This window comes from Caloenas nicobarica, chromosome 1, assembly GCF_036013445.1.
Source record: "Caloenas nicobarica isolate bCalNic1 chromosome 1, bCalNic1.hap1, whole genome shotgun sequence".
Taxonomy (NCBI): Eukaryota; Metazoa; Chordata; class Aves; order Columbiformes; family Columbidae; genus Caloenas; species Caloenas nicobarica.
The window spans coordinates 65,886,493-66,008,388 of NC_088245.1; the positions used below are offsets into that span (position 1 = coordinate 65,886,493).

General features: G+C 42.1%; 1 protein-coding gene across 1 annotated transcript; it reads left to right on the forward strand.

Annotated features, from left to right (window-relative positions):
- Positions 1-33,560: 33,560 nt before the first annotated feature.
- STAB2 (stabilin 2) lies at positions 33,561-119,765 on the forward strand. Its single transcript, XM_065629739.1, has 69 exons — positions 33,561-33,644; positions 38,043-38,176; positions 39,498-39,613; positions 43,788-43,873; positions 44,575-44,644; positions 46,946-47,041; positions 47,346-47,471; positions 49,457-49,653; positions 50,610-50,743; positions 55,422-55,555; positions 57,601-57,683; positions 58,345-58,494; positions 59,799-59,942; positions 60,730-60,792; positions 60,886-61,005; positions 61,626-61,679; positions 62,837-62,917; positions 63,896-64,048; positions 67,039-67,101; positions 67,874-67,957; positions 69,236-69,322; positions 69,832-69,943; positions 71,199-71,379; positions 72,406-72,499; positions 72,694-72,852; positions 73,246-73,341; positions 74,120-74,215; positions 75,220-75,267; positions 77,676-77,812; positions 78,171-78,285; positions 79,262-79,339; positions 79,517-79,609; positions 79,706-79,813; positions 82,491-82,622; positions 83,702-83,827; positions 84,379-84,435; positions 85,635-85,730; positions 86,570-86,765; positions 87,450-87,545; positions 88,484-88,529; positions 90,028-90,104; positions 91,608-91,733; positions 92,276-92,349; positions 94,887-94,958; positions 97,210-97,329; positions 97,788-97,835; positions 99,679-99,762; positions 99,863-100,009; positions 100,405-100,530; positions 100,866-100,925; positions 101,465-101,641; positions 101,724-101,813; positions 102,610-102,756; positions 104,012-104,068; positions 104,517-104,640; positions 105,902-106,051; positions 106,913-107,017; positions 107,409-107,516; positions 108,136-108,329; positions 109,357-109,498; positions 109,819-109,952; positions 111,092-111,257; positions 111,488-111,594; positions 112,227-112,346; positions 113,117-113,275; positions 115,211-115,318; positions 117,803-117,931; positions 119,001-119,120; positions 119,715-119,765. The coding sequence occupies exons 1-69, from the start codon at positions 33,561-33,563 to the stop codon at positions 119,763-119,765; spliced, it is 7,647 nt and encodes a 2,548-aa protein (XP_065485811.1).
- The last annotated feature ends 2,131 nt before the right edge of the window (positions 119,766-121,896 follow it).

The window sequence follows — 121,896 nt, forward strand, 5'->3', positions numbered from 1 at the left end:
GAGAAGCTAAGTTGAACTCTCGCCCTTGCAGTTTTTGTCTTTACACATCACTCATCAGGGAGCAGATTCCTCAGATGAAAAGCTACCAGCAATGTTCATTACAAACAATTGTATTTGTATATTATGCATTGCAAAGCTGTAGCATAGCAGAGTCAAGTATCTATCTCCAGTTTTAGAAATATCTCGTGTAACACGAGACAAGTGCAATCCAGTGGCATAAACACAGAGAAGCTGTGAGTTCACAGATGAGGTGAACTTCACCAAATCTCATGTTACCACTGTTCCAGTATCACCATAATTCAAAGAGGGTAGTGCTTAACTCACCCTTCTAAGGTGAAATAAGGGCTACTTACCTACTGCTTGTAAAGCTCTAAAGCTATGAGATGCTGCACATGTTTTCATTAAATAATCTGTGTGAAAATGGCAACTTACTGTACCTACAAATGGAGCTTGTTAAAGCACCACAGAAATTTTTTTCCAAACAGTTAAACTAAAACATCCAGCACATACAACCCACCAAAATGAAGAATGGTGCTTTCTTGTTAGTTTGTAGTCACTGTTGAAGCACTTTTTCACGTGATGCCACACTCGCATCACAGAAATGTTAATGGAATTTTCTATTGACATGCTAAACACAAGCAGTACATGCTTTTAGGTGTCACAGCTAATAGTCCTCACTGCTTGCATGAATCAATAAGAAGAAACCAGATTCTTAAAGATGGATGTTTTGTTGCCCAGAATATATTATTCTTTTACGTACCATATAGCTCAGAGCCATCTACACAGAAGGAATATGGAATATTTGCATTCTGGGTTTACCTTGCATTTGATAAAATATGTTTCTAAACCAACAAAAGGTTACTGCATCAATTATAGAGTAGATGTGGAAGAAATACCAAGAATCACTTCTAGGAAAACTAAAATCAATAGATGGATAACTAATTCTGAGAAACAAAGGTAAAGCACACATCTCATGACAATGTGTAAAGTACAGCTTCTGCAATCTCCCTTTACAAACTCGTTGAGGAAGTGGTTTGTATCTGTAGTGCTAGCTTGTTTTCCTGTTTTTTCCGGAAAGAATATTTTGATAAATTCATTGCTTGCAACTCAAGATGCAAAGCACCAGGACAAGCAAGCCAAAGAAACATCCTGATTTTTACAAAGGGCTTCTGTTATTTCTTCACTGCCTTATGCACAGACTCATGAAGGTGCTTAGAAGACCCCATCCACCTGGATGCGATATCCTGAATGCCTTTTCCGGTCTGAACCTTGGAAGTCTAAACATCGAGATCTGTCCTGCACAAAGGGAGCAAAGTTAACATTTCTGTGCACTTTAGAAAATATGCCATTCAGCCCAACTGACCATGTTTCAATATTTAGGTGAATTAACTACAAGATGGAAAACTATAGAAAAACTAGCAGAACCAGGGCAATGTTTGCTATAACATTAGTGAAAATCAAAGATCTGCTCAGGTCTGTATTGTACATTAAAACAGTCAAGGATGAGAATGGGGAGGGCTGCAAAATGGCTGTGCAAACTCCAGGTTCCCGTATGCAGCATGGAGAGACTGAACCTCAAAAGGACAAGTAGGAGAGAGCACCTAAATCAAGATCTGGTAGAGGATGATATAAAAAAAAAGAGCATTTCTTTCTGCCATACCTAGAGAAGTAGCCTAAGGACACTAATCTGCAGTACTAGCAGAATTTAAGTATACCCAAAGTATTTTTAAAAGCTCATGTCAGTATCGTTGACCCAACATTGTGTCTCCCAGGCAGCCGTATACACCAGCAAATATATTGAATAAGACCCAAACTGATGCTGGCAAGTGACTGGTGCTGAAAAAAAACTTTAAATGCCTTATACAAGGAACTCTGATACTACATGCAAATATTTTTGATACAATATGCCATGATCTTTAAGACTCTCTGCTTAGTGTATGTATCTTATACTCAAAAGTCTTCTTTTCCTCTTAGCCAGTACTAACCATGATTCTGGCAGTAACAGTAGTTTCTAGGCTCTCTGGGCATAACTAGAAATGCAGGTATCTTCCTGCAAGTCATGCAAGTCTCTCACCATGTCAAAACACATCTGAAGCGCTGGTACCACTTTTACCCTAAGAATACCTATGCAGATATAATTGAACTTTTGTCTGCATTTTTAAGCAAGAATTACACTTGCTCCTTGATGTAGTAGCTAGAAAATAACCGCATACATTTATTTGATATTTAAAATAAAAGTCTAGCAACGCAATCAGATGTCAAAAAGGTGTTCAGACCTGTGGTTTCAAAACAGAAAACCTGTTTCCCTGTGCAGCTGAGGTGTTAACAAGAACCAATGAGTACTGCAATAACGGGAACAGAGAGGATCACATTTAGCAAAGAGGATAATTCCAGAGGAAAACTCAGCTTTTTTTGGAATGCAAAGCTACAGCTCTGTCCCTTTGTAAACCACTGTATTTCTCCTAAGCTTTGAACACAAAAGTAAGTCTGTATCCAGCTGGAGTGGCCAGTCATGACCCTAGAAATCCTCAGAGCTGCCTGGTAGGCGGTGGGTGCTCCTGAAGATGTGAGGCTGTAAGTGCAGAATGAAATGGTATCTCCTTTATGGCACTGCACCCAAGGCCCATAGAGTGCTACTTTCCTTAAACATGCTTAAAATTTAGCATGGACATTAGCTCAACAAATCCAGACACCATTTTTTTTATTAAACAATTTAAAGTGAAATAATCCCTTTAAATTTTCTTGCCACAACATTGATCAATTCTAATAAACTCAAAATTTTTGCACAGGATAACTTTGATTTTGTAGAACCTGACTATTTGCTCAGGAAACAATCTTGGCAGAAAATTCTCCGTTGGTCTCGTAATCAGTTTGCTAATTTATTGCTTCAACCATAAGGCATTACAGAATTCCCAAATTGAAGCTGGATGGGACCTTTCGAGATCAGCTGGCCTAACCTTCTGTTCAAGCAGGGTCTGTGGGAGCAGGTTGATCAGGATTGTGTCCAGTCAGGTTTTGGTTATCTCCACAGACAGAGACTCCACAGCAAATCTGGGCAGCCCCCAAAATAACAACAACAAGGACAAGTGCTTTCTTGTGTTCAAGATGGAATTTTGCATGTTTCAGTTTGTACCTATTGCCTCTTGTCCTGTCACTAAGATCAGCAGGACATCCTGCTGATAGCACCAGCTATCAAAAAGGATTTATCCCATATTTCCTTCCAGAAATGTATAGACTTCCTCACATTCATCAGGATTTTTACTGCGTATACTAAATTAGCACTCAGGGCCCCATTTAGCACCAGGTCTCCCTTGGATATTATTATCAAGCAATCTCTGAAAATAAGGACAACTTCTGGTCAAAATAAGTTTGTATTACTTAAGCCAGCATACCTTAGAAAAGAACAAATACTGACAGGATAAACAGAAATAGATGCAGGCAACATCAGTAAGGTTTCTTAGTGGCACAGGCCAGCTATATGCAGGCTGTCATGCATATGAATTATTTTAATGATCATCTGCTCTTGGCTAGCATTTCAACAAAGAAAAGTTGAGGGGCAGACCTAGAAAAAGAAACAGCAGCAGAAAAAGTGTAGCTGGGGACAGACAAACCCTTTGTCACAACCAGCATCACTGAATAAAATGAAGGGGACATAGGGTGTTTTTGAAAAGGAGTCTAGGTACAGGAAATAGGGATGCTGCAGAGGACAAAGTGGAAATAAGAAGCAAAATCAGGATATTGAAATATGAAGAAAGGTGGAGAAAATACTCAAAGATGTGGTGATATTCTCCATGCAATGCGAAAGAAAGACCTAAGCAAGTACCCTGGACAGGGCAGGCACTTGGGAATCTACAGAAGTTAATCTGCCTGGGTGAATGTTTCTGCAGTGTGGACTGGAAATAGCAGCCTAACTTCATGAAACGTAACAGGAGCACCAGACGTATTTAGATGTAGCAACAAGGTGAAGGAAAAATGAAAGATAAGTTAAAGCCTGAAGAAAGGTTTTGGCAGGACATTTTATTAAACTACTCTAGTCATAGTGAATAAGACTCTTCCTTGTAAGATGACATGCTTAGCTCTGGGTTTGAGCAGAGGCAATCTGGTTGTGATAAAGCACTGTGGAGGGTAGAAAGTTTCCCTTGAATTTTGTTTTACTTCTCAACAGAGAAAAAGAAAGCCTCTCTTTTGTTGGCCATGGTAGCCACACAGGTTTGCAGGAAGCCCTTCCAGTGGGGATTCACTGACCTATACATAGTATCACCACTTTTTAGACTTTCTTCATTTTTCTTCTGACCCGCATCATCCAAAAGCTGTATTTTGTGCATGCAATACAAGGTGACAAAATTTATTGAGGCCTCTAGTAACAGTACATCCTTCATTCCTTTATTAATTGGAGCCTGCATGAACAGAGACTTCAAAAAATCCATTTTAGAACACATTAGCATCAAAAAACACTTTATACTATGTTGTAGTGACTGGTCTCCAGATAGGAAAAACTTTCTCCTATCCATTATTGACACTTTCCAGTCTTCTGCTACCCAACGTATTATTTAGAGTTCCCAAGAAAACCCACTGAACAATACATTTCAGGGATGTATTTGGCCATTTTACATTTTCAACTGTCATCCAACTGGTATCTATGTTGTGTAGGTTACACCCTTGTTTGTTCTGCTGCTGAAGTGGTTCAGCACCGTCCACTGTGGTCACACATACATGAAAATCAAGCAACATACAAAAGCCAAAACATGCCAGTACCATACTGTCAGAAGCTCTGAAACTACACGTCATAATAATAAATGATATTTTCTTTTTTTTTAATCCCAGAGATCACAGGTACAGTCCTAGTACGTAATACCAAAGGCCTCCTTTTAACAGTTTAAATTCTAATAAATTAAGCACTGGAAAGATAAGAGTCTGTCCATTCAGAAGTCCATTTAGAAGATACCCTACAGTTCCCTGTGATAAATCTGTGCTGTCACTCTCTTACTGACTTTACATTGTGGCCTAGGATTCACTAAATTAATTTTTTGGGGGAAAAAGAATTATGAATTTCATGTGTGTGACAATTCAAATTACGCTAGAATATGGAGAGGAAAGTCCAAAATTCACTCCTCTTTTTGAAAAATTACCTGCATTTGGCAAGCAGAAAGCAGAACTCCCTGGCATCCCCAAATAACACACTTCTAATACCTCGATGCAGCCACCGCTCAGACCGTAGCCACAAGCGTACAAAGACGGGATGACATGGAACTCTTTCAAATATGAAAATCTGTCAGCACAGGTAAATAAAAATATTTGGACCACATTTAGTGATGAGGAAAAATGACTTTGAAAGACGATGAGCCGGATAATTAGGTGGTAATGAATGCAGAGCTGCACTTGGTATTCCGCTCCAGCACAGGGGCGTGAGCGTGGCCAGGATGCAGAGCAGGGTCCCCACCGCTCCTGCCCTGCATCACTGAGGCCATACGCAGCATGGCGTCATGTTGATAATTACCACTTTCCAAGAGGTTGTCAAAACATGTAAACTGCCAGCAGGAGACACACTTTTAATAAAATGCCTAGTCTCCAGCAATATTTTTCAGTTATGAAAACAGCATCCTTTCATATAACATGAGCATGTGAGCAAGAGAGCATGTAAAACACTGCAGCAGCACTCCCAGAGAACATCATTTTCATTACAAGTGGGCAAATTGGATGTTTATGTAGACTAACGTTCTCTGTGCTGCTACATGACAGTGAGATGAATCATTGTGAACTGACAAATACACTGTATTTTCAATGTGAGTAACCTGAAGTTTCATACTGCCAGTCAGTCCCTTGACTTTTTTCAACTCATGCGTCTTAACCCTTAGCATTTTGGATGAGAACAGATAAGCCCAATTCAGTATTGCTAGTTTGTGTGTGTCAGTCCATGCGTGTGTGTGAATGGATAAGGAGTGCAGCAATAAGATTTTAGATGCATCAAAACACCCTTAGCACTCACTACGTCCTAGGACTCTGTGGATTCATTTGAAAGTGTCTCCTGTCTTTCTCTAATAAAGAAGTGGAAATGGAACCCAGCTAGTCCACAACACCTGCAAAAGTAATCTCTGGAGATGAGGCAATAGAGTTGATACAAGCATGTCTTGTTTGTCCTATGTCCCATTTCAAAACCCAATCAAGAATTTAAGAACCACAGTAATTTCAGTAATTTCACAGAGATTTAGGACCCTACATTTCTAAGCTGCTTTAAAAGACTGGGCAGGAGAGGGGAAAGAATTAAAGACACGCTATGGATGCAATGGATATGAGAAAAGGATGAGGGCTGCCTCCTTCTAAGCAAACAGCAAGCAATGCAGGTGAGCATGTAGGTGAAATTACAATTAGAGGTCTACATTTTGACACAAATTCTTAAGGGCTGGATGGACATGGCTGTGGAGGAAACCAGGAGCTCTGTTTCAAAGCCCTTTGTATCTCAGTGCTTGGCACCGGGAGTAAGGGTTGTAGGACTTAGTGCGTACACGTCACCCAGCCCAGCAGTGACACTCATTTCATCATGAGTAAAGAGCCAAAACAGAACAGCAAACAAGCACTGACCTTTACCAATGAACAGCTTTTTCCAAATACGATGTGTCTTGTTAAAAGCTGCTTCTAGCAGTTAAATACATAGGTGTTATCTTGTTACTGAAGTCAATTAGGATGGCTTTTTTCTGTTTTCCTGCCCCTCATGGTCACAGACTCAATAACAGTGCCAACGCTTTGTTAACTAACTTTCATTTTTTTAATCCTCTAATAAATGATCCTATTTGAAAACATGTTTTTCATTGCATTGATCAATACCTTTTTCAAGGAAGACTAAGTTAGAATGGAAAACATGACTCCACACAGTGAATCTTTCACAAATACAAGTCCATTAACATATTTGCATTTGAAGCCTTTGTCTTTTAACCCAGTTTATCTAAGGTTTAATTTCAGATAGAGTCTTTGCCTCTTCCATTAACTTGTTTTTCCTACCACTTTACTCTTCATTTGTACATCATTCTGCTCTGAAGTTTTCTCCACCTACCCTTTGTCTGCTCGTTGCATGGGCTTTTTTTCTCTTCTGCATTGTTACAAATGTCGTAGAACTAGCAAAACTCATTCAAGTATTCTTTGCTATAGGAGAGATTTAAAGCTGAGTCAAAAAATAAGCTGACAGCAAAGGAACCCTTTATTTAAAGGGGAAGGCTTACTCTAAAGTAGCACTGCCAAAAAGAAAGACAAAATAAGAAATGGTCATATTTTGCTCTTAGTACCAGAAATAACTCTCTCAATCTCTGTTGCCAAAGAAGGCAATAGAGGTCTTCTCTTCGCGTCTTAGAATCAAAGTTCAAAACAAAGCTGGTAGGAGCTACACATACACTAATGTTCACATTCGCAATCAGTTGCTTTGGATTTAAATTCATCATTTGCTAAGGATTGTAGGTTTCTTTTGTGGTTGTTTTGGTGGTGGTTCTTTTGTTTGGTGTTTTTTTTTGTTTGTTGGTTTTTTTGCTGCCCATGACAATCCTGCAAACAACTTTCTGTTGGGGTGCCCCATGATTAATAACTTATCACAAGCAGACTAAGATAAGTACTGTGCTTGATTCCTCTACCAATGGAAATGTTTGTAAGCAGGGCAAAGGAAAAAATAACCATATTATGCTGTTTCTAATAGTTAGAGAGCAGAAGAGTTGACCACAGAAACACCCAGGAGCCAGGCAAGCACCCATGGCAATAGTTTCCTTTGCTCAGCCAGCTGACAGCATGGGGGGAAAAAAAAATAAAAAATACTCAAGCTATTTTTCACTGCTTTCCTTCATGGAGAAATATGAATGTTAATCAGGAGGCTGATAGACAAATCAATAGACAATGTCTATCAGAGCCCTGATTAGTATACATAACCCAGTAATTCTCTCTTTATAAGAGAAGTTGCTTACCACATCATTTTGGGAATCATGCAGCAAGGAGTCTCGATAGATATTTTCAATCTTTCAGTCAGAAGGAGCTCTGACTTCTACCTTTTCTAATGGCTTTAGTTTTATCGGCCAGAGTCCTGCCTCTGGCAACACACGGGTTTTGCACCGAGGCCCTCCTGCTCACCAGTGAGCAGCGTGGTACCCACTGGGACAGCATCCCCAGGAGCGGCAGCAGTGGGCGTCCGCGCTGTCCTCACCTCCCCTGGCTATGGGATTCTGCTTCTCACAGGCTGACCCCATCTACCCCAACTTTTGAACCTTGCCACCCACATTGGACCTCGTCCTGCTTTCTGCTTCCTGCGACACCTGCGCAAGCGTCTTTGGGCTCTGACACCAAGATCTCTCTGTTTCAGCTTTTCCTTTTTTCTTGATGTCCTGACTGCAAATCCAACGTGACTGTGTTTCGGGGAAGGGATGACCCTTTGATATAGACTTCATTCTGGACATGGTAATTTCTGTGGATTGGTAAAGGTGAGCTGTGCTGTTTGGGATTATTTCTGAACTGCTTGACAATGTGAGGCATTGAACTCCAGGCTGCAGTCAGGACCGAAAGCTCAGAAAATTAGTTGCCTCCCACAAAGATTTAATCTCAGCTCACTCAAAAATGCTTCATCTTTCATTTTGGTTTCTATTACAGATTTAGTGCAATGCTTCTCAGCACAGTTTCATGCTTAGCCTACTCTGCCAGATTTAACTGAAACTATTGAAACACGCCAGAACAAGAAGCTAACTTCTGCCTACAGAAATAATGAGACTTTTTCTACAGTCTGTTTTTACAAACATGCACAACAAAATGGTGCACCATCTAAGGCTTCCCATACTTCTGGAGAATTTCACCACTGACGGAGCATTTAATTGCTGTTTTCTTAATCGTTTTTATTCTTGGAACACTGTGGTGTTTGGAGACACCACTGTGCCTGCAGAAGCTCTGTTTCAGTCAGTCTGCCTCCTAAAATTCAGGCACACGATCTATGTAACACTTACTTTTTTTCCGAGAAGCTGCATCCTCAAAGGGCTCCAAAATACCAGAACACCCATATATTGTCCTCTCTTACCATAGTGGGCACTCTGACCTAGAGGCCATCCTTCCCTAGACACAATCCTTAAGCCAGAGAGGGGATGATCTCTAGGAAACTTCATTATCAACATCAAATTCAAGGTCAATGATTGACAATGAGGTTGTCTCTACTCTGCAGGCAATGGTCGCAGTTCACTGCGGATTTTGCTGCTAACTTAGTATTTGGGACATTAAAATTACCTGGGCTTCAGCAGCACAAAATGTAATGCAAACTCCAAAGTTCACACAGAAGCTGGATAAATGATCATTTCTTCTGACATGCCGAGACCACGCTGCTACAGGTAGGTGTTTGCTACAACTACATGGCAGTAGTAACCACTGCTGTTAGCTGAGAGGTAGCTCCGCTGTGGGTCCAGAGGAGCATTCATACCACTTCATCACACTAAACACATACTTCTGCACTAAACATCGTATAACCATGGCTTCTAGTCCACTTATTTATTAAAACTTTACTTCTAGTCTTTTAGAAAAAAAAAATCTTAAAACGTTTTTTAAAAGCTTTTTAAAATGCCCTCTTCACTTTTCAGTGGGACTCTGTAACAAACCAACATGCCATTCTTCAATTAAAAGATGTATGATATCATATACTGCAGGAGTTTGCTAAACGTCATTCAGTTTCAGTGTTTCTTGAGCCTTACACATCTTTTTCACTATGTTAATGTTCTCAGCATAATTTGACATGACATTTTAAAACAGCTTACACAAAATTTGGAACAGAAGTATAAATCCCAGAGTCAGAGGAGCAATTATCTAAGGAACCGTATCTCTGAGACAGTATCATGTACAATTTCTCCAATAAAATTATATGGGCAAAATGCTGAATGTGAGATAGCACAAAGCAGAAAACTTCCTTTCATCACTGTCTCAAGTCAGTCTGAGAGCAGGACTCCACAAAGCTTTGTTCTCAGGGACCATATCACAAGCTGGAGGTCACAGAACCTAGCCTCAAGGCAATATATAGAATCACAGAATCATTTAGGTTGCAAAAGACCTTTGAGATCATCAAGCCCAACCGTAAACATAACACTTCCAAGATCTCACTAAGCCATGTCCCTGAATACTATGTCTACACGTCTTTTAAACACTTCCAGGGGTGGTGACTCAACCACTTACCTGGTCAACCTGTTCAGTGCTTGATAACCCTTTCAGCGAAGAAATATTTCCTAATATCCAATCTAAACTTTCCCTTGTGCAACTTGAGGTCATTTCCTCTCATCCTATTACTTGCTACCTGAGAAAGTCCCTCTTCCCCATTTCCCTCCTTTATTCTCTCCAGTCCTTCCACCTTCCCCAGTCCTCCCACGTTCCCCAAATGGTGTCCTGCCCTATCTCTTCTCACCTCTCTGTCCCTGGGGCTGAGGACAGGTATCAGACTGGCCTGACCCAGCATCACAGCACATTTGGAAGAGATCTTGCAAAAATAATACCCAGCAGGAGATGGGGAGGAAGCAAGAATGTGGAGGAGGCAACTTCTGCTCTAGAAGCTCTTGGTCCCATTTTGCTCCTGCTAAAGTTGGTCAGAGGACACCAGTGGCTACCACATCAGGCTCCAACATGTTCAATTAACAGAAACAATGCCATGACAGAGAAAGGTATTTATCTACCCCCATTTGCCTTTTAAACAGGACTCTTCTCTCTCAACTTCATGCCAGTCTTCATGTTTCAACAGGTTATTAACATGCAACCATGCTACCTTGGGCTCTTTTTGTCAGCCACTGCCACATATATCAAAGTGCTCTCAGTTCCCTGTTGCTGGTACACCTAGTTTCTTCACCTCAGGTTATGAACACAAATGTGATATACATTATTCATATTGCTTTCTAATTTTAAGCTAATTAGACTTTACAGTAAGGGCCATATTCTACACTCAGCAGGCTCTACTCAGCCCCAGTATCCACAGGGTGGCATGCAAGTGAGGACAGAAGTGAGGACACAAATTTTCCCTAACTATATTAGATCTCCAAAAATCAGCCAAGCTAGGCCAGCTTTATCTAAATTCAGCTTGCAAGCAATCCCTTTTCAAAATTTTTTCCCTTTTCAAAAATTTCTCTTCACAAGAATAGTCAGGTGGGCTTTAGTAACAGCGCAATATTCTGGCAAGTTAGGTACATGTGAAAAGGCATCTAGCACTTATTGAATCACTTTTCAGTGAATTGGGTCCAACTTATCAAAAGTATAATCACAGCATTTTCAGCCAATAAGATATGTAGTTCACTTATAAAATTCATCTTTTCATATGCCTAAAATATGTCTAACAATGCTTTGCTAGTGGTCTAGAACTATATTTTTTTTTCTTTAATGTTTCAATCTCTAATTCTGTATTAAATGGACATGCAAATGTTTCTATACACCTTTTTTAAAAAAACCCTGAAGATACGTGCAATAGTTTAGTTCTAGTCAGCTTCTTTGGATAAGAGTATGGAAAACAAACATGTTTCATCTAAACAATGGACTACCACACTTATATCTAATCCTGCTCTTGTCTGCGCTAACATAAATCAGGACAATAACTAAAGCAAATAGGATGACATGGGGTCAAACCGGTTTGAAATCTGAATGAAGACCACACACTTTTCATCCTTTAGAAACACTCACACCATTTTGCTATTGCTTCTCCTAAACAGGCTTCACTTTCTGTTTTTTACATACCAGTATAAAACTAACACACAGACATTCATGGATTTAAATTAAAATGAAACAAAAATAAATTCAGTTAAATTCTTCTCTCCAAGGTTAAGTCAGACAAGTTATAATCTTTCTGATTCCTTCAGTGGTATACAGGATTACTAAAACAGCAGTTTTGATGTAGTTTTCAAATTGAAAATTGCTATTATAAAAATTCCTGATGTGGTTATTTTTCACTGCATGGTGAGGCTAGACAGCTTTCGCAGCTTGATCAAGGCATCAGGGGAATAGTTCCTTCAGTCTCTGACAGCAAAACAAGATAGTCATTGACTCAGTAGAAGGGACACCATCCAAAAGCTCACTGAACTCAAGGAACCAACGGTGGTTTGGACACGGGGCAAGTGAAAAAAGAAAAGAGTGACTCCAGCTATGGTTCATTATTCAGAAAGGGAACAAATGCACAAGGCAGGGAAAGTAGTTCTCTGTTCTGCACTCATTGGCATCTAAGTATCACTGGATTTTACTGTACCTTGGAGTCACAAGGTGATGCATTAAATATTATGTAATTAAGTATATTTCACGTGTTTTAACATGCATTTCACTGCAGTGACATTTTCTTTCTCTTTTTTTTTTGTTTTCTTTTCCCTTTGATGTTTAAATTAAGATGAAAAATGCTAATAGAAAACATTCAATGTGTTCCCCTGTTCCACTCAAACTCCCATGAACTTTATTTAGATTTTTTCCTTATTACATTTTCTGAGGTTTTTCCAATTAACTTTATGTTTTGTTTCAATTTTTTCCCTTTTGTTTTAAATATTGGAGCTCATATCTTATTTTGTTTATGGCACAGATTCCTTCCACAGCCTCAGATAGGAGTTCATCACACCCTTCAACTGCTCATAGTTCATTTTAAACAATAGCTTTGCCCTCTTCAATTTGAGATAAAAATCCTTAAAATCAAAGGCTACTAGTTAGAAGAGCCTACATTTGAAGTGTCTTGAAGTCTTTGGTTTTCCTTTCATTTCTGTGGACCTTAGATCAGCCTGTACAGTCCTCTTTGTTCATTTATAACCACAAAGAAGAGATTTTCTTCCATTTATCAGAACTGTAGCCACTCGGATAAAAAGGAAGGTTTTTTTTATAAGTAATGTTACGGAGTTACAGATATTTAATGATCGGATAAGCTAAAGGCCAATTACGCAGCTCCTTGTAGCCCCCTGCTAAGGAACTGAGCAGGACTAATGCAGAGACGGGGCTGGTCTAACTAAGCTGAACCTGTGTCTGCAGAAGACCTGGTCTCATTGGAGCATGTTGTTAGAGTGAAGCCAAGCACGAGCCCGAGGTGGCTTGCCAAAGCCGGTGGGGTAAATGGGGAGCCAGGCTTGGCCCCACGCGCCTGTGCTGGAATCTGAGCTGTCACCGCCACATGGAGCCAGGATTGACTTATTAAGAGTTTTGACGAGAGGCACTTGGTATTCTGCAAGGAAGGCGGCCTTTGCATGTGCATTGGGAATGACGGAGTTATGGCGTTTCTATGGGTCCTGCGAGCCTTTTATTTCATTCAGCTCTCTGCTGCTGCACAGCATGAACTGACTGAGCCCCAGAAGAGGTTAACGAGCACAACAGCCATCATTTGTGAGGAGTGGGAAAGAGCCATGTGCTGCACCAGCTTCTTTTCAAGACTCCTGATTTTTTTTTTTTGTCTTCGCACTGGCACAAGGGCAAGCATCCAGCATAGCTTGTCTTGAGGAGCTTGGCAGCACTCTCCTCTCCTGGCAAACTTGATGAAGCCAAATAAAGTAATCCGTGCATTGTCTATTCCTTCGCTTGGGTGACTTTTAAGTTGAGAAGAAAAGGAGCAGGGAGGGGATAGGACTTTTGGATTTGAGGCCCTGTTACTATTCATACCATAAGCATCTTGCTTTGGACAAACTAACTGAAGTTGTCCATTGAAATCCCACCTATTAAGTAGAAATAATTTTTTGAGACAGCTCCCTCTCCCCCCATATTCCTCCCTCTTTTCTGAAGCCATCGTTGCATAGATTTATTCTTTTCAGCCCTCACATTAGCAGATGTGAATGAGGGAATCTGACTGAGCCTGTCAAGGCAAAGAAAGCCATGAAAGAAGAGAGAGAAGAAACATTACACAACTATAATGGCAGCCACAATGGAAATATGCTGGCGTGAAAACAATTAATGCAATCGGTGCTCTAAGTTCATGGCTTACCCAGAAACCAAGCAGCCCCTGGAAGCTCGAAGCTCATCACAACATAGGGACAAACCCTGAGCCACTGAGGAAAGCACAAGTAAAAAGGCTTTGCTGTGCATACAAAGCGGCTCCAGGAAGGGCCTTTAGCAAGTGACTTCTCTGCCATAAGCTGCTGCAGTGGCTGCCACATGCCACAGCCCTGCTTGGGGACCAGAGGGTGAACAAGGTAACTCACTGCAAGGCTTCGCCTCGCTGATGTGCGTGAACCCTTGGAACCACACCACAGGGTGTGAGAGCCGACCTGAGCAGCTTTCCTCTCCTCTGCTCATCTAAGGAGCCAAACTCTTCTCCTTCCCAATGGAATAAAAAGCCAAAATCCTAGAAAGGCTTGCAAACCAATAGCCTAGGAGAGAGAAGGAAGAGGAAAGTCATCTGAAATGTTTTCTTTTGATGATCTCAAGTGCTCCAAACCAGAAAAAAAAATCATCTAGAAAATGCTGAATTGGGCAGTTTCATGAATTTGTCCTTCCCTGAAAACAGGCTTTGTTGTAAGTAAATGCCATCTCCCAGGAAAGAAGAAAGAATGTTTTCTGGATGTATCTAACTAGCTCTGTTACAAGTACACCTAATTACAACTGACTTCAGGTGTCCCTCATAGCACTTATGAATCACAGAGGACTGGTAGTACAGTGCAATATTTGCACAAAAGAAGTGCCAGTTTCCCATAGCTCATACCACTGATGACTAATTTAGCAGAAGAAACAACTGGACCAAAAAAGTGAAGTATTATGGAGCACGAAACTTCTTACTAGTCTACACGGCAACAGGTCTAAAACAGAATTAAAATTCATAACCTAATTTAGATTTTTTTTCCTGCCAGAACTAATATAAACTAAACAAAGGAAGCCAAGGGATAGAAGCAGAAGTTCTCCCCTCTGAGGTGTTACAATGCAGGAATTGATATGAAGAGAGACCACCTTCTGCTGATGTCATTGATCAGACGCGTGACCATCTAAATCACTCACCATCTCCTGGGCCTGGAGAGCAGAAATCAGGCATGCCGGCAAAGGAGTTGCTAAGGCCCCTCTGAATGCTACCAAAGATTTCATCCACCCACCTCCATTTCGAGGAACACCCTGAGAGGGCAATGAATTTTACCCTTTAAGGCAACCTGATTTAATGCCTTCTCCACAGCCTCAAATATAGAGGCTTTCTTTCACCTGCTACACAGTTATAGAAGCACTTTGGCACAACTGTCACTAGAAGATCTCCCATCCAGGATGCACATGTATAACTGCTCGAGAGGGCATACAATGAACTTAGCTAGTCCTCATTCCCTTTACTCATATCAGAATTTACTTTTAAAAGAATGTAGCAACCAGAATTACAGGCTGAATAGATTAAAAATATATTTTAAAATAATATTTATTTACAAAGGAACTCTTCTTATTTTCTAAAATTTTCTTCTCCTATGTGATAGGTTTCTAGCTGCCTCCCTGCATTGTACCATTTAATTGGCATCTTGTTTCCTTTTAATGTAGCAACAAAAGTATGGTATATGTATTCTGTTTCTATTTATAACCTATCTCCTTGTATAAACAGAAATGATCCCTTAAAACGCAAAGGAGATTTATCAAGGTCTTCTTCCTTTCTTCCTTTCTTTTTAAAATCACCTCTTCCTTTTGTAGTTATAAATAAGGCTTCTTTTCTTCCCTTTTGTGAAGTCTAGAGTAGCCATCAGTCACTGCTGTAGGTCACAAACTTGTTACACACTACGGTGATAAATCACTGTCAGGAACCAGCTACTGTATAGCTAAACAGGGCTCTGTCCCACATTAATGCCGCAACACATACAAGTGGACCTTCAATATCCCACTTCACCTGAAAATCCAAAAATGCACAGTTATTTTCCAGAAGAGTCCTCAGCAAGTCTTTTCTCCTCTATATTTTCCAGAGGAAATGCACATTTCAACTGAGCTTTAGAAGAGCCCGGGTGTCCCAGGGCAGCCGCTGTCAGAGCACTGAGTTGAGAGATCTTGGGGGACTTTGCTGCTTTGCCATTCCAGGTCTGTCCCAGGAAACAATCAATGAACCAGAGGGAAAAGGAGGGAGGGGGAGATGGTAGGTGACACAGAAAATCTGGCCCTAAAGAAGGGCTGAACTATAATTTTACTGTCAGAGAAAATAAATGAGTTTAGAGTCAGTGCAAACATACGGTGCTATCGAAAAAGTCAGCTTGTTAGGAGAAGCTTTACTGAATGCCAAAAAATAAACCAAGTATCAAGTGTCATACATCAACTGCCAAATTAAAGTCTGAGCCTCAGACTTGGTACACTACGGAATTTGTTCACATCTCAGATTTTAATTTCAAAATGACAAAACTGTATATACATCATCCAGTTACCTTATTGTTCAGCTTCATATGCGGTCCCTAAGGCAGTACTTAAGCTATCCAAAGGAGCATATTTTCTCCACTCCTTTCTGTTCAAAATAGAGTAGACAACATAAACAAGATGTTATAAGCCTGCTATGCTAATTAGATTATTATTAGAGCGCACAACTTCTAACTATTTGACAAAAAAGCAGAGAAAATGAGGAGAGTGGCAGCAAGCGGTGGTGTTTGCCAGCTCCCTATTATGACAGGGTGTAAATAGAGGTTACGCTCATGCCTCCGTCTGCGAGGAGGTCACATCAAACTGCTCTCACCCCACAGGCAAGGTGAAAACAAGACCACACAGACAAAGAGGAATTGAGCTTCAGCTGGCATGACTGGAACCAATGCCAGTCAAAGAGTTCATTGAACAGTTCAATCATTCATCTTGACAGGATATGATTCTTTTCAGGCTCCTTCCAGCACTCAGGCACAGCCAGCTCCTTAAATACTGACACAGTATTTAATAGCTCTAATGATCTAAATGATTATTTAGTCTAGAAAATTAACTTTTGATAACAGTGGCTGATATAACCTCTTATGACATATGGTGTTTATCAAATGTTATGGTAATTTATCACTGGGGAAAACAGAATGTTAACTGTTATGGACAGATTCCAGTACTTCTTTTTAAATGAAAGTTTAGAGAGGAATTTACAGTGGTCCATACCACACAGGTTGCCAGACTCTGAATTTGATGTTCTTAATGCCAAAATACATACCTCTGTCACTCAGAAGGAAGCAATAGTGCCACTGGACCTCCCATTCGGCAGGGTAAAAATAATGTTTTACACATTCATCCTGCTTAGTCTTACTTCCAAACCTGTAATTATCAGGAAGTTTTTACATTCTCATGAATTGAGAATGAATTATTGACGTGTTTCAATATCTCTACTTAGGGAAAACAGAATTTTAATAAAGATTTAGTCAAGGCTGCGATTAGACAGTAGCAGGTCCCAGTTTTCTTGTAGCTTTGGTCCGGCTGAAGAATTTCCAGGTTTCATAAGAGTCTTGCTGCAAGAGCAGACATATGTAGATAAAAGCATCCAAGTTTGCAATAGGATTTCTTCCGAGATCCATCCCATGCTGCACACAGCACTGTGCAGCTTTTTGTGTTTTACCATTGATTTTAAGAGGAATGGATCCAACACTAATTATTTTTGTGGTCCCACCTATAATGTTTCTAGGCCAACTGGACACAAAGCTAACAGCCTGATCCACTTTTTCAACCAACTTTGGATAAATATCTCCTTTTCTTACAACTAACTTCCACAACTTCTTTTTCTAGGTGTTCCTGAATGGCTTTGGGAAATACCTCCTTAGCTTTTCTCCCCTTGTTCTGAAAACATTTCAGTTACATTCAGGGGCGATATCTCTACTCTCTGTTGCCACAAAACCATTTTTCAGGCTGCAACAAATATAGTATTCAACCTAACTGATAAATTCAGCTTTGGTATCATTAACGTCTCTCTGGTAACAACCCAAAATCAGATGAAGTGAAATATGCCATCTTGTCCAGTCATACTTCAAACATGCACCTAAGCCCAAATCTGCAAAAGGGCTAGAGCCCCAAAGTGCAATTTAGGCAGAAGTTAAGGACCAGTACTAAAATCTCCAGCACAGCACTAATTCCCATTCACAACTACTAGTACAACTACATCATCTGCTCTTAAAAGATACCTGAAATATTCTTCCAGTGCTTGGAGAATCCAGCTCACCCCAATAGGTTGTTATCTGGACTAATTGCCCCAGCTATAAAAAAAATATGCATTACTTTCTCTACTGAAATTGTCTAGCTGTGCATTCCTCCTGCATTACTGGCTTTATTACAGAGGTACTAGCTAGCATTTTTGCTACTAGTAACCTCTTGGCTTTGTGTAATTAAACAGACTTAGTTTCATCAATTTCTTACAGAAAAACAGATTTTCCAAGAGCTTCATTTTAATACTAACACATTGACATTAGTGCATTGTGGCAGTTAATTTTTAATATCAGGAAGAGGTTGTTGTCTATGTGTCCATGTCAGAATTCATAGCAGTCAGCATTCATAATAGAAACAGGCAAAATATTTAAACTAATACTTTTGGACCAATGGCATCAATATGAAAGTTTTCATGAAAAATCTTAGTTATTCTTCATATTCCTAAAGTTAAAAAAAAAATCATTAAAAATGTTCCGTTCCACATAAAATTTACTTGGGGTTTAGAGAAACAAGTGCATTCTACCAAACAAATGATTACAGAGGTATCCTTTTAAGAACGCACCTTTTCAGCACAGCAGCATGCCCTTTCCCTGGGCTGGTGATACATTTTGCAGCAAAGAGACAATGGAAAAATAGCCAAAGAGATCAAATCCCCCATTTCCTGAATGACTGCTCTAACAACTAGGCTCTTCAAGAGAAGACAAGTGTCAAGTGGTACCAACAACAACCCTGGCACATACAAATGAAAATATATATGGCATCCACAAACCATGTGCATCCTGAATTTGTTGCAGATGACACTGCTTTGCACTACAGGTGAGGAAGAGCTATTATACTCCTTTGTAGCAGGCAAGGACTACAATATCATTAGCACCACAAATCAATAACACAACACATATGCTAATAGAGGCCTGACAAGCATTTATGACGAGCAGAGATCTGTTCACCTGTCCATCAGGTTACTCAAGCCAGTTCAGTGCAATGGGCTCATAAAAGGATTCTTCACCCCTTCTCAGGTTTTGCTCCACTCCTGCCAGGCTGGCAGGTGTCTCTGGGCACCCCCAGACCTAGAGAGCAAGGGGCTCCCCAGGCCTTGGGACAAAACATCAGTACACACAGGAATGGAGGTGCCCAGGTGTGCGTGGTACTTCTGGGGTTCCCATCTTTCCTACTGCAGAGTGAGGGGGGCAAAGAGGCACCCAAATGCCTTGTGACGCCAGGCATTCGTGTCTTCAGCGGCACACAGTTGAATTTTTAATTGATCTGGCAATATGTCCAAGCATTTCTTAAGCATTGACTTGCTAAAGAGAACAACACCTCCACCCCTTATGAAGTCTGCAATAAGCAGAATGAGAGAGATTTCTGAATAATTCTGTAAAGAACTCTGCATGACCAAGAGTCTAAGAGAGAAAACATCTCAGTGCATCTGTCACATGGAAGTCAATTACAGAAAAGCAATCTGCAGCACTTGCTGACAAATAGTAATTTAGGAAATAGAGTATAAAATACACCCGACCTGGTACCATAAACTGTAGTTTCACTGGGGATTTTCATGGTGTTATTAAGTTTGAGAGACAAGTTCAAGTGGTTTAAATAATAGAAATAGAAGACATAACTTCCACAACATCATGTCTCAAAGCACGCTTCCTTGTATGTAGTATACAGGGCAGCCTCACTCCAAACACATTTGAGATTTTCTGTTCCATGTTCTGCAGATGATGTTTGCAGCTCTGTGCAGGTATCTAATTTCCAACCAATCTAACACATTACACCAGGGCCAGCATGAAGTTATAGCAACAAGTCAGTCAAAACAAATTATTCAAAGACTGCTCAAAATAGTGGTATCTATTGGGTAACCTTTGCTTTCAAAGGATAGAGAAATATGCTGCTCACTGGACAGGCTTTTCATTTAAAAAAATATATATATAGTTTAGATATTCTTACTCAACTTTAAGCAAAAATAATAAATAGTTCACTTTTTGATATCACTACCATATTTTTTCTACCTTGATATCACTTGATATCACTTTTTCTACTTGATATCACTACCATATTTCAGTTCTGTATGAGTGCCAAGTGACCAAGCACTTTTAATTTATCTGCCTCAAAGGGTACAAAAAAGTGGGAGTATAAGTCTGCACCAACATCTTGGTTTTGGATAAAGAAATGATAGATGAAATACAAAGTTTTTATGGCAAGATGATGACACATCTGAGGCACCTTGGCCAAGAAACTGAGATAATAGATTTTCTTATGCAGCACTTGCAAGACTAGAAATAGATGATTAAATATTTGTTGATTCTTTAAGAGAGACAGTCTGCATTTCCAAGGATTGTAAATTCCCAACTCCATCAGAGCTACACCCATTTATATGGCACAGCCGTATAGGCTGCAAAGTGTAATAGCCCTTTACAAAAGCCTCTGAATGAAGTCAAGTGTATATGTAACAAAGTTCCTCCAGTGGATTATTAATTGAAACATAGAAAATAAAGTAAAGGAATAGATAGCAAATTTTTCACATTAGAGAGAAACTATTGACAAGGAAGTCGACTCTGCTGAAAGCATAGGTGAAAATGAAGTTAACAATGAGGCAACAAAACACATCATGTTACAAAAACATCTGAGGAGATCAGTTGTGAGGCCAGTTGAGTGAAGAGCTGCGAAAGGATTTCACAGCAAGTCGGCGGGAACAAGCAGCAAACGAAACCCTGCGTTAATCCACAAACGTATGGCAAAAATAACCATGACCCAAGGATGGTCTTTAAATTAGTATTTGCACTCCATAAAAAGATCTGGGAGCCTTGCGACTCCCTCTCTGAAACATCAGCTCAATGTTCAAGAGCAGGTGGAAAAGAGTACACATCACTCATCCATGACAAATGTGAAGAATTTTAAAGAGAATTGAGAACAAAAGAGAAAAAAAAAAAGACTGTTATATGTCAATATAAATCTGAGGCACAAACACCTTGAATGCTGTAGCAACTTGGCTCATCCCATTTCCAAAGCAAAAGAAGTAAACTAGAAAAGGTTTTAGCTCAGAGAAGGGCAAAACTCAAGTCAAAGGTCCAGAAAGACTCATGTATGAGGATAAACTGGATAAACTATAACTCTTTTACCTAAAAGAGATGATTAAGGGAGTGGAGCATGTCCCTTATGAGGAAAGGCTGAGGGAGCTGGGTCTCTTTAGCCTGGAGAAGAGGAGACTGAGGGGTGACCTCATCAATGTTTATAAATATATAAAGGGTGGGTGTCACGAGGATGGAGCCAAGCTCTTCTTGGTGACAGCCAATGATAGGACAAGGGGTAATGGGTTCAAGCTGGAACACAAGAGGTTCCACTTAAATTTGAGAAGAAACTTCTTCACAGTGAGGGTGCCAGAGCACTGGAACAGGCTGCCCAGGGAGGTTGTGGATTCTCCTTCTCTGGAGACATTCAAAACCCGCCTGGACGCCTTCCTGTGTAACCTCACCTGGGTGTTCCTGCTCCAGCAGGGGGATTGGACTAGATGATCTTTTGAGGTCCCTTCCAATCCCTAACATTCTGTGATTCTGTGATTCCGTGAAAAAGAAATAATGGAGGCAAAGGGTGGAGGAATATGATACAATTCCACAAAGTCACAAAGAGGTTATTCGCCATTTCTCACACACCAGCATTTAGTGACATGCAACCACAGCATCTGACAGAAGGTTTGAAATAAAAGAGATTTTTTTTTTTCCACACTGTGTGCAACTACATTATGGAAGTCAATGCCACAAGATGCTATGAAGGCAAAAGAAAGCATATAAACTAGGTAAAATAGCTGGTTACAGGTGAAAGCCTGGACAAGTACTTTAAAAACATTATTCTACATTTGGCCTGTTTCTTATACTCTTTTGCTAGACATCTAGTACCTGACACTGTCAGGAAGAGGATACCAGAATAAATGGGCCTTTTATTTTATGTGGTGTGGTTGTTGCTGTGCTCTTGCATTTTCATATACCTTAAGGGTTAAATTCTGAATAATGTCTTCACTTAGGAATTTTGCCAAGAACAAAAATTTGGGCATTTTGCCTGTTAAACACTCTGGCAGGAACTAGTTAAATCCAACTTTGTAACAGACACAGTGCTTAAAACCTTCACTGTTGTCTTCAGGGCTGCTGTCCTTGTGCAAGACTGTCATCAGCACAGTCACTTTTCCCCTCAGTCTTTGGTCTTGAGGTATAACACTAACCGAAGAATTTACCCTCACTCTTCTACCGTATCTCCTCTTGTTACTTATCAGCAAATCTGGAAACTTTGCTCAATAACAGCATTCAAGTTTTAGCTTGACAGATCCATCAATGGAAAAAGGCTGCATTGCATTGATCCTGAATTAACAATAGTACACCCAAGTGCAACTTACAGCTGCTTTGCTATTCTATTTTTGTAGAAATTGTATTTTTAAAAGCTCAAATGCTGAGAACGTATAAAGGCATATCACACAGAGGGAGCATGAAAATTTAAGGTTGATAATATACATCGCTTTGTGGTAAGAATTTCCAGAAAGAGTCAGCTTTTTCAACCAGACTCAGATGCTATTTACTCACCTAAGTAATTATTAGGAGGTTTTCAAAGGAGCTCAGCACTCAGTTTGCTGAAATCTTTTGAAAACCTGGTCATAACAGTCACAATGGGAACTGAGCTCATTTGAAAAACTAGTCACAGCTAAGAGTACCGAGCCAGCGGGAGCTGGATCTCAGATAGAAAACTTGCATCATAACATCTCTTTAAATACTCACTGGTAGTTGATGAGAAGAGATGACTATCTACTCTACCCTCTGATTGCAGCCTGCACCAGATGAACAACTAATTGTGATTTTTCCATTATATTGATTTTCCAAGAGGAAACCTGAGTTCCAAAAAAGCTTTTCTGAGAGAAGATACTGGTTTTGAGGAATCATTTTGATTTTCCCCCAGAACATCATTTGCATGCTCTGCAGCTCCCAGGACCTCCAGGCAGCCTGTGCTTCCCAGCTTGAGGATCCACAGAAGCCAAACTAGTGAGCATGAAGGAAATCTTAGAAATTGTGATTCTGTAGAATTTTCCTTAATGGGGGTTTGGAAAAGATATATCTGTGGTCATCCTAGGCCCAGCCCTCAGTAGTCCCATAAATTCCGCAGCTCTTCATGCTTTCAGCTTTCCAGTTCCTTGGAGTCCTTATGCTCCCAGGGTGTGTTTTAGTTGTCTAGGACTGTTTTGGGTGCCTTGTGGCTGCCAGGTGCTACTGCAGAAGGCCACAGCACTCACTAGTCCTGACCATCCAAAGGCATCTAAAGAGGCACTAGATGCCTGTGTTTAGGCAGTTGAATTACTCAAAGCCTTTCTGCTCCTAAGCAGAGTTTGAGACAAGCTACCATACCTCTGAAGAGTCCAGGTGCCAGGCAGATGCTTTACCCAGCAGGCAAGGTAGAAAAAGGTGAACTTTTTTTTTTTTTCAGTAAAATTTCTTCAACTAAACCTGATAATACTTACATCCTGAGTTGGAACAAAACAAAGTTATTCAAAATGAAAATATTTTCAACAAGAAAGAAAAGTTTGCTTCTTATAGATTCTTGCAAAATGCTGCATAGGAGATCTGTGAGATGGAGTTTTCTGCCTGGTTTCTCTCAAACACAAATTCTAAGACATATGAAGACTTATCTACCTACAACGAAACAACAGAAAAATAAGAAGTTGCACTAGCAGAAAAGATTAAAAGTTTTCTAACCTCTCATTTACAAAGAAATTTTTTTTTTAATTTGGGCTTTTTTGTTGGTTTTTGGTTTTGTTTTTTAAAGGTAATTCTTTCAAACATTCTCTTACTGTAGAATTACAATAAAATAAATTTTAAGAATGTACTATTTACCGTCTCTCCACACTTCATAATACCTCTACTCATTTTATCTCTTTTTAGTCTTCTATCTACTCCACACAGACATTTATCCCTTCTTATTTTTCTAATCATTGCCACTTTCATTCTCCAGATCCTTCCAAATCCTTCTATATTCTTCATGGGATGGGTAATCAGAACTAGACACTGCAGTCAGAAGAAGGCTGAAGAGAATTTCTGTCATTAAACTATTCAGGCCACATCTTTAATTATCTATTTGGTCTTCTAGAAAGCAGAGGTGTTTGTCTCCTGCAGGTCAAACCAGACACTAACATTACATTCACCTTAGCTTATTCACGCTGTTGAAGAAGGTGAGGTTCATGGGGTTATGTCACAGTGTTCTTCTGTAATGTTATTTCCCCAAATGATAGCTGAAGTTTTTATGTAATTTCACATCTGCAGGTCAAAATTTAAAAACAAACAAAAAAAGCTGAAGTTTGAATTGCATTGTGCTGCAGTGCTATTCCTTGTCCCTAAATAACTATGCACATCCAGTCAACATCTATCATGTGCGTACTCTCACATGGTACAACTCATTGGGGCTGCAGGGACTTCGGGATTCTGGCTGGTCTAATGTCATTGATGATGCACAAGAAGAGGATGCTAAAGAGACTGTGAATGTGGAAGAGTCTGTCTTTACGCTGCTATAACATTGCTGATATGAAATTATATTAAAATACATTCTGCAATCACAGGGACAGAGAGTCCCTGCTGGGTGAGAGTCTTGGAAGGCTATCTGGCAGGACCAAGAAAAAATACATCTGTAGTATCAGTGATGTATAGACAGATCAGTATAGACAAGTGATGTCACTGGGCCAAGCTTAGAGTCTGACATCATCAGACCTTGTTTCTGTTGCTTATAACCCCAGTGGATTTTAAATAACTATGATAAGGTCCATTTGATTTGGTTTGGTCTGGGTTTTTTTGTTGCTTTTCAATTGGTTGGTTTTTTAATATAAGTTAGTTGATTGAATCTCCAAAAACTTTGGGAAAAAAAAAAAAATTGAAAACAAGTCAAGCACTCAAAAACTACAAAGTTTCTCATTTTTAAACCCTACGTAATCTATTTTTTCCTCCCTTCAGGTGAATACTTCATGTTACTGTCTCTAATTGTTAAACTGAATAATCTTCTTGAGAAGGGCATTTAATTTTGGACTCTTTGTACTTCTAAATACTTGACTTCTCCACCAAAACTTTTGAAACTGTAGCTTTATATATATGTATATTGGAGATATCCAAAACTTATCTACGCTTGTAGATGAGGACTTCGCACAGTTCCTCACAAGTGCCTTCTGTAGAGAGCCTTGCTACACACGTGTGAGCCTTTGAAGACGTTTTTCTGTGTATGTTTGCTCAGCCTCATCCCATTGCCAGTAACACTGTCTTTCCATTTTCATGCATATTTAGACTTGCCAGTGTGTTTAACACAAAGTATAGTCTTTTCACCATCCATACCTGTTGTATAATCAGAAAGGATCTTGTTTATTTCATTATAGTAAGAAAACAGCAAACTTTCTAATGAGGATTAGTATTCAACATTGAAGGTATGAAGCAGACTCTTATGCAGAACCTCAGGAGAGGCTCCCGTGCATTTGAAATCACTCTAAATTTTTAGTCGTAGTATATATACGACTCAGTGGTAGTCAGAGGAAAGGGAACAGTTCGGATTTTTTAAGATGCAGCGTATGTTTGCTGCCCTCCCGTGGTCCGATGGGGAGGGTCCCGGGTTCAGAGGCGGGAGGGTGGGGGAACCCCCGCCCTCGGCCCCCCCTTCGCCGGCAAAACAGCCCCAGGACAGGGAAATCCAGACCCGACGAAAGATGTAAGAAAAAATGCATGCACTGAACTGAAGAGGGATGGAGGATGCAGGTGGAAAAAGTGTGGTTTATTCTTGTACTGGAGCCATCCTCGCCCCGGGTGCCACTTTTGGAGGCGCTGACACACGCCCATAGTGAAAGGCAGACAAGCTACAGAAAGGCAGAAAGGAGGGAAGGTGTAGCCAAGGCAGAAGGAAGAGCAGCTTGTCTGCCTCTCTAAGCAATGGAGCCAAAAACGCAGCCTGAGCTTCCTTATCCAAGCCCAGCTCTATTTCTCAGGGCAGCAGTTTGCAGCCTTTGCTGTCCTGCAGCCAGCTGACACACGCTGGGCACTTGGCTCTTCCCAGTAATATCAGATGAAGCTGGTGAAGGGTCTGGAGCACAAGTCTGATGAGGAGCGGCTGAGGGAACTGGGGCTGTTCAGCCTGGAGAAAAGGAGGCTGAGGGGAGACCTGATCGCTGTCTGCAACTACCTGAAAGGAGGTTGTAGCATGGAGGGGGTTGGTCTCTTCTCCCAAGCAGCAAGTGATAGGACAAGAGGAAATGGCCTTAAGTTGTGCCAGGGGAGGTTTAGGTTGGATATTAGCAAAAACTTCTTCAACAAAAGGGTTGTGAAGCACTGGAAGAGGCTGCCCAGGGAAGTGGTTGAGACACCATCCCTGGAGGTGTTTAAAAGACACAGAGATTAGGTTCCTAAGGACATGGTTTAATGGTGGACTTGGCAGTGTTAGGTTAATGCTTATACTCAATGATCTTAAAGGTCTTTTCCAAAGTAAACAATTCTATGATTCTACGTCCCCATGGGCAACTTGTTGCCCTTGGGTCATGGCTTAGGGATTACTGTGCTGCATACCCACACTACATTACCCATCTAGCACAGCACATAACAGATCTCTGTAGCCTGATGTAAACCATGGCAAGTTTATATGTCATAAGGTTTAAGACAGTGAAAGACAATATTCCGTTATTCTATTTGTGGAAATTATGCCATCCTGTCTTCTGCATGATTTTCTTTCTCAATTTTTGAGATGGCTTTTTCTAGACAAGATAATTGCTGAAATCAATTCACTATAGCCATAAACACACACATTTGGGTAATATTATAGAGGCTGCATTTAAAAGAAAGGAAAAAAAAAAAAAACTGAGCAAAGGTTGATTGTTCTGCATCATTATCTGCAATTCAGTTCTATTACTAGTAAATTATTAACTATATTAAGCTAACTTTGTTTAAGTCTGACGAGTCAAAACAAAAGAATTACTATGAAAGCACACAAGCTCTACATAAGCCAAAGTTACAGTGAACTCCCTGCATTGTCTTGAGCAAGGAAGGAAGTCAGCAGCCAATAACACCGTGGTACTAACACAGCCTCTGCTGTTTCCCCCGAGTGCAAAACTCCCTTACTTTGTGGTGCCAAATGTTTCCAAATACCCCCAGTCCTGCCATGGCCAGCTGCTGAGATCTGAGACGTGTGTGCTGCTCTCTGTTCTGCTTCTTTACCATGGGGTTGGAGACTAATGTACATTTACAGCACTAGAAATCCATGCTTCACATCTCTCTGGTCATCCCAGATCCTGGAATCTCAGGGCTTTCCTGATATTTTGGCCTCACACACTGCAATCTTAGCAGAACTGTGGAAGTACAAGACACACATAAAAACAACCCCAGTCTCATTCCTACCTGGGTGTTTATAAATGCAAAATAGGTTTGCTTGAGAATTGCCATCAACATCCATTTGAGACACCTTCTCATCACATATAAGACCGTCATTTGTTCCTGGTTTCCAATTTCCTTTGATCTCATCTTAAAGCTGAAGCTTCTTACATGCTGACGCTACACAAACAGGCAGATGTAAATTGAAACTTCAAGTTTATTTTAGTGTATTTATCCAGCAACTCATAACTGTGGTTCATTTTATTCCAAATCTGTGTAAGGAATATGTGTTATATTTATACTCTATTAAATATGAGATTTAATGATTCTGAAGAGCGTTATATCACCAAGAAGAGTCACAGAGTTCAAAAAAGCCAAGATTTTGCACCAGCACAGCATCTTCTGCATTTGTCATGCCATTAGCTCTCAGCCATGTGCAACTAGAGCCTATGCATGGTCTATCAAGAACTGCAATGCAGGAGATGCAGAGCAGAGACAGGGACACAAAGATGGCTTTAATATTCCTATACACCACCAGCACTTCCAAGTCCAGATTACTAAATTGTTCCCCTCACTCTCAAGGAGCTGCCACCCGGAAGCCCTGTAGTTTCACTCCCCTGTACGTCTAGGCCTCAATGTCACACAGCCGAACATGGGGAATGCTTCCCACAAATTGGGGACTTTTAAATCCTGTATTGTGCTGAACCTACAGAACATGAGGCCCTACCCATGGCTTGGGTATGACATCCATTTTTTTAAGTGACACATTATTATAGCGTGAAAGAGTAGCAGAGGTACCTGTGAGCAGCTTCTGATTTTGTGGATCTTCCCTTCAGAGCATGGTGCTGATTATAAGCTCAGCCTTACAGCTCACCCACATAACACCCCCTTAAAATTTGTAGTAAATAACATTGTCCAAGTTAGTGCCATGTATGCTACTCTCCTCATGTCCCCCTAGCAAAGCCCTCTCTGCCACAGCCTCGGCTAGAGTGCCTTTTGTTTACAATTTCACCAGCTGAAAGACTGTTTCGAGAACCAAAAAAAAAAAAAAAAAAAAAAAGGAAAGAGAGAAAGAGAGAGAGAGAAAGAGAGAGAGAAAGAAGAGAAAGAGAAAAAGAGAGAGAAAGAGAAAGAGAAAGAAAGAGAAAGAGAAAGAGAAAGAGAAAGAGAAAGAGAAAGAGAAAGAGAAAGAGAAAGAGAAAGAAAGAGAAAGAGAAAGAGAGAGAGAAAGAGAGAGAGAAAGAAAGAGAGAGAGAAAGAGAGAGAGAAAGAGAGAGAGAAAGAGAGAAAGAGAGAAAGAGAGAAAGAGAGAAAGAAAGAGAGAAAGAAAGAGAAAGAGAGAAAGAGAGAAAGAGAGAGAGAAAGAGAGAAAGAGAGAGAGAAAGAGAGAAAGAGAGAAAGAGAGAAAGAGAGAGAGAGAGAAAGAAAGAAAGAAAGAAAGAAAGAGAAAAAGAAAAAGAAAGAAAGAAAGAAAGAGAAAGCAAGCTGAAGAGGCCACTATGCGGATCTAATCTATGGCTAAGACCACCCCTTGACTGGCAGTCTGCATTGCCATCAGCTGTATGCATCATGAACGCATTCAGGTTTAGATCAGCTGTCTGTGCCTTCTCCCTCATTAACATTGATAAAAGCGATGGCCTCTGCCGGGCGCACGGCATTCCTCAGCATGCCAGCTGCAGCTCTATCTTTATGCATCCTATGGGCTTGGAGAATTAATTAGTTCTGATAGTCACCGTGTTTCAAAATGATGGCTGTCATAACCCCGCAGATAAAATTACACACCCCTAAAGTTTTCCACATTGCCCATTCAGACTCTCCGTAGGCCACCGTTGGCTCCCTCAGATGTATGGCACTGGAAAGATTTAACTTGCCAGACCTTTTTCTTTAAATCTCTTTGTTACGTTCCAATTAAGTCTTTGTTAATCAAAGGCAGTATTTCCCAAATATTCCCCCCCTTCCTCAAGCCTCCTCCTAGGCAACTTGATGGTTCATGCCCCCCTTTCTCCCACCTACAATTAGCATTCAGACGTTTCTCTTGGCAGAGCCAAAGCCTCCCTCCCCCTAGGAAGCTTTCTTCTTCTGAGCACATTTTTTCTTTTCCTACCCCTCTGCAAGGTGCTTTAGCCAGTTTCCAAACAAAGAGCAAAGTGACTTTCCTCAGACATGTGGAGCCTCAAACTGTATTCAAACACCCCCGGGACGCTTTTCCTGCTGTGACCGGGTCTAAAACAGAAGCCACATACAGTAAAAACCAGTAATGCATTTATTTTCTGCTGCTTACTTTCAAATTACAGAGTAAGAGCATTAAATTTAGCTCAAGACTGCCCTCATCCTCGACAGTCTCTAAGACATCACAAACGAAGCTGATCCCCTGGGAGAGGAGTTGAGCTGCAGGTAGTGTGGGACATGCCAGAAAAGAAGTACCACCATGAGCAGAGCTCATGAATGTCCAGGCTACAATGGCTGTTCTGCTTCAAATTGGTCATATTTCTTTTTTATTTCTTCCTCTAAAATGGTACTTTTGTCATATGATTGTTTCTGAAATGACTGAGCTTTGTATGAGCCTCTGAGAGCTTATCATATGCTGTTCAGCCATCACTGAGAGCGCTTCGCATTCAGAAAGTTTAGGGGAACAATATACAATGTAGGGCCTGTACCAAATAATCAAAATTTAAAAAAAAAAAAAAAAAGTTTGTCAAAACTGTGTCGAGGAAGGTGAGTGCTGCAACCATCATGTCTGTATCTCCACAGGTTTTTATTCACTTTTTAACTGCCATCATGCACCATATGCTTGGCTGTGAGAAAAAAACAAGTAGCTCATTGTTACACTGCAATAAGTTGCAGGCCAAACCATTGTTTTCAAAACCACCTACATAAACAAACCATCGCATTTTCTCTGGTTGGTTGACATTTTCAGCAGAGAAACAGAAGGAGAAACTTGGAGAGAGGCAGTAGGTGGATGAAGAAACCAAAAAGGCAGCTAGCTCACATCTGCTTAAAGGAGCATCCACTCCAGGAATGCAATAGCAGAGTGGAGGAGGAGGCTGTGACACCCTCAAGTGTATGACACAGCACAGGGTATTTGTGGTATAACAGCACACACAATGACTCTTATCTTTTTCACAGGGTTGCTTGCAACCTGAAAGTTTTCAGAGGTCTGAGGGTGGCTAACAGCTGAGGTAGGGAGCATCTCAGTAGTCAGGATATCCCCAGAGAGGCTTGGCTGGGCTCCTCCGTGTCAAACTGATCCCAGCTTTCAGGTGCATCTGTGCCGACAGTCACTGCTGCTTCCACATTCCTTGCTCTCACTTCCCTCACCTGTATCAATACTATTAAAAAAAATAAAATCCAAGGGGACCAGTTCCACAGACATATTTGTATTTTGATATTTGTCATCTAAGACTTCCAAAATTTTCACATTCTTGTAGGAACCAAAGAGAACCAAGATGCCTCCACCACTTCAGCTGGACACAGAAAGAGGCAGAGCACAAAGCTAGAATAAAATATCCTGTTAAAGCCAGGAAAAAGTAAGAATAGGAAATTCAAGAGCACGAAGGCCTCAGCTGAGCTGCCTGAGCAGCGAGATAACAAGAATGTGATAGCTTGCCACCCCGACCCTGGAGGAAGACAGCCTCAGAAAAATACATGGGCTGGGTAGCCAGGACAGGATACAAATACACCAAGTGCAGGAGCTGGAGAAGGGCCAAGATGAAAATTGGCACAGACATGGCTATGTGCAGGGTACAACACTGCTGGGTGAAATCACCATTGGGGACCCCAGAGGTGTGCAGACCGCTCAGCACTCTGCGACCCAGACACCAGCAGGGGAAGGGGAGCAAGCGCGTGGGTCCCAGCCTGCAGAATCAGAGAATCAGAGAATCATAGAATAGTTTGGGTTGGAAGGGACCTTCAACCGTAATCTAGTCCAACCCTCCTACAATGAGCAGGGACATCTTCAACTAGATCAGATATGGCAGTTGCCATCTCCCTGTCCAGTAGCAGGTACGTTGCCATCAGCAGTGGTGCCATACTGCACAGGCTGTTTTGAGTGTTGGGGTGCCATCTTCCCACCCCCCAAGCCCCCAGGGAGCCAGGTATGCCAGATGACATATTAGCCTGTATTTCTGCTCAGCGTTGGGCAGGAGCTGGCCACACAGAGGTATAGTTAGAGCCCAGCACAGTGTGTATATAACCCCCGGGAACGAGAAAAGTCCCCATCACCAAGACAAAGAAAGGGTGGTTGATCCCTCCAGAGCAGGGAAAGCAGTCATCATGCTGGTTAGCGGGGAGGCCCTGCTCAGACACGAAGGGACAGGAAGGAAAGGGAAAAAGGGTTTACTTTACACAAATGCCTATACGGGAGGTAAGGGCAGATAACAAGAGAGTCGATGCATGTTGCTTTTTATCTCGATCTACAGGACAGGAAAGGGACGTGCTTGATTTACAGCTCTTTTCATCGCTGGGATGTCTGAAGTGGCAACAGGCAAGAAACCCAGCTGACCTGACGCTGCTGCAGAAGCTGTCAGCTCCTGCCATCACACACACAGGGACCAGGCAAATGTGTTTTGCCTGGGTAGCGCAGACCCTGCCCAGACATCCACGCTGCCCATGCTCCAACAAGGCACAGCTGCAGAAAAGGGAGGATAAGTTTTACTTGCAAACATCCCATGAAGGATGGGATGCAACCATGGGCTATCACCACAGGGGAGAGAAGATCCTCCAGGATTCTGCTCTTTTGGAGAAAAACCTGAGCCAGTCCTTCTGCCAGGCCAGATTGTACACTGTATGCAAAACTGAAGTAACGTGAAAGGCCTTGAACTGCAAAAAGAGAAACAGCAATTCTCAGGGCCATACATACCATCAGTGTGTACGTCATGACCACTGGCTGCTATCTTGTCTGCATAAACAAGAAATGATTAACTTTCCTCATTGTATAGCAGAAAGGAACAGGATCTGATGAGCTTGCAGGAAACATCTTGCTCTGCCATCTCCTACCAGCAATTTTTTGGTTTACAGTTACAACATATAAGAAAAGTAAATGAATTTGTGTCTTATAAATGTATCACCACTAAGTTTTTTAGGAAAACAATGCAGAGTTCAAGATAATAGGTTACAACTTCATCAAGCATCACGTTTGTGGTCTAAAGGTGAATGCCATCATCTAGCAATGACTACAAATAGGAATGTGGGATTGAGCACTATATTTTACCAGACTGTACTTTTGTGGATTCTTCAGTCAAAAATGTACTGTAGTTTTAAAATGCAACTTTGTATTAAGGCATGTTTATGGATTGCCTTCAAATGATTGAAAATTCATGTCAGGGGCACAAAGCAAAGCTGGTAAACTGGAAGCAGACAAACTCTTAGCTATTTAAGAAATGGAAGAGGTTGCCCTTACAAAACTGACCAGAGCAGCAGCAAAGAGCAGCACTAGAAAATAACTGAAGAGCTCCAAGACGAAAGAAACAATTTTGATTTGGGCAACCCAAAATGTCTGTCTACTCATCCCTCCCAATCATATGCAGGCAACATAGCCAAGTTAGTGTTTCTTCGCTTTGCTCCAGAAAATCAGCCAAAATTATTTAGTAAAATAATATTTTTTTTAAATACCCTTTTTATTGGCTAACCAAAGCTGGAAGATGTTTTTTTGGCCTCCTGATATAAAGTCGGTACTATCATATTTCTCCCAGAACCACATTCACAGGATCCACCCTTACGTTATTCAGGCTGATAAGCCAACTTCCAGAGACCCTTTGCTCTGCCTTAGATCAGTTGAACAACTGTAACGATAACAAGCACCAGTCCCCTATCCATGCCCACCTAAAAGCAGAAAACATCTTCTTTCACAACAGTTCAGTGTCCTTGGTTTTGCACTGTCGACAGAGAGGGATAAATGCACAGAGCCCCATCAGGATATCCTGTCATTCAGTTCGAAACAGTTTATTCAGCTTTGCAGTGAAAACTTTCAGCAAAGACCCTGCATTTTGGAATTTATCCTGCCTGCAGGCAAGCTTCACATGCTGTATCCTTCACTCATTTTCCTTCAGGAAGACAAGAGTCCTGTTAAACTATTTCCTTAAGAATGCAAAAGAAATAGCAACTCTAACAATCTCTTTATGTCAGAATTTTACTTCTCATGTCTGGAGTGCTCTGAAGGAAAAAAAAATCAAATTCTTCACAATGGAAAACAATCCAATTGTTTTATTCTTTTTGGCTTTTTTGACTGCAGCGAAAATGTGTTTGACATCACAAGTCTCAGATGAGGTAAGAAGCAGCTTTCTATTTAAGTAACGAATTATTATATGCCTGTATTACACTATAGGACTGGGGGTTGTTTTACTGTTATAAAGAGAATAGTTATCTTAGAGAAGTACCTTGTAGAAGAAAAACCCACTTTAACAGTCACTGGTGCACATGACACTGAATTATAAACTCAGAGCTCTGTAATTCAGTCCTCTGAAACAACAGAAATACTCTTGTTTATTCCACAGGAGAATTTGGCTCAAAGGATATGCCATGAGTACACTGAAAAAGTCTCTAAAAATGGCAAACCTGGCAATAGACTGTAGCTGACACATTCATCAAAAGCAACAAAAGAAAACATTTAGCATTTCTGACAAGTTAGAAGCAGAAAGCAAAAAAATTTCCATAGTGAAAATTATCCACTCTACTAACCACAAAGAGGAAAAGCTATTTCAGATAGGTGGGAAAAAATCTAGGGAATTGAGCTATTGGAAGCAATTGTATGAAGTTAAAAGCTGGAGATTTGTAGACTTTGAGGGAAGTGGTACACTTGTCATGTACAAATCCTATGGATCTGTGGAATTTCACAAAATCTGTTTTCACCACCCTCGTAGAGAGGCAGAAATTTTGGGTTACAAATCTGAACCAGGAGTTCGACAGTGAGATATTCACTTGTTTAAACTGTCTCACAATAGGAGGCTTTAAATTCCTGTGTTCTGGAAAAAAAAATACTTGTGAAATAGGAAACAAAAGGACAGGGAGAAATTGGGAGGGGTGGACAAAGCCACTCAGAGAGGTTAGTTTGTTTGTTTGTTTTAAATGGAAAAAAAATACTTTGAAGAGTACAAACCGTTACTGGGAAATGTGTTAAACAGCTCTGTCTCTAAAAAAACCCTAGCCACTAACAAAACACTTTCCTTTCATTTTCCTTAACATCAAAAAGGGGAAATGAGGAAATGAGAGAAAGTGGAAATCATCCCACCAGTGTAAAACAAGCAGATTTTTATAGCTGATAGTAGGGAAAGGATATAACCTATTTTTATTTAGATTTTACATTTTCAAAATGTCTTTGAATTTTCTTGTTCCAAAAATGAAATTTTGTGGGATGTCATTTTCATGGCAACTGCTGCAGTGAGATAATTTCAGCTGCTCCTACCAACAGCTTTTTCACCTCTGAAGGTTAGTATCCTACAAGCCCAGCAGTTTATCCAGAGTCTTAATGGCTTATCCCAAGCACCTGCAAGGAGCAGGGCTTCAGTAGCATACTTGGTTAAAGACTCAGCAAAATCAGCCAACACTCTGAGTTTATGATTCTTCAACATTAACAGTACCGATTTGACTTGGTGGAAATTCTCAGAGGAGTGAGGGTGCCCAGACTGCGGATTTGTGCTGTGTTGGTTCTTGCTCTGGTGCATGAGCCATCTCCCATTAAGGATGGGTTGTTAAGGTGGCTGCACTGGTGCTGAGCACCAGGGTTTTGAAAAGCCTGAAGTGTTCAAAACTTCCCTCGTGTTGGTGCCTCATAAGGTGGTTTGGGGTGGGAAGAAAGGTGCAGAGATGCTCTGGTTTGAGTTTTTGGTAGCCACCTTGGACCTGAAGCCCAAAGAGCCAGGTCAGACCAGTGCCCATCAGCATTAGGCTTTGCTGAGAAGGGAGAGAAGCTACTCCCAGCACGGCACTGCTCGCCACTGCTTTGACAAGTGTCTGATTGAGGTGTATCCACATTTTACCCTCATCTGGAAAATGGTCTCATTTTTATTTCAAAGGCACCTGAAATGCATTTGCGCAACAGTAAGAGGTTTCACTACCCAAAGACTTGAATGTTACTCAAATCAGATTTCAACAGTACATTTATAAAGACCAAAATTTGACAACTAAATAGGTGTTGAAATGTACTTATAACTGGGTGACGACTATTAAGTGGAATCCCTCGGAGCTCATGCAAGTTAATCTTCTTATCAGTGTCTGTGATACATTCCCACAATCTTCACTACCGAAATAAATATGCTGCTGTCACAAACAGTGAAGGAAGAATAACAAGGGGAGAAACCTCTGGGACGTGGGCTTCATGCAGGACTACCAGACTGTAGCACATATAGCAATCCTGCCCAAGGTGCTGGTGTACTCAGTCAGGCCAACCGTGAGCTTCTGCAATGAGGCTGCAACACCCCACGTGTGCCAAGAAGGTCCAGTACTACCTGGCCAGCACAGGGTTGCACATGCACATGTGTTGCTTGGGAATCCCTGGACAGAACTACTGGAGGATATCCATTGAGTAACACATGACAGCACTGCAACAGGCCCCATCCTTTGAAGTGATGGCTTGGAATAGACCCTGGATAGCAAATCACCCAAAGATCCTGCTGTGACACTGCTGCACAAAGGGTTAATGATTGATTTTGCCAAGTTGGGGGACAAACATGTCCTTGTAGGGAGAGCGAACAAGTCCCATTCATGTGCACTGGAGTTGTCCAGACAGGCTGGGTCTGAGGCTCCCCATCCAGGAGGGCTATTGCCAAACTGGACAGGCTCCAGAGGAGAGCTGGGGAATGACTCAAGAACTGGGAAATCGGAGTTATTGCAGAGAATTCCAGAAATGTTATTTATTTAGGTGCACAAAGAAAACATACTTTGATCTCAGACTGTAAGTGTTCATAGGAAGGGAGTAGTAAACTTGGCAATAGAACAGGTTCTTACCAGTGATGCAAACTACAGAAGAGCAATAGCTGGAGACTGAAGCAAAACCAGAACAGACAGATTATGAGAGAAGCAACATACCACGGTTTGTTTCTCCACAAGTGACCATTGCCAAATGAAATGAATACTTTCTAAAAGATCTTTTTGTTCAAACTAAGTTTCATGCAAGAACCTCCATTATTCTGTGTTACGCTCTTCTGGTATAATTGTCCTTCTGGCATTATAATCTGTGAAACTACTTCAGAAGTCCATAGAAAAGTATTAACATATTGAAATATTTTCAAATGGATGATGCTGCTAGAACTGGCACCTACATACATGCACGCACACACACACAGTCGACAGGTACAGTTTTTCGAGATAAACCTTAAGCATTTCCTCACGTTGGCCTGGCAATGATTCAGAAGTTGTCTTAATTGACTACTTGGCTGCTTAATTGAAGTCCCATTCAGAGAGTTCACTTCAATTCTATTGTGTCAGACAGGAAGCATGTCATGGTCGATATTGCTTGAGTGAGTTAAGACCACCTAAATGGGTCTATACTTAGAGCACAGTGGATAAATCATTATCTTGGAATAGAAAATGGAGCAATTCACAATACTTCCTCTCCAAGAATGATGATTTCGTTCATTACTATATGTTGTTTTTTAAAGATCATATTTTGCATTAGATCTTTTCTCACCCTTTGTGAATTATGAACTTACTTTTGCAAACACTCAGAAAGAAGACAAAGCCAACATTAGATAGAGTTCAGCAAAGACTTTTTGCTTTAAAATACCTCAACTGTTTTAGGAGTAGGAAATAGGCACTATTTTTGGTATATAGTCATTTTCAAATCTATGATTTTACAATCACAAAATACAATGTCACTGCTGCAACAACATCCTAAACCTTTTCTCCCTTTTGCCACCTTCTCAAGGCATTTGTCAGATTTGCATTCTTGAAACTGGGACCTCCACAACAAGGGGTACAAGCCCTTGGCAGTTTATCTGGAGGACTATGGCCAGGTTTCCCAAGCTGGACTGCTTCATTCTGTGGCTTTCTCTAGGTAAAAAAAAAAAAAAAATGAGCCTGCACTTCTCAATGTGCTCTAGTGGGGTCAGGCCCTTAACTTCTGCCAGATTTCAACGCAAAACTAGACATCATTCTTTTGCGTCGATTTAAAAATATCAGGTGTAGTCCTTTAGTTCGGTACAGTGGTGCTGATAATATGAAACTTGCCTTTTGATATGACCAAAGACTTGCGTTGTCCTCTGTGTGCATGGAGCCACAAGCAACTTCCTTCACACCTTATGTTTAGTTTTGCCATTGAATGGAGAAGGCACTTGCCAGCACTTGTCATTCTCCATCTTGCCTTGGGTTTGTGAAACAACTTCAGAACTAAACGTTGATGCTGTCCTGGTAACCCGTCTTTTAAACCTGCTGCACTTAGGATTTGTTGAGAAAGTATTCCCAGGAGAACTAAGTCACTTAGAAGGGTTTATCCTGCAGTGGTTAGACATATTTTGTGCAAAAAAAGACTACTGCTAAGCCCTAATATGTGGTCTATTACTTCGTTTACCTCTAGAGCCGGGAGCTCCTGCTGAACAGACAGAGCTTGTGTCTGTGAGTGAGAATAAAGACGAGTTAATTCTGTCATTTTTCAGCAATCACACTGGGGGTGGAATTAAACCAATGCAGAGAATTTTTTCCTTATTTTTAATTCATCTTTTCCTCTTACAGATGAGGAAGCAGTGTGACCAAAAGCTGCTCCTTCGAATGAAAACTGAATGTGTACCTTGCTCTTTAAACCTCGAAACTCGGTGCCCTGCTGGTTACACCAAAATTACTAATGGGACTGGGATACCAGACTGCAGGTATCCCTTCTGTTCGAGCGTTTTACCATGAATATTGTTCTCCATGAAATACAGAATGTTCATTCTTACTACAAATGTTCTATTAGAATGCAATTTTCTTAGGGAACGTTTACCTTTGGCTTCACTAACTCCAGAACTCAAGCTTCGCTCAGAGAATTTAAGCCCAAAGTTAATGAGCAAATAATATGAGGGGTATGAGGAAAATAAACATTGCTGTCAATGGCCTAACAGATTTTCTTTTGAACAATATCAGAAAATCACTTCCTTTTTTATTCTGCATACTTGATATTAATGATATATAAATATCATTCATATCATATAATATAAAAAACAGATGGGAGGTGAGCAAAAGGCAGGAAAAAATATCTGAAAAAAAATTTGAAGTCTTTCTTTCAGATTAAAAAAAGAAAAGCAGTATTTTAGGGAAAATGTAAATAACTATTTTAAACTTACTTAGCCTTTAAAAGATCCTTGATATTAAATATTTCTTAAAATGCTATTTCAAATTAAAAATTAGAGAAAACTGCTGTATTTAAGTTGCATAAATGAAAATATATATATACTATGGAAAAGAAACTGTCCCAAGGATCTTTATAGACCTAGGTTCTCCTTCCCCTCTACTCTGCCCTGGTGAGACCTCATCTGGAATATTGTGTCCAGTTCTGGGCCCCTCAGTTCCAGAAGGACAGGGAACTGCTGGAGAGAGTCCAGCGCAGGGCAACAAAGATGATTAAGGGAGTGGAGCATCTCCCTTATGAGGAAAGGCTGAGGGAGCTGGGTCTCTTTAGCTTGGAGAAGAAGAGACTGAGGGGTGACCTCATCAATGTTTATAAATATATAAAGGGTGGGTGTCACGAGGATGGAGCCAGGCTCTTCTCGGTGACAACCAACAGTAAGACAAGGGGTAATGGGTTCAAGCTGGAACACAAGAGGTTCCACTTAAATTTGAGAAGAAACTTCTCAGTGAGGGTGACGGAACACTGGAACAGGCTGCCCAGGGAGGTTGTGGATTCTCCTTCTCTGGAGACATTCAAAACCCGCCTGGACGCCTCCCTGTGTAACCTCATCTGGGTGTTCCTGCTCTGGCAGGGGGATTGGACTAGATGATCTTTCGAGGTCCCTTCCAATCCCTAACGTACTGTGATTCTGTGATTCTGTGTGAAATGTGCAATGTATGTTTTAATGAAGAAAAAACAGATCAGTACAACTAAGCTTAAAGTGCTCTTATCTGACAGCAAAAGGAGAAAAAGGTTAAGAATTTCATTTTTCCCCGCAGGAGACTTTTAAGTCCTTTAAAGCAGTTCCAACTTCTTTTCCTCAGGTATTATCTAGAAATTAAAACACACACACTTTCTTTTCCGGGATGTCGGCATCATTGCTTGAAGGAATTTGAACAACCTGAGTGCTGCCAGGGGCACTGGGGCCCAGACTGCATGGGTAAGCTCAGTTTTGTTTGTTTGTTTGTTTTCACAGAGTTTGAGTAGAAGTAAAGCAGTGATTTTTCTTGTTCACAGAACTATTTCCACGAGAAGTTTGTTCCTCAGAGCTTACTATAGGAGTAGAAATAAACAGCAGTTTTCAGGCAAAACACAGAGGATTTGGAGAAAAATGCATGTTCAAAGTTTCATTTAAAAAGAAAGAATAATAGAAAACCTCCAAAAACTCAGGGAACCTGTTTGGGTTTGAGATTTTCAAAAGAAATCGTTTCAGTGAATCCCTGCAAAATGACTTTTTACTTGGGAGGATCCCCACAATGGATTTTAAATTTAAAGTTTTCCAACCACAACTTTCAATGTTTCGGTTTAGGTCAAAAATACCCTCACCTGAGCCTGAAATAACTTCCAAATCTCTTTAATTCTTTACCTTTTGATGCAAAGAGGGTCTTTTCTTTCAGCCCAAATTGAAAGATTTTTTCCCTCCAAGTTTTTTGAACTGCCAGTGAATGCTAAAGGCCTTTACTGAAGCAGGGGTAATCAGGAGTGCCTCTCCTCCTGCTGCCCCTTCTCCAGTAAAGGCCTTTCAGCATCTTCACACAAATGCATCAAACCTCAGGCCGCTGAGGTGGGCATCAAGACCTGCAGAGGAACTTTTCCCACCCAGACAGAGCATTTCCTCCTTTAGTTAATGGGGTCAATGCCTGGTTCAATGTCTGTGAAGTACTTTTGTCCACAAAATTGATTTTAAAAAAATTATTTTAACATGGTCTGAGCTATGATGTAGATACCAATAATTTATCTGCAAAAGCAAAATAGTCAAACCCCAACTCACAGATACTTCTATAGAAAAGACAGATGAATATCCAGGTACATAGTGTGTGGTCCTGTCTTCTTCTGAAGATGACCATTTGTGTGGTGATTTACCATTTTTCCACCAAATGCAGCATCAGTGCCCAGTAGGAGGAAGGCAACATTACATGTGACTGTCATCCCATGTTTCAGGGTATTCTGGGAGGCCACAGAAGGGGCATTGGTGTTTAGGTTGGATATTAGAAAAAGGTTCTTCCCCCAGAGGGTGGTGGACACTGGAACAGGCTCCCCAGGGAGGTGTCACGGCCCCAAGCCTGACAGTGTTCAAGAAGAGACTGGACAAGCCCTCAGACACATGGTGTGAACTGCGGGGTTGTCATATGCAGGGACAGGAGTTGGACTCAATGATCCTTGTGGGTCCCTTCCAACTCAGGACATTCTGTGATTTTATGATAGAGGGGGACAGAGCTCGCTGCTCTCAAGCCAGGCCCCTGCCTACACTGCTGCAGGCAGGAGGCTGCAGAGGTGAAGAAGCCATCTCTTCCTTTAGACAAACTTCCTGGCCCCAAAATGCAAAGAAATCAAGGTCTCAGCATTGTTTCTGCTGTAATTTGGAGGAAGAAAATAGTTCTTTGCATTATCTCAATCTCTCTAAGAACATATGATGTGCCTTGAAGTGTTTGGAGGAAAGCAGGTTCTTCCTGAGGCCAAAAAAAATCCCTGACTAGGGGTTACTCGACACTAAGCATCTGATAGTAATGACAAAATTAGGTCTTAAATAGCACTCTGACTTCCTTAAAAGATAGTGCATTCTGAAATACACAGTGCGAGTGGAAGATGTTTTGTCCCCTTCCATCCCCATAAAGCACCCTGAGACAACAAGCTGCACGCCCATCTCTCTGTAAAAAGACATCAAGGAAAAAGGGGAAAGTACTGCATGGAAAAGGTCCGAGGGAAAAGAGCACAGCCTTTTAACACTGCCAGTATCATCCAGCCACAGATGTCAAAGCTGGTGGAGCTCAGATGCCCCAGATGTGTAACTGATGGGCATCAGTGGGAGCTACTCCCTACCCCAGCTCAGCCTTCTACTCTGGGCAAATATTTGGACAGCTCCAAAAAAATGCCTGGGTACAAACTGAAAGGTGCATGGTATGAACAACTGAGTAGAAGGCACTGTAAGAATAAAGGAAAAAAGTGAAAATTGAAAAAAAAAAAAAGCCAAGAGGAAAGATAATAAGCATAATTCTATCAAATTATGTGGTCCAAAATACATCTATGCAAGTTCTACCCCCTGCTTCAGCCTGCAAGGTGTCACATGAAGAGAAGTAATCCAAGCGTCTGCATTTGAAAACATGTAGGAAGTGCTGAATTAAACTCTATGAGCCAAAAAAGAGCTGATAGATTTCAACTCTTTTTGCCTAGGTATAAAGATTTGGCCTTCAGTCTCTGACAGCTGTAGGAACTAAGCAGAAACATCTCTTTCTTACTACTTTTCGAGAAAAACATCCCCAACAAAAGCAAAGGTCTCCCTTCTGCCCAGCACCAGGCTCGTGCCAGCATCGCTCTGGTGTCCCAGCGCTGCCTCTTACGGCCCTGCTGGCTGGGGGAAGTGCTTTATCTGCCTGACCAAACTCCCACAACAATATGGCAATTTTGCTGAACTTCTGATAAACTGTCCCTTGGTAGTGGTATCAAAACAAGAGACAAGAGGCAGTGAAGACAAGGGGGAGTGTAATGAATATCAGCTGCAAAAAAAAACCCCGTTTTGTCAGTAATTTTAAAGCACCCTTTCTTAGAAATTATACCATAAACTCTAACTATTTTCTATCTTTGCATATTAAATAAAATCACAGTGCAGTTAAATTTGTTTCCATTCAGACCAAATATTAAACAGTTTCCACCAGTGTCAGTCCTAAAGATGAGATTTAGCTATCACACAGTACCCAGAAAACAAGATTTGCTTAAAACCAGTTTAAAGATTAAAGTATATGCATCTATTACTTTACCTGATTTCCAGTTATTTCATCTCAACTCTTAATAAAGCTTTTTTGTTTCAGTATATATTAAATAAACTGCACTAAAATGTTCATCTTTAAATTTCTTGGGTTTTTTAATGAGAAGCTCACTTAGATCCAACAGACCTCAAAAACTCATCATTAAGGAATACTGACAAATTGATATAAATCCAAAGCCCTCACTAAAATTAGGTGTATACATATACACATCCATTTATTTGCTCATCACTCTACGAAATCAAATTAATTTTCATGAAAACTTCCATATCACCTGAACACCCTAAACCAGGATTAAGTTACTCAGTGGGAGCACACTAGCTGACACACAACAAACTGAGACTCTTTACAAGCAATAAATCTACCAGTAAGGTACAGCAGAAAACCTATGAGGGCATTTCGAATTTGCAACATTTAAATACCACCTGCATCAGGATTGTGATTCCTAATGAGAAGGGACTTAGTAAATCATTTCCACAGAGAGGCTTCACAACTATAAAAAATAAGTGTATCTCTTACAGGGGAAAAAAATACAGAACAATCTGACTAAAAACATGCATTTCCTTCTACTAAAAATTTGAATATTGAAAAATTTCAGTCAAAAAGTTAAATTATTTTGATTTGGAAATGCAGTTATTGTTTCTTAGCCTCTCCTGCCGTCTGGGGTTTTTGATCAGACCCTGTCTCACCTGGTGTATCACTGCCTGTAATCATGTTCGAGCACCAGAGGATCTAAAGAGTGTAGTACCTCATTGGTAGACTTGTTTTACTAGTGTCCACAGCCCATTGGGCAGAAATGGGTTATGAGATACCCAAATTTCAATTTCCAGGATCATTGGAATCAAATATCACTGTCTTACGGAAGGTAGCAGGTAAAATGAAAAACTTTCCACAAAAAAGTAAATGCAATTTGTGGGGAAAATAAAAAGGCTTATTTAAACTCTAACGTCGAATATAATTCTGATAGCAAATTCTCAATTGGAGTTGTGTTAACAAATAGAAGAAGAGGTCAAGCAAACTCATACAAAAAAAGTAATAGTTTAGAGTGTCTGCAGAAAGAAGTGGATCAGCAGGGACAAAATCAATACGGTACTTTAGAATAAGAAAACTATTTTTTGTACTATCTATTGATTATAGTCACTAGCTTAAGTTCCAGTACTAGAGAAGGTGCTGGTCTCTACTGAAGCCAAGATTCTCACGAGAAGACTTGGGCAGCTGCAAAATAGCAGCAGTGACTGGAGGTCCTTATGTGGCCCAAAACCCTGCAGCCTCTGGGGTCGTCACCCCCAATGTCCAAGGGCAGCAGAAGGGTCAGAGCGAGCCGACTGATGGCTTTAACACTGTCATTTCTAGCCTGCCCAGGAGGAGCTGCATCACCGTGCAACAGGAGAGGACGCTGCTCCCAGGGTATAAACGGGGATGGAACGTGCACCTGTCAGGTACGTCCCTTCTTTTAAATGAAAAAATATAACAATAGCGTGTAAGCTCTGCTGAGAAATAATGCATGTTATGTTGTATTAATACATTAAAGAAAGTATTTCAGAAATAGCAGAGATGACCTTCTTGGTGTTCATTTTCGGCTTGGTTTGTGCTAATCTTCACACTATTATTTCTACAGACTTGAACATGTTTGAGTGATATTATTAAGGAACTCTTCTATCTCGTCTCCCTGAAACAGGTGGTTTGAGTTCCTTGTTTTTTTAAGAGTGCGCTATTACTTATGACTTTTTGCCCTAATTATGAAGGATTTATACTTGGGTCTAATACTCTCAGTACAACGTTCCTTTGCTGAGAATGCAATGTGCAGTGCTTAATAACTCAAACACATCTTTTCTGCTTCCCCCTCTACTGGTTAATCTTTCCATTACATCAAAAGCACATCTGGGGACATGTAAAAAAGACACAGAGTGAGAAGTAGTCAGAAAATACATCTTAAGTAACTGTAAGAATGATTTGGGCATTAGGCTTGATCACTGTTTTTTATTGTTAACTTGACATTCAGAACATCTGATTTGAGTTGAAGTCTAAGGACTAAAAATTTAAAATTTTTAAAAAAAGGGACAGGGAGAGGAAAAAAAAAATCATTCAAAAGACAATGTTTTCTAGATCGCAGTAGTTTTATTTTATTTATAATTTACAGAAAGGCTTTGGTGGGACAGCCTGTGAAAAATGTGCTGAAGATAATTTATTTGGTCCTCACTGCACATCAGGTAAGTTCGAGGTTTCTTAACTGGAGTGGGGATGAGGGTGAGTGAAAGCTGTATTCAGACACTACCAAATCCCAGTGAAATGGGTAGAGGGTCTAAAGGTTTCCAATCAGGAGCTGCTGTCTGCTTCAGGGAACACAATGGGGAAAGTATAATAAATAGGCAGCGACTCAATTCCTCATTCACAGTGGGGCTCGATTCAGCTCAGGACTGTACAGACTAGCACAACAAAAAAATCTTGATCTTATCTTAAATATCTTTGTTATAGGCAACAGTCAAATAAATTAAGGATTAGAATCATCTGTGTGCTCCTGCAGGTATGCATCCCTGATAGCCAGTTACCATGTTATCCACTTTTCACTCTAAATCATGCATTAGCATTTATTTTCTCTAAATACAGGAGGTTGATATGGTACTTAAAATATTGGGCGGGAACATACAAATGCGTAATTTGTAGTGGCTTACAGCTTTTTGATACACTTTTTAAACACATCTAAAAACTGGAGCTTCTGTATTAAGGCACAAAATACTCATGTGGTATTTAAATCAGTATATCTGACTTTAAAAAGGCCATTCCAAATCAGGCCAAAAGTCATAGCTTAGCATCCCATATTGGAGATCCATCTTGCATAAATCATCTACCTTGCCTCTGAGGCCAATTCTGCTTTTGCTCTCCACAATATCCTGTGCCAAGGAGCTCCATAATTTGGTCAAAAGTGTGGAAAAAAAAAATTGTTTAGTTTTCATTTTGGGCTGGTAGATACTTCCATTGGCCATACTTCTATTAGGAGAAACAGGACATTGAGAGAGGGACCAGAGCTATGTGCGCTATTTAAAATGTGTATGGATCACAAGTGTACATTTGTATATTTTTCAGTTTTGCCTGTTTCTTAGTGATTTCTAGTATTTTATTTACCTTCCTGAGCCCTGCTGAGCATTAAACAAAAACATCAGAAAGCTGCCTAAAAAAATGTATTAAGAAATGTCTCTTTCTTAAGTGGTAATAGTTGTTTATCTGTAACTAAAAATCTTTTTGTTCCCTCAAGATCTACATAAATTTACTTATGAAAAGTCACGAATGGCCTCACTTCAAACGATCTGTATTGGCCTTTCTATGCTCATCCTACACCACTGCTGACTCAAAGGCCCTTTTTTTCCACCAGTTGTCCACTGGATGCCAGTGTTGATACACAGAAACGTAACTGAGCCAACATTTTCATGAAAATAGGGTACTTGAATAAATTCAATATTGTAAATGTAATTATTTTGCAAGCAGCTACCAGAGGACTCAACAGCATATTAATTTAAGCAACATTTTACACTTCAGCTTTCAGATATTTGAGCTTCTCCAAGTTTTCCAAACACCTATAAATACTGTGCATTTGTGACTAACTGCTTTTCAGCAATATCTCAGATGTTCCTGGTCTTTATATTAGGACCAGTAACATAGGTAGAATGTTACTAAGTAATTAGTGTAGGTGATTTGCGTGAACACAGGATGTATTTGTAAAGGGAAGAAGACATGCTACATCACTGCAGCTTAAACATGAAGTCACCAATACAAGTCTGTACATCTTAGAGGCTTTTCCAATTGTAACTGTAAAGGACCTTTTTTAAAAGCGTCATTACCATAATTGACACAGTTATAAGCATAAAGCTTTTTAAGTATACTTAAGGCTTCCAAAACCACTTATAAAAGGGTCTCATAGCTGCCTGGACTCTGAATACAGCATCTTGTGTTCATATTGTCACAAGGTTTATAATCAGAAATGACAGAATATAGGAACAGGACCAGAAAAAAGCCTGAGACCTACACAGTGATTAATTATCCTTTTAACTAAATAAATTCTGTTTAGAAGGAAAAAAAACACAGTCACAAAACTCATCTCTTCTGAAGGTGTTTGAGATGCAAACAGAATTAAAGGAAAAATGAGGAATTTTAACAGTTATAAAAATGGTCTCTGATACAAATTATATTCAATTTTGGCTCAAGACTGTATGTCAAATTTCACAAGTTTTATGGTATTAGCAGCTAGTCAGTTTGGTGTTTATAGCGTGTGTCCTGAAGATTTTCACGCCCCAGGCTATTAACAACCTGCAAAAATCAGTATGTTATTTACTGATGTATGCAAGTGTTGAATATTGATTGTCTCATTAATGGAAGCTTATAGATTCAGAAACTCAGGTCAAAGCTTGGTTTGGCGAAAGCTGTTGGCCGGGACACTATCTGCTACAGGTAACCACTGACGGTGTCTTTCCAGAAACCATTATTATTCAGTAAAACCAATCCATCTCTCCATATAGTTTGCAACTGCGTTCATGGAGTATGCAACAGTGGAATTACAGGGGATGGAAGTTGTGCTTGCTTGTCTGGATACAAAGGGCTCAGCTGTGATCAGCGTAAGTAGATTGCTTTGTATATAAGGTATATTCAACAGCTCTGATACAGTTACCACTGGTGAGGATAAATGTAAAATTAGTCTTGGGTTAGTTACTTCAGGGCAGCCAAACATGCATTGAACTTCAAACCCTGTGTGTAAGCTCCCATAAGCATCATCACCTCTTTAATCACCAGAAAATTGATGACAGCAATGTGATCAGTGGTCCCTAGATCAGGCCTACTTTGAATTAGTATACTGCAAAATGCAATGCCTCCGGTCACAACAAACACACACAACTTAACCTCTCACCTTCTGTTCCTCAGCGATAGCTGAATGTGAGGCCTTGCGGTGCCCTGCGAACTCCAGATGCACTGTCTCAGGAGAGGATGGAAGACAACTGCAATGCACATGTCTGCCCAGCTACCACGGGAATGGTACACAATGTGAACGTGAGTAATTTCCACGTCCACCGAGTTCTTTGTATACAACATCATTGGTATTATAGTACAGATACTGAGTATGCTTTTGAAACAAATCCCACCATCTAATTGTTCTTTGGTTCACATCCCAAAGCAGCCTCGTGCACAAACTAGGTTGCTTCAGGATGAAACTAAACCCTAAAATGTGCTCCAGAAGCACATCAGTCCTATTGCTAACACACTTCAGTCCATGCAAGTAGACTAAAGCTAACAAAACTCCTGTGAAATACATAGCGTGGATACTAGGTCATCAGTGCTTACAAATCCGTTCCCATCACACCCCTCTACTTGCTAAAGTTCTACCTCATAGTTTACTTCCATAAAAATCAACAACAGCAATCAAGGGCTTATATTTCTTGAATACCCATCATGTGGTTGTTCAGCTTCATCACTAAGCATAAACTCTACAGACAAGTGAAGCTCATTTTAGCTTTCCTATTTTTCATGAAACAAACCTAATTATATCTCAGCTAGAGGTAAAGGTCTACCTTAAAGTTGTCTTTAGGAACTCCTCAACTTGTCACTGAATGTTCAAATTAACTATATTACAAGAGTCCAGGCTTTCTTACTTACAGTATGTATTACAGTACCAGCTCTTCCTTCAAGACCAATTGCAATGAAAAGAATGGTTGTATCTGATACTGGAAGCACTATTTAGTAAATGTTGGCTTGGATTGGGCCACAATTACAATATTTCTTATCCTGCCTGGGAACATGTTTATTCAATCCTCTTAGTCCTAACTAGGGTGTCATCCTCTCTGAATAGGTTTGAACACCATCCAAGAGCAAGACATCAGAAAGTCACTCTTGAGGGAATGTGTTGATCTTTTAGTAGGCAGCACAGGCAAGCAAGAGACAAATTGCAGCAACCAGCAGAGAAGGATGCTAGTATCCCTACCTCTCTTGGGTTTTGTATTGATGCAGTCTGTGTGGATGTAGCTCCTTTGTCCCAGTGTCTTTAGATACTGGCATCATCTGTGGCTTAAACCAGAGCCTTTTACTTTTGATGGTGTGGGAAGTGGAGGACAAGGAGCTCCAGCACAGCTAAATACGTGAGGATAGCAGTGGCTGCACCAGACTCTGCTTAGAGGTGGCAGGTTATGGTCGATTTGAGCATGTGAATATGTGTCTACATGTGCGATTTCTCATCGGAGCACAAGAAAAGGCTCGAAAGGGTGAAGCTGAGCATTGCCAACTCTCTCAGTCCCAGATAAGGGGGAGAAAAGGGAGGAGGAGAGGAGAAGGCAGTGAGCAGCACCGCCTTTTAAGTGAGTCCAGGGCCTGCCAACTTCCAGCTACAACGTGTGCTTGACCACAGCCTTAAACTGGACACAAAGGTGTCAGAAGGCATTCTGCAAGCACTGCTGGACTATGAACAAGGACAAACAATGTCATTACTTTGGCAAAAAGGGCTCATGGAAATGACTAGCGAGCTTCCAGTCCAGTCCTGAAACTACAGCAGTGCGGAAGACTCAACCAAAGCACTTGCTGGCCAGTTTTCCATATATGTGAACAGATGACATTATATTGTTTAATTACCGGAAGGAAGACAATGAAGGCCTGTTGTATTAAGAAATATTTTCCAACTGATCTAACACATGCTTAAAGCTTGTCCAGACCTCATATCACCTGCCTGACCTTCTCTAGTTAAAATCCACCAGAGAACAGGGAAATAGTTGTGATATTTTAATGAGGACATTACATGTTTTTATCTGTTTAGAACTCAATTTGCCAAGTTAAGAGATCATTTCTCTTCAGAAACAAACAGTTGGTTGCTACGTTAGTATAAACACATTCCTCCCTTCTGTCTTCATGCTGCCACAATACTTCAGACTTGGCTGTTATGAGAAGTTTAGTCTACCCGGGCTTTGTTTGGCATGGAGATGCTCTGGCAAATCCTCATCTTCAGTTTCAGAACTGTGGGGCAATAGTTCATTTATTTCTTTTTTCACAAGCTATCAACCCATGCTCCAAAGAGGTCTGCGATCCTAATGCTGACTGCATTTACCTCGGACCAAATCAACACAAATGTACCTGCCGAGAAGGTTACAGAGGGGATGGTCAAGTCTGCTTACCCATAGACCCCTGCCAAGCAACATATGGGAACTGCCCTGCCCAGTCTACCATTTGCATATATGATGGCCCAGGAAAGGTTAGTGTTGAACAAGTGCCCCAGACGTTTCCTATGTCAGCTGCCTATGAAGGAATAAAAAGAAACCATGAGGGTACAGAAACAGACCTCAGGGAGGCCAAGTTGTACCCCTTGCTTCGGCATAAGCCCTGCTGGTGACCAGGAGTGGGCCCCTTTACCTCTCCCTCTATGCATCTATGTGGTGCTTTCCCCTCGTTCTTTTTTCTAGAATATTCTGGCTCAGATTTGCCTCCCCAATATGAAGGCACCGAAATGAAGCATCTCCCAGTTAAATTTTCTCTCTCTGACTGCGGGGGGCTTGTAGGACCAGTAGGCTCCTTACACAGGTACCACAGATGAATGCCTACAGTGAATTTATTTGGGAAAGAAGTAAAATGGGTCTTTAAGGGCTACCAATGAAAGGGACCATATAAAGACTGCATATTATTCGCGCTGTTGGGCACTGGCTCAGGTTTCTCTGTGTAAAACTCTTGCCAATGAGAAAATGAGACTTCAGAAGAGGTTGCCTATTTTGCCTGGACAGTGTGAAGAGCCCAAAAGAGAGTCAGTTATCCAGGGTCATCCTGCAGTTCATGTTCATATAAGTGCTGATATGCTTCGCTCATTAATAATATATGTTGGCACTCATTTTGGGAGGCAGAGCACTGTGGGAACAGAGGCAAAATATCTGAGTTGCCCACACTAATTTTAAATGTTTTCTGGTCACAGAAATGAATCTAAAGGGCTTTATCTGAAGCAAATGTATTTGAGAGTCAGCAGTTTTTTGGGGTGGATAAAACCTAGAATGGAGTTGTATAAATAGAGATAAGCTTTATACTTGCATCTGAACTCATCAAGTGATTAACTAAGGTTTTGGAAGCTCACTGTCTCTAGACCCTAGTTCTAGAAAGTATACTGAAATCCACAATTTGTGCATGTCTAATTTTTCTCCCTCCTCTCCCATGCTTCTGATTTAGTCCCACTGTGAATGCAAGGAGCATTACACAAACTTTGTACCTGGGAAAGGATGCAGCATGACTGACATCTGCAAAACAAACAACACCTGCCATAAAAAAGCTAAATGCTCGATGGTTGCGCCAGGACAGATTGCGTGAGTTTTTTTGCTTATTAAAGCTTTCATCCAGTTTCTCCCGCCTCCCCCTAGTGAACAGGCTACTAAAACAAATCCAGTGGATGAGCGCCTCTTGAAGTTATCATTAATGGTTTCTTTATCAAAGACAAATTACAAGATTTAATGGGGTTAGGGTCAACCAATTAGCATAGTGTTTGATTTCATCAGTCCTATTGCCAATACCTACCAAGTTTTGTTTTTATAGCACTCAGAGGTCATTTCCACACTAGTAAATAAAAAGGACCAGGACCTCTTTTCTGTTCTTGAGGGCAAGCAGCATGGCCTGGCTCACAGCTAAAGTTTCTTCTTCCAAAAGAGAGTAACTGATTTTTGGCAGCAGTCCCTGGCACACGCTGTCTCTTCAGCTGTGCTTGGGCACTGCCTGGGAAAATGCTACTTGGCGTGGGCCAGAAACATGCCAGGCAGCATGCTAAAAATTAATCAGCATTAATTATCCTGGGACAGCACTGGAGCCCTGGCTCTTTTTAGTATACTAGTACTAGGAAATCTGACCCCCACGCTGTGAAAACAACACCAACCTCGGCAGACTCCTCAAAACCTCTAGACAAGCACGTGGGAAACTGCAAAACCTCTGGCAGAATTCGTTTTCCTGTACAGAAATTTGCTACACAGGTGTTAGGAGGAAAGACAGTTTTAACACTAAACTTAAAGCTGTCTTAAACCAAACAATCTGGATTACATGTTTCTATAGTCCAATGATGGCTAGTACTGGGTTTAAAGAGGTGTCCCTGAAATGTTAGTTTTCAGGAGCTGAGAGTTTGAATGTGAAAGACAAGACAGGCCATTAGTTGTAATTTGGAAACAAATTATTTATCATATAGATCTATACAGACAGAAAGTGTTCACTTGAGAAAGTACTCTTATTGACAGTTCTTGCTTCATCATAAGGCTTTCTCTTACAGTGTAAGATCGACATCTCTTTTGTGTAAGCTACTGTGCATTTCAAACATGTTTAGAATATCCTCTAGTTCATTTCTAGGGTGTACTATACTGCTCAGACTGCACTTACTCTATACTTCTACTATACTTAGTATAGTAAACTACTATACTTAGTATAGTAAACTACTATACTGCACAACATGAGCTGAAAATTAAAATGAAATTCCACATGACATAAATCCAGACCTTTCTTTCCTAATTTGTCACTGTTTCACTGTTGCAACTCAATTTTAAACACTTGCGGAAATTTTGAGAATTTTAGAATGGGAAAATTAAAAATGTATGACTGCAGGGGTGAAACAAGCAATCCAAATGCTTTGCACATCATGAGTTCTAATGGCAAAAACAAATATAGAAGAAAAGGGTGGGATTCAGATCAAATTAAAACTATTTTCAAAAAAATTTCAAACAATAGTGTATAGTTTCCCACTAACGAAAAACCATTTATGAAAGAGGAACTTGGCAAAGAAAAACTTCTACTTCCTCCAGAATCCAATGATTTGTACAGGAAAAAAATCTCTTATACAGACAAAGATGTAGAAAAGACAAACAGATTGTGAACATAGCAACCTCCTGGAAAATCAAGATCGTCTCTGTATTCTGTTCCCATATAGATCTTTCCTCAGTGACTGCTGACACTTTCTGTGGCCTTGCTTCAGTGCAGTAATTATGTTTAACCTCCCCCAGAAGCTACAAAGCTTCAATTGGTAGAGAATTGTACTGCATATTGGGCCATAACCTCTCTGGTTTCTGAGCAGAACTAGGTTTCCCTCAGCTAAACTCAATTATTTTCTTTTTTAATCTCACTCTTATTTTTACTCTACGTCTTCAATGTAGAAATTAGTAGCTTCATAAACGAAAACTCTATGATAGGAGTTTCAGGTAAAATGGAGACAGAAAGCTGAGCTCCCCTTTTCTAGAGAGATTCAAATCTCTTCCCCCTCCTGGGTAAGCTGAAGTAGTAACAGTTCCCATCTTTTTTGTTCCTGCCTATACTGTCCATGCAGCATATATGAAACCATCAAATAACTAAGTTTAAATAGTTCAGTGGGGTTCATTGTAAAGCTATTCCTCTTTGGAGGCACCCAGCCCCTGCAGGTTGTGCATTCAAAGCAAAACCTATAAAGCCATGTGCAGGATGAGTTGCAAAACAGATCCTCCAGACAAAGCTAAGACAAAACTAATCTCATCAGTCTCACCAGCCAGCCACACAGAGCAAATTGCTCCTTCAGAAGGGGTGAGGGGACAGACAGGTTGAAGGGTTCAGTCCCATATAACAGGTGCTAATCTGCAATTGCTAAATGCTTTCCTTTGGCAGCCAAATCCAAACCATGTTAGTGGATGCCTACTCATTTATAAGCAATGCTATCCTCAGAAAAGAAATTTTAAACTACGTAGGTATTTCTGCAGTTCGCTGTGCCCCTGGAAATTATAGCCAAGAAAATTACTATGTTTAACTACCTGATTCTTTAAGACCATTTGCTGAAAAAAAGAGGAGAGGTTTATTTTGAAACCTGGATCTGATTTGTGCAATATTTCAAGGGTAGTTCTTTTTTCTACAGCTATTCCTCTGCTCCTTTGAAGCCTGTTTTTTTAATTCTCAGCTCAGAAGCGAAGGGGGCTGTCTACACCCATACAGCAATATTTACCCACCCACCCATCACCACGCCCCCCCCCCCATCAGAAGAAAGAGGTCATCTCCCAAGGAGGAGCTGCTCCTCTCCTCCAGCCTTAAACCATTTATGCAGGCTCCACAGACATATCCTCTGCCCAAGAGATCCCCTTCAAAAGAAGAGGGCTCCCCGTCAGAATTTATGATGCTTTTAGACTGCTATTTTTACCCAGGACCAGAAGGAGTCAAAGCTTGAGCCTCTTGGCCGAAATCCAAGCACCCCTCTGAGTCTATATACAGCCACCCAGACTGCAGGCACTGTGGGGATTTTCAAATATTGCTATCACCAGAGAAACAGCAACAGTAGAGACCATACATAGGAAACAGGAGATGATTTGGCATCAGGTTGGTACTACTGTGGGATGTGGGTGGCAGATGTGTGATTGTAACAACCAGCACGTGCAAAAGATTGGGTCATTAGGTATATAAATAACATCTTTTATTTGCTAGAATAATGTTCCTTCTCTAATCACTCCTTCAGAAAAAATATCCAGAGAAATGAATCATTATAGATAGGACTTATACAAATACAGAACCTGCTGGAGACTTAATTAGGAAAGGGACTATTAAAAGCCAATGTTTGGCAACACATACCATATAGTCGTTTAGCCTCCTAAATATAGTTAAGGTTTCTTTCTGTGCACGCTACATGTTGACAAGCACCTGCTCTAATTTTAGCACTGAAGATGAGTAAATGACTGAGGTGACACCACCAGCCAGTCTCCCAGGAGCAGCCAAGCAGGAGCTGATTTTCTGAAGAGTGCACCAGAAAGAGCTAAGATTGGCAAAACAGCAGGCATCGATGGCCCCTCACGTTGAGGCAGGCTTCAAGAGTCAGATTTTGGAGAAAGTACTAACCACCTCTCCCGCTGAATAGTGAGGCTGACACAAGGTCAAGGCACACACAAGTCCTAGTTGCTCTTTAAAACTCACAACCATTTGTACCCATCAGCACCTATTAGCAAGCACATGTCAATCATGTTGACAACCAACAATTTCTTCCCCAACTCTCTTGTGACGCTGATCCCTCTCATGGCTATAAGATTCAGTTTTCATCAGGTGTTTCCTTCCTCAAAGGGCGGAAAATGTCACTGACACCTGGGGTTGTTCTTCCATAAATTTTCTCTAGATTTCGCCTTGACTGCAACACGCTACTTCAAGTGCAGCCCAGCTCAAGGCATTGCCTGTCAGCCTCATGGGCACCACAATCTGAGCCTGCTTTGAACGTATGTAGGACTGGGTCAACCATACATCACTGACACTTCTCACAGGCTGGAGTCCCCAGGGGACAGCCAGGGTGTTACAGATGGGATGCCATTTCCAGTACAGACACAGCAGCAGCATAAAGCATACATCTGAAAAAGCATGAAATTTCATGCTTCGCAGCTTCAGAAAAAAAGAAGTTGTTAAAAGTACAAGTATCATTTCCCAAAATGGTTGCATTACTTAAAGGGCAGAGTAATAACCAACCACTTTGCTTTGTTGAAAGGACTGACACCCCTTCCTGCCTTTTTCTAACAGTCCCATACAGCTATTTCAAGGATTATTGAGCTGCCATCACCCCTTTCACACATAACTACAATTAACCCTGCCAAGTCCCATGTAGTGAGTGGGGTCTTGGCACACCTGCCTCCCCACCATGAGGGTGACACCCCAAACATTTGCATGGTACCTCTCCTTGCCCACAGGCAGGCAGTCTCGGTGGTTTTCTGGGCTCCAGCAACCACAACACGTGGGGACCAGGGGTGTCACACAGCCCCCACTCAAGGAGACCCTGCAAGACAGACACCACTGCCTTCTGGCCCAGCTGATGGAAGGACATCACATCAGGCAAGCAGCTACCAGGCTTCCCTACATGCTGACATACTTTACAGCATACAGAAGCAAAGCTTAAACTAAATTGCACTAGTGCTTCCTGAAAATGCCTTCAGAGAAGCGATAGGTAACACCAGGAGCAGGTTTAGCAAGAGCCTCTCTGACACCACAGTGCACCAGCCGACAGCTAAAATGAGGATCCCTTCACAGGTGTACGTGCCAGCGGGGCTCTGTGGGGAACGGGTTTGTGTGCTATGGAAACATCATGGAACGCCTCCAGGAGCTGAACGCCGAGGTGGGAGGACAGTGGCAAGGCAAGCTGACATCCGCCTTATCGCTCATGGGTAAGTGACCACACGTGAGAAAGTTGATCTCAGAATTATACAATCATTTTGGTTGGAAGAGACCCTCAGGATCATCGAGTCCAACCATAACCTAACCTAACTCTGCCACTAAATCATGTCCCTAAGAATCTCATCTAAACACCTCTTAAACACCTCCAGGGATGGTGACTCTACCACTTCTCTGGGCAGCCTGTTCCAATGTCTGACAACCCTTTCTGTGAATAATTTTTTCCTAATATCTAATCTAAACCTCCCCTGGCACAACTTGAGGCCATCTTGCTCTGTCTTCCCCCAATGCTCCCTGCTGCAGGAAGGTGCCCCTAGACTGCACACTGCTCAACACAGACTCCATCTGACCACCTAAAGCAGCTGCCTTTGCTCCCCGTGCCATGCCATCTGCAAGAGTTTCCAAGCAGAAGTGCTAAACACATTCCCACAAACCCTCACACATAATTTGGTATCACCAGTGGGTTTTGCCCCATAGTGGGACAAGTGGGATCATCCCACCTCCTCTCCCTCCCTGCCTCCATTGATTTGAATAACTGAGATTTGATCTAGAATGATGCATAGAAGCCCACAAAAACCATCAGGATTCCCAGCTGGGTCTCTCCTCCCCAGTGCCCAGCCATAAGCAGTGGAATTTCTTTCACCGGGAAAGAGGCAAGAGGAAGAGACTGATTCAATCCATGGTCTCCTTCACCCTCAGGACACCACACCAGAGCACCTCAGCCATAGCTGGTGGGTTTCCCAGTTTCTAATAGTCTGCAGAAGTGAGGGGGAGCCCCTATCAGGGCTCACAGTTTGCAGCCTTTCACACTTACTGCAGCTACCTCATGAAGAGAACAGCATAGCCATCTTCATCATGTTCTCTTGCAATGCCAGAAATGTGAGCAATGAACAAATACTGCTAGAATCAAGCTGGATCTTCAAGTAATTTTGTAACTAAGGAAAATTTCTTCCTATTTAATATAATTGCTCAGTCTTTTTCACTGGGTGCAGCAATTAAAATAAAGCTCCTGAATTCCTGACCCGAATGGAATAAGAATCCCCCATAGCTGGCCAAGAACAAAGCCTGGCAGTGAGTGACCTTCACATTCAGCACTGCAGACCGAAATCCATTACCTCATCAGCGAGAGCTCAGTTGCAGTTTCTCTATTTCTCTTTATGTCTCTGAAAAGTGCCTGACATGCTTGGTGCCAGCACTTGTTAACAACAATTCAGATTTTATGTTCATTGATTAAGTTTTGGCCATAAATGTGCCATTTGATTTACTAGCCAGAAGCTACAAAGACATGTTAATTGCACGGATTGTTTTACAATACATTCATTCCACATTAATGTCTTTCAAAAACTAAGAATATACAGCAGAATAGTCCCCGTTGTTCTGTAAAACAGCATATTAATTTTGAGGCATATTCTCTGGTATGACATACCTATCGCGACTATAAAGATGGTTTCAGTTCTGATTTTAAATCTCTGGAAAAAAGAGCTGAAAATTAGAAATATTTAGTGCCTTCAACTACAGAATCAGTGGTCTCATACTGCTGTCTTGGAAACAGAAATACCATCTGGGTGGCAAATTAACTTTAATTAACTTTCAGTGCATCAGCTTTTATTACCAGCTATGTGTTTGCTGATATTTGCAGTACAAGCAGGCTATCAGCAGCATATCCCTCACCCCAGGAAGGCTGAATTGATTTAAATCACAAGGTCGTCTTCCTGTAAAGACACATCTCCAAAGAAACACTTTTCATGTCCATCACACTGGTCTACATGCCACAGAATACGGGGTGCCAGAAGCATTCTGAATGTTTTGCCTCATCCTGTGTCAAATATGCAGCAGCACCTGGATTTCACATCCCATCTGCCCCTCATCTTTCAATGACTTGGATCTTAGAATCTCAAGTTAACATTTAGTAAGCACAAATAGTGTTCTTTCTTAATCTTCCCAGATTACACAGATTACATAGTCCCTTCCTCCAACGAGCTTTTCAATACACATTTAAACTTTGCTTTTTTTTTTCCCCCCCCTCTCTCCTTATAAGAAAATGTCTATGAATGGCCACTGAGTACTCTGGGACCATTTACCGTGCTTGTACCAACAAACAAGGGGCTCAAAGGTACAAATGTAAGTAAACAACAGAATGTTTTAAATTGAGAGGGATTTAGCTCCTTCAGAAATCTCATCTGTGTAAAAACAGTTTTGATGCAACAGATTCAGAAGAACTTTTTGCTCTAGTACACTTCTAGATACACTTAAATCTAGGGTCCAGAGATTGTCTTTTTCCTACTTGAAAGAAAAACAAAGTAATTTTGCAAGTCAGGGTAGAATGCAGGCATGTTTCAAGTAAGTTTGGGATTGTTTTACAAGGCTCTGCTCAAGGTTTTTTCCACTTAGTTGAGACAGGGTCTGAAGAAAGATCTGATTTTTCAGCAGAGAGGCCTACAGGTCACCTTTAATGTAAGGGTGATTAAAAAACCATTTTTTTAAGTTAAAACAACAACAACGACAAAAAAGGCCTGATATGCATGTGGTCAGCATCCAGTACCTTCCCCAAAGTCAGGACAACTCTAGAGGCACTTACTGCTCACGCAGAAACATGAGGGTGTAATCTGATGTGAACTGATACCAAGACAGGCTTCCATTTGAATCAGACACTATCACCTCACTTCAGGAGAAAACGTATCTTTTCACAATGTAACAGCTGGAGGAAAAAAAAAGCACTCACCATGAGATTATTTCTAGGTGTAGCCTGTATTGAAATAAATCTGTTTTTCTGCTCTTCTAGATAAAGAATCTTCTGAATAATAAACAGAAAGCACAGTACTTTGTGAAACTCCATGTAATTGCTGGTCAGTTGAATACCAGTACCTTGAATAATACTAATGTGATATATACTTTGACTGGCAAGTCAGGAGAGATATCAAAGGGAGAAAAGGTAAGTGGCTCTCTAGCCTCCCTCAGCAAGAATATTACTCTCTGTTCACAAAACAAGGAGTATGAAAGGCCTTTCTGCAGCAAGATGTCAGGTTGCAGGTAGCTGCTGGATTATGATAAACCACAGCTGCGGCCATGAATTACAAGGAGTTCAAGTGAAACTTGAAACCTCGTCAGCAAAGTTCCCACTAAAATCAGTGAAAATAAAAATGACCTTTAGAGATGCATCACTGCTGAGCAGCACAACGGTCTAACACAGACCACTCTGAAAATGTTTGCTAAAATTAAGCCATCTTAGATTTGCAGGCACCACCAGCACAGCTGTGGGGAACATTAAGAAAGCCTAGCTGAAGTGAGATGGAGCACAGGAAGGGAAAAGCCCAGAGTTTCTGTGGGAAACCTGTGCCTGCTCCTCACAGAGAGGAAGCACCGACCGACCGCACTACAGATCCCACCTCCCACCGAGCATCAGTCTGGGCATCCTCTGAATGATGCAGCACGTAGAAGTCTTCAACATAAGTAAAATGCATGTGGCAAATTATCATGAAAAATACAGAGCAAAGTTTGTCACTAGCCCAGCTTATTTGATGTCAGAAAACATCAGGATAGTCTGATCCTACAGTTTAAAAGAATTGTTCTCTACAGCTGATATACTAGATCTTATAAACTAGAATTATTGCTCTTGGTTCATTAAATGTCTGTTGATGACTTGAGCCTACGTGAAGGCTGAAATCAAGTCCTTCTCATGTTTTTTAGTAGATCAGTGGCATCTGAGAAAAGAGATATATTTTATTTCTTTGATGAATAGGTGCTCCATTTGTAACAGGAAAATATCATTGCTGTCTGAGGCCTGTTATTTTCCTGCAGGCTTCAGTACAGTGCAGAATCAGCAACATTTTGTTGTTTTAAATATACATATAATATAAGGAAATGGCTCGTAGTCCCTCAAGATTACGGGAGTTGACCCTTTCACTACAATCATATTTTAAATCATTTCCTGAGAGGCTTTTATTACTAGCACTCACCAGATCTCTTTTAGGTACACTGCTTTCCCCACAGGGTCTGTCCCTGCTTCTCTTTTGAACTTTGCTGCCCTGGAACAAAATAACACGGTCCTGATCCAAAGTCAAAGGAATTTTTTTCCATTTCCTTGACAGGCGTGGGAAGCAACCTTTAGCCTCCTCAGATTTAACTGGCCCAGGTGTTGGCAATGGAAGTGGGTGTTAGACTTTATTCAACGTGCATACTCACTCTGTTGTAATTCCATAATAAAGAGCTCACTATCCATTGCCTGGCTTCTTTCAGGATAATCAATTAAGAATCAGAATCCAAGGAGGAAGGAGGAAAGGAAAACTTTTACAAGGAAATATTATCGCTTCCAATGGGATTTTGCACATTATTGACAAAGCCATGGACAATGTGGAACCGGCATTTGAAAGCAGCAAAGAGGTAAGCCATAAGCTCTACATGTACACAATATCTGATTTTCTTTTAAAATATTTTCACATTAATTGAATGCAAAAGAGGATGACTGACAGCAGCTAGACAAAGTCTACTAAGCCACTGTGCATCAACTCAGAGAAGCAACATTCAGTGACACAGTTTACATGGCCAACAGACATTTGCTCTTCTGCCAAGCAGCTCTATGGAGGATTTAGTTGTACTCACTGCATTTAAGTTGCTCCTTGGGAAACTGGCAATCAAGATCAGTGGATTTCACTGAATTCCAGAGTAACATACTAAAAGGGGAGAAGTCTGAACAGATACCAGGCAAGACTTGCATTGAAACAAGCAATGCCTCTTCCAATAGGCTAATATTCTAAAAACTGATGATTTTGGATGCTTTGGGGTTTTTGGTCCCCTGCTTTGCATACTTCCTTGAGATTTCACTTCTTATATGGCATTTTTGCAAATATTTTATCTCTCTGCCCTTTCTCATTGGGAATACAGAGATAATAACACTTTCCCCACACCTACACTGTTTGTATGTTCTGTGACTACACAGGATTTCAGGACAATGACAAACTAACTATAAACCAGTAATGGCACCAAGATAAGACTGCTACCATCTCAGTCATTTCCAGACACTACAGCCACACAAACAAATAAGGAAATCCAAATGTATTAAGATCTGTAATAACTGAGACTCATGCAGTAATTCAAAAAGTGTCTTACAAGAATTATTATTCGTTCTCTGTTCCCAACTAAAATAAATCTTACTTTCATCTTATTCCAGGAAACAATAATATCAGTACTTCAAGAGAATGGAAGATACAGCCAATTTACATCTTTGATAGAGGTAAAGATCCAGAAAAACAATTCAATAGTGCTATTTTCAGATGTTCTTCAATATTAATATGTAATTTCACTTTTTTTTTTTTTAACAAAACAGAAAACTGGCCTGGGAATGGATTTACAGCAGGACAATAGGCCTTACACAGTCTTTGTTCCAAGTAATGAGGCTTTGAGTAATATGAAAGCTGAGGCTCTGGATTACCTGCTTTCTGCAGAGGTATAGTCTTTCTACAACACAAATCCTTCTTAGATGGTAAATATATGTGTAGCTATACAGCAGATGCATAAATACATTGTCCAGTATTCATCTAAGATAAGCTCAAGGTTTAAGCTATCTCCAAAAATTAAAGCTCAGGATGAGACCTAGAGAGGATTTGGGGGTCTCCCATTGTATAAAGCCACAAGCCCTGACACCAGACCCCCACTCCCCTACTCTTGCCTGGACAGCCACATGGCAAAGCCCCTAACCCTCTCCTGGAAGGTGTCACACTTGGTGGGAACAGTCAAAGGGAGCAGATGCCACAAGGACCCTGTTACGTGGGAGACACTGCTGGTGGGGTCCTAGGAGATGGATACTGGTATTCTGTCCCCTGCATACCTCCTGCCTCTCCCAACACACACACAAACTGTGAAAGGCTCATGCTGAAATAAAAGTTGATGCATGGGGGAGAGTATGCAGTGACAGCACACATGCCATGAGCTGAGCACCACCACTGACACAGAGCTTTCTGGTGTACCAGCCAGTGATGCCCTTCTCATTCCCCTGTCCTCTCACAGGTCAGGCTGGGTTTGTGTGACTCATTTTGGGCTAAAAAGGCCTCTTTTCTTCTTCGGCAGGGTTCATGGAAACTGCTGGAGCTGGTCCGATACCACATTGTCTCCGATACTGAGGTGAGTGCAGCTGCTTTACTGACCTGAAGTGTAAGAGTATTTCAAACCCTTTGCTGCCCTGAAATCAGAGGTTTTCCAAGAACAACCTCCACTCAGTGCTGCACAGCAAGGCTGTAAGGGACAGCTATGTCTCTGCTTTAACTAAGGGTAGTCCCATAAAGGTCACTGACACAGAACACAAACCTTCCACCACAGTGTTACTAATCAAAATAAAGCCCTGCTAGCAGGCATGATGTAGTGCTTGGAATCATGGTAAATATAACACTACTGTGTTACATGCAAGTAACTATTTCCATTTTAAAATACACCTTTTGGTGATGGGGACTTAGCTCAAGTGGGAAAAAAAATACATATATATACAGTCATTCTGAACCTAAGACCTGCTACCTTAGTCTGCTCTGTGGAGCAAGAACTGCTACCAGAGGGTAGTGTTATCTTGGCAGGGATGCAGAAAGGAGTAGCAGGGCAAGTACTTGTTGCTACCAAAATCAAGGTCTCTCTGAGCTTATTCTGCTAAGATAAGTCTTCTGTTATCAGAGAGAGGTGGTTTTGTCATCCTCTAAGTAAGCCCCCTGTTTTTCCCCCCTTTTTTCTCCTGGAAACAAAGAGCAGAACCCAGCAACACCCCCAGCAACTGATGCTAGAGGAGACTGAAGTTCATCCTCACCCCAGCTCCTGCTTTGGAGCAGGAAGGATGTGCTTGTATCCTTAAAGGACCCACTCACAGTGTCCAAGGCAGGGGTCACTCTCAGCACAGAGCAGGATCATAGGGAGGAGAAGCATGAGATCCTCATGTCCCTTCATGGGATATCAGCAGCATCATTTCCACAGTGGTATAAGGACGCAAACAGGGCTGTTTTTAGGGAGAGTTGATAACTTTACTTAGACTGCTTGCTATAATTAGGAGAAAAATTAATATCCTTTAGGGCAACAGGCTCTTCACATGCAGCAACCAGCAAGCTCAGTCAAAATTTAATCACGCTAACTTCATTACACAAGCAGGTTAGTCGATACAAGGCTGCCCATGTACCTAGAGAAAAGGTGATAGGGTCATTTGCTCACCCTAAAGAGAAAGATGGTCTCTCTTGTGAAATCCATCCGGATTTGAAAAGAATAATGATGTTACATTCCTTTAAATCAATTTATATTCATTTCAGCTAGAGGTTGCCAGCCTCATCTCAATAGATCACATCAGAAGCATGGCGAACCAGTTAATTTACTTTAACAGGACCAGCACCGTAAGTTAAAGTCAGCTTTCACTTGCAAACACCTCTTTCTGATCTCTGCAACTGTTTGCATGCAGGGGGAATAAAAAAAAAAAGGTTGGGGGGGGTGACATTAACAGAGGAATTTCTTGCTATAATGGGGTAGACATTTTCAACTTGCTATTCCCACCTATTGTCAGAAATTAGTACTCTAAAGGACACAGAGCAAATGACTGGTATATAAGGACAGCCTGCAGTTTCCTTTTATGTATGATTAGCTGCAGTCCAGGAATGATTCTCATTTATGCTCTGCCTAGTTTAAAAAAAAAATATATATATATATATATTTAAAATGTTTTAAATAATTATGTTACACATTTTGGTTATTTTAAACACTTCTGGTGCACACATAGATATTCTTCTATTATCTTTAATATTGTAGTTTCTGATCCTTATGAACCTAGTGAACACATTTTTAAAGCTGGTAATTTGTCAGTACTTTTGCAAAATTAAACTTATCTGTTACATTAACTACCTTCCATTCTTAGCATATTTTAGCCAAATATGAGCATTCTGGAGAATTCTTGTAAAGGCAGAGCAGTTGCATGAGTAAACTCAGAAAGAATACTACTTTTTTTTTTTTCCTCTCCTGTGAATTTTGTTAGAGCTCAGATTCTCTCTCTCTTTTTCCCCACTTTGTCAGAGAGAGGTCCAAAGCATGCTTATGCCTACTGAAATCAGTGCCTGAAGTCATCAGTAGTCTTCTCACTTTGGCCAGTCTTTTAGTCACCAGTTCCACAGGCTAACAGTGCAGATTAAGAGGGAAACTTCAGATACCTCTGTTGTAGACCAATACTCAAAAAATGTGCAACATATGCATACTTCTTGTATAAAACAAGTGTAATAAAAAATAGATGGCAAATTAAAAAATGTGACTAGAAATTCTTGAAATTATCAGAAATTGAGAAGCTACGAAAAATTTATTATTAATAATAGTTTATTGTTTCACAGGGACAAGTCTTGGTGAGTGGAGAAGAACTGGAAGAAACAGATATTGTTGCAAAAAATGGTCGCATTTATACTCTTGCAGGAGTCCTTATCCCACCTACAATTGTTCCAATTCTACCACATCGGTGTGATGAGACAAGAAGTCAAGTTGCAATGGTAAGAGAATCACAACAAACCAATAGCTCTTCACTGCTCCACATAATGCACTCCAGCTTCCTCTCTACTGCTTTGTCTGATACTGCCCATAAAAAGGGGGGTACTTTTGGAAATTAATGTATCAAGGACATACAGCCACCTGGCTAGCAGTACTGAACAAATACAAATAATCTGTAAATAGGGAACTCATATCAGCACATCCTATACCTCTTTAACTTATCTAGTTCTTACAGTAGCCCTTTAAACTATGTTGTTTCTCTGGTCAAACTTTTTTCCTCCAGTTCCTGAACCTCGCCTGTGCAGACAAGTACATGGCAAGTAGTGTCAAGTCCCCAGGAAAACTATTTTGGATCAGTATTTTAATTTCTGCTAAATATGCAGGGAAAGGAGCCATCAAGTTAAAATATTAACATAATAATTAATTATATATTAAGATATTAGAAATATGTTATTTTCAGAAGCCACAATTTCCCCTAGCCCTGCTTTCTTCCAGTTTTCTTCAAATAAGGAATTACAAAACGATTCCATATTTCACAGGGTGGATTTTGACATACCTTGTTCAGTTTGGTAACACAGTACAGGCCTTTACACTCTGTAACATCCAGATGCTTTTTCTGGTAAGAAGACCAAGTATCAGACCGAGCTTTTAGTTTGCAGCAAGCGTGGCTCCAGTGAGCTGTTACTGGACCATGTTCAAGCACGTATCTGGGCCAGTAACAGTTCCGGTACAGTAATGCAAAACGTTTACTATCTTAACTTAAAACAGTCCAGAACCACAGACTTGAAAGAGTTTCTCAACAGAGCTGGACAACATCAAAATTCAATGAAGAAAACACGAGAGCTGGCAGTAAAGAACTGTTACCTCTGGCAGTAACTACAAAGTGCCGTATGTGCAATATAATCATAAACCAGACAGAACACTGATCTGCAATCTCCGATACAAAAAACTTTCAATGCCTTACAAATTCAAATTACACCCCAGTAATTTGAATTCCCTACTAGGAACCTACCTACAATCTATGTCTGACATTGATCAATCCTAAAGCAACACTATGAAAAATTATTTAAAGACAAAAAAAATAGCATCTCTCACAAAAATTATTCCCCAAGCTGAAGTCAGGAACTTTTATCAGCTTTAAAAGCTTCATGCATAGTTTAAAGTATAGTTAAATATCCAAGGCTTTAGGCAGAGGACTGCTAACAAGGAGAATATCAGAGGGAGCTGTGGCTTTGGTGTTCTTAGCTACCATTGCGCATGTCCTTCACTGTCAGAAAACAAGAGCAATGCCACCTTGTAAATACTGGTTCTGGTACCAGTGAAAAGCGACAGACCTTGTGGGAGCGGGCAGTTGTACAGCTACAAGAACCATACATCCCTAAAGATGAAAACATTATGCTAACACATACATATCCATGTAACCATACCTGAATGCTGATAATAACCTCAGGACTCAGTGTCTTGTTTCACCTCCTCCCAGAGGTCACCACTCCCACAGGAGCCTTGATAGAAGGGAATACATGTCTCTGCTTCAGACACTTCACTGCAAAGACATTGTCGTAATCTATAGCTGAAACTGGCAGATTGGACCTTGCATGGAAATGCAGACACATTTCCCTGTCCCACTCTGGCAGAGGGGAAAGGCAGGACTCCCTTAGGAAAACGAAGGAGCAGGTACATGTCAATGGCTGAGGTCACCTCACATGGAGAAAGGGAGCAAACAGGTGACACCAAGTGGTGCTGAGTAGGAGGGAGAGCAATGCCAACAGTGCGAAACACTTTCCACAACAATCAGCCAGATTGTTAAGTTCTAAAGGATTGAAGGGGCCCTCGCAGTGATTTTCAGAAAGGCAAAGAAAGCTAAGAGCTTAAGTCAACTTCAGCCATGACTACACAGCCTACCAAACAGATTTTATAAGGCCTAAATGTATTTGCCAAAATACATCTGACCCACAGACCTTTAAAAAATAGTAGTGACATCGGTACCTCAATTCTTTGATGCCTAAATGCTTTTAGAGGTCTGGTCCTTTACCCCTTCAAGTGCTGTAAAACGTAAGTCCAAACCAGTACCTGATTATTTCCCTGCAGGTCCAGTGATAAATCTGGGGAGAAAATACCTTAAATCAGGTTCATGGTCACTTGTCCACTGATCATGAAACACAATGAAGTAAAGCATCAGATACCAGCTCTAGGATTTATTCTAATTTGGTTGAAATGCAAGACATTAGCAGTCACGAGCAACACAGCTTTGACAGACTCCATATCCACACAATGAAAGGCTCAGCCTCTCTGAAGTTACGGCATGCTGAGCCTGTCAAGAACCCTCCTTTAAAACCCCCACTCGAGTTTATATCTCCTCAGTGCTGTAATTGCCAGTCTCTGTCACCACCACATGGTGATAAATTAGTTAGTGGGGAAAAGCAACCAAAAGGTAAAGACATAAAAATAGCTATATATGCTGCTGGATCATAGTGGAGTACAGGATCTGCAACATGGAAGCAAAGAATATTTGTCTCTTCACTGACGATACCAAGAAAAATTTCTCTTCACATTGTCTATAGAACAGACTCGACTAATTTGTGGTCTTCCTAGGAAGAAATAAAAAATTCTCCTAGAGGTTAAATGTGCAGACAGCTCTAGACTCTGAGGCAATTTTAGTTAATATATTATACTAGGTTGAGCAAAGGATGCCAGTGCATTAGTCCCCATGTTTGTCCTCTGTTTAGGAAGCTTCCAGTTCTTTAAAAGAAGGGAGTGGGGGAAGGACAAATAAAGATAAAAAGGGGAAGCTGGAAATGAACAACCGCTCAGCAAACATCAGAGCCAGGAGATATAGCCCTCGTGCTGCTCTTTGGTTCTAGATCCATGCTGTAGCAGTTAAAAGTCATAGAACAGATATCCTTAAAATGTACAGGGTATATCATCCATAAGTATGCATCCCAGCAGCTGGTATAATGCCTTTCAAATTACTGTCTTTATTGTTTCCATCTAGGGTGCCTGTACAAGTTGTTTATCACATGCATTGGCTCCCTGCCCAGAGGATTCAAAGCCCATCGTAAGTGACATTTCCTGACAGATTCCCCAGTTGTACAAAATGCATAGAGGGAAGGGGTCCTCATATGTTGATTACTGCTCTCCTAATATAATGAGCAAAAGAACCAGATATGAATACAGGAGACTGTGAAAAAATACAAATATAGATGGTACTTTGGTTTCTTTTCAGCAATGATTGAAGCATCGGGTAATTTCAGCATTATTTTGTTTTCTGTTGCAAGATCCCTTGTAGATCCATTTCAGATAGGCTTTGGCAGAAGAAAGAGGTGAGGAATGACAATTACTATGATTATGCTTTGAGAGTTAGTAAACAAAAAATAGAGGGATACATTTAAAATAGACCTCACATCTGTCAAAAAATTTCCTTGTGATTAAGCATCCTCCCAGAAGCAGCTGTCTGCAGAAGCAGCTTCAGAAAAGACTGAAAATCTTCCATCTGCTTTGCATCTAAGAGATGCAAATCTGGCTGCATATTTTTCCCCATGTAAAACTCAAATCTAGCTACCACAGGAATTTTATTCCCCATGTTATACAATTTCACTGGTAGTTAGTACTATATGCTATATTCAGTAATAAGCTATCTGCCATTATTCATTAATAATGAAAAGAAAGTTCATATTACGAAAAAATACATAATTTAATAATTTTTAAATGCAACACTATAGCAAGGTGCTTTCTGTCCTCCAGTCAAATTATGTTGCAATATTAAGACAGTATCACAGAACAATACATTGCTTAGAAATACTAATGTTTCCATTTTGTGCACGTTCCAGCCTTTCTCAAAACGGAGATGCATTATTGAAGGCCCAACCTTTCCAAAAACTGGCTGTACTAGATCCTGCAATATAACAATAAAGGTACAGAGTTGTGGTTCCTTAAAGTGAAATGTACATAAAAGTTTTCCAAAGTGTTGTCCTTTGCATTGTGAACTTTCCTTTTGAAGCTGGGAGACATTTGGAGATGTCCATGTAGCTTCCATACCTTTCTACAGGGGGTTGAGAGGAGCTACTGTAAATCTCGGTGCAAAATACCAGGTAAATTTTTTGCCAGTGTCCATTCTATTACCCAAACTAACTCCTCTCCATCATGCAATGCTCACACTGGCACCTCTAGTGAGGTTTTTTAGCTGCCATGCATTGTTGACAACAACCATCTTATACTCTGTAAGCTGTGAGTTTTCACATAAGACTCCAAACCCAAATGCTATTATTGCCCCGTAGAACTTCATCCGCAAAGAACAGGACAGGTTGGTCCTCCCTTGTCCCAGTCCCTCCTGTCCCAGGACTTTAGACTGTACACGATATTGGATAACAATGAATGGGAAATGCTCCCAAGAACTACGCTCCACTTGCTCTGCTTGGCAAGCCTAGTCCTCACAGAAGTCATTAGCCCGTGAGAAGTATTTAGACTTTTCTGACTCCTGTGGCTCCTAAGTAGGCTTCTGCACTTCATGATCACCATTATGTAACAAGCAGAGAAGTCCACAAACCCATAAGCTTTGAGAGCCTTTTGCTAATTCCTATATTTCCCTTGAATCACACACGTAAACGAGATTTTTTTCTAATACACTTTCTGTGCTCTTGATAAATAAATGGATCAAGCAGCCAGTTCACAAATAAAACAAAAGATGCAGCCAAGAAAAACATTTAGGGCTGTGTAGTGGCTAAATCCCACACTGGTGCAGAGGGGAAGGAGGAACATTAAAGCAGTATATCTAGCTTTCACAGCGCCTCGCTGGGGTAAAATGAATCTTCTGGTTCTTGATCTCAGATGCAAAGGAGACTGCCTGCCCCTGAATTGCACTGCACTCCCGCTGGAAAATATAAAATTGTACACAATAAGAGCAGACACACACGGACATGTTCATAACTGGTGACAGGATGGAGATTTTTAGCACTGACGAGCCTGATAATAACAAGGGAAGGATCCAGATGTCTGTGCATCCCCTTCTTGGGCTGCCAACATCCCTCCTGGTTTTAACAAGGCCATCGCAGAGGTGGCTCTGCTTCAACACAAGCCTTTTAAGAGCCAGGTACCCCTACAGGCCTTTGCCAAAGGACCAAAACACAATGGAAATTTGTCTTCTGCCTCCACACTAAGGCACTGGAAAAGAGGTTATTTGCTTTATTTCATAGGAACCAAAGTGTTGCAAAGGCTTCTTTGGCCCTGACTGCAGTCCGTGTCCAGGAGGTTTCTCTAAACCCTGCTCAGGAAACGGGCAGGTAAGCAGAGCATCCAGCAGCACCCCATAAGGGGAAGGACAGACTGTGTCGCAAAAGTCCCTGAAGCACTTCTTCAAGACAGAAATGTTAGGCTCTGCAAGAGCTGCACCCTCCACTTATGCCACGTGATGGCCATGAATTTCAGGTTCACTTATACAGAGGAGGGAAAACGAACCAGTCTCCCCTCAGGTTTCTATGGTTCCAACACAGAGCACACAGCCAAGGCTGGGGCTGGGTGACCCACTCTGATACTTGTACTTTGCACAGCACAGAATAATGACCCAGCTCACTATTCTCACTTTAAAATTGCAAAGGAAGGTAGAATCCACAGCAGCAAAGTACAAGTACAAGGAAAGCTTTTGCTTTGAAACACCTTTTTCATCAAAGCTGAGATTTGATGACTGTCTATCATAGTCATACTATGGATGGGCACATGGTCTCTTCTCTGGGGGAAGGCTAAAGATTTATTTCAGTTTATACATAGAAACCATCTCTCTTCCATATCACAGTGCATGGATGGCCTGGATGGAAATGGGACCTGCGTTTGTACTGAGACATTTCAAGGCTCACGTTGTCAGTTCTGCTCAGACCCTGGCAAATACGGACCTCAGTGTGACAAAAGTAAGTACAGCTGTACTTGCTCAGCATAAGAGCATGGGCTATTTTTTTTAGGCCCTAGTAACATTAAAGTAGGAGTTAATGGCTCTCGCTAAATAGTCTATGTGGTAGATGAGCAAGATGTCTCTAGGGTACTTTCATTCCTTATTTCAAACGGACACATCATAAGCCCAGAGTCAGTGAAAATCTTCTCACTGACTTACTTGGGCTTTTTGCAAGGTGCCATAGCTAACTTTATACTAATTTATTGTTCTTTTCCTTTCTGTTTCCCTCACTTGAGTAACTGAAATGAAAGTCTTTGCTATTCCATTCCCATCTGGTATTGCTCACAACAGAAAAGATTCTGCCTGCAATGACAAACACATGTAATCTAAGGACAACTAGATCTACAAACAGATTTTGTTTGGGCCACAATAACCATCCTTATTGAATAATTTCTGATCTATTGAATAGCTTATGATTCTAGCAGTCTTCTTCTGTATACTGACAGATTTAATTCTTCTATGTCAAACCATACTACATTTCAGAGTCTACACACTATACAACATAAATATAGATATATTCCCCAAGTACAAAAATCACTTTTAGTCTCTTTTTGCTATGAAACAGCCTGACATTCATGAAGCCACAGCTCACTTGAAAGTTCAGACGTACATGGACAAATTCCATAAGAAAAGGTGGCACTGCCTAAGCTCTAGTCTTGCCAAAGCAGTACACATTGCCTTAACTAGTGACCACCCACATTTTTGGGGATTGCAGAAGGCCTGTCTACTATGTCCTTTGGACACATTTCTGCGCTTCCCAGCAGCACTAACCAGCCCAGCCCCAGAAAAATGCTAGTAGGTCTGTGCTACTGCTCTGTGTACTAGCCCAGCACTGTGCAATTTTTAGGATTGTGGACTCAGTATTAAAAGGCTTCATATATCACTAAAAGCATGCCAAAAGTTGTGCAATTAAATAACTTTACTCTTAATAGCCTAGGATGTAGCATTTTCCTCCTGCTTCTCTGAAGTACTTTGAAATTCATTGATGGGTAAGTGCGCTATAAAGACAGAATAGATTTTAAATAGTTACACATAAAACACACCTGAAAAGGCAAGGATATGATAAATAAATAAGTCCCCCAACAAAGTGAGACTTTAAAAATACAAAAGTTTAGATTCTAGAAAAAAAGAAAGACCCAATTCGTAAGAAACACTATGTAAGGATAGATGTCTTTTACCACTATGGAATTCACATTGTAATTTATCTCTTGTAGAGTGCCTCTGCATTTATGGGAAATGTGACAACCGAATAGACAGTGATGGGATCTGTGTTCCTGGATCATGCAGAAGTGGATACACAGGAAAATTCTGTGATAAGCAGATTGTTCCCTGTGAGCCCTCTCTACAGCTCTGCCATGCACATGCAGACTGCCAGCTTAGCGATGGTGCAGTGAGGTAACTTGCATCTCATTAACATTAACTATGCTGCAGCTTTTTTCCATTTGCTTGATCAAAACAGCACCTTGTAGCAGTCCAGAAGCGTCAGTGAAATGCTGCTATGCAGAAAATAGGCATAAACATGCACCGCATTGACCTTGAGTTGCAAGATAGTAATTAAGAGTTCTCAACGCCCTATCCCGTACCTTATGTTTAACACTGATGAGACAGTCGCATACAGATCTGATCCTTGTTCAGAAGTCTGCCTTCTGACTAAAATCTACAAAGGCTTTTAGGAACCTCTTATTTCTAACCTTCCCTTACTGAATTAGGAGCTTGAGCCTTGCTGAAAAACAATGAAATTCTCAAGCAGTTTGAGGGTAGATAGCTCGCTCCAGTCAGCTCAGGTAAGTTTTGCATGCCACACCACCACAGACTTCAGCACAGGCTCTCTAGTCCTGACATGACTGGTCACAAAACTCTGTTACTGCTACAGCTGCCTTGCACTTGCCTCACACTAACCTTCATGTGGCAGCAAGTTTGCCTCTTGCTGCAGTGTATTCATTATGAGTCACCACAGAAAGCAGAATGTGGGATGCTGTGTAGCTTGAGTGCTTAAGAAATTCCCTCCAATATGAGTTAATCTTGAGGGGCAGGACCCAGGAAAATGGGGGGCTCATAGTCTAGCATGCATTTCAGGGAGAGAGCTATCTTCTGTGTCACTGAAAGAAAGAGCAACCCAAGCTCATAATTAATTTAGAGCTATTAGCTCACCTTTGCAAAGATCATATCCGTACAGAATTATTTTAACTCCCTATCTCATACACAGAGAATGGATCTCTCATTTGACTTAATTAACCTTGGCAATATTTTGGGAAGGAAAAAAAAAAACACATATGTATTTGCTTAAGTTGTTTGTATCACAAATGCAAGGTTATCGATTTTAAGCTGCCTATATGTAGCATGTTACAGTGGAAAACAACCGCTTCACTTTACAGCTGTGCTATCATGTTCAATGCCTCCCTCCTCCTCTTGTCTCTATAGCTGTATGTGCAAACCTGGCTACGAGGGAGATGGCATGAGCTGCAGCAAAGTTGATCCTTGTGCTGCTTTAAACCCAGGCGGCTGCAATATCAATGTAAGTAAATGTTTTTCACACAGAGCCTGACACCACAGAAAAGTAGGCAGCAAGGAAGGTTTGGACATAAAAAACGTTTGCAGAAGGAAGAGTCATAATTTTCACTGCAGTTTCAGGCTCTTTTCCTGATAGTGGCATCGCTATTGCTTAGACAAGCCTTACACCTAAAACCAGATGCCTCTGCATTCCCTCAGGCTGAGTGCATTCAGGTGGGCCCGGGAGAGCACACATGTGCTTGCCAGGCAGGATGGACGGGCGATGGAAGGGACTGCTCTGCCATAAACAACTGCCTGCTGCCCACCGCAGCAGGGTGCCACCAAAATGCCACCTGCATATACACTGGGCCGGGTCAGGTAAGCCCTCTCACTTTCACTGCTACCTTTGGCACTAGTCTTCACCCAGTTTGCTCTGCCAGTGCTTCCTACCCTGTTTCCTCCCCAAATTATCTTCTCCTTCCCAGCCTCAAGGCTATTTCCACATGCCTCTTTCTACCCAAAGCAGTTTCCTTTCAGTTCCTATCCCAGTGCTCTCTGCCTCCTACATGGTGGTGTTCTGGCAGCAAATACTTTTTAGTAAGCACATTACCAGATGTCAGGTACAAAGGTCTTCTGGAGATATTAATCAGTGTCGTTCCACTGAAGTCAATGGAGCCACGCAGAAACACAGAGAGACTAATTCACCATGTCTAGAATATGTACACTATGTTAATCATTTTAATGAATTGTTGTGTTTTATTGAAATGACAGAATGACTGCAAGTGTAAGGACGGGTTTCGGGGGAATGGAATTGAATGCACACCCATAAACTCATGCCTGGAACAAAATGGAAAATGCCATCATCTGGTGAGTAATTAATCATTCCCTAAACAAAGTGTTCAGATAATATCGCACCTTGCCTTCTGCACACACCGTGGTATTTTCTTGCCATTTCAAGCCTGCAATTTCTGCTTGAGTTGGAACAAAGCTTTCCAAGGAGTGCTACAAGCACCAAAAATTCTGTGTGAACCACATCAATATGGTGCATGCACTGAGGACAGGTTGCAAGGGCTGCTCCCAACTCTGCCTGTACAGAAGGGCTGTCTCGAGCCTGGAGTAAATAAATGCTGCTTCTCTACCAGTAATTACAATTTGGATGCAATAATCTGTTGAGACATTTACTCAAGTCACACATCTCTACACAGGCATCTGTCAGCTTTATCAGTAGCTGAAGGTGTTCAGCAGACCTGCAGGCTCTGCTGTGCTCAGTAGTGCCTGCAAGAACCACACCAGCCTCAGGTGGGACGCAGTGACAGAGCTCAAGCGAAGACTACAGGGAAGCAGAGGAGAAATCTGCCATAGTCAGTTGAGGGACAGTGCCCAGTTTATGTAGGGATCAAGTAAGAAAAGGTGGAGGAAGGGTTTAGATTCCTAGACCTATTGCATGTTGGGCAGGTAACTTAGGGCCTGCTGGTGGAGGTTTTCCTATAAGAGGGAGAGGAGGTTCATGGAATGTGGTACGAAGATCCTTTGTGAAGGCTATGTCTGTATATGATTTTGTGTCAGGAAAAGTGTTTACAGGCCATCCTTGCTCTTGAGCAATCTCCTCAGTATTTGACAAATTTTCTCTCTTTCTTGTTCAAAGGCAACTTGTCAGTTTGAATCTTCTCGTGGCTGGGAGTGTGTGTGCCCAAAGGGCTATGAAGGAGATGGTAAAATATGTTATGGAAATGCTGCAGATGTAAGTAAGATTGTCATCATCTCTGAGCACAGGACTTACTGCACAGGTCTTTCACTGGATCTTAACCAGAGATCTGGCAAAGCCATTATAAAGAGTCAGAAAAGTATTATGCCCACCAGTGCTATCTGCAGTCAGTGTTCCTGCTGGAGACTCTTGCCCGATACAGAAATTATCTGTTGTGTTTAAAAATATAGCTTGGAAAGAGGCCTAAGGGATACAAGCATATTTCTTTAAAACAAATTGAACAATGCCAGCCCCAGGGGTCTAAAGTGCAGAAGTGCTCGACATTTACCTCCCAAGTGCGAGCGACAAGCACCCAGCTCTTCTGAAGTTCTGCCTTGAGGTCTGTCTCAATGGAAACACTCAATTTATCATTTTAAAACAAACCATGCTGACCAGCAGGCAAACAAAACCAAAACAAGTAAATTGGTGAAATAAATATGCATTTAACAGCATAGGAAAAAAATGAAAGTGTCAGCAGTCTCAGCCATTAGCAATAATCTTAGCATGCCTCTTAGCACTATCTGCCATCCCTGCTCATACAACATCTATCTCTGTTTGGAGTACTGTGGCAGAATAAATGGTCTTCATGTGCAGGATGATATATAAGATGCTGTATAAATACCAACCAAAATAACATATCTTCTTTCAATTAATTTTGCATGGAGTTAAGAAAGTATTTAGGTTTACATTCCCAGAAAAGTAACACTTAGCCTGAGGTCAGGACAAGTTATGCACCAAGGTTAGGCACACCTTATACACCTAAGCAATAGATGGCCTGATTTTCAAAAGAGTTGGTAACTCACTATTCCCAGAATGTATCTGTACTACAAAAACACAAACGTCCCCCCTTTTCACATACACTGAAAACCTCACACTCCTCCATGTCGCATCAGACAGGTCAAACACGCTGAGTTACAGCACAGGCTACAGCAAGACTACTTTGATACATCTAATTACAGATTACATACTTATTGCTCTCTCTTTTTTTCGTTTCTAATCAGGAGTTATCAACTCTGTCAGAAGCAGCTGCATTTAACCAATGGGTTAATGTAAGTACACTTCATGGCTGATTTTTTAAGTTTGTTCAAGTTTGCAGAAACGCATGGCCCTTTTAGCCTTTAGAAAGTGGAACTTCACAGCAATATTCCTATCACACAGCAGAGGCACAAGCTCTGGAGAAGCATTAGTCTCCCTCTCCCACCAGTGATGGCAGGGCTGATCATCTGGTTCCCTATCTCTGCCTGAAAACCAAATTCTGATCCCAAATTCAGGCAAGTGAGGAAGCCCCACAGGCAGAAGAGCAAGTTACAAGCCCATTCTCTGAGGCAGGGGGCTACATAAGCCAGGACTTGCTCTGTACATTGCAGTCCAGGTGACCAGTAGCAGGGTGCAAGCAGAGCCCGAATATGTGCCCAAGTCATTCCTTCCAACTTCCCTCACGCAATAAAGCTACAAGCCGGTGGAAAAGGAAGGCAATGCCTTACCATCCCCATTTTCACTGAGCCCTGTGCCAGGAAAACACAGCCATACGGCTGGCCAATGCTGCTGCTGCAAGCAAGGAGGAAAAAAACCTCAGTCTGTGCAGGCTTGACTGAGGTGCAGGAAACTAAGGAAGATATTAACTTGTTCACCTTTAGATAAGGCAAGAAACACCAATTTAGATTTTTAAAAAAAAAAAGTTACAGGTCAATTGTCACTGTCTACTTTTTATTTTCATGTGCTATCATCTATTACTAGGGCAGCTGTAACATTAGAGGTGCTGCCCCACTGTGGCTGACACTGCATGAACAAAGATCAAAACAGTTTCCCCCACAAAGAGCTTAAAACCTAAATATAATAAGTGTGTAGCAAGTATGTAGCAAACAGAAAGGAACAGGCGTATATTAATGAATAGCATCAGAAGCAGAAGTCACAGCGTATTAGCTGCTTTCATGCTTTTCAAAGTTAGATGGCTCGGGGATCATTAAATAACGCAAGTGCAACAGGGACCTCAGGGAGCTGCCTAAAAGAGAGGCCAGCGTGGCTAATTTAAATCAGTTCTCTGCCTGGCCATGGGCTCAGGCTGCAGCACTGGACACTGTAAAGAGCAGCTAATGAAGTTAAAGAAATAAGCACAATAGGAAAGGCAGTTCACCTGCCAATGTGCGTTTCAGATAATGAAGGCAGAGGGTGGGATGGAATCAGGGACCAGATTCCGCATAATCTGCTGAAACAGAGATGTGGAAATTTCTGCTACACTTCAGAGAAATGGTATCCCTTAAATTCTGGTAGCTACAAACATGAGCAAAATAGGGAGGTCTATCCATCTGTGAGGTTTTTAACTTCATACTTGAGCAGGAATGTGATGTTTACCACTTTTCATAACCAAATATTTTTCTTGCTGGTCAGGAAGGATGAGAAAAGGAAGTCTGTTGCTATTTCTGTATTTAAATATTTGGAAGGTGACAGTGATGATGGCTAGAAAGATGATCTTAACAGAGACAAAATTCCCAGCTATTTAAGGGAGCCAATTCCCTTCTTGTCTTAAAACCCAGTATGGGTATTGAAGGACTATCCAAAACAAGCCAGCTTCCAGGCAGCATACCAGCTTCAAATAGGTACAATGCAAGCTCATATTGTTCCCTCAAGTTTTTCAGTATCAAAACTGGCAAGTTGTGGAGCCTGTGAAAAGTCTGGAGAACCACATTCAAATCTTTAGCTCTCCTTTTCCTAGCCCACCCTGTACCAAAAACAAACAAACAAAACAAAACAAAACAAAAAAACCACCCAAACTCCACACAACTGAAAAAAACCTCTCCAGTGGAGGCTCTCTCCATCCTTAAGGCAGATAAACACATGGAAGATTAATTAGTCCATGCATACTACAGAGCCCACATCCCCCATCTAAAAATAGAGCTGTCAGCAGCAAGCCCCACTGCAGTGCTAGTGGGCACAGATATCCCTGGGGCATCTTGAAAAATCCCAGCCACGTTAAATAGTGCTTTTCCAAATGGGAACATTGTGTCATGTAGGTTTCTTATTTCATGGTTCATAATCCTTCTGTCTGTTAAATAGTATGGAGTGCTCTGTAAGACCAGGTTACTTGAAGTTATCAGTACCCAGGAGTATTTATCACCATGGGTTTTTTTAACATTCAAGTGCATAAAATAGAATCCATGAGACAGACTAACTTCTGTGGGAGGCAACTTATGTGTTTTGTAATAAAAACAATTCTGACCTAAACATCGGTTCTGGCCTTTAAATGATGGCAATCTATTCTGTAAAAAATTGACACACATTTACAATTTTTGTACAGCTCTAAGTACTTTTGTTCAAGTCATTGCTCAGTATAATAGTTTTTCCTCTCCAGGCCAGTCAAAAAGTACGTCACATACTCCACCTTGCTAAAAAGTCACCAGCTGCTATTTATAGATTGTCCTCAGGATGAATTATTTTAACGCTCTTTACTTTCGTGCAGGAGGCCGAGATAAACTCAGTGTTGTCCACCACCTCAAACCTAACTGTCCTCGTGCCTTCTCTTCAAGCAATTGAAAACATGGATGAAGATGAGAAAGCCTTTTGGATGTCAAAGACTAACATCCCAACTCTACTGAAGTACGTCAAAGGTTTTGGGTTTGGAGGCTTTTTTAAGGAATTGCTTTCCATTCCAAACAAGGCTTTGGTTTGAAGCCTTTAAAGCAAGACAGCTCTTACATTTTTAAGGGAGGAACATAGGCTTGCCCTTCTAGTTACAGTGGTATAAATCTCTGTAGCAATTCCACTGAAAACAAAGACTTTACTTGTGTTATGTGAGAAACAGTTAAAGGCCAAACTAATCCCAGAACACAGCTGAACTAGGTATTGTACAAACAATTCCTACTTTAAATCACAGTTTTAGACACATTAAGAATATTTATCTGGGGAAAAAAAAATAGAAAATGCAAAATCTTCAAACCCAGTTAATTTCCTTTAGGTATCATGTATTGACAGGAGCTTACAGCTTTGCTGATTTCCAGAATTTATCATCCTCTGACATGCTGCCAACATCTCTACAGAGCAACTTCCTACACTTGTCTAAAGAAAATGGGGTAAGATGACCTGCAAACCACTGTGGTACCATACGCCAAACCCTGACCATCACTGCCACTGACTTTCCTGTATTACAAAACCACACAAACATTATGTATCTGTATTTTTTAAAAAAGACTGCATCACAAAATTAAAGGAATAGATCAATCATATGGGGTCCTCTGGGAGAAACATTAACTTGATTTTCTCCACCACTTTACCTAGCTGAAATTTGTCCACAGTATTATTTATTCCTAATGTCCTGGTAGCTGCTGCAAACGCTGGACAGTCTCATGGCCAAGTCGAAGCGCAATCCCTGTCTGGAGCAGCTGGTATGAACTAATTTAAGACAAAGAGCATCAAGGAAGCCAAATAACTTATTTTAGGGAACTGAGGAGGTAGGAGGAAGCAGTGATACTGCGCATGTGTCTGCATGTGCAACTTGATAGTTCCAAACCACGCAAAGGTATTCTTAATGGTAAATAACTACAACTGACAGCCCTTCCCCCTCAGCCTTTTTATTTAGCACTCCCTGTTCTGAGGAGTATTTTCTAGAAACACATATGGAACATTTAACCACTTCATCCCCATTAAGGGAGAGAAAAGTTCCCCAAACCTCTATGCTCTGAGGAAAAAAAATTATAAATGGAGATCCTTCAAACCTGTGCAGACATGGGAGTGTGTGAATTAGCACAGGAGCTCACCCTGCTGTGGGGTGGAGGTGAGCTGACCTACCCCTGAGCAACCACCCCAGTGCAAGCAACCCCGTGGCTTTGCCAGACCATGAGTGGGAAACAGCACAGAGTCCCAAAGTCACCTCTCCTGCACATGGCTCCATGAGGGTAACCCAGCCCCCGGTGCCAACCGGTGCGAGTGGAGCTGTGGTGGAGCCCCAGGCAAACATTTGGGAAGGTCTGGAAATCCACAGCATGAACCACTGGGAAAATGCCACCACTGCAATGCAAAATCAAACCCTCTCTCCTCTCCCTCTTTCAGAACCTCACCCTCGAGGGTGCTCACATCGTGGCTGGTGACATCGCATCCACAAACGGAATCATACATGTTATTGATAAGGTATATGGCTGCATAGGGAGGATTTGTTTCTCTGCATCACAAGCAGTGGAAAATAATTAACAGCTCTTGGATAAACAGTATTTGCACAGAACAGCATTTTGTCCTGCATCTGATCCTTGCAGTTGCAACCACAGCACATGCACATGCACTGACGTGGGATATCTGCTCCCTTTTCAGGTTCTGACCCCCCTCCGTAGCACTGTCATGCCGAGGCTGCTGGCGCGCCTGGAGCAAATGCCCGATTACTCCATTTTCAGGGGCTACATTATTGTAAGCTTTCACATCCTTTTAAGAATAGAAGCCATTGTCTGCTTTCTTTGCACTATCCGTGGTCATTCTGATTTGGTTTTATGTGTTTCACAACAGCAATACAGCCTGGCAAATGAAATAGAAGCTGCAAACACATACACAGTCTTCGCCCCAAATAACGATGCCATAGAAAATTACCTAAGGGATAAAAAGTCTGCTACGCTGGTACGTATTACTCAGAAGACTTGTCTTAACAGCTCTGTATCTCATCTCAATTTCAAGTGGATGGATTGAGAGGACACAGAAATAGGAAGAGGGATTTATTTTCCAGAAATCCAGTAAGGTTAGTTTTGTTTTTAACACCAGACGAGGTGAGGAGGGATGGATGGATCTATCTATATTTTTCTGCCTTGCTGGGAGAGCCTAGCTGTTTGTTCTGGATTTTGTCCTTCTCTAGATTAAAACCATGCTGATAATATGCAAGGCATTCATCAGTAGACCTGGGTGAACAAGTCCAGTCCCCTGTCATCACTGGCAATCCCATCATTAATAATTCCACAAAATATTCTCATTCTTTCTTAAAACTATCCAGATGCTTGCCCTACTGCTGCAGGAACACTATTGCCCAGCCACTTTCTACAGACAATTTCTAATCCCAGTTTACAAGCACCAATGGCCAGTCCCAGGGCTCAGAAAAAATTCTGAAATTTTCCTGCCTAGAAAAATTTCCTGGGGCAAACCCCATTGCTGCTGCCCACTCCCAGGAGCTCCGCATCAGGTTCATGCCTGACCTGGCTACCAGCTCCTCCCACCAGTGCAGACGTGTCCATCCCATCTCCCCTGCTGACCTCAGTTTTTGTGCCCAGAGCTAGCTTATATTATTTGACAGCTCACCTCTGGCCACTTTATACCCCTTTATTCTTATGCCAGTAATATGTTTTAGCTGAAACAACCTTCTCTCTCTCATGTTTATGTGCTGACATATATATAAGGCCAAACAACCTCTCAATCCTGTCAGTCTACTCCCAAGATAAACTATGAGTTTCCTGCATCATCCCAGAGCCTTTCTTTTCATTTGCTGCAGTTTGAAACAGCTTTATTGAATGCACATACCAAGAACCACATCTTGCAGAGGAAGCTTTGCCCATGACTTGCTCAATGACATTAATACTTCCCTTCCCTTTCCATAAATATTTACCCTGTTGCACTCTGTCCCTTCTTTTGTGGTCTACATTTACAGCCAAGAAGCTGACAAGCACAGGGTTCAAATGACTCATCCCAAAACATTTACCACCAGCCAGCAGACCCACAGCAAAAGGCCCACTTGCTGCCTCACCGGAAGAATTCACACATGATCTAGCTACATCTGCTCAAATTACTTTTGAACCTGTTTTAGTTGTTTCGTGACATGACATCATCATTTTTGCATAACTGTAAGAAGCATTTATAACAGACTTGGAGATACACGGGGAACATCAGTCCCATTGGATTTGGGTCACACACACAGAAACCCTTTTCATTTGCACTGCTTACCAATGTTTCTTCTGTCTTTCTTCCATCCTCTCAACCTTGCCTGGTGTGGCAATCTGACAAAGAAAATCAGAAAACTACTGTAAGGTTAACCCTGCCTAAGTCTTATCCTCTTCATGAAACATCTTGGGAAAACTCTGCCGCAGAGGGAAGAGCTCAGCACAGGGAAGAGACCCCATATCTTGGCCTTGATGAAGCAAGGTCTTTTTCTCACTCTGCTGGTGATTAAAGACAGAAATGAAGATGGATGAGAGTTAACTTTTCTTCCAAAGCATCTAAGTCAGGAGGATTAAATAGAGTTGGACACTGGTGGAGATTAGCTCTATCTTAATCCCCACTTTCTTGCCTGCAAATATTTCTTTGTCAAATCTGTGGGAATCAAAAAATAATGCATCCCACCCTAAGAGAAGTAAAGACCACTATTTCACTCTGTGAATGAAGCCAAGCAACATCACGGATCATGGAACCTGGGGTTGCTTCATGCTTTCACACACTTTTGAAGGAGCAGAAGAGTGAGGAGCAGTATGAACATTCAGAACAAGGGGACAGCGGGCAACAGGATTTCCCACAAGCACCTTTTATTGCAAAGATACAGAAGCTGCAGCAGCACTATATCTGTTGGCTAGGCAGCTCCCAAACCCTCCAAATGCCCCAGCTTCTCTCACATGTACAAATCTCTTTACAAATACATCCTGTTTCTGCTTCCTCCTCCAAGTCAGGGAGAGCTATGCGAGTTCCCTCTTTGGAACAAGATACAGAAGCCTTGGGAAACCCTCAAAAAATTTTGATGTGCAGGGAATAATTTCACTACATCACTAAAAAATGAAGACACTCTAGCAATGAGGCACAGAAAACCTTCCAATTAACAGGTGTGACTCTAATACTGAAGATGAACATAAAGATTTTTTTAAAAAATTAAAATCACACTATAAATTAGTGTAAATGTTCATCTATAGGTGACTTAGGGTTTCCCAAAGGAAGAAAGAATGGGTATGGAGAAGGTTATAAAAACACTCGTGAATATGCAACTTTTGATGTCAAATGAACTCATGAAGTTGAGAGTCCTAAAAAGTATCTGACTTTTCCCTGAATTCGTCAGCCAGACCTGTACACAGAAAGAGACACTACCAGGCTCAAGCAAACCTTGGTCCTGCTAGTTCAATAGCCTTTCATCCCCCATGGTCAATAAAAGTTTCATTCTGACAGGAATGCAGACTCTTCCAAGTAGGAAATAAGAAATAACCTGCTGGCTGGAAAAGCTTCTTCTTAAATTCAGGCAATCTATGATTGGCTTATACCCTTTGGGAAAAACTATCCCTAATAGGTTTTCATGTTTTGTTACACAACTCTGAATTTAATCATATGTTTGCAGGATGAAAACCAAATCCGCTACCACATTGTGCTGGGTGACAAGCTCCTGAAGAACAATCTGCACAATGGCATGCACAGGGAGACCATGCTAGGGTTCTCCTACCAGGTTGGGTTCTTCCTCCACAACGACCAGGTACTGTTGGCTGCATTTGCTTGGAGAAACAGGTTTCCTGCTTTTTATGCACCCAGCTTCACCTTTAAATTAACATGCAGTCAAAAGAAGCTGTGTACCCCTATTAGCTTCTGGGATGCAATAGCACAAAAGTTGTTGCTCAAATGCAATACCCTCTTACAGACCTACTTAATTCAAAGTCACCCTTGAAGGGATCTTTGATTGGTTTTCAGTTGTGCTGTTCACATTTAGTATTGCATTTTAGAAGCTACTGTGGTGGACATCCATCGCTAGCAGCTACAAGTCTGCATCACAGAACAGTCTTTAATCTAACTTCCAAGAGCTATTAGAAACCTGCCTTCAATTATAATACATTAATTCTATTTTCTGTGGATTTACTCCATTTTCGGTCCTAAGAGCTCGAAGCACTGGGCAACAAATATGAATTGCCTTTCAACACCACTCATGGGAAAAATCAGGCATAGAAAAATTAAGCAGCACACTCAAATCTGTGGCACAGCCATGAAGGGAACTTGGTTATCCTCTGTTCCAGAACTCCCTCTGGGCACAGGCAAAGGAGAACAGAACACTTCTCACCGGAGCACTTTCAGACCTGCTGTTTGCTCTGCCCAAGGCAAAGCCTTGGAAAAGCATCTTCTCATGGGGCTGATTCTGGTGAGGGCACAATGGGAGTATGGGGTAGCAGTGAGATGATGAAAGCTATCCTTGAAGGAGCAGCTGCTGGGAGGGCTTCCCTGAAGCCCCTAATCCCCTACATAGAGCAAACCCAGCTCTTGGCTTTCTTTAGGCTCCTTCTTCAAACCCTTTACCTTTACACCCCACGGTGGAAAAGGATGATCTGCCAAATCCTATTGCTAAGAAACTTCAACAAGCTCTAAGTCATCTCATCTCCTTCAGCCCAGTGAAGCTCTAAAATGTAGCAAATGGAATGTGAGCAAGTGCTTGAAGTTAATTATGCTCATCAGTTTTTCTGAAGTGAGACTTGTACATTGATCCTTCTTTCACCTGCTACTACTCTAGTTACCAGATAGCTACCAAACAGCTCTGCTGCTTTCTAGCTAATTGCATTTCTTTTGCAGCTATTTGTAAATGATGCTCCTATAAGCTATACAAATGTTGCAACAGACAAAGGAATTATTCATGGATTGGGAAAGGTCCTGGAAGTCCAGAAGAATAGATGTGACATCAATGATACCATGATCACCGTAAGTGGTTCTGTTCATATAGGTGCTTAAAGACCTATCAGAGAGATCTATAGCCAAACACAGCTCAAATGTACAGGATACATGACAGTATATTTCCCAGTAAAGAGTGCACACATTTTCCACAAAGGATATTCCTACCAGAGTTTTAGCATCTTAAAGACAGCTTTGATCCTGCGACCAGTGTACTGACAGCCTGGATAAAATATAATCAGAGTAGCACTGGAATAAGCAACTCCTGAGCTTTAATTTTCAGAAATTCAGATGGAGAAGCATCGCTTTAGAAGAGCAAAGAGAAATACCCAAAAGAGCTTTCCTTCTCCTTCCCCTTGGGAGAAGGCTTCCCATGGGGTGTCCCTACAGAACTGCTGGTAGGGATGTTCTTCCTTGCTGAGCAGTGCAACTACCCTCAACACGTTTACCAAGGGAGTTACCCTAACTGTGCACCCTGAGGGCTAGGTTTAGAAATATAGCTGGAAATTATTCATTTTCTATTAAACAACCTGTCTTCAGCTCTATAGTCTCTTAACTACCTCCCATTTGTGTTGCTTAAGGAAAAGTGCAGAATTTGTTCACAGCCATCAAGTTGTCCCCCAGGAACAATAGAAATAGTAAGTATTTTATCATTAATACTATTTTTTTTTCTTTAAACAAAACCAAGTGTAGATGCATTCAGTCCTGTTTTAATATAATTGCCTCAGTTTCAGCAAAAGTTAGAGTTACTTCAGCCTGATACATATATTGCTTGCAGTCAATAGACTTGATCCACCCTGAGAGCAAGGCAGCAGAGTCAAGGTTAGCTTGAAGATAATTTTATCTTTAAAGACCAGTTTCTAGTATGCATTGGGACAAATGAAGTCTCCCCAAACTGCAAAGGTTACCTCTACCATGCAAAACTGAGGAAGTTAAACATGGTCTGGAGTATGCTTGCTACAGGAGGAATTACAGAAGCAGCTTTGAGCCCTTCAAATCAGAGATGTATAGAAGGGCAAACTCAGCCTGTCCCCAGCAATACCCTGTGAGTTATGGTCACAAGGAGACTTGGAGAACAGGGCCAACAGTAAGAACTACAGATATTTAGCAGGTCCCTGTCAACCACAATATGACCTAGAGTTTCTTAGCACCTAAATTCCTCTGGGAAAGCCTTTCTGTTGGGATTATATAAGCATAACTTCTTCTTCTTTAGAAAAAAATTTTAATTAATTATGCCAGTAATAGGATTTCAAAGCAGATCAAGTCCCATCCTCCCCATTAAAGTAATTGGCTGGCAAAGCCAAACTGAAGTACTCATGTGTAAAGCTCAAAAACATTAACATTTGCCTTGCAATGAACAGCTGGATGGATGCTTATCTCAGTCTCCTAACAAGCATACGATGAGACCAGCAAGTCTTCTCCAGCAAACAATCTTTCCCAACTATGTTCAGACTTGGAAGATAAAGTTTCAACAGCTGTTTTTGCAGAACTTGGGCATTCAGTTTTCCAAGAAGAATTAGGAAGAATATGAAATATGTCAAAAAAAAATGTTTGTCAGACCACAGGAAAAAAATTCTGTTCAATTCTAAGCAAAGGCAGTATTAGATACATCTATAAAATGCCACAGGGCACTAGGTTAAACTGATCATTATGTTTGTTAGAAAGGAAATCACTTACCTAACGCATTTTTATTTGTAAAAGGATTTCCTTCATTTTCATTGTGAATGTGTGAGTCAATGCACAGCATGCATAAAGTTAATGTCCATTTTTTAAAGCATTTGAAAGTAGCTGATCAATATTACTCAGAGGTGTAGCTGTTTCTCCAATTTTTATTCAGGCAGGGATGAAGAAATACTGTGTCCTCTCGGAAAACAATATGAGAATGTACACCATCCAGATCGGGTGCCAGCCAAAGTGTGCTAAAACCATCATTGTGAGTCCACCATTTCTGTTGCAGTAAAAGCCTGGAACCCCCACCCCTGAACTTCACCCCCTTCGTAATCCCTGCTAAACACACACAGCATGTCAAGGCAGTCCCTGAGAATATATTAATATTTATTGGCCTTTATTGCACATGCAGCAGAGACAAGGAGGCTCAGGGGAGACCTTATACCTCTACCTAAAAGGAGGTTGTAGCGAGGTGGGTGTTGGTCTCTTCTCCCAAGTAACAAGGACGAGAGTAAACAGCCTCAGGTTGTGCCAGGGGAGATTTAGATTGGATATTAGGAAAAATTTATGCATGAAAAGGATTGTCAAGCAGTGGAACAGGCTGCCCAGCAAAATGTTTGAGTCACCATCCCTAGAGGTGTTTAAAAGTAACGTAGATGATTTTCTTAGGGACATGGTTTAGTGCCAGTGCTCGGTTAACATTTGGACTTGATGATCTTGAGGGTCTCTTCCAACCAAAATGATTCTATGATTGGAAGGTTAAAGGCTGCTGACAGCTGCAGCTTAGGAAGGATTGTGAGCCGAGGTGGTACAGAGGAAGCACAGGTTTGGGAAAGGTAACCCCATCCTTGTCCCAGGCAACCCCATCCCTCTTTCCCTGGGGCAGTGGAGGACCTGTGGGTCCCACCAAGGATTTGGGGTGGCAGCCTGAGCACTGGCACAGTAAGGAGCATAGTCAGAGACCGGCAGAGCTGAAGCGCTGCTAAAACTCCAGACCTCCAACTCACCTCCACCTAGCAGTCCCAAGAGATGATACCCAGCAGTCATCTGCTTGCTGCCATACTTGCCACCCTGACCCTCAGCACGGCATTTCTGGGTTTCCAGACGAGGGAGTGCTGTGCAGGTTTCTTCGGGCAGCAGTGCCAGCCCTGCCCGGGGAGAGCGGGGAACGCCTGCTTCGGGAACGGCGTCTGCCTGGACGGCATCAACGGCACAGGCACCTGCCTGTGCGGAGAGGGGTTTGTCGGTACAGCCTGCGAAAGATGCTTGGAAGGCAAATACGGCCGCAACTGTGATCAAGGTACTGAGCATTCCCTCAACCACACAGGCACCTACGTTAGTCTTGTCAGATGTCGAAACCTTCCCCTTAGACCCTTAGATCTTCTAACCATGGCCATTCTAGATCCTGGAAAGGTATATCACTTTCAGGGTAATAAGCCAGTCTTAAAAATCTCATTAACCCTTTTTCTTTCCCAGGCTGCCCAGGGAAGTGGTTGAGTCACCATCCCTGGAGGTGTTTAAAAGATGCATAGATGAGGTTCTTAGGGACATGGTTTATTGGCAGTGTTAGGTTAAGGTTGGACTCAATGATCTTGAGGGTCTCTTCCAACCAAAATGAGTCTATGATTCTCTCTACTCCCTTGTTTGGAGACAGTGCTTCCTACTCTGGCACGCTACAGGCTTAGAACAGCATCCAGTGAGAATAATCCTCTTTAGTACTGCTTTTTCACTAATGTTTTCCCATTAAGATGCAGTTTCAGTCCCTGCATTTGGGAATAGAGGCAAGATAAACATCTTTTTAATTTAGATTTATTCTGTAGCTAGAAGCCAATAGGCACAAGCCAAAGCATTTCTTGAAACAGTCTAGAGCAGAATGTTCCATCAGCAGAAGATATCTGGTCTATCCCTCCTGCCTGCCCTTCCCCTCGCTTTGCTGTGGACACTGCTACCCTGCCCAGGGGTTTCCTCCCATCTCTCCCCACAGCCTGCACTTGTGTCCACGGGAAATGCAGCAGTGGGATTGACGGCGACGGCTCCTGTGAATGTGATGTTGGCTGGAGAGGTGTGACATGTGAGACTGGTGAGTGTCCCCTCCTTTTTTTTCTGGAGTGAGAAGTGAGCATTTCAGGAAATACCAGTGCACCACCCAGCAGCTTCCACATGCAGTGAAATACAGGTGACACTCCTGTGCCATGCCAATTAATTACCATATTAACAGAGAGCCAGCTGAGATACTGCCTGTGAGACTTAAATGCCTAACTTAACTAATTTGCTACCTGTGTTGCCCTGTATCTGTCCCAAAAGAATATCCCATTTGTTAAGGCTATATATTTTGCAGAGCAGTTAACTAGCATATTTTGATCATCAGATCAAAAGCCTCTCAAGTGCTTCAATAAGTTAATTTAGTTATACAACACTGGATGACAAATTCTGTGCTTGATAATGCAATAAAAAATTAATTAGCAGATAAATCAGTTTGTGCTGGGCTATATTGAATAAAATTATGTTTTAGTTAGACATAATTAAAATGTATTTAACTATTTCAGAACTCTATGTATAACAGTATAAAATAAAACGTATTAATATAAGCACATTAATAATAGCATTAAATATCTGGTTTAAATTTGCTTAGGGAAAAAAAGATAATGAAAAGAACTTTATAGCTAAAAGGTTGCTATAGTTGCTGTATCTGAACAACTTTCAGTTCCTTTGGAAAACCTACACTGACATAGTTAAGCTAATGACGCACAACATTCAGAGTAATAATAGATAAATGACAGCAGGCGAAATGTTCTTCTGGTGATATGTTGACATGCCTTTTTCCCACAACTGAATTTAAGTGGTACCCACTTACCTATACAGATGGAGTCTCTATACAAATTGAGAGAGTAGTTGTCTGGTGCAGAACTCGTAACAGACTCCAGCTCTGCATTGTGGGAGCAAAAGACTGGGCAATTAGAAGGATGTTGACCTAAAACATTCTAAACCCTGTTTCTTTTTTTTTTTTTCCTCTTGTAGAAATCAAAGATGACGCATGTAACTCTTCATGCCATACCAGTGCTAAGTATGTATGAAATCCACTTATTTGGAGGAGAGGGGAGAAAAAGGGGATCTCTTGCAAGGCAAAAAGCTTAGTCTGTCTTGCTCTTTATGAAGATTTCTCAGCAGCATAGATAACACCCATGTTTTCCACCATAGAAACAGGAGGTGATGTTAATGTTATATACTCAGTAATTAGGCCAAAAAGTCCAAATTGCATGTTAAAAGGGGAAACAAATGAGATTTTGTGGGAAGGAAAAAAAAAAAACCACCTGTGAGACATGCTACCATGCAGCATACAAAGAGATGGAGCCTGCAGCACTAAAGAGAGCAGGGCAAGTCTGATCATAAAGGTGGGTTTCTTAGGCGGGCTTTATCTGTCCCTCTTATTTCCCCCCATCCACCACCACATACATAACTGAGAAATGCCATTGGCACTAGGGACTTCAAAGGGAGTTGCATTGGACAAGAAACAGCTTTCCTCTTCATATCAAAATATTTAAAAAAAAAATACTGAGACATTAACCAGTTTTAAAAGGAGCAAGTCACCCCCATAGAGCCATTTATTGAAGCACACCCACACCCCATCATTCACCTAACAGCAAGATTTCCATAACCTGAGACACTTAAAGAACAAGGAAACACGGCTGGAAAGTCACATCATTTTCAACCACAGCTCCTCTATAGGAACAGAGAAACCAGAGGGTCAAACCCCTTTTTTTCCCAGATGTAGCTCCTTCTCTCCCCCTGCACATTTGTGAACTGCACTTCACAACAGGGATATTTTACCAGGGTTTGCAGGTTCTTTGGCAAAATACCACTCTCAGATTTGCTCAGTGGGATCCCACACACACTGGCATCAAGACTGTGTTTCTGCCAGGAAAAGCAGACAGTTCTTCTGTTGAGCTTCATCCATCCACTGCCATAACCCTGTAGGTACAGGGACAGGCACAGGCACAGCAGAAGTGGGAGGGAAGGAAGCAATTGTGCTGGGTGCATCCTGATGATGTCCTGGGTCGCAGCACGGAGCAATCCCTGCATTATATAGAGCTCACAGAACAGTAAACCCACGTTTGTATATAGAACGCCAAACTTGGGAAAAAAAAAACAAAACAAAACACTTGAGCCCAGGGGACTTGGATGCCTGGCTCCTACCCTTGCATGTCAGTTCTGCCGCATCCCTCAAGAAGTTGTGTGCGCACAAACAAAACCTGATGAAGTTTTTGAGTGAGCAGGCATACAACTTCTGGACGTCTGCATGAGAAAATAAGACACTTGGCAGCCAAAGCTTGCGATACTTAAAATAATACATCCAAAATGTATTTGTAAATCATCCAAAATGCATCCAACTACATTCATTTTTATGGTTGTGACTACGTCATACCATATGGTTAAGTGCCTTGCTATTTCTATGTAACATTACTTTTGGAACAATGCATAGAAACAAGGGCTGTACAGAAAACCTACTTTTTTTCTTTCTTTTTCTTTATTTTAATGTCATCTCCCTCCTTTTAATTCTTTAGCTGCCTTCTCCTATCAAATGGCACTGCCTATTGCAAGTGTGCAGCTGGATTCGAGGGGAACGGGACATTCTGCACAGGCAAGTGGATTTTTTTCTTCCCTTTTGAAAAAAAAAAAAAAAACCACACCACAAAACACAACACCAAAACAAAACACACTTGAAGTAGTCTGTGGTCACGGTAGAGCTGGTCAGAGATGAGCACTTCCCTATGCACCAGTTAAAAAACAGGAATTGCTGCCAGTTTCCTCCAAAGGAATAAGAGCCCAATGGGTACAGATTCACAACAAACAAAGGGCTCAAAATCTCCAGGTTGTGGGCCATTGTGCTAAGGGAGACCAGAGAAAAGGGAACATGCCGTGCACAACCCAGGCTCCATTGTTTGCAGAGCAGTGAAACCTGGATTATGACTTTTACTCCTTTTCCCCACAAAGCCCAGCAAAGAGAGGCCAATTCAGGGTACAATAGCACTTCCAGGTATTGGAAGCTGTATAGCCCTACCATTTCCTCAGCTTTCTCAAATTTCACAGATTTCTGGGGTGGTAAAATCAACTTATTTAGACCAGAGAGATCTGAGACTGCCTCTGAAAGGGGCAATAGCAGTTTATCCACAGTGTCCCTCCAAGAGCCTGGGATATCCAGACTCACAAAATAGGCGGCTTCCGGCTACAGTGACTGTAATTAATTTTGCAGTTGTTTTACTTAATATTTAACTGATTAAATTACTAATTCTCTTGGGAACAGAAGTATATTTGTCTATTCACAATGGCTGGCAGGGTCCTAATCCAAGATTTTAGCACTCTGGCTGCTTTCATTTTCTCTTCTGGCACAAATCAACCAAATCCATTTTAATCTGCTAGTGGGAAATTCCCCACGTGCAGAAAGGGCTGGGTGACACAGGTCACACATAGTGGCTCTGTGCTCACCCTTATTTCCCTATACAGCATTCCCAGGCAAAACCAGTTACAGGGCAACTCATCTGCCCAGTCTGGCTGTTACAACTGCTGAAATAGCAGTTTGGGGTCATTTGAGGCAAAAACTAAACAAGTGTTTGGACTGATTTGACTCACACTGAGGATCAGAAAAGACTTCCTCCTTCCTCTTGGGGTAACCCAAGCAAGCTCAATTTGCCAGCTTCTGACTTATCCAGGGTTGGAGAAACAGCACGAGTATCCATCTGAGTAACAACCAGGGCTTTTTGTCACAGGAGGGCTGGGTGGTATTACACACTAGACCTCCTGCAAGAGAAGGCATTTGACCTGTGTGCAGAAAAAAACAAGCTAAGGGAAAGATTCAAATGGCCATTTAATCTAGAGAAGAACGTGAAGGTCCCCTTTCAGGTCCATGGTTGGAATGGGCAGAATTGGAAGATGGAAAGTTAGTGAAAGTCAGTCCTGGATGAATTCTTATCTTCCGGACTAGAAGTATCTTCTCAGCTTTCCCTCTTGTAATCAATAAGATGTGTTAAATATCTGGCACTAATTAATGTCCATAGCCTCTTAAGTCAGAAAGATCCTGTGTTCAGAAAATGTTAGCAAATCCCTTTAAAACACTGGTTTAATCTGGGTTGTTGTCACTGTTCAGCTATTGATGCTTGCAAGACCAGCAATGGTGGCTGTTCTGCCAAAGCAGAGTGCAGAAGAACAACACCTGGCAATAGAGCGTGCGTCTGCAACGCAGGGTACACTGGAGATGGAATAGTCTGCATTGGTAAGCATTTGCAATAACTCATGTGTCACAAGAAGCAAAATTACAGGAGTGAGTTTTTCTGTAAATGGCAGATCCCTCTTGTACTACAACCCATAACTGCAGTTTCCTGATACTATAGACCCTGATGCCAAAGGCATCTCTACATGCCATGTGGCTGATTGTACTTGGCCAACCACACAACTACAGCAGTGTGGTGTGACATCAAAGCTTATTAAAAAAATCTGCCTCTCAACAAAAATAGCCCCTTCTTCAGCAGCCTGATTCACTCACACTCCTCTGACTGTTGCAAACTTAGTGACTTTCAGACACTGTTGTACTATAACTTACCAGGTGTGGTTTTAGAAATGCTAACAGCAGGGCTTTAGCCTTCACCAAGACAATTGCAAGACCTAGACCAAGGTATTAAATAGTTAAGGGAACGAGTTTCCTTGATTCACAGTTGTCACAAATCTGCATTCCTAGTATGCTTTACTTAAAATTCTCCCTTCCCGGGTTTTCAGAAATCACTCTTTCTTTAACTATACCTTTTCTATTTTATAAAGAAATCAACCCTTGTCTGGAGAACAACGGTGGATGTGATAGAAATGCAGAATGCACACAGACTGGGCCCAATCAAGTGAGTACTTTGTCAGTGCAGAAAAATAAGACTGGCCAACTGTTTACAGTTGGGTAAAGAAAGATTTCCCCATATAAAGTTTAATTTTCAATAGAAAAGTGGATTTCATAACAAAAATTCTGAAAAGCGTATGTCTCCCTCAAAAAGGTATTTGAGAGAAAGTGTGGACTAACATGAAAAAAATTATTTCAGTAAAAGAGATCCAAAACTGCAGAGGAAAGCAGTGTTTTGCTGTTTGAAGCAGTTGTTTTTCTTCTTTGGGAGGTTTTGATGTGAATAACCTATCAGTTTGAAAGTACTGCCTGATGTTTCTTTTATTGTTACAGAAATTGTCTGTGGAAAAAAATCCATTTCAGACTAACACTTCTCCCAGCATAGCTCAAATGTATTCACAAGGAAACAAAATGGGCTGAATCATCATTCTCATGCAGAGGTTACAGCATATCAGCATCCACTCAACTCCTCTGCTGTTCTGTGTCTCCCATGCAGAAGTACCACGTGCTCCCCAAAGAAAAAGTAGTATAGGAGGACAAAAGGGGAAAGGAGAAACAAATTGGCCCGGGAAATCAAGTGACACAGATTAGTGTTTCTATTTTTATAACATTTTCAGAAGAAGTTCAACACCCTGATTGCAGCACTTCTTATCATCCCCCTATAGCTTCATATTGGCGGGAATGTAATCCTCCAGCGAGGACTGCACAACAGTATTTCTTCAGGAGCAATTCAGGAAAAAGCGACCAGGAGTCTCATGGCACCTCCTGCCTTCCAGTTGGTCCAGAGACAGGAGAGGCAACAGCCCCTTAAGCCCTTTTTTGACTGTACCAAGCAATTAACTCTGCCTTGACTGTCACTTTCAAGTCAGTACATTTCTGATGGGAGCACAGAGGCGTTTATCTCCTTCCCTATCCCTCTAGACAAGACAGGTGGTAGCTATTTTCTTCCATACATGGTAGATACAATGTGATTATTTATACTTCCTTACGCACAAGAACCACAGAATGTTAGGGATTGGAAGGGACCTCGAAAGATCATCTAGTCCAATCCCCCCACTGGAGCAGGAACACCCAGATGAGGCTACACAAGAATGTGGCCAGGCAGGTTTTGGATGTCTCCAGAGAAGGAGACTCCACAACCCCCCTGGGCAGCCTGTTCCAGTGTTCCGTCACTCTCACCATGAAGAAGTTTCTTCTCAAATTTAAGTGGAACCTTTTGTGTTCCAGTTTGAAGCCATTACCCCTTGTCTTACCATTGGCTGTCATCAAGAAGAGCCTGGCTCCATCCTCGTGACACTCACCCTTTACATATTCATAAACATTAATGAGGTCACCCCTCAGTCTCCTCTTCTCCAAGCTAAAGAGACCCAGCTCCCTCAGCCTTTCCTCATAAGGGAGATGCTCCACTCCCTTCATCATCTTCGTTGCCCTGCACTGGACTCTCTCCAGCAGTTCCCTGTCCTTCCTGAACTGAGGGGCCCAGAACTGGACACAATATTCCAGATGAGGTCTCACCAGGGCAGAGTAGAGGGGAAGGAGAACCTCTCTCGGCCTACTAACTATCCCCCTTCTAATACACCCCAGGATGCCATTGGCCTTCTTGGCCACAAGGGCACAGTGCTGGCTCATGGTCATCCTGCTGTCCACCAGGACCCCCAGGTCCCTTTCCCCTACACTGCTCTCTAACAGGTCGTTCCCCAACTTATTCTGGAACCTGGGGTTTTTCCTACCCAGATGCAAGAATACAGTTAACATTGGAGCAATAATAACCTCCACTGCAAAATCCCATTGCAGCAGAGCCAAACTTACAGGACAGAAATGCATCTGCTTTCTGTTGGGCTTTCAGTCATCCAGATACATAAGATGCTGCTATTACACTGCCTGCCAGTTTTATTTCTGCTGGAGAAGTCTCCTTGAATTTTTGATCTCCTGCATCTTAAATGTGAATTCTAAATTGAGAACCATTAAGCAGTGAATTGGAAAGAGTTCTTTGCAGCCATGTTAATTTTTCATCTTTGTGAGAAATGCAAGTGCAAAACAGAGTAATTGTGATGTGCCAAAAGCAATACTGTTGCATGGGAAGCTGGTAGTAACATCACGACACAATTCCAAGTTTGTTTTGAAGATAGTTTTCATCATTTTAAAAAAAGTCAGGGGAAGGGAAAAGAAGAGAGCGCAATACCAATCTATACAAATAAAATGAGGGAAACAAATTAGGGGTTTAGCCTGGTTTTCCAGCAAGGTGACTGTGCACAGTTGTCAGAGGGGTCATTGCAAATGACCAGGACAGCAGAGGAGAGATGAGAGATGGAGAGGCAGGAAAAGGGTGGATAGAGTCCCTTGGAAATTGTTATTCCCCAATCTCAGTCTATGGTTGCTCATGCTGGCTAAGAAACTGCTGCAGGAGAGATTATATACTTTTAGCTGAATAAATTGCACATCATATAACTATGAAGAAATCTGTCAAAAAGTAAATGAAATATAAGTACGCTGAAAAATCAAATACCTTTCCATGTATGCGTGTTTTCTGGTTTTGCTTTGTAGGCAGTATGTAATTGCTTGAAGGGATACTCTGGAGATGGTAAAAGATGCACATATATCAGCCTGTGTTCACAAGTAAGTATCCATTAAAGAGAGCAATTAAGGTCTTTTTATAATCATTACACATTTAGGTTTTGCATGCATTCAAAACTTAAGTCAGATACACCAGAATCCACTTACATTAACTTAGCTAATTTTTAAACGTGCTTTAGTGCTGCTGCTATTTTAGAAACTAAGTATGCATAAGTGCTTTTCCTGGACCGCAGCCTGGACATAACACAAATGAGGGCCCAGACTCATCACTGAGTCTTAAAAAAACCACTTTGCATCCAATCTAGAGAAATAGACCCTAGTCTGCAGTAGTAAAATATAAGTTGTATCTTCTCAACAAATTTATTGTCATTTCTACAGTTCATGTAATAGTGTATCAAGCCCTCACATTGCCACATCATTATCAATGAAATCTGTGTTGGGGCAAAGAGGTGCTCGAGGGCCTGGGGTCCCTGAAGCAGATGTTTTCCATGGAGGTTTCAGCCTGGAGGCTCAATTGGGGCAGAGCTCCCATGGGGCAAGTCAAAGAGCAGAGTCCTGTAGGCCCCATGTGCAGGCTGCATCCCAAATGCGTCCCTGAGTATGCGCGATACAAGATAGCGACACTGCAAGCTGCAGCAGAGGCAGCTCAGTGAATAGTGAAACAGAGGTGGTGAGATGGTGGATGGAAGAATGGAAACCACTCTTGATGGGTTGGTTAAAAGAGAAAAACAAACAAAAAAAAGAAAAACATTCTCCACACCAACCACTTCCCTTCTTGCCATCTACAACATGCAATGATGCAATGCAGGGCTTCCCATGGCATTCCTCATTCTATCCCTCACTCACCACTGCGGGCTGAGAATCTGCCACATTTGTTCTGCATGAGGTGGCTCACACACTGCAAACCACGTATTTGCAAGCAATGTGGTTTTCTGCACCAGCCACATTGCTCTGCTTCTTGGCAAGCTGCAGCAGGGACACTCTCCTGTGCACATTAATCCTTTGTGTTCCAAGTACAGTGACAATAATTCTCACCCTCCCAGCCTGGCCTGTCAGCAGACTTTATCTAACCTTGAAAGGTTGCAGAGATGAAAGAGCAAGTGTAAAAACAAAAGCTGGAAGAAGGGCAGCTTGACGTTACGAGCCACTGCTTCTTGTGATTTTGTATGGTTTTGATTTTTTCTATGCCTTGTTCCAGCAACTTTGCTTCCACTTGTTTAATTACACCAGGCTAATTATACATTTTTAAAAAATAGTCTTAAGAAGCATCACTGTCAGACCAGAGACTAATTTGGCTTCACTGTGGCCAAAACTCTGTGCAGCAAATCTTCATGGCAAGTTGTGATAAACCCAAGATTGCCAACAGTCCACCTAAAGCCAGCCAAAAATATAGCAAGTGCACCCAAACCCACTATTTATAGTTAGGGCTCACTGTGGGAGTCCCAAATCCCAAAGCAGTTTCTGGTCTCACTTGTGGCCCGTAGGAAAGGATCCCTGAGATGATCAGCAGCAGAAAGGACTCCATGAAACAGGCACAAGGAAAGAAAGCAAGATGACTTCTCAGTTTTTCCTGATTTACTCTCAAGTCCAGGATAGAAACATATTTGAAAACTGATGTGCTAACTGGGGAGCACGTACTTGTGACAGGGCAGAGCTCTGAACCCCAGAACACTGCTCCTGGATGACGAACATCTCTCCTTAGAACAAGGAGCTTCTCGGAGGCAGGTGGCCAAGTGAGGTGCATCTGCTGCTCCAAGCCTAAGGTTTAGCTGGTGGTACCTGGGGGTAGACAGGAGATGTTTTGGAGGAGAGCACATGTGGCAGGCCTGAGCCATCAGACAGACAAAGAACAATAGACAGTCCTGTGATAATTTTCCTCCAGAAATCCAGGTTCCTGGCACCATGAAAGTAAACTACAGCTGGAAATAGTTCCTGTCAGTGTAAGCCAATGCTGCTTTGGCAGAGCAGACAAGGCTTATCCCTAAGGTCCAGAGTGAAACTTGCATGGAAATCTTCTGGAACCTTACAGTGCCGTGAACTGAAGATATAAGGAGGGAATCAAAACTACATCTTCTGTGTAAACAGAGAGATATTTCTTCTGAACCTCAAATGCTCTTTATTGTTTGCAAGTATATACCATCAAAAGTTACAGTAAGGTCTGGCTTCAAAAAAATGGTTGAATTAAGTCTTTCTAAGCTATATATGTCAAAAGAAAAAAAAATGTGGTGAACTAGAATCATTTTGCACACCTGGCAATGAAGGAAATAAATTTTTTAAATTTTGATCTTACAAGAATAATGGAGGCTGCAGTGAATTTGCCATCTGCAATGACACTGAGCTGACAGAAAGGACCTGCACCTGCAAACCTAACTACATTGGTGATGGATTTAAGTGCCGTGGCAATATCTTCCAGGTAAAGTGCTGCATGTTTGCTGTCCCTTATTTTTATTCGGATAGTTATTTAACACAATTGTTCTCTCTTGAAACATGTCCATTTTTTTCTCAGACAAAATGGTAAATCTGCCCTAGAATTTGAAATTGTCCCAATCCAAGAAAGCAGTAACAGGATGCTGCAAGAAAACTTTACCTGCCAAAAAAAAAAAAAAAACAACCCACCACCAAACACCAAACCAAACACATACCACACTCAACAACTGATGGACAATTGTTATGTCTGCAGTACTAGGGAATTAATACTAGTATTTTTATTTAGAGTAAGGTAAGAACAGAACAGGAGCAATATAGATAGCATTTATTCCAAACAAGAAGTTCCCTTTCTTGTCTGAGTGATTGAGTGATGCATCTGTTTGCACTCTACGGATGTCACCTCACATTTGCAGCACTGTTACAAAGCCTTGTTCTCAATTGCAGGAACTTCCCAGGAACTCCAACACATCTAGGTTTTACTATCTCTTAGAGGTAAGAAAAGGGCGAGTGGGTTGTTTTGTTCTTTTTTCCCCTTTTTTTTTCTCCTCAGGGGTATAGGGTTGGGAAGCAGGCAAGAAACTGGCATGTACCAACATCCTTCAACTTAATGGGTACGGGATTTGGATCACCAGTCATAGAATCATAGAACAACCTCAGTTGGAAGGGACCCACAAGGATCATAGAGTCCAACTCCTGTCCTTGCATATGACAACCCCACCGTTCACACCATGTGTCTGAGGGCTTGTCCAGTCTCTTCTTGAACACTGTCAGGCTTGGGGCCGTGACACCTCCCTGGGGAGCCTGTTCCCGTGCTCCACCACCCTCTGGGTGAAGAACCTTTTCCTGATGTCCAACCTAAACCTCCCCTGGCACATCTCCCTGACATTCCCTCGGGTTCTGTCACTGGTCACCAGAGAGAAGAGATCAGCGCCTGCCCCTCCTCCTCCCCTCGTGAGGAAGCTGTAGACCACGGTGAGGTTTCCTCTTAGTATCCTCTTCTCCAGGCTGAACAAACCAAGTGACTTTAGCCGCTCCTCATACGGCTTCCTCTCCAAAGCCTTCACCAACTTCACAGCCCCCTTCTGGACACTCTCCAGTAGCTTTATATCCTTTTTATCCTGTGGTGCCCAGAGCTGCACACAGAGCTCCAGGTGAGGCCGCACCAGTGCAGAGCAGAGCGGGACAATCACCTCCCTGCCCGGCTGGCAATGCTGTGCTTGGTGCACCCAGGACACGGGTGGCCCTCTTGGCTGCCAGGGGCACTGTTCGCTCATGTTCAACTCACCGTCCACCAGGACCCCCAGATCCCTCTCCACAGAGCTGCCAGTCACTAATATTGGAGGTGCTCTAATTTAAACTAATTGCCATTAAAATCTCTAGAGTATGAATGATCGAGACCAAGATCCCAGGGAAATGTGGGTCCTCCAGACTAGGCATGAAACTGAAGCTTTCACTCCTTCACAGTCTGAGATCTGCAAGGACATCTCCTGTGTCTGATTTGAGTGAATATCACTCTTGTACTACCCCTGCTGCATTTCCAAACTGCAATGCAGTTTTCAGTTGCCTGTCTGAAACATCGCAGGGTGTTGTGTGTGTTGCTGGATGGCCAGTGTGCACCGCCAATTCTCACTGCTTTTCGGAGACCGGCAGTAGTGATTCTCTGTTTACCCTGAGCCTCAAGGCAGCACAAATCTGTATACCGGCCTGCTAGTCCAAAGACTCATATTTTAGCTCTGATTCTGCTGCCGTGATAGGCAGATCTCCTCCTCTCACTTTAGCAGACCTCTCTTCTTATTTTAGTTTGTCAATGGTCATTGCAAAGCACGTGCAATATCCCAGATCCTCTTGTACCTCTAGCAATAATTAATCTATTCCCAGGTACGAGCAACCACGTATCAGCTAAATGCATGTACAAACACATGCCTGTTATCCAGTCTTGCTTTTCTCAGGAGGAAAGGGTTTATTCATCCTTCCTTGCCCAGGAGGGAACAGCTCTTTCCACCCTCCCTACTCTTTGTGTTTGTTGCAACCTTTCTCTCTTCTTCTCCTGTTCATTATTGTAGAGAAAATGGAGACTTGGCTAGAAGCTGAAAGAGCAGAGAGAAAAATGTTCCATTTTACACCTGTGGGTAGAGGTGACAGACAGGGCTGGGAAGGAAAGTCCACGCACTACAAGAGAGTTTCTCCCACCCTCGCATTGCAGGGAAGGGAACCCAACACATGGCAGCAATGGGGCTGGAGGCACCACCTCTCTCTCGGCAGGGGTGTCCCCATCGCTGCGAGACATTATGCGCATTAACGACTCACTACTGCTTTATCCTCTTATACTTGGCAGGCCTCGTCTGTCAGAGATATTGCAGGCCCTGGCCCTTTCACTCTGTTTGTACCTCGCACAGACATACTAAACAGCGACCCACGAGTAAGTAAAAAGGCCGGAAGTTTTTGGCAAGCTGACCATGAGTTTTTGGATTCAAGTGCCTTGCTCAACCACTTCTTAAATCCTCCACTTTCTGCTGCAGGTCAAGGACTGGACTGCCAAAGGAGTGATGCCTCAAATCCTCCGGTACCATATGGTGGGTTGTGCCAGTCTGTTGTACAATGACCTGACAACAATCACCAACATCACCTCTCTCCATGGGGACCCAATACACATCAGCTACTCTCAGGTAACAGAGCTTGAAGAGACAGGGGACAGAATAACAAAACAGTCTGTGCTCATTCAGCTTTTTTAAAAAAACTGAGTGGTTCCCTTTCCTCATGTGATGCACAAAAAATAAATAAATAGCATTAAAAGAAGATTGCCATTCAGGTGAAGCATTCTGTACTTATCTTCTATGCAAAGAGTGGAGTTGTACAACCCTTGCTTTGATGCAAGTTGTTTTATCCTCAGACTCTGGGTTTATGACCATGATGAGAGTTTGAAAAAGCAAAGGGCAATTTACTAAAACTGAAGCTACTGTTTGTTACAAAGAAAGGGTGGTCTGGGCTCACCATATCAAATAAATTTGGCATCACCCTCCCATGAAGTTCCACAGAAAAAGTGGTTTTGTTGCCTTTCCAGAACTCGGTAGTTTTGAACAACAAAGCTGAAATTATACTCCGTGATGCTGTTGGCACAAATGGCGTGATCCATGTCATAAACCAAATTCTGGTCCCACCACATATGCAGGATTTCCCTCTTAAGAAGGTATGTGCAGTTCATTGCCATTCTCAACCCATGGGCTTTTCCACAGTTACTGTTAGTTATATAAATCACGTAAGTCACAAAAAAATAATATTCTAAAAAGACCTTATACAAACACTGTTTGACACTGCTGAATAAATTAAATGTTATATTTAAATTTAATTCAGGAATTACAGTTATAGTAAGAACAGTATAAAAAGACTTCTCCACAGGGCTTTTACAGTGGCTTTGTTTTCATAATAAGAAGTGACTTACGGGGAAAGCAAGCTAATATCTGCTTTTTAAATACCCATACAATGTATTTATGAGATAAATTACTGAAATTCCTTTCTTTGTAGGAAAGCCTGAAAATGGTTGCAGCCAAACATGGATACATCCTGTTCAGCAGTTTGCTAGAGGTAAGGACACAAGAGACAGCAGCCATTAGGCAAAGGTTTTAAGCACTTTTTTTTAAAGACAAAAGCACAGACATGGCACATGGCATCACTGGAAGGATGGTGCTCAGTGGAGCCAAAGGGCTCACAACACAGTACAAGACAACCCTGGTCACCATGTAATCCTTCTCCCGCAGAGGTCGAGGATATCAATTATACTCACAGCCACATTTTCCCTCCCCGCTCAGCTCTGTCCTACCATATGTCAAATTATGTGGCCAAGGTTTGACCCAAGTATGACTTTTTGAGCCTAAAGTTGAGCTGTCAGCCTGGTTTTCAGTGGGCAGCCCTGAGTGACGAAGCACTTCTCAGAAGTCAGTCATATAACTCAACTTGGGCAGCTCAACTCAGGCATCTGTTTTTTAAAGTCATGGTGTTTGCAGGTTGGTGACCAGGCAGCCCACAGGCCACTGCACCCAGTTATACCAGACATCCACCCCATAGGTTCAATGTAATTTTAGATAGAGCATTAATCTTCCATCCCAATTTTTGGCGTGTTGCAGAAAAACAACCTGCTTGGCCTGATCAACGATCCTATTCACAAACCCGTCACACTCTTCTGGCCCACAGACGCAGCTATCCGTGGGCTGCCACAGGAGCAGCAGGACTTCCTCTTCAAGAAGTCCAACACTGACAAACTGGTGCAGTACCTCAAATTCCACATTGTCCGTGATGCTGCGGTAAGCCCTTTATTTTTAGGAGTGTTGCCAAGACCAGGACATGCAAGCCCAGACACGTCCATCTCCCCTGTTTCCTTCCCAGGTGTTGGCCTACCAGCTCCCTAGCTCTGCCTCACTGAAGACCCTGCAGGGATCCAACCTCAGCGTTAGCTGCGGGGATAACAGGGAGATCGTAAGTGTTCGCACCGCCAGCACTTACCCTTTGCGTCTGCTGCAGGACCCCACTGTGCTTGTGTGTTGTCCCCAGAGAGGGTCAGTGGCACCAAGACTTAATTGGTCTTCACCAGTGCGTACCAACCATTACAAAACCAGGGCAGCCAACCCATCAGATTCAGCAAACTAGATGATTTGCAGGACTCCTTGGAGGTGTCATTTTCTCTGTTGTAAGATACTATTTGTTCAAAACAGCTTTCAGTTACCTCAAAACTGAAATACCAGCACATTTTAACTTCTACAATGAAATACACAATGGAAAATCACCAAGATGAACCTGGGTTTGGCAAAAGCCCCATGAACATAGCATCTGCACGCAAACTCTGATTTGTAAGCACTTACGAGCTAAGATTGGAGGCATGCATGCATCCTGTTAAGCCAGAATGGCACATTTTTCTTTGCAAATGTATCACATCATACCTGGCAAGCATCTGCCTCTGAAAACACAACTACGCTTGAACATGCGTAGGTAAACCTGTGGACATATGGCTTGCTTAATCTGTCCCTTTCAGGAAAGGAAAAAGATCTGCCCATCTGAGAGGTTATAGCATTCAGCTACAGGAAGAGAGGTCCCCAAATTGGTTTCAAGCCCCTGCAGCTGTCAATGTTATCTACGGGATAGTTCAACACACCAAGAACATTCCTACAAGAGGAGGATTATCCCCAGCTCCCATTTGAGCCCTGGATTCAGCCTGGCCCCAGGGAAGACTGGCTCATGACTTGTCACCCTCCTCTCTCCCTATCCCATCTCTCAGGGCGCCCTTTTCCTGAACGACAGACAGTGCAAGATTGTGCAGCGGCAGCTGGAGTTTGACGCGGGCATCGCCTACGGCATCAACTGCCTGCTGACGGAGCCCAGCCTGGGGGGACGCTGTGACAGCTTCTTCACTGTGGATTTCATGGTCAGTTCTCTTTTTTGGTCCCCCATCCTGGCAAAGACACAGACTGAGGGCCAAACCCTGTTCTCGCAGAGACCAGGGCAACACTCGCAGCAGCTTTGGCACTGCTGAGCTTAAGTCCCACCACTTCAGGATGGCTTCATCTGCTGCACTGGTTAGAGTTTAGGTTAAGAAGTGCAATGCAAAGCCTGAAAGACACACAACAGAAATCCTACATCCACACTAAGCAACACACAGGCCAAGTGATTTCAGTTAAAACCCGTTTAGTGAGATCTTCCCTGTAAGAACAGTACCTTACAAATGCAAGCATAAATTTGAGCAAGGACAGGTCTCCCTATCATGCTTTTAAATTAATACAAATTCACACTATGAACTTGGTCATACAGACTGCTTTTACAAAGTTTGCAAGTACAAAGAAACGGCGTTGCTGTCACAGCTGCACAGGCTGCTAAGGACACAAGATTGAGAGCTGTCTAGTCTGTTAGCCAGGCTCTTGGTCTCTCACATTTCTTGCTTTCCCAGAAATATCCTTTAACACACCTGAACAAGCATTGTTAGTGTGGAGGACATTTCCTCCATGAACTTTGATGGGTCCCACAAACAGGAGGTTTGGAACGCATTTCAAAATGGTTTCAAAATAATTTTCTTTGAATGTATGAAAAAGTTACCTAGAAGTAAAAAACAAAAACAAAAAAACCCAAACAAACAAACAGAAAAAAAAAAGAGGGCCAGTCTTAAAAAAAGCTAATTGGAATTTATATTTTTATGATGATGATAAAACCAACACTTGTGTGTAACCCATCTGGTCAGGTTACCTTTTGTTTCATGTTGTTGTTAAATTAAATTAAATAGATATAATTTCCTCAAATCTGATCAGCGCTCCCCAATAAGTAACCATTTACTTCTACTCCAAATTAGACATCCAGATCTGATGCAGAGCAAATCAGTATTTATTTGAAGAATATTCACCATCTCTTCTCTGTTTGTTTGAATCCAGAGCAAAGTTTCTTCTTCAGAACTTATATTCTGGTATCAAAACTATTTTCTTGCATTTCATGGCACTAAATTAATGCAACTATTTTGTTGTCATTCTCCTCTCCTTCTTTTTCCAGAGTTTTTAATAATCTGTTTCAAGTGTAATAAGCCTACACTCTGCTCATATTTGCTGTTCTCATAAAAGACTTTTTGTCCATGTCAAATAGCTTTCTGTTGCCATTATTTTAATACGTTTTTTTTTCTTTTCTATTTTGTACAACAGGGACATTGTGTTAGCTGTTTCAGTAATTCTAAATGCCCTCCAGGGACAAAACCAAAGGTAATACATTAAAATTTTGCATTTAAGCAGTATTAACCTGTGCTTCACACAAGGAAACTAGAATAAGTTGCTTTGAAAAAATAAAAAGAGAACCCTCAGCAGTGAAACCACGCTGTCCAGTGATGCCATAAAGCATCAGGGACAAAGCTGTCCTTGGGCAAACATCCAGACACTTGTGATGGGGAACGTTTGTCAGTCTCACACAGCATTGACTGTAGCAAGTGCTTTGGTTGACTTTGGAGCAGCCCCTCCATCCTCATCAATGGTGCTTAGCAAGTGGGGAATCAAAGAGAAGGCAGGGGCATCACACCTGCACACTTCACACATCGCATTTTGATGTGATGTGCATCAGCAACTGCTATTTAAAGAGGAAATGAACCAAACCTCCACATAGCACTCATCTTGCTGTGTTTTTCCCCCTCTCTGCACTGGCATGTGTGATGCCCAGGAAGAAATCCAGTGGTGCACGTACAGGTCCTATGGGCTACGGAGGGATGGCTGCCGCAGGAACTGCTCCATGGTCATCCACACAGCCAAGTGCTGCAAGGGCTACTTTGGACCAGACTGCCAAGGTAGGACACACACACACCCCACCGCTGGTCTGTGGCCTCCCCAAACACAGCCGTGCAGCACCCAGCAGGCTGAACTGTGAGAGCTGGGGTAGGGGGCCTGAGGAGAGACCAGCTGCAAGATGGGGAAACTCTGTTGCAAGAGCTAAAGTACACAGAAAGTATTACTGCTTTTCCACTCCAAATAATTGCTTTTTCAGGTTTACAGCAAGTTTGAAACACCATGCTAGTGGCAAACTAAATGACTGCTATAAGGCAGGGATGTCAAACTCATTTTCACCGGGAGCCACATCAGCTCGTGGTTGCCTTCAAAGAGTCGAATGTAATTTTAGGACTGTATTAATATAACTAGTCCTACATTTATACAGTCTTAAAATTACATTCGGTCCTTTGAAGGCAACCACGAGGCTGATGTCGTCCCTGGTGAAAATGAGTTTGACACCCCTGTTATAGAAAGTAAAGGGTGCCCTGCTATAACCAAGACCAGTGAGTCTTAATCAGTCACCAGCCGAATGTCCTTTCAACACAAAAAAGGACATCAGGTTCATGACAGTGATATCAGGACACACCAGAGACACAGTGTACAATTACTCAGCCATGTGCGAGTGCACAAACCGGTGGAGTAAGCTCAGATATTGTAGCTTTGAACAGGTGTGAGGCAGTTTAGGAAGCTTTGTCTGCAGCTGCTTGTTAGCAGACACTATGGAAAGGTGTGCTCCTTTACCTGCCAGCCCCATGGGGAACAGTACCGAGGCTCTCACCAGGGCACAGGGAGTCAGGATCTGGGTTAGGATCTCTGCTGGCAGACAGGTCCAGGGACACGTAGCCCTGCCAGCACACTGGCTGGATTTCAGAGACACATGGGGATCCCAAGAAATTTTGTCCAGCCCAGCTGCCTTTTGTGCTCACCCCAGCAGCACAGAGACCACACAGATGTGCACAAGCAAGGCTGGATTTGGGCAGGGGCTGGGCAGTGCCATTCACTGATGGATCCGAATGAGCAAGCACCCAGGCAACAGCACCCAGACCCAGGGCTAGGAGAGTTGACACCACCTTTCTGACAGGAGTTGTAGAAGTGCACCAAGGAATTTGGAGCATGAGGCTTGCAAGTGTCCCAGGTGCTTTTACATGCCCCAATAAAGATGCATTTGCAGGCCTTTCCCAGTTCAAGGATTTTTACAAAACAATAAATAACAGTGACAATGAATAAACACACACTTGAGCTAAACAGCCACTTTTTCTCTTTTTTTCTTAAACCTTTCAGCTTGCCCCGGCGGCCCAGAGACCCCATGCAATAACCATGGCTCCTGCGACGATGGGTACAGCGGGACAGGGGAGTGCCGCTGCAACAGCGGCTTCAACGGGACTTCATGCGAGCTCTGCTTGCCGGGCAGATACGGCTCCAGCTGCAGGCGTAGGTTGAAGTTTCCTTTCCATGCTGTTGCCCACATCACATCTGAACTATTTTGTCAGTGATATGTTGAGTAAACCAAGAAAGGCTTCCCCTTTTCAACAGCATTTTTCTCCAAACACCCCCTCACACAGAGGGACAGCACCAGGTCTTAGAAGGGAGAAGGAGAAGGCAAGAGAGCAGACGCTTCCTTAGGTTTCTCTGCAATGCTCCTCCTGTTCTCATATGGCACGCAAGTAACAGGGAATGGAGACAGAACCTCTGTCAACAAGTGTTTTCAACTACAGCACAGCCTCCTACCTCATCCCCATCAAGGGCAAGACAGCACTTTAGCGATGTGGTTCCTAAATGATTGCAGGAAACCAAGGCCACACACTACTTTTGCAGAAAAGAAAAAAAAAAAAAAAAGGACACCAAGATAAGATGAAGATAGTTTGTGAAGAGGGATGACAGCCAAGAAACTTCTCACATAATCCATTTTCATTTTCAGAGGAACAGTGAATGAATGCCAGTTATTAAACCATAGGATCACAGGATAATTCAGGTTGAAAGGGACCTCAGGACCTCTGTAGTCCAACCCCCTGCTCAAAGCAGGGTCAGGTCTGAGCTCAAACCAAGACATTCAGGATCTCTCCTGTTGGGCTTGCAAGCCTCCAAGGATGGAAACTGTCCATCCACTCTGAGCAGTCTGGCCCACTGCTTGACTGGCTTTGTGGAGAAAAACCATGAGGTTCAATTTATCTAAATAATTGCTAAATAGTACCATATCTAAACTGACAGTCTAGGCAATGTTTCTCTAGGGAAAGATTTTTCCCCTTTCCCAAAGGCAGCTCTGTAAGTGATCCCTCTCTGTTCCTTTTGCAGCCTGCGAATGCAAGACCAATGGGCAGTGTGATGAAGGATATTCAGGAACAGGACGATGTTTCTGTGAAACGGGATGGACTGGCCGACTGTGTGAAACCAAGCTAGGTCTCTGCCTCCTCCCACCAGGCTCCATCGGGTGGAGCCATGGGCTGATGGCACTTGCAATCAACAGAGGGTTTGCATAGAGAAGAGAAAGAAAGGGTTAATAATGCCAGAAGCCCTCACTGGAGGCTAAGGGACTCTGCTCTGAACTTTAAACATCTCCCTTCACCTCCCTGTCTCCTTTGTGAAACGGGAATATAAGTATTTATCTCCCCTCTGGAAGGACTTCGGGCTACATGAAGAAAGATATCACCCTAGAGCTAAGCAGTCAAAAATCAATTCTTACGGGTTTTCCAGTTAGCAAGACTAGTATGAGGGCTTTTCTTTCTGCATGAAACAAAGGCATTGCAAGATAAATACCGTCTTCACCCCAGCTGTTCTGCCTTCCCCACAGCTCTGCAGCCGGTATGTTCCCCAAGCTGCTCCGCCAATGCCGTCTGCACAGAGAACAACACCTGTCAGTGCAAGCCCTTCTACAATGGGGATGGGATCACCTGCACAGGTGAGCTCCCTCTGGCATGGTCTGCTGCAAGAAAGCATGTTGTCCCCTCTCGCACATACACTTGCATGCAGTTACTATCTAGTATGAGATGTTAGCTACCAAACATAAAAACTGCCACGCTGCAGCAAATGAAATAAATGTAGGATATATACAGATCAGTTTTTTTCCGAAGCAGGTGGCTGGCTTCAACAGGCTTTACTGAGCAGGAGTATGAACAAGAAGTGCGCTTCAGTCAGGTTTTAGAGACAAAAGAGTTTTCAACAGGGTTTCCCTTACAGGATTTTCTTTGATGACCTCAGGTGAGGCAATTCGCCAGTAACATTGCTGCAGAAATAGTCATTCTTTCTCAATCAGGTGTCTTGTGTCCTCCAAAGTCACCCTGGCCGGAAGTCTGCAGGCTGATGCCATGTCTCTTAAATCACGGACACCCTGACAAGGGCTTCAGAGCCCTAAAGGATAGCCTTTGCACAAGTTCAGGAATGCCTCAGGAAACTCAAACAGGATTTTTTTTTTCCCCAAACAAGTGTTCTAGTATTTTTAGTGTGCCTTAAAAATCTGGAGACGGTTTATCTTCATGAAAAACATTCTTTACTCACCCGTTTTCTTTTCCTCCATGCAGCTGCAGACCTTTGCAAACAAAGCAACGGCGGGTGCCACAAGGCAGCAGACTGCACACAGCTGGGGGTGGAAGTCTTCTGTAGTTGCCAGAAAGGATACAAAGGCGATGGCTTTATGTGCTTTCCAATAAATCCTTGCGCCGATGGGTTCAATGGAGGCTGCCACGAGCATGCCATTTGCACTGTCATAGGACCTGTAAGTTGAATGATTTCCGTCACCAGCAGGAAGGTCTGAGGCATTTCTGCCTGGTGCCAGCAGAAGTCCTTCCTCTGGCTGGATCCCACTCCCTACCTCTCACAGTCCCTATTTTCCAAAACAACCTTTACAGACTGCTTTCCCCATCAATTTGGTATCCTGTCAGCTGAGGGGTGAGAAACAGTTTGAAATCTATCTTCTGGGGAAAGGGGTACTACAACAGATGGGGTATTTTGCATGTGTAATTTTTCTGTCCCCTTCTCAGCTCTCCCTAACTGGATACCCCTATTGGCAATAGGAATTTGTTGGACTGAAACTGAATATATTTTGGTAGCTAAACCTAGGGACAGTTGGGAGAACAGTGTCACTTGTTGGTTGGCTGGACCCAGCTTTAAAAGCTCTGCAGCCACATTGTACAAATTCCTTGGCCCACGCGGTCAAAGTTGTTGAGGAAAACGTGCAGTGACTTGATCCAGCACTTGTCCTGGTGCTTTCAGTATCACCTGTCCATTGCATATTGGTGGCTTGCCTGATATATCTTCCAGGAGCTACCTAGAAAAGCCTTGCTGCTAATCCATTCCAGCTGCCAGCCATCACAACCCCTGGATGTCACCAACTCCTGCTTGGTTTATAGTTCTTAATGTATTATTATCAGTGGGATACTAAATTCCTTTCATGCTTCCATGCCCCATCATTTAAATATCATTTTGATAGGCTTGCCATCCATTTTTGTTAATGTGTCATATAATTCTCCAATGCACGTTATTAGTTTTGTGAATGGAATTATGCTTTGGTATTAGTTCAGCAAAGAACACAAGCCTGTGTAAACATTTTGCTTAGAAGAATAAACATCAGCCTCAGAGTTTGCAGTCTGTTGAATCACAGTTGTTAGTAGCAACTTTCCTGTTTGTCCATTCCTGGCTATACCAAGTAAAATTTTTCCAGCAGTTCAGAATGTTGCTTGAAATACCACTTTGCATGTCAGCTAAGTACTTGTTTTGGCCTTTTTTATTCTCTCTCTGATCAGGACAAACGCAAGTGCGAATGTAAAAATAACTACATCGGTGATGGGCTGAACTGCTCAGTGATGCAGCTTCCTCTCAACCGCTGCTTGCAGGACAACGGGCAGTGCCACCCCGACGCTGACTGCACCGATCTCCACTTCCAAGGTGAGGATGGCACACTGTGCGTGTCACGGGACTGGGACATTGCTGTCCCTGTGCCACTGCACTGAAGCCAGTGGCCAGGATCCTTGTGTCCCCTTGAAACAATGAGCTGATTAAAGTTAGAACGTGTTGCTTAAATACTTTGCGATACCGGATTTCTGAAGGAACAGGTGAGGGCATTCCAGTAGGAATGTTACTCCTAAGGGATCCATCTGTCCTAACTGCATTTCACAAAATTCACAGGTATTTGTACGGCACAGTTGACTCTGCGGCCAGACATGGAAACCCCCTCAGAAAGAGCTGGTCCTTCTCTCTCTTTGCAGATACCACAGTTGGGGTTTTCCACTTACGGTCCCCACAAGGGCAGTACAAAATGACTTATGAGAAGGCAAAGGAGGCCTGTGCCAATGAGTCAGCCGCCATCGCTACGTATAACCAGCTGCTGTACGCACAGAAGGTGAGGGAGCATCACTGCTGGAGGAGATCCTCAGAGTGGACCTAGCCACAGCACAAATGGACAGGGAGGAGCAAGGGGACTGCTCTGTGCTAATAAGCTTCATTTTCCCTCCTTTCCTTCCCCCATGCCCCGGGATACACTTGGCTGGGAGCAGTTTCCAGACTGTTTATTGGTTTCACACCTGCTCATACAGCACTGCAACCAGTTGCCAAGTTTTTGTTTCCAGTGATACCGGGGTGGGATGGTGAAGTCAGATTTACAGTGTTTTCATGGAGGTTTTAATTAATAGCACTTCTTAAAGAAATATACTCTTCAGAATTATGCTTAGACTATTTTTTTTAATATAAGGCTCCAGGAATCCTTGCCCCAAATGCTGTTAACTTAGCAGAGCCATTTTCATTTTCTTTTCCTTGAGTGTGTTATAGACAGCACATGGCTGACACCAGTGGGATGAGCATCACACCTTGGGCTCATAAAACTTGTTTTAGAAGAGTGGGCAAGACTGACTCTGCCTTTCTGGGTCCTTCCCATCTGCGGAAGGAAGACAGACACTCACCATTTAGAGACACCTTTAGCAAAATGTGAAGCTGGACCACAGCCAGCATGTAAACCTCCTTCTGCTGCATGAGGACATCCAGGTTACAGCCTGAGCTGCCTGTCCCCTGCACCCCATAGTCTAAATATTTCTCTCGAAGCAGCAAAGTCAGCAGTGGGGCTGGCTCCGGCACTTCTGGGGAGTTATTTTCTGTGTTAAGCTGGTTTGTGAGCCTTTCCCACACTGACAAAAGGTGGGCTGGCACACAAAAGGATTGCACGTCTGCCCTGTGGCTTTCACGCCCACCTCTGATCCTGCCCAGCCTTGGGCTTGGGGCAGGTTTTCCCAGGAAAGGCGCCCTTGGCCCTTACAGGGAGCCACTCACTCTCAGAGGGGCCCCATCTCCGCAGCCCCTTGGCCCAGAGCTCAGCACAGGGCAGGGTGTGGGACAGATGGACAGACAGAGCCCCCTCAGAAAGACAGCTAGTGGGTGGGGTGCTGCCTGGGTGTCCTGGGGGGACAGTCCCTTTTGTCCACAGCACCCCAGCCCCATCACCCAGCTCTCCCCGCAGTGTTTTTTCCCTTATGGTTGTGCCGGCTGCAGGCGAGGTACCACCTGTGCGCTGCCGGCTGGCTGGATGGCGAAAGAGTGGGCTACCCGACTGCCTTCTCCTCCCCAAATTGTGGCGCTGGGTACGTCGGCATCGTAGATTACGGGAAAAGAGTCAACCTGAGTGAAACCTGGGATGTCTTCTGCTACAGAGAGAAAGGTAAGAGGGTCCTTTGTTGCATCCCTCTCCGCAAACGGGAGACGGAACCCAGTTTTCGGTTCCTTTGGTCAGCCGCAGGTCACTAGATAACATTGCAAGAGACTCTGCTTCTTTTTAACTTAACAACAAAAAAAAAATCTGTTGCCTGAAAGTTGTTTTTCAGGCACAGGGCAGCCTAAAGTCTTCTAGCAAAGATTGTTTGCCCACACTGCTGTGTTTGTACTTTCCAGAGGTGAACTGCACCTGCAAGCCTGGCTACGTGGGGGACGGCTTCTCCTGCAGCGGGAACTTGCTGCAAGTGCTGACGTCCTTCCCAACGCTGACCAATTTCTTGTCGGTAGGGCCCACAGCCAAAACGCTGCTTGGTGGGGTGAGGGGAGGGAAGGAGGTTCTGCCAGCAGCGTGTATCTCAGTGTTTGCTTTACTAGCAGGTAACACCACCACACCAGCAAAGCAAGGTGGAGCAGTCTAAATCTGCACTGTCAAAATCAGAACTTAGGTTTTGGCGTTTTTTAATTACTTGTTTCAATAAGGTTTTGGGTTTCTAAAACTCATTTGGGAATTAAATGTTACTGCATCTTTAGCTTAAGGAGGATTCTCTGCACAACTGCCCCTGGCTTTCTAAGCATCACAAGGAATGGTGCTTTGTAATTTTATTGAATTCCTGCTGGGGAAAGGCCAAACGTTAAAAGGGTCCTTTTCTTGCTGCTCCTCAGAAAAGCATTATATGTCTATGCCCGACAGATACCAAGGGCCCAACTCCTTCAAGTCACTTTAAGACATGCTCACCAAATCAGCAGCTAAAACTTGGTTTTGAATACAAACTTTTTTTGTAATATCACTCTAGAGCTGCTTCATGGCTAGTAACAGAAAGCTTCTTTGTCGTTATTTACATGGTCTCATCTTTTCAGCTCCCCGCACAGTATGCACAATTGGTCTTTAGTAAAGCTGGATTTTGTTTCTGCCTAGGACATCATGGCTTACTCCAACAGCTCTAGGAAGGGGAGAGAGTTCCTGCGGTACCTCACAGACCTGTCAGTGCATGCCACTCTCTTCGCTCCAAATGACAGCGGGTTAAGGGAAAATGAGGTCAGTGCTTTTTCCTTTTTTCCTTCCTCATTTCAATAACATTTTTAAACAGCCATTATAGCTGTATTCCTGTGAAATATAAGCTTAAAAAAATAATAATCTCAGTATGACATTTCTGTGTAACCCCACATAGTTTAAACTGTGCTTCTGAAAGAGATGAGTTCATCGTTTCCATTTTTCTTCCATGGTTAAGAGTGCAAGGTTATTGAGTATTCGAGTCACTACAGAGACTTTTCCATCAGGGATTTTAGTTACCCAGTTATAAAGGAGTCTGCCTGAGATGAAGTCTGTTCTGGCTTATTAACATCGAACACAGTATTTGAAGAAAGCAGTGCACAGCTTTGGTATTTCCCACCAATACGTTAAAGGCATCTGTTCCTAGTTTCATTTCCATGCTTATCCCTTTTTACCTTCCTTCCTTCAATCAAACATTGTCTCAAACAATTCACATGGGTTTATGCCGTGGCTTGCATCTTCAAGCTGTTTGGAATCTCTCTGAGGCTCATCATTTCAGGTCTTCATACAAAAGAGTAAAATTCTTTGTCCTGCCAGAATCAAGGTACTGCCTGCTGCAGGCAGCCATCAGAGGCCAGCAGGGACAGACAATCCCACTGTTCGCATCCAGATTTCCCAACAGCTCTACCCCACATTGCACTTGCTGCAGCATTAACAGCAAAGAGGGAAAAAGGTCTGAGGCACTTAGCCTGCTGGTAAATCTAGAGGATTAACGAGAGCAGTTAATGTTCCTCGTATTTTGCTATTGTTTGCAGACACTTTCCGGGCGAGACATTGAGTATCATTTATCTAACGCCAGCATAATGTTTTATGAGGACTTGACCAATGGCACCACCCTTCTAACTCGTCTTGGGGAAAAACTCCTCATTACAAATACCAGGGGCCAGGAACATCAAGCCCGCACCACTGAACAGGTACCTTTTAAATAAATCTCCCATCTTTGTGCTTTTTCCCTCCCTTATGCTATACCCTGTAATGAGGTGACACACTGATCCAGCAAGCAATTCAGTAAGGTTATAGTGGGCAGCAATGAGAGGCTGCCTTCAGAAGGCTCTTTCCTGCCCACAGACTGCAGGATAGCAGCTGGCAAACTGAAAATCTACAAGTTTGCAAGTGGCTGGGCTGTTCAGCTGGCCTGCAGGAATGGCAGGATGGAGTTAGGGGCTTGGTTCAATCCTTCTCTCATCCTGGCAGGATTATGAGAGATGGCGGTGCAATAGGAGCAGAGATGAGAGCAGCAGTTTGTCATCAGAGAAAGGTGTTGGCATTTGCGAAGTTAACCTTAAAGGTAACTTTCTGGGAGAGAGGAGATCCCATCATAGCTTTGGCTCAGAACAAAAGTAGAAAAAACATGGGTTGGCATTTTGAATTGCTCTTTTGGTGGAGTTCTTTTAAATGCGAAACTTTATATCCCTTTTGAAATGGAAAGTATCCTCTGACATTTTAGGAGATTGCGTCTTTTGAAAACACACTCAACTACTCATTTTATCTTAAGAAAATACTTGCTACCCAAGCATTTCAAATGACATCTGTGACATCAGCCCCTTGAGACCAAGCATGAGAATTATCACACACGTGATTTGTATTTTTAAAACCACTCTATACTGCAAACTCAGTAATCACATTAGTAAAGTATACCTCCAGGAGAGATCGCGTGCAGCAGCACAAGGCTTTCCTGTATCATTCATTAGCATGCAGGAGCTCTTTTGGCTCACTTTGATCTGCTATTTGAATTAGAACAGATTCCCCTTAAAAAAAAAAAATCCTCCTCCTTCCTTCAAAAGCTGCCAAGGGGAGGCTCAAAGCCCATTAACACAAATCTTACTCCTGCTCTTAAGCCAGTTCGAAATTTGTAGCTTTTCTTTCTCCCCGGAGGACCAGATCAGGCCCCTGGTTCCCTCGGCCACAGCGATGCTCAGTGGCATGCCAGGGTGGGAAGGAGAGGTGGCGGCTGCTTTCTGCACATGTTCCAGGTGACCGGGCACCCACCTGTCCCAGCCCAAGAGCTTTCCCCGGGACCCTGGCAGGGCAGTGCAAGGTTGAAGGAGAGGGAGAAGGACATGGTGTGACTCCCACACCACTCTGCAGTGCCACCACGGCTGAGCCTCTTCCTCCCTGGGCGCAGAAAGTCACCATGTGCTGTCACAGCAGCAGCATACCACCTTGTGCCTGGGCAAGAGCAGCTCCCAGCTCTGCTCACCAAGGAGAGATGAAATTCAAAGCAGTTTGCAGTAGCGCAGACATCTATGAACCCTCCTTCCCAAAACACAGAAACAGGCTGGAGAGACTCAGAAGCAGCCCAAAGCAGTCAAGGACTCCCATTTTCAGCAGAATTTATCAAAGTGTTGAGGTGGCAACAACTGATCTGTCCCTCTCCCTTCCTGATAAGTTGCTACATGGGTCCACCTTCCAGCTCACAGATGCTAGGCCACCAAATAAACTGGGGTCAACAGCTCCCCATCAGTGCTGACCCAGCTCTCCCAAACCAGTAAGCTCGGAGCAAGTGCCATCCAATGGGAAGCAGCTGTAAGGGAGGCAGGCTGCCTGATACTCAGGAGTAACAGTACTCCAGGGTACAAACATCACAACAACCTTTATTTATTAAAAAAAAATAAAGAAAAAAGGATAAAGAAATGCCTGAAGGCAATATGCAGGTAATGATGATGGCTACTTCATGCACAGGATTGCCATGACCAGCCTCAGGCCATCCCAGACTGATGTCCAGGGAGGCAGCGGTGTAAAGATTTTTCTCTGTGTGTCAGTAACTGAGGTGGGGAAATAACCTCGAGGTTTCAGTCCCAAAGCAGGAAGGGTCAAAGCTCAGCTCTGATTGCTCTTTCTCCTGGCAGAGCGAGATCAGATATGTGGACAGAAGTGCTATTGTTGAGTGGGATATAATCGCTTCCAATGGGATAATCCATGTCATTTCAGAGCCTTTAAAGGCTCCACCAGCACCTGTAAGTACCTAGTGATATTTTTTTTGGGTGGTGGGAGGTGGCTTTGGCTTAGATCAACCCATCATTCACATTCATATATTCCCAGTTTCCCTCCCATATATGCAGTTCCCGTTTAAAAGGTTACCTTGAAAGAAAATTAGAAGAAGGTACTAGTGAAGATTGTTCAATATGTTTCTGTCTTAACAAGTTCTTTCCACATTTATTTTCTATAAATAAAATAAAAACACTTTTATAATGGAGTTCATTTTTATAATGGAGGTTTTCTAAAACTCAATTTCAGTTCTTTCAAAAAGATCTTTTAAGCTTCTAAGGAAAACTTTTAATCTTGGCTTTGCATTCATTCCTATCCAAAACAAGGTGTTTTGGAGACAGATATTTTTTGTCTGCACAAATCCCTGCAGTAGTCCTAGTTATCCAATTATCTCTCCCATTAGAAAGATGAAAGCAAACAGTGCATGGCAAAATAGCACAGCTAGAAAAGAGTGTCGTCCTTTCCATGAAGCAAGTTGAGTTAGCAGCTGCACTGCTTCAAACTGGAACAAAAATGGTACAGGGCCCAGCAGCTGGGAGGCAGGAACATTGTTCTGTTTATTTCCCACCAGCAAAGTTTAGTGCTTTGTATGAAAGGGAGGAAAAACATTTTGTTCACCTGCAGAGCAACTGGGAAGTTTCACAAAAGTGATCCCTGCTGCCCCTGGGGGAGGTGCACAGGGAACACCTTTCTTTCCAGTACAAAATGCTTTCCTTAACAAAGTGTTCAGATGTGCAGTGTTAGTGCTCTGCAGCTCTGTTCCACGCAGGGTACTTACTCTGTGACAGCCCAACACAGGCTCAAGCTGACCTTGCAAGACCCACCACTTATCTAATCTGAAGAACTCCTCTTCTGTCAGGGTAACTCTGATCCTTCTCTGCCTGCGCTGGAGAGGCCTCACGTTTACAGCCCATCCATCCCAGCTCTGATTTGGGAAGTGGCTAACCAGCTGCCTCCTCGATCCACAAAATTAATCCTATTGATATCCTATTGCTCACCTTCATTTTGTTCTGAGTAACCCTTTCTCCTTCACAAATCCTCCCTCATGTTCCTAGAAGCTCAGTAATATGCCTGCACGATCTCAGTTCACAAAAATCCATTGCAGCCTACAATCCTCAGAAGTAGGAAATGACACGCTTGGGTAAAAGCGCAAATTACTGCCTGAAAATGATTCAAAATAATAGGCAATTTCTGTCAGCCTACAGCAGCATGATATTACAGCCCCTATAATACCTTTCACCTCCTAGAGGGCAAACAAATGTCTTCTGATGTTTAGCTGTCCAGCTGCACCATGTAAATGACTTTGTTTTCTAAAAAAAGTAAGATAGCATATCTATTAAGAAACAATGTGATTGTTTTTGCCACGGTAAGTTTAATAATTAGGTTTCTAGTTAGGAGGCCACAGACCTAAGACATCACATGGAAGAGTGAGCATTACAGCATCCAAATATTTTACCCAATTCCAGACCCCTCCTCACCTGCTGGATTGCCAGCAAGACCACCCTGCTTTGGGGAGATTGCAGACTGAGCGGCTGCATGCTTTGGGATCCTTCAAACTTATTGTAACCCCTAAACTGTTGGTCACATTCGTGGTTATCAGTCTAGCAGGCTACAGAGCTGCAGAAGGCAAAGCAGAGTGTGGTGGCATTTCTCCCATTTAGATTAAATCCAGATCACATGTGAGTTTCTTTCAGTCTTTTGCCTCCATGTTTATTAAAATATTTATAAAATACACAGTTACTTGGATTGGCACTTTACCTGCTTGACCGAATAATGATTTCAGGTTAAGGGCATTGCATGTTTTGGGGCAAAATTACCTACAGAAGGCAGGTGTTGGGCCATTGGCAGATCCCAGCCCCATGCACCCTCCAGACAGGCTGGCAGTCCCCTTGACCAGCGAGGAGAGGAGCCTCATCTCAGATGCAGTTTGGTTTTCGGCCTGGTAAGAGGGGCTCAGAGGATGGGGTACATGGCTGCCGATAGCTGGCAATAACCAACACCTCCCCAGAGCACAAAAAGCAGTGATTCTGTATGATTCCGTGAATAGGCTTGAACTCAAACAGAGCTCTCTAGGACTGCAGCATAGGTTTCCAAAGCTGCTTAAGGGAATTTGGTACCCATTTCTCCTCCTCAAGCCAGTGAGCTTTCAGCCTCGTCATAGCCTCTGTAGCTACTCTGACTAGAAAAGATTGCTTATGTATGCTCTGTAGCTTCAAAACTGTGAACGACATGAAGTTGTACTAGAGCCGATGTCCAATACCCCCAAAAAATCTAGCTTGTAATTACTGTCAAAAGGTCGTATTTAACTGTCTCCAGGGAACACATATCAGGAAACACGAGCACAAAAGCAGTTCAGGACTAGGGCACATCTCAAAGGGACACTGCGTGTACTCAGGTGCTGGAAGATGACCAGTGCCCACCCATAGCTCATTCACATTCTCTCTTGCTTCCAGGCTCCTCTCCATGCCAGTACCAGGACAGGAATATTCTTTGGCATCTGCCTTGTTGCTGGAATTGTGGCTTTTATTGGATATTTTTACCTCAGGTTCAGGAAGAGAAACATGGGCTTCGAGCACTTCAAGGTAAGGTGACAGACAGGAACGCAAAGCAGGGAGGCAGCACTACCCCAGACCCACCTCCAAATTCTCCTTGCATTTTATTAAGCTAGAAACATTCCTGATCACTTCCCACTGGAACCACTCAGACTAACACATGAAGAAAGTGGGGAGGGCTCACACGCTTTGTCTTGGGTGTGAGCTTACACTTGCTCCCCCAGACCTCTCCCTCTAAGGTGCCCAACAGAGTCCTGCTCTCACAGAGACTTCCAACACCAAGGACTTGTCAAAAGCTTATTTAACTGCACAGCACCCATTCAGAAGTATTTGCCTCACCAGACAGCCCACCCTTAGGGAAGCAGGTAATTACAACCAGTGAAAGGGCACCTGTTCTCTTCCCCCTCACTGCTAATAGTTTTGCTGCTCTGGAGGTTGAAATGTTTGATAGGAAAAAGGCCAAGTTCAAAAGTCAAGCAAATTGATTGTCAGGATTGAAAAGTGTATATTTTTTTATACTGATTGCACTCTCATGCTTGCTTCCTCTTAACTAACTTTGCTAGTCCTACATAGTACCTTGAGGATGTGAAACCAGCCAGCAACCCCCAAGCTACTCAGAGATGAGGGATGGCCAAAAAAGTGTTAAAAAATACAAAAGAATCAATCAAAAAGCAAGTCTACCTAGAAGTAACCAGAAATCCATTCCTATTCTAGACCTTGCCTGATGTGATACACCTTCTAGAATCAAAAAACAGGAGCCATGAGCCAGGGGAAACGCTTGTATTTCTATATAGTTGCAAACAGAGCCCTCAGGAGCAACCAGGTACCTCTTAGCCCAGGCACAAAGCCAGGGCCATGCTTCCTCCTGATCTTTGCTGAGGCTTAAAAATAATAACAGAGAGAAAAAAAGGTACCAGCGTTAAGTGACCTGAGATAATACAACAACCCAGAACACAAATCATACCCAGAGACACTGATGTAGATGATAAAGCCAGCTCAGTCACAACACTGCATCAGTTGGTAGAGAAGCTTAAGTGCCCCCTCGCTTAACGCACTGGTAGGAGATTGATTTTAAGCATGTTTGTGTGATTTTGTGTAGTCAAAAGATGACACCGACGTAACACCACTGGACAAGTCACAGCCTTCGAATATCACCAACCCCTCTTATGAAAGTTCTTCTGCACTGACTCCACCGGAACCTACTTATGATCTTTTCTCAGTAAGTGTTCATTTTTGTTTGAGGCTGAGACTCAATTAAAATCATGGTAAGAGGTTTTTTCTTTACGAAAATGACTATTTGGGAAAAAAAAGAAAAATCAATTTGGTGAAACAATATTCAAGTTCCTGGCTTTCCTGTCTTACCACTGCTAGAAATAGTGTCTTGTCTCAAGTCTACCTTCAAAGGGAGCTGAATTAAATTGGACTTCAAATGCTGATGGATACCAGTGACATGTCTATAAAAACTTAAAAAGCCATCCAATTTTGTCTTCTCTTTGCTGTGAATGCAGCCAAGTGCCGTGCCAGCACTCTGCAAAGAATCTGAAATGCAATGGGAAGGGGGCTAGGAAACACAGGAAGGAAAGACTGAGTAAAGCCAGCATATGTGATTAGCCTCAATGGTCCAATTCAGCAAGACCCTCATGGACATGTGGGGTCTAAAATCAAATAAATCTTTTTGCATCCAATAAAAAGACTTGTTAGGTACAAAAATTTCAGGTGCAAACTCTGCCATCTGTATGGACAAATTTGCCAAAAAGTGACTTTCATTTCCTAACACAACATTCAAGTCTAATTTTTTTTCTCTCTTTTATAGGATTCAGATGACCAGCAGCTTGTCATGAGTGGTCCTCATGATCAGAATTAAAGACTGAATTTGGCATCAGTCAATTATAAAGCACATTTCTATTTACACTTACTGTGAAAATAAACAGCATCGACATGTTTCAGGGAATAAAATCTTGTTACAAATTTAAAAAGAGCTTTGTTTAAGATGCAGTCTGTAGAGTTCACAGAGTTACCCACCTCAGAAGCAGTGGCTGTATCTGAGCAATATCAATTGAGAGTGCCAAATGCAAAACTGAGCCTCAAGTAACCTACATAGAAGCAAAGGGACACTTCTCTGTGAAAAGTATGACTTTCACTAGCCGGCTATTTAACTACTTCTGCACAGACTTTGAAATGGATTCAAACACACTGCCAACTTGGCAAATATCCCCAATTTGCTAGTACTCCAGCTCTACGCTTTCATTTTTGCTCAGTTACAACTAGAAGTGGCAAGTGTGAAAGAGAACATGTGGTAAACTTGTATTGTTAAACTTAAAGGAATTTTTGCTAGTATACTTTCTTGTAAGAATTCCAGCAGCAAGAAATGCAGCCAGCCTGCCCACACTGCTCAGCTCCTCTAGCTTTCCTGTCTTTCCTCCAACTTGACTGTGGTTTGTTTACATCTCACCTCATTGTACAAAGGGAAATAGTAATTGTAGCAGGTTTAACAAGGCATATAGGTGATATATGAGGGTATCTAAATAGTAACCAATTTTTTCTTGAGCCCTTTTTGTGAAAAGTGGATAACGAACATACTCTTGCCACGTCATGTCCACATTCCGTTTTTTAAGGTCTCAGAGAAGCAGCTACCCACTTGTTCACATCCGTTGTTTTTACCAAGCACGTCAGCATTGCCTTTCAACTGACGCACAGAAATAACACCTGTGATTTTCACCATACTGTTAGAAGCAAATCAAACTTGAGTTCGATTGCTTTCATTTCCTCCCCTCAAAACATTAACACCATAGCAAACTGTGAGAACACTATAGAAACCACAAAACAGCAAGAAAAGAAAGATTTTCTCGCTTGCAGCAGTAATGTTCCCCTGTGCTGTTGTCAAGGTTTGGCTTGCTTTTACCTATAAGATATTTTAAAAGTTAGAACACAAACATGCCTAAACACACATATTTAGGGGAGTTTTCCCCACAGAGTTTTGCAGTTAATACAACTCACATTCTGTCCTTTGCCCCAGTAACCCAAAATATTAAGTGTTGTAGGCACCAAAATATAAAGTCCAAGCATTTATTTTTGTAATAATCATTAAATATTTTTATCACAAAAAAAGTTTCCACAATTCATTAAACTCTTCTTTTACTGACAGACTCTTCAGAGTCTTCAATAGAACAGAAAGAACATTTCTTTTCTGGTGTTCAAATGAACTATACTCCCAAAATGAACATAAAGAGACACTGCCCTTTAAACATGCTCATAAATCTCTTTGAAGTTAGTAACATAACAATTTAAAATAAGTACTGCAGAGAGCGCTGAGGTGTACAGCACAAGTTCTCTGATATAATTACAAAAATGCAAGACGTTTTTAAAAGTTAAAGAACAACATTCTACCACTGAAAAATAAATAATACACTTTAAAATGCTCACTAAAATATATATAGCTGAGTTGTTTTAAAGGAACATAATCCTCCCAAAATGATTTTTTTTTTCATGCAATGTTGTTTATTTCAATAAGCCATGCAATATAAACAAGATTTTACTTCAGCTGGCTGTTATAACATAGCTTTGTACAGAAGCTGGATTTGTAAGTTAAGAGAAAGGAAAGAGGAGAGGTGGAAATCCTCTTGAAACAAAATGTGGATTATAGGGATAACATCCAACCCAATTAACACAGGAAAATTGAGCAAACAAACTGACTCCTAACCAGCTTTAAAAGAAGAAACATCACAGGGGTATAACCAACAAAACGTTATCAAATTCAATAATGTAAAACTGAATAACACAATTCTATTATTTGCTGGTAAGATGAAGAATGTACAGTGGTTTGGGGTTTATTGTTTTAAACAGTGTATTGAAATCTCTGGAGCATGAGGTGCTACACACATGTAACATCAAGCCCAGGTCTCGCTGAGCATTAGGATAAAGAACTGAAGGCAACTTGGGGTTATTTCCATCCTCATGTTTCATTATCAAGTTAGGCTAAATATTTCTCACACAGC

What these genes read in the sequence shown, in the direction of transcription:
- STAB2 (XM_065629739.1), top strand. Translation starts at nt 33,561, where the DNA reads ATGGAAAACAATCCAATTGTTTTATTCTTTTTGGCTTTTTTGACTGCA. An exon ending in AGTGTGCTAAAACCATCATT is followed by an intron (nt 85,731 to 86,569) that starts GTGAGTCCACCA and finishes CTGGGTTTCCAG; the next exon opens with ACGAGGGAGTGCTGTGCAGG. An exon ending in AGATGGAATAGTCTGCATTG is followed by an intron (nt 91,734 to 92,275) that starts GTAAGCATTTGC and finishes TATTTTATAAAG; the next exon opens with AAATCAACCCTTGTCTGGAG.